Source organism: Notechis scutatus, chromosome 3 (genome assembly GCF_049901735.1).
Source record: "Notechis scutatus isolate UNSWTSFEM ecotype Mainland chromosome 3, rNotScu1.2, whole genome shotgun sequence".
Lineage (NCBI taxonomy): Eukaryota > Metazoa > Chordata > Lepidosauria > Squamata > Elapidae > Notechis > Notechis scutatus.
In genome coordinates this window covers 83619395-83761887 of record NC_142011.1, presented here as the reverse complement: position 1 = coordinate 83761887, position 142493 = coordinate 83619395, and the positions used below count along the sequence as shown (strand labels likewise).

The 142493-nt window shown below is 37.1% G+C and overlaps 3 protein-coding genes across 4 annotated transcripts; 1 reads left to right on the top strand and 2 right to left on the bottom strand.

The window, feature by feature from the left end:
* Positions 1-46305: 46305 nt before the first annotated feature.
* Positions 46306-92533, bottom strand: RPAP2 (RNA polymerase II associated protein 2). Of its 2 annotated transcripts, XM_026674102.2 has the most exons (13): positions 92421-92533; positions 91638-91677; positions 90100-90214; positions 89094-89192; positions 87199-87264; positions 85657-85745; positions 81421-81456; positions 77834-78737; positions 76916-77010; positions 76188-76268; positions 68993-69061; positions 48195-48344; positions 46306-46699 (listed from the first exon to the last, which is right to left on the bottom strand). In XM_026674102.2, the coding sequence occupies exons 1-12, from the start codon at positions 92470-92472 to the stop codon at positions 48206-48208; spliced, it is 1785 nt and encodes a 594-aa protein (XP_026529887.2). In that variant the 5' UTR covers positions 92473-92533; the 3' UTR covers positions 46306-46699; positions 48195-48205. The 2 variants fall into 2 exon arrangements, with proteins under 2 accessions (XP_026529887.2, XP_087816736.1); XM_087960610.1 differs by lacking the exons at positions 46306-46699; positions 48195-48344 and adding an exon at positions 68857-68882 and having other exon boundaries at positions 92421-92512.
* A 13-nt stretch (positions 92534-92546) lies between these two features.
* Positions 92547-131516, top strand: GLMN (glomulin, FKBP associated protein). Its single transcript, XM_087960611.1, has 19 exons — positions 92547-92658; positions 97734-97793; positions 98203-98328; positions 100842-100961; positions 104834-104942; positions 105757-106003; positions 106612-106714; positions 109408-109598; positions 114344-114397; positions 114938-114968; positions 115863-115952; positions 116821-116862; positions 116951-117024; positions 117280-117364; positions 122665-122774; positions 123726-123789; positions 128739-128862; positions 130354-130436; positions 130551-131516. Exons 2-19 carry the CDS (start codon positions 97758-97760, stop codon positions 130638-130640), a joined length of 1779 nt encoding a protein of 592 aa, XP_087816737.1. The 5' UTR covers positions 92547-92658; positions 97734-97757; the 3' UTR covers positions 130641-131516.
* Positions 131517-131827: 311 nt separating this feature from the next.
* Positions 131828-140490, bottom strand: C3H1orf146 (chromosome 3 C1orf146 homolog). Its single transcript, XM_026674104.2, has 5 exons — positions 140422-140490; positions 138613-138706; positions 136550-136718; positions 132661-132739; positions 131828-131941 (listed from the first exon to the last, which is right to left on the bottom strand). The coding sequence occupies exons 1-5, from the start codon at positions 140488-140490 to the stop codon at positions 131828-131830; spliced, it is 525 nt and encodes a 174-aa protein (XP_026529889.2).
* Between the last annotated feature and the right edge of the window lie 2003 nt (positions 140491-142493).

Sequence of the window (142493 nt, the reverse complement as noted above, 5' to 3'; positions counted from 1 at the left end):
TTTACTAAATTTGTTTTATGACAATTCAGATTATCATCCCAGATCTATCCTAGAATCATTTTGTAGATATAATAAGAAAAGAATACATCTTCATATATTTATTATTTTCTAAAAGTCTACATATTTCATTACTATATTTTATTGTCTAACCATTGATAGAATAGATCCAAAATTTTATAAAATTGTTTATCATCTTGTTCTCTAATTTCAAATGTCAATCTACTCATTTCAGCACATTCCAATATTTTCTTAATAATTTCCTCCTGTGATGGTATTTTCTCATTTTTCCAGTTTTTAGCAAATACAATCCTAGCCACTGTTAATACATTTACAATCAGGTATTTCAAGTCTTTACTATATAGGTAAAATTCCCAATAAAAATATTTCTTGTTTCAAATCTATATGCTTTTTTGTCATTTTTTCCAACCACGTGTGGATTTTAGTCCAGTATTTTTTAGCATCCGCACTAGTCCACCACATATGGTAATATGAGCCAGGTATCTGATGACATTTCCAACGTTTTTCAGATGTATTCTTGAACATTCTTGCTATTCTTGTCGGGGGAAAGTGCCACCTGTAAAACATCTTATACAAATTTTCTTTATATGCTCTTGATATTGTCATTTTATAATTTTGAGACCACAATTTTTGCCATTTCTCTAGATCAATCCCATATCCAAGATTCTTCCCCCCAAGCAATCATGGTTTCTTTAACTTGTTCTTCTTCTAGTTTAATTTCCAATAAATATCCATACATTTTTTTAATCACCTTTTCACCAGTACCTGTCAAAATCTTATCTAAGTCAGCCAATTTATCATAGAAACCTTCTGTTTTAGAATCTTTATCATACCTTGAATGTATTTGCGCATATGAAAACCAATTCATCTTTATACCTTGTTCCTCTAGTTTTTGTATAGATTTAAGTTCACCTTTTTCATTCAATATTTCACCATATCTGTTTGTCCCTTTTTGTACATTATAGGGTAACAAAACGCTTCAATAGTCGATAGCCAGACTGGAATTTTCAGATAACATTGTCTTTTAATCTTCTCCCAATTTAACCACAGAGATTCCTGTATATAATGTCTTCTAAAGTACCCCTGTGTTTTAGTTCCTTTGTACCATAAAAAAGCATGCAACAGGACATGTCCTTCTAATGTCAACAATCTAGTATTTCTTAATGTTATCCATTCCTTAACCCACATCAAATTTGTAGCTTGGTAATACAACTCCCAATTAGGCAAACCAAATCCTCCTCTTATTCTAGCATCTTGCAAAAGTTTTAACTTTATTCTCGCTTTCTTACCTTGCCATATATATTTCAACACAATTTTATTTAAATCTTCAAAGTAGTCTTTTCCAAGCCTAATTGGAATTGTTTGAAACAAATATAAAATTCTGGGTAATATATTCATCTTGATTGTTGATATTCTCCCTATTAATGACAGTTGTAAATTTTCCCATTTCGCCAAATCTACCGCTATCTGCTGTTTAAGTTTGATATAATTATTCTCTTTTAGTGTACTGCATCTTGCTGTCAAGTATATCCCCAAGTACTTGATCTTATTCGTGACCTGAATTTTCAATAGGTCTGCCAATTCTTCCTTTTGTCTTAATAGCATATTCTTTGTCAAAATCTTTGTCTTATCTTTATTTATTTTCAAACCAGCCACCTTTCCATATGTCTCTATCTTTTTTATCAATTTTGATGCTGTTTCTAGTGGGTCTTCTAAGATAAAAACCAGATCATCTGTAAATGCTTGCAACTTAAATTCTTCCTTTTTAATTTTCATCCCTTTTATATTCTTTTCATCTCTAATATTTCTGTTTAGCACTTCCAAAGTTAACACAAACAACAAAGGTGATAGTGGGCACCATTGTCTTGTTCCTTTTCTTATATCGATAGATTCTGTCAGTTCTCTCTCTATCATTACCTTTGCCGTCTGCTTATGATATATAGCTTCTATTGCTTGAATAAATTTTCTAGCAAAGCCCATCTGTTCCAGCAGTAATAACATGAATTCACATTATCAAATGCCTTCTGTGCATCTAGAAATATCAAAGCCATTTGTTTTTCAGGGTGTGCCTCGTAGTATTCCAAAGTGTCCAAGATTACTCTCATATTGTCTTTGATTTGTCTCTATGGCAGAAATCCATTTTGGTCAGGATGGATAAAATTATTTAAATATTTTTTAAGTCTTTCTGCCAATATTGAAGAAAAGATTTTATTATCTGCGTTTAGTAGGGAGATTAGTCTATAATTCTTGATTTGTAATGGATCGGTCTCTTTTGGAACAAGTGTGATATAAGCTTCTGACCATGATTTAGGTATCCTCTTCTTTAACATAACTTCATTCATAACTTCTAGCAATAGAAAATTCAATGATTCTTGTAATGTTTTGTAAAATTCTGCCGGAAGTCCATCTGGGCCTGGTGCCTTTCCATTATTTTGTTTCTTAAGTGCTTCAGTTAACTCCATCATCGTTATATTGCTTTCTAACATTGTTTCAATCTCTTTTTAGTATCTGGGGTAAATTAGCATTCTGTAAATACTGTTTAACTCTTTCCTCATCAATATTCTCTTGTGTGTATAGTTCCCCATAATAATCTCGAATAATTTCCTTCTCTTTACTACCATAGCAAACTTGGCCTTGGTCATCTATTAATTGCAATATTTTCCTTGATTCTTTCTCCTTTCTCAATTTATATGCTAACCATCTACCTGGTTTATTTACATCTTCAAAATAGTTCTGTTTGGCACCTCTAATTTTTGTGCTAATTCTTCTTTTTCTATTAGACCCATTTTATGTTTGGTTATATTTTTATAATTTTTTTTAACTTAATGTCCTTTCTCTGTGGCATTTTCTGTAGCTCTTTTTCGAGTCCTTTATACTCATCTTCTAATGCCTTAGAGGCTAATCTTTTCATGGTATTTCTTTTCCTTGTATAGTCTATTATCAAGCCTCTGGCATATGCCTTCATTGTATCCCATACATTCTGGATTGATGTATCTTCTTTTTTGTTTTCTCCAAAGAAAAAGGCCAATTCTTTCTCCATCCACTGTGTGAAGTCTTTTCCCTTTAAAATAGTATTATTTAACGTCCATCTAGATCTTCTTCTTTGTCCTTTCCATTAATGAAAAAGTGGAGAACATCCAACAAATGATGATGAAGTATGACTCCAAAAAATTGAAGAAGATAAACAAAGAGACAAGAAGATTGGAGACATTGATAACAGATTAACTGTGGTTGAACAAGATAAAAGTGGTATGCTGAGATGGGAGATGGACAGATCAGAATTTTATCTTAGATTTCAAAACATAGAGGAAGAAAAAGGACAAAATCTAGCTGAGATAATGATAGAAATATTGGCTGAAGCTTTGGAAATAACTGAAGAGAAGATGATGGATGGAATAGATGAGGTTTATCGAGTCTTCACAAGATATGCTATGAGAAATAGCTTACCAAGAGAAGTTCATATTAGATTTACAAAGAAAGCCATTAAAGCGCAAATATTGCAAGTGGCAAGAGAGAAAACATTGAAATACAAAGATAAGGAGATTGTGGTCTTGAAACAAGTACCCAGAAGAGTGAGAGCGATGAGAAGGGAATACCGATTCTTGACCAAATTATTACTTAAAAAAGAGGTGAATTATAGATGGCTGATTCCAGAAGGTTTAATGTTTACATGACAAGAACAGAGATATAGAATTGATTCAATTGAGAAAGCTGAATCATTTTACACAGAATTTTTCAGAGGGGAGGAAGAGGCAGAAAAAGAAATTTCATTAATTGAATTCCAAGAGGACTCCCAAATGACGACTGAAAAAGAAGAAGGTGCAGTAGGTGGAAAAGAGGAAGCCAAAGAACAACATGAACCAAGATCCACGAGAGCTGTTAAACCTAATTACAAAATATAACCATGGAAGAGAAAAAATTGATTACAATTAATATAAATGGACTTAACTCAGCCGTTAAAAGAAAGAAAATCTTTCATAAATTAGAGAAATTAAAATTTGATATAATCTGCCTACAAGAAGTACATATAAAAAACAATATGAACAATTGTTGATACAGCCAAAATTAGGGAAAATATTCACTTCCTTGACACAATGTAAGAAAAGAGGAGTGGTTTTACATATTAAAGAGACCATCTCAGCGAAATTGATTTATACCGATGACGACGGAAGAATATTAATGGTGGAAATAATGGACAATAATATGAAAACACTCCTGATTGCAATTTATGCCCCGAACAACAAACAAGAAGAATTCTATAAAAAATTACATATGAAAATAGTTGAACTGGACTATGTTAATATAGTTATGATGGGAGATTTTAATGGAATTGTAGACAATAAACTGGACTACACAGCACAGAAAACAATAAAGCAAAACAGAAAGACTCTCCCTAAATATTTTTTTTAAACGGTAGATGAAATAAACTTAAAAGATACATGGAGAGAAAGAAATGCTAAAACTAAACAATACACCTTCTACTCAAATAGACACTTATCATGGTCCAGAATAGATATGATATGGATGTCAACAGAATTGTTAACTAATATTCAAGAAATAAATATTGAAACAAGTACTTGGGCAGATCACAATCCAATGACAATTAAATGAGAACGTTTTTTCAATTAAGGTTATATGTGGTATTTTACCGCTTTTCTGCAGGTTAAAAGAAAGTTGTTCAAGTTTCTAATCATCTCAAGTCAAATTTTGCATCTAAGTCAGGATTAGAACCTGGGACTTCCTTCTTGTACTCCAGTATCTTAACTGTTATTCCACACTACTGTGTGTATGCATGTAATTTGAAATTGTGATAAAAGGAGGGAATGTCTGAAATAGATGCCTAGAGAGTAAACATGTGAGAAATATTTGTTTTTAATTAAGTGGAAAGGACGTCTAAATCTACATTTTGTTCTAGAGTTTTGGAGTGTGGCCTGGCATTAAAACCCTCACTGCAGTTCTCTCCTCCAACAGTTTGCTCATCTTTGCTTTGCATCCAGGTGATGGTCTGTTCCCACCTTCACCTGATCCCACACCCCTAGGCCACCAGTTCCTTCATAATAAAAGAGGGTGTTATTTTGATAACACGAGGTTGTAATGAGAGAGATGTCGTTAATAACGGATAAATCTCAGGGTGGAACTGGAAGAGACGCCTGGAGACAGGTGCTCAGTCTCCCAACAGTTATACCTGTTGGGCTGGTCAACTGACTGGAGTGAAACATTAGCAGTGAGGGGAATGAGTTGAGTGTTGACTCCTCCCATCCTCTCATAGACTTCTTCAAACCCAATTCCGTAGCCAGGAAAAGGAGACTAAAGAGCCACAAGTGTCACATTTTGTTTAATGTCCTCAGGAATCTCCTTGTACTCCTCGGGATCTCAGGTGGCTTCTCTGAATTCTTCATCCCAGCTGCTTCTTAGGAAAGCATAAAATATATGCAGAGCAGATACCAGGTTTCAGGAAAGCGCCTGTAGCTATAAACATGTCTGACACACCTCCTGTGGGAATATTTACTGCCCTAACAAAGATTAACTTAATATAGGCCATAAAATCTTTCAAAAAAAAAATATCAGAAGGAGAGGTGGTTGCTCTAATATCCTGATTTTTAGTTTCTTCTTCCCAGTGAAAAAAAAGAATATTATTAAAGATATTAAAGCAGGCGTGTTCAACCTTGGCAACTTTAAGACTTGTGGACTTCAACTCCAGAATTCCCCAACATAGCTGGCTGGGGAATTCTAGGTGTTGAAGTCCACAGGTCTTAAAGTTGTCAATCGTGGATACCCCTGTATTAAAGTATTCAATAATTCCTGGCATTTGACCTTTTTTATTTCCATATAAGAGAAACTTTCTTTTACCTAGTCAGAATGCCGAGGTAAAAGTCACCGTTCATGACAGCCTTGTACACAGTGACATGTGGATTGCACGGTTCAGTTTTCTCCTGTCTACTTTTTAGTGTCTACTTGGCAAGTTTATGATGTGTGGACTTCAACTTCTAGAATTCCCATGCTGGCGAATTCTGGGAATTGAAGTCCACATGTCTTAAAGTTGCTAAGGTTGCCAAAGTTGAAGAACACTGATCTATATGGAGTTATTGGGAGAAGGCATTTATTGTTTCAGGTGCTGTATTTTCAATACACTGATGATGCCTAATTCTATGCAATCATCCCAGACCACACTGTCAATGTGGTTGAAGTTTTATTCTGATGTCTGAAATCTGTAAAGACATGGAAGAAAGGAACTGAAGTTGAGCCCAAGCAAAGCAAAGTTGCTATTTCATTCATTTGTTCATTCATTCATTCATTCATTCATTCATTCATTCATTTTTATCCTACCTATGCAGAATACATCCCTAATGCTTTGGCCCCTTATTTTACCTACCACAACATGCCTGCAGCATGAATTGGACTGAGATGGACTACTGTAATAATGGCTTCTTCACCTCCCGCTTTAATTAAGCTTCTCCCAATTCATTGCAGCTTGGTCCAATTATTTGGTGTCACCTCACAATTTTGAGTAGGGGCAGTGGAGGTGAATGAGGGCAAGGACAGCAATGGCAGAGAAGATGAAGGAAAGTGCTTTTGAAATGGAGAAATACATGCCTTGAATGTACAGGCATCAGGGGTCAATTTATCAACAGTGGGAGAAATGTCAATGTTCATCGATACTAATGTAAAACTGAGCCTCATCTCTCTTCTAAACTGATGTGTGCAAGATGAGAGGATTCTGATGGTACTAATAATGTACTTGTAATAAAATCATTTAATAAGAATGCAACTGGTGGTTCTGCTGTCAGCAATCCCAAATATAAAATGGCAGAACTAATGTAAAAGCTGGGGTCACACTGGTGGTTTCCTGAAAGAATGGAGCAATTGTGATTCAGAACTTTGGGGCATATATGACCCATTTTTCCAGCAAGGGACTGATTCAGATTCAGAATTTACACTAACTTGCCTCTTGAGCAATGAATCCCATCCTGACAATGTGAAAAAACTGTGGACTTGATGACTATTCTGCTTTCCCCAAAATTAGCAACTCTTTTGCTCTTCCCAAACCTCATTTGGGATTACAGGCAGTGCTTGACATACAACAGTTCATTTAGTGACCGTTCAAAGTTATAACGGCACTGAAAAAAGTGACCATTTTTTAGAGTTACGGCCTTTGCTGCATGCCCACGATCAAAGTTCAGATGCTTGGCCACTGGTTCATATTTATGACCATCACAGGGTCCCAGGGTCATGTGATCACCTTTTGAGACCTTCGGATAAGCAAAGTCAATGGGGAAGCCAGATTCACTTAACAACCAGGTTAGTAATTTATGAGCTGCAGTGATTCACTTAACAGCTGTGGCAAGAAAGGTCGTACGATGGGGCAAAACCCAACAAATGTTTCACTGAACAACAGAAATCTTGAGCTGAATTATGGTCATAAGTCCAGGACTACCTGTATTATACAATATTGAAATTGCCATATCTGAGCTGCCAAACTCCCCATGTCCACTAGATGGCAGCAGTGATTTAGAGCTTTCTGTAGATCTTTGCTGCCATCCCATGGTTCGGATTTTTGCAGCCCACCTACATTAATCTTATCTATGTCTTCTTTTTAATCTAGTAAAGTCAACACTGAAAAGGGATTGGTCACTTTTCCATTAGCCTATCAATCATCTGCTTTTTTCTGGCATACTCCAGAATTTTATGAGGCTACTTGGTTCCAAATAAACGTAAATAAGATTGCAACTTGAGCAAATTCCTTCCAATGACGGATCCAGAGGAGCTTCTAGGTAAGGTCTTTCCTCCTTCCTATCCTGGTGCCTCCGATGTTTACCTGTTCAGTAGTGCATATGGCACGTTGATAACTCTCTTCTTAAATAACACAACCTCTCATCTGGTCTCTTGTTTGCAGAGAAAAGGGCCATCAGGCTGGCTGGGTCATACTGAATGGTTCTAAAGTTTGGAGGCACCGCTTTCTATTGCACGATACTTGCAATGCACAAAAACAAATTGGACAGCCCTGTCTTTTGTTCTGCTTCTTTTCTCTCTCTCTCTCTCTCTCTCTTTAAATAGAAGTGAGAGCGTGCTGGTTTGACACTTCTTAACCTTGCAACGCATGTCTGTACCATTTATGACTCACTTGGTGCCCAACTTTGACAGTCTTGTTTTTCAGTTCCAGGAAGATACCAAGAGATGGGTATTAGTTGGGTAGAAGCGAAGTGTGACCCACCCCCCACCCCCTCAGTGAACTCTCATTTGCCTGGAAATGGTATGGGCCTGGAGGTAATGTCTCAGCCTGCTTGCCTGTGGCCAACAAGGCTGAGCACACTGAAACATCAATGGGCTGAATCTCAACAGAACGGGGTACGTGTCATTCCTTTCAGCACATAACTGAATAACAGAGTTGGAAGGGAGGTTGGAGGTCTTCTAGTCCAACCCCCTGCTCAGTCAGGAAGTCCTATACCATTTGAGACAAATGGTTGTCCAATCTCTTCTTCAAAACTTCCAGCGTTGGAGCTTTCATAACTTCTGGAGGAAAGTTGTTCTTAATTATTCTATCCCTCTGGAACCAACATTGTATCAAAAGTGGGTTTGTCCAGATAAGACTGGCCAATCTTTAAACTTTTTCCTCAGCTCTTTGAAGATTGATTTCAGCCTTCTGTAACTTGGCATCTGTAAATTGTAGATCACCCCCCACAGAATTCACAACTAGTTCTGGGAATTTGATTTTGGAAGTTGCAGTTCAGGTCTAGGGATCACATTAGAAAATTTTAGCTTGATGCACTGATGACTACAAAGGACTTTGATTTTATTTGCAGCCTATGAGCCACGCTCTTTTTCGTACCTACAGGTAGAGAACTACTTTTCTTCCATCTAGTCCGTTGATATGCTATTACTGATAGCACATCATGTATCTTAAATCATTGGAAATATTAATGTTTGTGAAAATTTTGTGCAACTTTATTATTTGATAGGGCATGTAAACTCCAATTCAACTATCCATAAGCATGATCAAGATTCATTGAAACCAAATGGGTGAATTAGCCAAAATGGAAGATGGATATGAAAGATGGGAAATGGAGAGAAACTTCCCTAATCTAAATGGGTGGGGAACATGAACTAACTTTGATTGGATTAGAATGAATTGCAATGTATAAAAAAAACTTAATTTAGTAGGTGTGATAATTGCTATCAAGAACTAACTCAGATTAGTCATAAAGACTTATTGACTTGGGTTCTTCATTCAAGGAAGTCATATTCCAGGAACTTCAAGATGATAACACTTGACCCATTTTAGTCCTTTCACTTTATATAGAAACAAGCAGGCTTTTTAACATACTAGATTATGTGATTTGTGGATGATACTGAAAGTGTTGAGAAAATGATTTGTGGTAAATTGGCACCTTCCAAGAACAAATCACCAGTAGAGGAATTGGCAGCTCCACATGACAAATCTTTCACTTGAATTGGAAGAGGCAAGGAAAGGCAACCGCCACCATGAACAACAGGTGGAGAAGATCTCTTGGATTCAGTGAGATAGGCCTCCTGTGATCAGCAGGAGATTGTTCAGTTCTTCTAATTCTGTGCAAGATGGGAACTTTGCATTCACTTTTTCCTGTCTCCCTCTTGATATTTTCTAACTTGACTTGGATTCCTAGGACTGTTCTTTTTCACCTGGACAGGACTTGGCATACTGAATATAAGCTTCTTTTTTTATATATATCACATTTTCTTTGCATACATTTGAGTTGCAGATGGAGTAATAAACATAGTTTTTGTGCCTATCTTTTCACTTGCTATTTGAAATATCCCCTCCACAAACCAATCTCTCAAACCTGTTTCTTTCTTTTTCTTTTTCTTTTTAACAGACATTCATAAAGACAAAAGAAGAAGAAAAAAAAACACCTCAAAATGAATGCAAGGTACCATATTCACAACGGAGATATTTGCTGGTGCATTTTTGAATGCACTCAGCCGGGATAATGGACCATAGCTAGAAAAGAAATTAGCGGTGAAGATTATGTGCAAAAATTCACAATTTATGTGAATAAAAGGGAAGCAAACGGAAAGACAAAACGGCCGTGTCTTTCCATCCACTCCGAAGCCCTGTGATGCAACCTAGATTGGGGAAGAAACCGTGAAGGAAATACATGTTAGAACATATCACCGTTTGACTGGAATCAAAGAAGAGGTGGCAAACGGACAACAAAGCAATCACGTTATCTTAACTGGCCACAAAATCAATCTAGAGATTGCTAAACTTCTAGGAAATGGTGTGTTAATACAGGCCCTTTCTAGAGGCACCTGACAATGAAGAAGCCAAACTGTTATGCTACCACAAATTGGCTCACAACAGAGAGAAGTTGCATAGGATGGAAAATCAAACAAGATACTTTAAAAAAAAAGAAGAAAAAATAGCACCTCTTTCTCCATATTAAACAAGGAGGGAAGGCTCATGGTCAAGGAAAAGAAAAAAAAAATCCATGCAACTCCTAATTGGGACAAAATAAAGAGAAGACCAAATGATTAAATAACATTATTCCTGTTAATGGTGAATGTAAGCAAAGCAACCTAAATGCTGTTTTGAATGTTGTCCTTAGGTTTAACAAGGTTTCCCAGAGATTCCGAAGGGCAGTGAAATTTAAACACTTGGGCCTTAATTATGGAATATTTGTTTTTTAAAAAGTAGAGAACATGAGAAAGAAGAGGGTGAAAACAGCAGGAGGAAAATGCAGGAAACATCAATAATAACAGACCACTCTGAGCATTGCAAATGAAAAATAAATAGGTTTTTAGAAATATTCTCCTTTCCCTCTTCTCTGTAATCGTGTTGCTGGATTTCTGCCCCAGATCAACTGGATCTGGGCTGCAGAAATATGGTGACGCTAAATGATGGCATGGAGTTACAGAAGACCCGAATACAGGGGTCTTCAAACTTGACAGCTTTAAGACTTGTGGACTTCAACTCCCAGAATTCCTCCTCCAGTCATGTTAGCTCAGGAATTCTGGGAGTTCAAGCCCACAAGTCTTAAACTTGCCAAGTTTGAAGACCCTTGCCTTCATGCTTTGCTGAGTTTTAGTGTCCTTCCAGATGTTTGCAGCCCAGATGTGATAGCCCTATTCTGCACTGCAACAAAGCGAGGAGAATGGTTTCAGGTTTCCGTGGAGAAAGGAATGAAGAATATATTTCCCTGCCTACCTTTAGACAGGTAGAGCCCGGACTCTGGTCCGGGATGAGAGGATGGCATTTTTGTTATTTATTTTATGAGAACTGTGCCAGACAACCTGAGCGTATTGGGGCTGGCTGTTCTTGAAGGATATCATAGTTAGTGATCTGACCAGTGGGTGGAAGGGAAGCTGCTTCCTGCAGTCCTGAAAAGGCAACTTCTGACTGAAGCAGATTTTGCAGGCAGCCGGGGAAATGCTGGCTTTGTGGTGTTCATATCTGATCAGAGAGTTCTTGCATCTCTGCTTTTATTTGCCAGATAATGGACATTTCCAAATCATCTGTATGAATGCTTCATTAGGTCTAATCATTTAAAAATGCAAAAGAGTGACTTGGATAGAAGACAACACACAACGTACATGTATTCTAAAGTCAGCTTTTCCAAACTAGGTTTCCACTCTCAAAAGGGTGATATCTGAATTTAACAACATAGGGAGTCCTCAACTTACAACAGTTCATTCAGTGACCATTTGAAGTTACAATGGCACTTTTAAAAAAATGGCCTTTTTGTAAAGTCAAGGTTTACCTGTATTGGCAATTGCCTTACATGGTTTTCTGATCAGAGTCATAAGTATAGAAAACGTGATAGCCTCCAAATATTTGGGGCACTCCTTTGCTATTCGCTGTTGGGAGATAAATGCTGAGAGACAACAGATTGTAGAAAGTTTTTTTTACTGTGATTGGCAGTGGATTTCCAGGCTGTTGGAGAAAGAGGTCATTCGCCTCTTCTGACTGAACCAGCAGTGTTCTGCCTGCAAAGCATGTGATCATTTTCAGAACAGTAGTAAACATGGCAATGGGATGAACCAGATTTAGAAGTCTTCAAAGAAAAACCAGCAAGTCCAGTTGCCTCTTGAAAAATCACCTTTGGGACATGCAATCTATTTCCTCTTTTTTTTTTGCTGCAGCTGGGAGAACTTCAGACAAGGTAATTGGGGAATCAGAGAGTTAAATTAGAATTCCATCAAGGGATTAATATGGTGACTTTCCACTTATACATACTGTAAACCAGGGGTGTCCAACCTTGGCAACTTTAAGCCTGGAGGACTTCAACTCCCAGAATGCCCCAGCCAGCAAAGCTGGCTGGGGCATTCTGGGAGTTGAAGTCCTCCAGGCTTAAAGTTGCCAAGGTTGGACACCACTGCTGTAAACACATTATAAATGCCATACATTTGTAATGACCTCTTCTGAAAGAAACATCTATAAGTGACATTTGTAGATTTCTGATTGTTCGTGGAATTGGCTTGTTCTATTGTGCTCTGCAATGCTAATGGTACATATTATAATATTGTTGATTTATTCTGGAAAGCTTGAACAGAGGTAGTGGAAATGGTTTGATTTTAAGAATTTGTGGAATTTTAATTTAATTTTAAATTTAAATGAATGCTCTAAAGCAGGGGGTTGCCAACCTTTTGGACCTCAGGGACCACCAAACTCATAATTTAAAATTCCAGGGACCACTAACTGGTTCTATGGGCGTGGCCTAATTTGTGGGTGTGGCTTGGTGGTCATGTGACTGGCTGGGCATGGCTTGTATATAAATATTTATATAAATATTGAATTTTTTATAAAAAAGAGCAACTTTTACCCAAAATAAAAGCAGGCAGGCAGATTGAGTTACTCACAGAATCACAGATTCATTCAGAAATCTACAGTATCTATCTGCCATTGGCTAGTTCAGTCTGTCACATAAAATTTGCTTGCAAGCAAACTCACAAAATTAACTCACAACACACCATGTATGTAAATATTGAATTTTTTATTTAAAAAAGAGTAACTTTTACCCAAAACCAGGCAAAGCAGGCAGGCAGATTGAGTTGCTCACAGAATCATTCAGTGATCTATCTATCTGCCATCAGCTAGCTCAGTCTCTCAAATTTGCTTGCCGTGAGTCTGCACTGAATAATAAAACCTTCAGTCCTAAGGGAGGTTCAGCTGTGTTTAAAAGCAGAGCTGAAGGTCTAAAGACTAGCTAGAAAACAAGAAATCCAACCATTTCCTGCTTCCTAGCTAATCTAAATCTCCTGGCACAGCAGAACAGATGATGGTCAGAACAAGGAAAAATAGCAATTTAGCAGGCAAGTTTGCCAGGTAAGGAGTGAGTGGGCGCAGAGGGTTCCCGCGGGCCATGTGGGCTGCACAGCCTTGTGTTTCTGCGCAGCCTGGATTAATTGCTTTGGGGGGGGTGCTCGGGGGGTGAGATTTATCTGCGGCCCACCAAAATTTTCTCACGGCCCACCAGTGGGCTGAGGCCCACTAGTTGGCGACCGCTGCTCTAAAGCAAGGGTGTTCAACTGTGGCAACTTTGAGACCCGTGGACTCCAACTCCCAGAATTTCCCACTCAGCCATTGCTGACTGTGGAATTTTGAGCATTGAAGTCCACAAGTCTTACAAGTTGCCAAGCTTGGAGAGTCCTGTTCTAAAGCAATGCACTTTGTTTGTAATGGGTGTTTTATTGTCAGAATTAGTTCCTTGCCTCATGCGTTGAACATAAGCAATAGTTAAGCAAAATAAACAAATCCACCCAGCACTCTATTTCTCAAATCACTCTTTTAGTGAATGTTTGAGAGAAGTACCATGCGACACATCTGGCGCAAGCCAAACATTTTCAGTCAGTTGGATTGACAAGTTAATATTTGTCCATGAAATTATGGAGAGGCTTTATGAAGTATTTAAGCTAGGAGGGGAAAGAACCTTCTCCATCAGCTGGCTGGCAGCTTTCAATCAAAGTTAGATCTGAGCCCAGCTGCCTGAATAATAAATATAATCTTGGACTTCCTGGGTAAAGTTTGGCTCCTTGAACACTTAAAGCTCATTTAAAGCTTCATGTCTCACTTTCTTTGAACTTTGTCCTTCTTCCTGAACTTACTTTACCACCTGTTCCATTCAATAATCTGCTCTGCACTAGGGACAATCTCAAGCTCGGTTGTTCTGAAGCTGCTGCTTTGAGTTAGAATTGATGAATTTGCTGGCATGGCATTTGCTGGCGTGGAATAAGGAACATTTATGGACATTAGCATAAGGGCAAAATATCAAATCTCTTCTCTCCCTCTCCCTCTCCCTCTCCCTCCCTCCCTCCCTCTCTCTCTCTCAAATCTTCTACATGCCAACTTTATCTCATTTTCTGTCATCTGTCTGTCTATATCTATCTATCTATCTATCTATCTATCTATCTATCTATCTATCTATCTATAGTATCTATCTATCTATGTCTATCTATCTATCTCTATCTATCTATCTATCTATCTATCTATCTATCTATCTATCTATCTATCTATCTATCTATCTATCATCTATCATCTATCTATCTCTATCTCTATCTCTATCTATCTATCTATCTATCTATCTATCTATCTATCTATCTATCTATCTATCTATCTATCTATCTATCTATCTATCTATCTATCTATCTAATCTATCATCTATCTAATCTATCTATCTACATATCATTATCTATCATATCTATCATCTATTTATCTATCTATCTATCTATCTATCTATCTATCTATCTATCTATCTATCTATCATCTATCTATCTATCTATCTATCTATCTATCTATCTATCTATCTATCTATCTATCTATCTATCTATCTATCTATCATTTATTTATTATCTATCTATCTATCTATCTATCTATCTATCTATCTATCCATCCATCCATCTATCATCTATCATCTATTTATCCGACTGTCCATCTGTCCATTGATCCATCCACCTATCTAATCCAGGAGTGTCAAACTCGCATTGTCATGGCGTCGTCACGTGATGTATTGCAACTTTGCTAATTATCCTTTGTTAATCCGGGCATGGGCATGGCCAGCATGTGACATATCCAGCCTGCAGCCCTGATCTAATCTATCTACCCATTCACCCATCTGCCTAACTACTTCATGGTGCTAGATTAGCAATTATTTGCATGTTCCTGAAACTTTTCCTCAGCATAGCTTTACTCTGGGAGATTATGCAAAGTTCCTATCAGCTAGTACTCTTCTTGGATGATAGCTGAACCCACCTCAGGTATTAAATAAATCATCTAGCCATGCCAGTAGAAGAGCAGACAGACAAGGTTTTGGGTTGCTTTAAATCTGAACTTGACTTGGTTAAGAAAAAGAAGTCAAGATAGCTGGCTGGCTGCACAATAGAAGCTGCATTTCTTTTCACCTGTAGGCTTTGCTTGTTAAAAGGGGTGATGCTTCAATTGCAATATTATGCCTGCCGTTTTGGCTTTTTTGACTCTCCCCACCCCAGATATTTCTCCTCCATTGAGTTTAGTTAGGTTTATTACTACGGGCAAAACCACTTTGCAAATCCTGTATAAATTGACATTTAATTTCTTTCAGTATTCAGCCTCCACAAATCTTGACTGGCAAGGAAAAGGCCTCTATTTTAGGAGCTTGTCCTTCTGGGAATTTTTTATGCCATTTCCAGGTATCTCATGCCTTCCAAGAAAAGACACTCCATCGCTTGAAAACTATAATTCACAGGGATGGGTGAATGCTATTGATGTTTTTTTTCCTTTCTTTCTTTCATAGGTAGTGTGTAACTCAGTAAATGTTGTAAATCAAAATTAGTAACTTTGTTCTGTAACCAGTGAGTAATGTGTAACAGGTTTTTTCCCGGAGCACAGGCTAAAATCCATCAATTTTATTACAGATTGTACCTGTTGAACGAGTTCTTTCTTGGTTAATCGTAGCAGCTGCATCACAATCTTAAAGGTACAAAAATCTGAAGGAAGCCTAGCAAAAAGTTAACAATACTTTTGTCCCCTGGCTTTTGGGTCAGTTTTTGACTCCTGGCAACTCCTAATCCCTGTAGTTTTCTTGGCAAGAAAGTGGTTGGTCATTGCCTGCTTCCCAAGGCTAAGAGAGAGTAACTAGCCCAAAGTCACTCCACTGGCACTGTGCACCTATGGCAGGACCAGATCTCATGGTCTCCTGGTTTATTGCCTGATGCTTTGACCACTACACCAAACTGTCTCACTCCAACAAGTACTTGGTACTTATTGTACACATATAAACTCTTGCTATAGTACCTTCCAGATTCATGCCGTTAAAATGGTTTTCAATATTCCAGGAATGCTTTATGAGCTTCAGCTCTTCTAACGCAAGATTTTTAGATTGGGTGAACCCTTTGTTCCTTGAGAGTAGGAGTGTTTGTCCATGCCATTAATTCTATTCTATTCTGTTCTGTTCTGTTCAATTAAACCTGCGGTATGTCCAACGCTACTATCAGCAGCCTTCCATATGGCCAAAAGGGAGCACCAGACTGAAGAACTTGGTTTTGATTAGGACAGTTTTTATGAGGTCAACTCCAATACAAGCTCCTCTGAACAGCAGATAGATAGAATTCTTTATTGGCCAAGTGTGATTGGACACACAAAGAATTTGTCTTTGGTGCATAAGCTCTCAGTGTACATAAAAAAATACATTCATCATGTAAGATACAACACTTATTGATAGTCATAGGATACTAAATAAGCAATCAAATCATACTAGGAACATTTATCCCGTTAAATCTTCCTAAACTAATATTTCATTTATTTCTATGCCTTCAAGTCAGCCTTGACTTCTGATGTCTACATAGCCCACTCTTTGCAATTTCCTTGGTAATGTATTCAGAAATGGCGTCCCTTGGCTTTCTTAAGGTTGAGTGAAGAGACTGGGTCAAAGATAATGAGTTGGCTTGCACGCTTGCATGCTTAAGGGAGGAATCAAACTTGGGCTTCCTTACTCCAAGTCCAGCATATTAACCATTACACCAAACTTGCTCTCCAATCAATTAAGACTGACACTTCAAATAAAAGTGTACTGCATACAATCTTTTAATGCTGCAAAAACAAATGAATTTATTGTGTTATTATTATTTTTAATTGCATATTTCCTTTGGGCAGAAATGGGGTTTATAAACGTCTTAGTAAAACGAGCTACTGGATTCTCTTTCAGTATTTTGAAAAAGAAAAAAGATGCTATCCCTAATTATTGTACTTTCTATGTACCTTTTTATATAAATTCTTTTCAGACTATAACGTTGAATAAATGATAATATAAATATTGATGTAGATTAATGAGAGAATATTAATATTAAAGCATCTGGTACATATGTTTAATACAAATTAATATTAACGTAAGTTAACAAATATTAACAATGAAATGCATGCTTAAATTAACAAATATATCCTTAATATTAATAAATGTAATATTAATAAATGTAAACAAAGACACATTAATATTAAAGTATCATATACTATCCTAAAGTGCTGGGTTACAACTCCTATCAGCTCTAATCAGCAGGGGTTCTGTCAGGTATGCGGTTGGAGAAAGCAGCTCTTTTGTAACACCAATATTTGCACACTCTTAACCTGAAAGAAAGCTGTGTTTTGCCCACTGCAAGGCAGGTTGATTGCTACATTCTCTTTGAGTAAAAACCACTTCAACTGGTTTATCAGTAACGGACAATCTTGTCAGTCGTTTCTCCTTCCCAGTTTCTGCGCCATTCTGTTGCTTTTGATTTTCTTGTTTTCCTTGCAGATAAGAGCGAATCCAACTGTAAAACATGACACAGAAAATCGTGGTAAAGCAAGGATTTACACTGACTTATTAGCTGGATTGTTTTGAATCGTCCCCCTCGTGCCTCTAAAGCATGCCTTTAAAGACCAACTAATCTTCAGCAGATGTAGGTTGGAGTATTACAGTTCTTTTATTTATGCTCAACCCCACAATCCAACTTTGTTTCCTTAAAAACAGTGGGAATAAAGTTGGCTAAATCCCTGCTTTTGGATCTATTGAGATGCATTAATAGCTCCCTTGAAAGATCGTCTTTCTAATGAGATTCCACATGAGATCTCAACCTTTGTTTTTCTTTCTCTTTTTTGGTAAGGGAACAGATGTCATGCCAAATAAAACTACGTGATAAAAATAGTCTAGCAAAGGTTTAGTTTTGCATCAAGGTGATACCCCTTGATCTTTTATTTATTTATTTATTGCATTTTTTTATGCTGCCCATTTCCCCTGCAAGGTGACTCTTGGTGGCCTACAGCAAATATTGTTTGAAACTTTTGAGTAAACGTTGCTGAAACAAGCAGTGTATTGAAAAAAATGACATAGAGAAATTCAACATAGCAACAGTACATGGGATAACACCTATGTTATTAACATCAGCTGGGGAGAAAATGGACCGTTTCTTCTCTAATTCTGACTCCACTGTGACACAAAGACCACTCCATCTAGTTCCTCCTTTTAAGCCAGTATCAGCCCCTTAATAACAAGCAGGAATTATGACTCTTTCTGTGATGAGGCATAATCAGCCACCATGGTCTACATTTTCATGTTCTGCATTTTTTAAATTTGTTTTTATGCTCAATGAAAGATTTGTGATGATGATGTCAACCAATTATTAGAAGTATCTCATAACTCTCCCCTCCTCATCCTTACAAGGGCTAATTTGGTTTAGTCACATGCACACCTAAATTGAAAGATCACCCCTGAGGAGAAACAAGTGAAATATTAGTACCGCTTTTTAAATACTTAGTAAGACCATACCTGGAATACTGCATCCAGTTTTGATCACCACATTACAAAAAAGATGTTGAGACCTTGGCAAAGAAGAGCAACTAAGATGATTAAAGGCCTGGAGACAAAAAACATATGAAGAACAGTTGCCCAGGAATTTTATGGCCATTCTAAAGAAAAGAAAGTCTAGGGGTGGCATGATAGCAGTATTCAGGTATTTGAGGTGCTGCTACAAAGGTGAGAGGGTCAACTTATTTTCCAGAAGCACCAGAAGGCAACACAAGAAAAAAAAATGGATGGAAACTACTCAAGCAGAGAAGCAACCTGGAATTAAGGAGAAACTCCCTAATAGTGAGGACAATTAACCAGTGGAACACCTTGCCCTCAGAAGTTGTGGATGCTTCATTACTGGAGATTTTAAAGAAGAGACTGAACATCCATCCACCTATCCGAAATGGCATAGGGTCTCCTACTTGAGCAGCGAGTTGGACTAGAAGATGTCCAAGTTCTCTTCCAGCTCTATTCTGATCGAAAACTGGTCTTACCATTAGTCATGGCAGGCAACCACTTCAGGTGGTAAATCCTGGGACACAATGATGGTATCTCCTGATTCTTCTTGAGAATTACTTCTCTTCAGCTATATCTCTCTTTCAGAGGGCACAGATTCACTTGCCATCCAGTCTATCACATTTTCATTAAACTAGCCAGCTGCAGGGAAGGAGAATGCCCTTTTTGAAGTTAAAACTGAACCGCCTGTCCAGTTTATTTCTATATGTGAAAAGTGGGAAAGGCTCTACATCCTTCCTTGAGTCATGAAGCCAATGAACCTGGACCACCTGTGCTATAATGCATACATCCCTGTTAGGAATTTGAGGCCTGCCTGGAAGTTCTGAGATACCACCGACCATGATGCACATCCTTCAATGCTGCATTTTCTCATTCATGAACCCAGAAGATACATCACTAAAGTGAAGTGACTGGGTAAACTCAATAATTTTGCCTATGTGCTAATTCTACTTTTTTATAAGGCTGCGTTAACAGAATGTTCCAAGTGTGAAAATAAATTTCTTCCACTCACCCCAACCTTCTTTAAAAAGGTAAAAAGGTTCCCCTCGCAAGTATGTGCTAATCAAGGGGGCGAGTGCTCGTCTCCGTTTCAAAGCCGAAGAGCCAGTGCTGTCCGAAGATGTCTCCATGGTCATGTGGCCTGCATGACTAAATGCTGAAGGCGTATGGAAAGCTGTTAATTTCCCATCAAAGGTGGTCCCTATTTTTCTACTTGCATTTTTACATGCTTTCGAACTGCTAGGTTGGCAGAAGCTGGGACAAGTAACGGGAGCTCACCCTGTTACGCAGAACTAGGGATTCGAACTGCTGAGCTGCCGACCTTTTGATCGACAAGCTCAGCATCTAGGGAGGATCCCTTCTGAATGTCTTGTCCCAGCCACATTCCTCCTGTTTGACCAATCACATTTTATCTGACTGTTCCCTTGGTTAAGTCTCTGCTCATCTTCCAAGGTCAATCTCCTATACCATTACATACAAGTATTGGGCTGGCTATCTTAAATACTTTGAGTCTGATTCATAGAGATGATGAAGGCATATCATTCCAGCATAAGGTGAACAGTCACAAGATGTAGCTCCTGTCAATAGTGCATTCTCTAAACAATTTCAGATATACCACAGAATGTTGAATTCATTTTTTTAAATTTCTAAATAGAAGTTGGAAATAACCTATTTTAAATCTGAGTGCTGCTGTCACTAAATGTATATTCAGCTGTATAGCAGAACAATGTTCTGGTTCTATTTGGCAGTTTCCAGAATCTATAGACTGTATGTTCATTTCAAAATATCCTTTTTGAATAAGAATGGCCTTGGATGCTGATAATTTGGAATCATAGAATTAAAAATGGATGGGCTGAACTGAATCGGTGACATCCTTGTAGGCCCTCCCAAAGCTATAATACTCTTCTTTTTTTAATCATCTGATCCTCTTTCTGTGTTCTTTGTACCTGGAATATTCCATCCAGATGCTAGTTATGACATATCTAAATATAGCCAAAGTACTCACTCAAAGAAGTTGAGTGAAGATGTCGTTTACATCTTTTTAAATTAAAGGGGCCTCCTTTTTTTTTTTTTTGCTTACTTCATAATATATGGTGTGTGGAAAGATTCCATGGAAAGATTCCTTACAGTTTGAGCCAAGTGCCAGTTGCTGCTGTAACTCTTCTGAAATCAGAAATGTTGCACCATCGATGAATATGGCCCAATGTTTTCCTCTTGTGACTGGAAGTTCCTAACTTCCCCTGACATATGTATGTGCTTTTGGAATGTAAAAAAAGGCAGATATTGTACATTGTCTAGCTGCACCACTGCTGTGATAGTCTAATTAAGATGATTAAAGCAACTAACAAGATTAAAGGCCTGGAGACTAAAACATATGAAGAACGGTTGCAGGATTTGGGTTTGGCTAAAGAGAAAAGAAGGACTAGGGGGGACATGATAGCAGTATTGCAGTATTTGACAGGTTGCCACAAATAGAAAGGGGGTCAACTTTTTTTTAAAGCACCAGAGGGAAGGGCAAGAAACATTGGATGGAAACTGGAAGCAACCTGGAATTAAGGAGAAACTTTCTAACAGTGAGGACAATTAAGCAGTGGAACAGCTTGCCTTCAGAAGTTGTGGATGCTTCATCACTGGAGATTTTTAAGAAGAGACCGGACAGCCACTTGTCTGAGATGGTATAGGATCTCCGGCTTGAGCAGAGGTTTGGACTAGAAGACCTTCAAGCTCTATTCTGAATAGTCCAGTTCCCTAGTAGCAGCATTCTTGACCTTTTTAGGGCAGCAATTGATAATATTGGATCTTTCAAATGTTCCTGGACTCAAATTCATGGCTTTCATGTCCACTGATCACATGGCTGGAGTTTCCTGGAATTGTAATTTAGTAATATCTGAAGAATACAGATTCCCCATCCCCATTTTATTTTAAGGATTCTTAGCTATGGATTGTTTTAGGGTCACTTTTTGAATTAAAGACATTTTCCCAAATGAAGTTGATAGAATTCCTGGAATAGCCAACAGATGGACACAGAATCTAGGGCTGCAACACATCAGTGATTCTAAAAGCTAAGGAGAGTTGGACTGGCTGGGCACTTGACTGAGTGATTGCTAGGAAATCCAACAGTGGATAGAATCCTAGGGGAAAGTAACAACAAACTACTTCTTCATTTTGGCCAGGAAAACAATGTGGTATTGATATGTCTCTAGCAGTTGGACTTAACTTAAAAGAGTCTACTTTTGGAGCAGCACCTAGCTTTTCAAATTGGTAGAAGGACCAATTTGGTCCCTTGAGGTTGGCAGCTGTGGCAATGGTCTACAATCTGGGTTTATATTCTTGTTCACAGAAGCAAGCTTTATTGAGGGCACTGGGCCTTGAGCTTTGCGATAGAATAGATGATGCCCAGTGAAACGGAGATGGAATGAAGGACTACAGTGAAATGGACATTTCACTTGGAAGGAGGGAGCATATTCCAGAAAGGGGTGGGGAGATAAGAGGCAGCCTAGTCTGTAAGTGGATAGACAACAGAAAAAGAGAACACGGATAACCACTTCCTAGAATTCCCCAGGATATATCTATTAGACTGAGAGTAGTAAGGGTTTAATCTGACAAGATACTGTCTGTGATGTATAAGCAAATAAAGAACTCAATTCTGGACGAATTGTTCTATGTCCCTCTCAGGCTTCGCTTGACAAGCTTACTCTTATCCGTCTGCCATTAGTTGTTCTCTTGTTTAATTTTATATCCCCCTTAGTAATTCTCCAACAATTGCTAGTAGGTTAACCATTGATCTTTGGTTGTTGTTTCCCTTCTGTAAAATGCATCTTGTGCAGCAATCCATAGCAGTGTTTTTAGGCACAGCCTGGGTTTATATTCCATATTCTCATTATGGCACATGTGCTAGAGAGGTTTTTAATATTCACATTAACTTTAACTTTATCATACCATAAATACCCATGCCAGCCAAACCTCAGATTGCGTTCTTCTATTTCTAAGAGTTTTTCTTTCTTTCTTTCTCATTCTTTTATCCATGTGCAAAAGCAAGCTGCAAATATTTTTCAAATCTGGTAAACTCAATCTTTCTCTTTCCTTTGCCTCTGGCAAAATTTTGTATTTAACTTGTGATGTGTTTTTTTTTCTCTTGCCATGCAAATTTAGATATATCTTTTTTCCATTGCTTGATTGGTACATCTGTCAAAGCAAGTATTGTCTGAAACAAATAAACAAACAAACAAATATTCTAGGCAAAAGATTTATGTTTATTACAGGAATTCTACCCAACAGTGACAATTTTAATTTTAACCCAGAGTAAGCCAGCCTGTTAAAAGGAATACTTTTGATTTCAAAGAAGTGTTCTGTGGACAGTCTTTGCTTAGGAATCAGCAGGTTAATTTACTAAGAAATGAAAAAGGGAGAACTACGAAAAAGTTGCTGTTGCCCATGTGTTCATTTTCCCAGCCTTGCCTGCAGAAGGAGCTGGTAGGGAGGCTTCATCTTCATTGGTTTGTTAGCCACTCAAATTTTAAACCAGAAGCTATTTATTAGATAAACTCTGTACCAACTGGAACGGTGGTTTCTAGTTCCTAGGTAGCAGACAAGCTACTTAGCATGCAGAAGATCATTCTGGTTCTTCATCACAGGCCTGGGAAAAACTCTGATTGAACTCATGGAGAATGCAGTAAGTCAAGGACTGGGTCCAGAGGTGGTATTCAGCAGGTTCTGACCAGTTCTAAAGAACTGGAAGCGGAAATTTTGAGTAGTTTGGAGAACCAGTGGTAACTTTCCCCCTGGAGTGGGGAGGGAATAGATTTTCTCCTGCCACACCCACCAAGCCATGCCCACCAAGCCACACCACGCCCACCAAGCCACGCCCACAGAACTGGTAGTAAAATTTTTTGAATCCCACCACTGACTGAGTCACACATTGTATTAAGCCATGATTTAGGCCCAGCATGATGTTTGAAGGGAGCTGTAGTTTGTAAGTCATGTTTAGTAAACCAAGACCTAGTACAATTATGATTGTGTAGACATTTATGAATGAAATGATCCAATTGTGTAATTTGACATGAGGCAGCTTCTTGGGTTTAAAAAAGATCAACAGAGCATTTGATTTGCAAAGAGAAAATCTCATTACCGTATTTGCCGGCGTATAAGACGACTTTTTGCCCTGAAAAGATGCCTCCAATTGGGGGGTCGTCTTATACGCCGGCAAATAGTAATTGGGAAGCACTGCGGCTGCCCGCGGCTGAGGCACTTTTGCGCACCGTGGAAACGAATCCCGTGAAGCCGAAAGGAGCAGCCAGCCTTCCAGCTCCCAGGAAGCAGGCTCGCACCGCCCGGGCTCCGCTGAGGTATCCGGCTGGGGCTGTCAGGAGTTGTTACCGCTGGCGCGGCTCCATGTGGCTCCAGTCCCGTTGCCTCGGGAAGGGAAAGGCAAAGCCGCGGCTCTTCCTTTTTGCCTTTCCTTCCCGAGGCAACGCGGACTGAGTCACGCAGAGCTGCGCCAGCGGCTAACAACTCCTGACAACCCCAGCCGGATACCTCAGCGGAGCACCAGCGTGAGCGCAACTCTTTCCTTGGGAGCTGGGAGAAAAGCTGGCTGCTCCTTCGACTTCACGGATTCCGATGAGACAAAAGTGCCTCAAAAAAAAAAAAAAAAAGTGCAAAAGTGGAAGGCGTGCGGAAGAGGGGCAGTATATAACAAACTATATTTTGAGTGGAAATGTTGGGGGTCGTCTTATACGCGGGTCGTCTTATACGCCGGCATATATGGTATTTATTTTCTTCTCCTGGAAAATGTCTTGTCTTTTCTTGTCCCATCACATAAGTCAAATCCTGTCTTACTAAAATCAGGCCCGTTGGTTTAGACGAGGGCAGTGAAAGGGTGGAAATGGCTCTCTAACGTGAGAATCTATTTAGCAGGATCATGATATGAAAAATAATGTTTCAAGAAGAGCTAGCTTCAGCATCTTTACAGATCATCTAAATGGATCTTTCCTTCTTGGGATTCTCAACTGGATTCCCAGAAAATGTGACATGTTGTTATGTAAAATGTGAAATGGTGGATGGATGGTCGCACAGATTGATGGATGGACTGATGGATGGAAAGATAATTGGACAGACTAATGGCAAGATACACAGATGAGTGGATGGACAGATAGATGGATGGAAGGACAGATGGATAGACAGACAGACAAATGATGGACAGACAGATGGGTGGATGGATGGAAGCACAGACTGACTGACCGATGGACAGAAGGATGAATGGACAGAAGGCCAGACAAAGGGACAGATCACCAGGCAAATAGACAAATGGACAGACAGACAAATGGACAGACAGACAGATGGAAGAATGGTCAGATAGATGAATGGGTGGAGAAATAATAGTAATGGCAGGAATAAAATAGATGTTTCCATAGTTTTCTGTAGGCCAATAAAATTCTCATAAGAAGGGCTACTTTAGTAGCCCTTTCAAAGGCAGTGTGTCTCACTCCCCTATATAGTATTTCACAGACTTTCAAACTATGAATGTCACACATAGTTTTTGCAATCTTCTGAGCTATAATATTCCATCTGGATTCTAATGTCAAGTCACGTTTAATCTACTGATTAAAGTTAGAAACAAGGAGCCCCTGAGTTCTAGTCCTGCCTTAGCCTTATAAGCCATCTGAGCAATCTTGGGCTAGTCAATCTCTCTCATCTCACAGGGGTTTTGTTGTGAGGAAAATAGGAAGAGGAAGATGTGTGGGGTATGTTATTGCCTTTGAGTTAGTATTAAAAAAATAACAAAGATGACATATAAATAAATAAAATCAAAATTTGGTCTGCCTTCAGCTGTGTTACCTACAGACAGTGTGTTTTCTGTAATAAAAATTAAAGGTACATTAACATTTGAAAGATACTAATATTTCTTCATCAGCTTCCTGAATATTATGCAAGTATCCTCTTTAACTGAAAAAAATCTCATTTATTGCCTCCTGAAGTCCTGCTTTCTCTTCTGATCAATCAACCACGCTTAAGGATGGAAACATGCTTCTTAAGAGACCCCAGGGGAATGACTCTAAATTCTACTGGCCTCTCAGTTCAGGGCTGAAACAGTGCCATTTGCCACATGAGGTGGAACAAACTACGTGGCCCCCTTCCCCTTTCTCTTTACATAAGCCAACTGGAGTTGTGGGAGTTGACAATGCAGTGGTGCTATTCTACCGGTTTGGCCTGGTTCTGGCCTACTGGTAGGGCCAATGATCAGCCTAGACCAAACCAGTTATCTCTGATAAGCTGCTGTCAGGCCCACCTGCCCACCTGAGATTCCATACTGACCTTTATTCCCTGCTTTTGAAACGCAGCTCGGCACCACAGATTGCTGCGCGTCAGCTGCTGAAGCTACAGGGATTGCAGGAGGTGAGTAGGAAAGCCTCTGCATGTGTGCAAAATGTGTGCTTGGCGTGCGTGCATGCAAAGTGTGTGTGCATGTGTGCAAAGCACGCCCAGCAAACCACACCCACCGAACCGATGGTAAACCTCTTTGAAAACCCACCACTGTGACAACGTATTGCAGTGACAATAAAACAGCATCTACCACTGGATCCAATGGCCAAAGACAAGCCACAAGATGCACATAGACCCATTTTCCAACATGTGGTGTCAGGCCCATCATCTGCTTCCTGAAGCACCTGCCTCATTTTTGCTACCACATAGGAACAGCACTAGAAAAATTGCCAAAGACTCTTAAAACACAAAAGGATCTTGTCATGCCCCTGTTAGAATCTGACTCCAAGGGAGTGGAGGAACAGCTGACAAGGAGTGGGAGTATGGCTCAGGAGGTTGTGGAGGAAACTGGGGAAAGTGTTCCATGTGTGAAGCTTGTGGTTTTCTGATGAACTATAGTGCTGACTTTGATGAAAAGTTGTCTTGTCCAAAGCGCAAACTGATTTGGATTAACTTTACTGCATTGTTTTCTTCTGTGCTCACATTTTCATTATCATGCAACCCTCTTTTGGGCTGAGATTGTGTTTTGTGTTTTGTTTTGCTTTTTTGCTCAAGAGGATGTATTTGTGGTTATAAAAAAAGAGCGAGAGAACTATGCTTAGAACCTTCATTGGTGAACCGTATAAAATCAAGATTGAAGAAATTTTTTAAAAAGAAGTAAAAGGGGAAATGTGGTAAATTTGATTTATTTCCACCTTCGTTTGGTATATGTTGTGCTTTATTTATTTGATGCTTAAAGATTTGTTGAACAAAGAAAACCTTGTTTGATCATCTGAGAATCTCTGGTATGGCATGTTTGCGGCTTTCGTATTTTGCTCTTTTGCACCAACATGGTAGATTAAGATTATGCCTGCAGAGGAATCTCATGGAGGTATGGTGTCATCATGGAAACTGAATGAAACTATCAGCCCAATATTAAAGAATTTACTCAGCATTCTAATGGTATTGAAATTTGGTTATAGCTGATGCCTCTTTTTTGAACCTTGGTATGTGATTTTTCCTGGAACTATTCCAGTTCAGCAGCCACTCTCTATTCAGTGTAAAATCATTTTTCAGCCAGTCTCACCTCACTTCCTATTTTCCCCTTAGATTTTTTAGGCCTTCTAGTTTTTGTCTATTTCTGCTCTGTCAGGTCAACTCCTCATATTTTCCTGCCTCAGACTCACACCTTGTAATCAGGGGTGGGATTCAAATTTTTTAACAACCGGTTCTGTGGGTGTGGCTTAGTTGGTGGGCATGGCTTGGTAAGTCTTGTGACTGGCTGGGCGTGGCCAACTCGACATCACTCACATCGAGGGACGCATTTCCTCCCCTGGCCTCTCATGACTGTGGGGATGCTTCAACAGTCGTAAGTGTGAAAAACAGTCATAAGTCACTTTTTTCAGTGTCATTGTAACTTTGAATGGTCACTCCACACAAGCAAAGTACCAGCAAAGGAGGGGAAAAAAAACTCCAGAGAAGTTCCAGAGACAGGAAGTCTAATCCTGCCAAGAATGTAATAAGGGAGAGGCAGTTTCTGTAAGCAACTCCAGAATGTTTCCTTCCTGCTTTCCTTACAGGATTAGGCCAGTAATTTCTTCAAACAACCGGTTCTCCGAACTGCGTAGAATGTTAACAACCGGTTCTAGCAAATAGGTGCGAACTGGTAGAATCCTGCCCCTGCTTGTGATTAAGTTTTTTTTGTTGTTCTAGATTTCTTATAATTTTTTTCTAAGCTAACCCTGCTCTCATATGGTGTTGTTTCCTCTCGATAACCTCTTCACAATTTTCTTATACAGGTAGTCCTTGTTTAGCGATGGCTTTATTTAATGACATTTGCAGTTACGACAATGTATGCCCACCCTTTGCATTTATGATCTTCGTAGGTTTCTTAATCAAAGGAAAACTGAAGTAAGATTGTAAGCACAGTTGTGGTTTCTCTTAGAGACCGCTTTATTAATGACTGAGGTGCTAGTCCCAATTCTGGTTGCTAAAAGAGGATTATCAATATATTCTTGAAAAATACGATTCTCTGCAAGCTTGGCCCAGTGCTTTTTATTGCCCAAAGAGCAGGAGACACTTTTCATGCAGAGACAAGCTGATCTTCCAGCTACCTGTTATTTAATACTGGTAAAGAGATACTACATCAGATGGGAACTGACTAAGCTAGCACATCTAGTGCACAACTCTGTGTCCCACACTTACAATTGTTTCTTGCAGAGTATCTGGCAATTAAGATTCATCTCTTACTCTGCCCAATGGTAATGCTGGACCAGCTGAATACTCTACATTGTGGAATCCATATTGAAACTTAATTGGTGATTATATCCTGAAGCTTGCCAACCAATCGTGGATAATACAATGTCCAACCTCTGACCTGCCAGAGATGCAAATGTTCAGTTTTATTTATAATCTGCTCCTGAAAGACTAGGAACTATTGCTTGATTTCTAACCTGAAAGAGAAAAACACCTTAGAGGTGAAAGCAGGGTAAATAGTCTTTTGGAGCCAGTAGGCATCTTTGGAGTTTGGAGGGTCACAAAATGGCTGCCATGGTGGATTTGCTTTGTCCCAAATGGCCTGGCCAGCCTCAAACATCCATTTAACTAAGGGAAAATGGAGTACGGTTGTTCTGCACCTCTGTTTTTCCAGGAATGCTTGATTTCCTGAGCTTATTAGGACTGGGAGACTAATCTTTAAGTTTCTTCTCAGTTGGGAAGCTGAGTGAGTGACTTTAGACCAAACAGTATCTTTCAGTGAACCTACTTCACAGGTCTGTGGTAGGGGTAAATTTGGAGGAGTTGCCCAAAGAAAGATGGTGTTAAATAATCCTGGGCAACTCTGCTATTTCGAAGGTTGGCCAGTTAGAGATGAAGCGGTGGAAATGCTCTTTGATATCCACGGTGGACTGGTCCATGAAGGCTGAAGCTAAAATCCTTTGGTCCTTCAGGCAGCTAAGGTCTAGATGGGCATATGCAATAGCTGCTTCTGACAGGCGGACCCAAAAGTCATCAGGGTTTTCCTTTTCTCTTTGTGTTGTTTTTTGGAATTCGGACCAGTTTAAAGGCTTTTTACCTATTTCCTCTAAAGCTTCTAGTAAGTTATTTTTTGCTCTTGTGTATTCATCCCAGTGATTGGTATCATTATAGTCCCAGTCAGGTTAATGTACTGGCCATGCGATGCGGGCTGGGGCTGCCTGTCCAGGGATAGTTGGTAGTTTAGCTATTTGGTCTGTTTTTTCAAATGGTTTTAATCGTTCATCTTTAGTTAGAAAGACTTGTAGCAGCTGGGTCATATCACCCCAGGATGGATTATGGCTGTCTATGATAGATTTCAGGGTTTGAATTACTGTTTGAGGATCAGCCCTGAAAGCTGGGGTATCCTTTTTCCAGATGACCAAGTGAGAGGCAGAGAAGGGAGTGTGGGTTAAAACGTATTCTAATTGTCCCCTATTTCTGCCTGGCACTGGTTTGCTTAAAAGGAGAGCCATAATCCGTGCCTCAGTCTTTCCTTCCAGGGAATGGGTTTCAGGTTTTTCCTGATCTTTTCCCTTGGTCAGGTCTTTGGTCCTAGCCATTTCAGCCCAGCAGTACCAATAGGGTATTTGGCTGGGTTTAATGCGTGTTCTAAGTGCTTTCAGGATTTTATAATCTAAAGTACCGCTATCAGGCCAAATTTGTCTACCTGTGTCATCTCGCAATAAAGCCCACTTTTGCAAATTCTTTTTGCTTCTTTTTTATGTATTCCAGTCAGGACAGGCACTTGCCTTTCGTCCCAAGCCTCAAGTAATTTATCCAAGGGGGTCTCTTCCATTGCCCTCGAGCTACAACTTCCCATATTCCCTGCCTGATGTGGGGATTACTTTGGTTTAGCCGGGCTACAGCCATCAGTTTTCAGACAAAAAAGGTCTGGAAAGGACTCCGGTTTTCCTACACACGGAGTATGGGCCCCTTTCTTTTAGGGAAACTCAGTCGTCAGTTTTCAGATCTCCCTTAAAGGTGGGGATCTGGAAGGACCTACTCTGCTTTTTAGACAAACTATTTCCAATTTTGTTTGTCAGCAGCCGGTACGGGCCCCTTCTAAATGCACAGGGCTTTGCTTGCGGGATGCACCAGGACTATTTTTTTCCTGCTTTTTATTTATTTTCCTAACACCAGTTCCTTTTGCAGCCCGCTCGGTTTTTCTTATGTCCTTCAGAAGGACTCACACTTCGTGATCACCCCTTGCGTTCCCAAATCCAGCCGGTCATGGCTCGTGTTTGAACTAGCAACTGGCTGGGGTGTGGCTGGCAATCACGGAGGAGGTGAGGTCCCGCTGTTTCCGCAGAGAAAACCCACAATCACACACCTGGTACACTCGCGCTTCCACTCCCCTCCCTAGTAAGATTATAAATTTGAAGCGGTACTCACCTGCTTTCAAGCAGCTGTTGAGCGGAAAAGCCCAAGGACTCCCTTTACTACCCTATACCTTCCGGGCTGGGTCCGTGGATGTTGTCCCTGGACAAAGGTCCATGCCGGCTGGGTTTGGATCCGCGGACCCGGTCCGGTGGCAGGGTTGGCTGGGAAACCTTCATGGTCGCCAATTGTTGAAAAGTGTCAAAATGCCTTTCTTTTGAGGATTTGATTTTCCCGCTGGGAGAGCTCTGGCGCAAGGATACGGACAACTGCTTGAAAGCTGGATCTTTTTATTTTTCAGGAAGGTGGGGGACAGCGAGAAGTCTGCGTTCCTGGGCTAGCTAGCTTCTTATGGTAAGTCCCTGGTTTTTTATACCCTTTTCCCCCTTTGTAAGTTGATTTTGTGTGAATGTTTGTATTTGTGCTTAATGTTTCAAATCCTGTTTGAGTTTGTCTTTATTCCCGCCGGAGGGCAAACTCCGTGGGGCGCGGAAGGCAAACTCCGCGGGGTGGCTAGATTGTATTATTGGTTTTCTCTAATCTCTTTTAGCTTTAAGATAGTTTTTCATATTTGTTCTATGGCAATCTCCTATCTGTCCCTTTTGTAATTTATATTTTGTGTCTTTTGTCTGTTTGTTTTGCTTATTTGGTATGTCCTGTGTTTGTAAGGGTTTTCTAAATTATCTTTTTGTTTCCTTTTCTTATTTGTCTAGTTTTCTTAATTACTTAGGCTTTTGTCTATAGGGATTCTTTAATACCTTTTTTATTTGATTCCTTTTCCTATGTAAGTTTGTTTTATGGCTGACCTGATGTTCCCCTTGGGCTTTTCCTGTTTTTGTGACACTACTGTCTTCGTGAAGTTCCCTTTCCACAATAGTAAGCAAACTTTTCAAAATTCCCATGTCTTAAAAACACACTTGAAAAACCAAGGAGAACCTTGAAACGTAAATATGTATGTTCCAAGAATGCAAGCATCAAATAAGAAATGGCTTTTACCAATTCCTCAATAAGTGCTTCTATTGGGTATGTTAATACTGGTTAAATAAGTATATTTTTACTGCTCTAGTTATTGCAGGTAGTTCTTGTTTAATGACTACAATTGGAACCAGCAACTTAGTCGTCAAACATCATTATATGAAACATTGCAATTTTGCAATCTTTACTTCAACTTTATTTTTCTTTTGAAGGTTGCAGAGGTAAGGACCGGTCGTAATATTATTTTTTCATCACCAGTGTACCTACAATGGCTGCTAAATGAGGCAGTTGCTAAATGAGGCCTACTTATAATTTTAATGTTTAAGGGATTGTACCCCACACTGAGAAGTTGCTGGCATGAATCCTGTAGCCTTTGAATGTGGCCCAGGCAGGCCATTGAGCAGCCCATAAATGTTTCTTTTGCACAGGAAGGAAATACTCTACAAAAGAATTCCATGTTATTTATTTACTTATTTTTTTAAAAAAAACAGTGCCTGATAGCTGAGGTCCTCTGGGTAGCTTATAATAAAAACTACAATTCAGCTAAAAACATATATAAAAAATAAAATACAAAACAAAAGCACCATTCAAACTCAGCAGAGAAGCAACCATTCAAAATCGAAAACAGCACTAATCAAAATGCAATTAAAAGCCAAAGGAAAAAAATTAGCAGATAACTGACATATCACCACTCTGCCTAGTTTATATTTCTCTTCCTTTGGTTTATTTATTTATTAATCCTTTCCTTTATTTATTTATTTTTTCATGACTGTAGGCAAGGTTTATTGGCCCGAAGTGTTCCTAGGAAATACTGCTCAGTGGCAAATCTTGATTAGAAAGCTTCTTATCATTTTCTTTGCATGGCGGGTGAACTCTCAACAGGCTCAACATCTGCTTGTTATTAAAAAAAAAAAATCAACTTTTGATGAGTCAGAGCAAAACAGGAGCAGCCAGTTCCTTGGGTCCTGCTGATAACCGAGACCAATAAATGCTTTATCATTCTGATATAAAGAGTCCCATGCCACCTTAAGGCCGACAGATTCATTCTGGCCTAACCTTTCATAAAGTAGACCTCAGTTTGTTGCAGACTTGTATTTTAGTTCCCTCTCTCTCTGACACAGTGAAACACACACACACACACACACACACACACAGAGTAAACTAAGAGTGGGCATTCTATAGATGGTCAGGAGCTATGTCCCCCTTTCTGGGGATGGAAGGTGAAGGCAACATAATTTTTTCATATCATTTCCCATTATTTTTTTCAAACTGACTGATTTGGGATGATATTAGAGTTTGGGGGCATTTTTTGACTTCAAACCTTTGTAGTTAGGGTGGAATTTGAGACCTCAAAAAACTGTAGGGTCCTTGGTGCTCTCTGGACTTGATGTTTTTTTATACAAACATTTCATTACCCAAACTAGGAAACATCATCAGTTTTAGTAAGTCGTGGGGTTTGCTCTCAGCTTATATTCTAGTGGCTTGCCCTATCAAGCTCAGAGAGTACCATCTTTTAAACCCTGAGCTACAAATATTCTCCCTTATCGGTCTCAGTAAATGTGTTTAAAGGCCACTGGTGTTTACCTGTCGTTGACTGTAAATGAGGGAAGGGCAGGATGTGACATGTTCAAGTCGTGATGATTTTAATATGCAATATAATGTTGCAGTGGCTTGATGGGAGGAGGATTCATTTGCAGAAGCAGATCACATTTAATAAAAAATTAAAATCACCAAAGGGGAAAGGCAAAAATAACTGTAACTTGGTGTATATATATTAACTGTAACTTGGTGTATATATATATATATCAATATCAGAGAAGTGAATTTGGGGGCAGAGTAGTGAATTTGGGATCAGAAAATGGCTGCCATTCTGAAAGCAAGTATTATAACTGGTGCCCACCATCCTCTCTACCCCTACAGAATATCCTATGCCATCCCTGATTATTTTTGCCCTCTTTGCTAGACAATTGGGCACACTTCCAAACAATGCAGTGGTCCGTAGCCAATCTCTGTTTGGAATGTTAAGATGCTATCAAATCAAGTCTACAAGGGGCCCAGAGGCACTCTTGAGAATAAAGATGATATGCTTGTTTTGTAACAAGCCAGCTTCCTGTTGGTTTATTTTAACCAGTTGTGGCCCAAATTCATACAAAGGAGAGTTACTGTTCTTTTCATTTTAGTCAAAGGCAACACAAAACTGTGCACTTGTACTGCGCATTTAAAGCCTTGTAGGATCCATCTCAACGGGCCATGCTTTACAAGCTGATACATGTTGTTCCAGTAAGGCTTGTGAATGAATAGATGGGTGGCTTCCCTCCCTGAGAGCTGCTTATTATGTTTTGGGAAGAGCTACAAAGTGGGATTTTCCATCCAGCACAAACGTATTGCCACACTTCTCAATATCTTTTTCACCTTCTTTTTCAAGACTTGATAATGTGGAGTCCTTGGGGCTTAGCTTGGTTGTTTTCTTGCTAGCACTGGTGATGTTCATTACTTTGGGTAAGGAAATGTCTGCAAGCAAATAACCAAGCTCAGAGTATCTACGGAGTTTCTCAGTCATCCAAGTCATGGTTGTCGCAAAGGTGCTTTTTTCAAGAGGCACCTGGACTTTCTTTGTTTTTATTTGAAGCTGTTTTGTTTCTCATCCAGAAGCTTCTTAAATTCTGTCTTCAGTTCTGAAGAAGCTTCTTAGATGAGAAGTGACTGGTCTTCAAGGAAAAACAAAGAAAGTCCAGTTGCCTTTTGAAAAAAGTACCTTTGGGACAACGAAACTCAGAGAGTGCCAAGGCCCCACAATTCAACTCTGAGCTACATATATTGTCTTCTACTGAAACTTGGTAATATTGATGGCTTCGTACTCACACATCACTCATTTTTTAGGGAGCATAATTGACTATGCACCTTTCTTTCAGACACGAAACTAAACTCAATAGTGCCTTTTCTCATCCCAGTTAAAAATGAAAACTAGACATTTGCAACTTGTGGAAGTTTTGGCTCCTACAGTAGTGAAAACTGTGCCATGTCTGAACATACAGAAAGCTGCTGATCTGATTCAACTCCCATTGTTGTGTCTCATTCATGGCTTGCAATCCTCCAAATGATTTATGTGATTTCAAAATTCCTAAATGTTATGAGGATATCTTCGGTAGTTGAATACAATCTGATTGCATTAAAGTTGCAATCCTATCTATTATTCCCAAGAACATTTTTCCCCCAACAGGGCTTCTTCTGAGAAAACATGCTGCATTATCAATAGAGGAGAATATTTGTAGCTCGGGTTTGAAATGTGTGGCTCCATGATACTCTCTGAGCTTGGTTGCTTTCTTGACAGAAAAGAGACAATCAACCAGCCAAAATAGAATAGAATTCTTTATTCTTTATTGGCCAAGAGTGATTGGACACACAAGGAATTTGTCTTTGGTACATAAGCTCTCAGTGTACATAAGAAAAAAATACATTCATCAAGAATCATAAGATACAACACTTAGTGATAGTTATAGGTTACTAATAAGCAATCAAATCATACTAGAAACTGAAACAATATAAATTGTAAAGATACAAGCAACACGGTTATAGTCATAAGTGGGAAGAGATAGGTAATAGGAAGGATGAGAAGAATAATAGTAATACAGTCTTACTAAGTAGTTTGTCAGTGTTGTAGGAATCAGTTGTTTAGCAGAGTGATGGCATTCGGGGAAAATACTGTCCTTGTGTCTAGTTGTTCTGGTGTGCAGTGCCCTATAGCGTCGTTTTGAGGGTAGAAGTTGAAAAAGTTTATGTCCAAGATGTGAGGGGTCTGCAAATATTTTCACAGCCCTCTTTTTGACTCGTGCAGTATACAGGTCCTCAATGGAAGACAGGTGGGTAGCAATTGTTTTTTTTCTGCAGTTCTAATTATCCGTTGAAGTCTGTGTCTGTCTTGTTTGGTTGCAGAGCCAAACCGAGCAGTTATAGAGGTGCAGATGACAGACTCAATAATTCCTGTGTAAAACTGAATCAGCAGCTCTTTGGGCAGCTTGAGCTTTCTGAGTTGGTGCGGAAAGACCAAAACACCTCCTTAACAGTAGTAACACCCAGATGAGCAGAGATTAACATCAAGATTAACATTAGACTAACAATCACATTTTATTTACTTTTGTTCGTGTCAAATACCAAAGCTGTTGTAGACAATAGGCTGAAGTATGACGTGTTATTTTGTGACTTGATACATTATGTGATTTCAGGTACAACGTTGTGGTTAACTTACGATTCACTGTGTGGCGTGATCCAAGCAGCTGCATTAATTCAAAACTATAAAATATATGTGTAAGTAATTCATGAGTTAGTACTAACATAGCCACATAGGCACTTGTAAAATTTCTCTATTTTGTTGGTGCAACAAGCAATACTTTTTCTTCTAGTTGTTGTTAATTTTCTTATATCTCCCATTAGTATTACTATGTATACTCTTGTACTTATTTCTTGTAAACAATTCCAATAATAATAGTAATTCATGAGTTATTTTCCTTATTGTTGGTGCAGCTTTTCCTTAGTTGTTAATTTTACAGGTTTTCCCAAGTTTTATTTTTTTTTTTTTTTTTATTTTTTATTTAATTCTATCAATATGATTTTTTTTATTTTTACTTCTATTTTTTGGGGTGACTTATACTATTAAAATTTTGCTGGTCTATGACCATATTAAACTATTTATTTTATAACTATTGTCTTTTGCTCCAACAAAATATTTTCCATTTTTTAAATTAATGTATGAAAATGAAAGTTCCCAATTCACTTCCATTGTAATTCAGATAAAAGTGGCGATGTAATTTTGAAAATAAATTTAATTAGGGGATATTAAGAATTCATCGATACAGACATGCTACAAAATGTAACTCTGACCTTTGAAAATCAGCTCCGAAGATAAGATCCATTTGAAGCTGGAATTAGCCAACAAAGTATGTCTAGAGTCTAGACAATGCAGATGAAATGGCATTGTGTAACAGTTGGGTTCCCCAAAATTGGATGCAAATTGCACCACATCTAGAGAACAGGTCTGTAAATTTTCCATCTGGGCAATATTGGCAAATGTTTGGTGGCCTTGTATTGGATAATGTAGAAACTTTCTTTTCAATGGTGTTAAACTCATCCTATTTTAAATTTCTTTATTACACCCACAAGACCGTGGAGGAGCCAGGTTGCTGAAAAGAAAGCAAATGACCAAAAGAGAAATGGAACACTCAGTTATGTGGGAAGGAAACAAAACATCTGTATGTGAAGGAGAATATAGAGGAAGAAGTTGCGGTAGATAAAAAAAGAATAATTCAACAGAAAATGTAAGTGTGGATGGTGTAAAGCGAAGGGTTTAAATGAGAGACTCTGCTGGGAATGGTGAATGCAGTCACACATACCTGTCTAGCATGCAAAAATCCCAACTTTGAGCCTTGACAATTTGAAAATAACTTAAGTTGCCGAAGCTGTTACTTTCTGGCTCAACAGACAATAGTCAAGGTTGACGGGCAAACCCTTTATAAAATGTGGTCACATGACCACAGGATGCTGTAAATGACCATAAATGCAGCCCAGTTGCTAAGTGCCCACAGTGTGCCACATGACAATGGGGCAGGGCAACCATCTTTGAAGTTCTGAATTATGCTATAAAATCTGCGTCATAAGTACTACCAGGGAGGTTTGTTATAACTTAAAACTATTGCTGAGCGGCCTTAAGTTGAGGACTACTTGTATTATATAGGAGGCAACTGCTACTAGTAACCTGAATCCTTGCTTCCTGAATTCTAGAAAGAAAGACAAGCCTTGACAGCTCCGCATGATATCATTTTGTGTATTTGACGATAATACCCTCTTGCCAATCTCTCAAGGTTTGTAGGAATTCGTTTTTAGTCTTCTGATCATAATTACTGCTCGTCCCCAAATTTATTCATTTCTCTGAACCTTTCTTAAGAATGGCCCCAGAACTGAACATAACACTTAAGGGTGGAGTCCAATGTATATAAAAATGAAGTGAAAATATTAATATAATTGGAAACTTTACCTCTCGATGTGGGCTAAAACCAAAACTTTTCCCTTTTCAGTGATATCACTCTGCAGATTTACATTCCATTTACAATCCCAAGATCTATCCCACAGGTTCTGATACCATCACTCATTCTACATCTATTCACCAATTATAATAATTTCTGTGATTACATAAAAATTTAAATCTTTGAGTTAGCTTTTCTCATCTATTTATTGTGAACATAACTAAAGAAGCCTTCAGGGTTTCTTTTTTTAAACCATCCTAAGGTTTACATAATGTTTCTTTGGCTTATTTTTATGAAATAAAACACAAGAGCAACTTCTTTACTAAATAATCTCTACATTTGTTTATTTTTTCATCTATCTTTCTTTGCCTTTCTACTCTGAATCATTACCGTCCATACTCGTAAGACTACATAATTCAGAGCTTCAAAGATGTCATTTCAAATGACATAAAATATTGAAAACAAACAACATGTATTAGCAAGTCTTAGGTTTCTTCACTGAGCAGATGGTATATAAGACAGACTCAGACTGTCTATAAAATTCTTTTATTTCCCTGCTCCTTTACCACCTGACGGCTTATTCTTTTCTGACTTCACTGATTAGATCTGAAGATAGATACTGGAAATCACATGTTATTTTTTTTCTCTCCACGTAATGTTTCCAATCTGGACGTCAACTAAATAGCAGTAAAAGAAAATGCAAGTGCAAGGCAGGGGCTTTTATATGAGGGACATTGGCAAAAATTGGCATAGCAAGGTATGGTGGATTCTTGATTTGAGACTCTATTCCTAGCTTAAATAACCCTACTGTCATTCCTTGAAGAAATCAAGTTAAAAAGAAACACACACACAGTACAATGAAATAAAATGTAAAAGGCAAGCGGACACCAAGTGTTTGCAAATAATACCATGGAAGACAGCAGAAGAACCATTAACTAGGTAAGATTGACTATAGGGTCTACTTTAGGTCAGACAGCAGGCAAGAGCTGGGTGTGAGTTGGTTTTCATAATTGCAAAAGAAGGATGTAGACAAATCTGAGAAAATTCAAAGAGGAAGAAACACCGAACGTTGTTGCTGATTTGGAGATAGGGTTGAAATAAGATGACCTTTGTCATCAGACCTCTAGATGGGAGACAACTAGCAGCCAACTCATGTGAAAGAAACCAAAGGAAGTGAAATGGAGGAGCAAAGCTCTTAAATGAAAAGTCCATGAAATGAGGGTGAAGAAACTACTCAGTATAACCTCTAGAAAACTAGCGCATTTCACTGTAGACAGGTGAAATTTCCTGTTTTTTTGGCAAGACATGACCATATGGGCCACCTTTTTTCATTACATCTAACCATTGTTGATCTCTTTGAAATTGTTAACTTTTGCTTCCAGTGCTTGCTCATTTCTCCCCCCCCCAAGATATTAAGAAGAGACTGATATCATTATAGGCACTAATAAGAAGGTGAACAGGAATTGAGCTGCCTTCCTATTTGCTCCTTAAGTGATGCCACCAAAGAGTAAGTGGAAAATAGCAGCTTCTGTTTTGCCTTTTTATCAATCCTGTTTTCCAACTCCAGGCTGGAGAATAAGCCAGGTGATCCAAATTTAATAACAATGGTTAGCAGGAAGAGTACAGACAAAATTATTTAATGGACCATTGCCAGAATATGGACTCCTCAGTAGTTATCCAATTATGCCAAGTGTAATCATGAGCTCTATACAGACAATATTTTCTGAAAGCCAATTTTCTATGAGCAGTTTTCTCATGAATTCATACAAGCTCAGAAGGAACAGCATAGCATAATTTTAGATGAGAATAAGCCAAAAAAGATAATAGTTGTGAAACGTGATTAAAAATATCTCTAAGATGCAAGTAGTGTGATTATCTTCTCAGAATGGATTTAAAAATCTGAATAGCAGATATATTGATTTATTTGACATATTTATAATCACAAGTGGGATTCAAATTTTTTAACAACCGGTTCTGTGGGCGTGGCTCAGTTGATGGGGGTGGCTTGGTGGTCATGTGACTGGGTGGACATGGCTTGGTGGTCATGTTATTGGCTGTGTGTGGCCAACTCATTATCACTCACATCGAGGGTCGCATCTCCTTGCCTGGCCTCTCATGACTGTGGGGAATGCTGCAACAGTCGTAAGTGTGAAAAATGGTCATAGGACACTTTTTTCGGTGCCATTGTAACTTTGAATGGTCATTCCACACAAGCAAGGTACCAGCAAAGGAGGGGAAAAAAACTCCAGAGAAGTTCCAGAGACAGGAAGTCTAGCCCTGCCAAGAATGTAATAAGGGTTAATGGAGAGGCAGTTTCTGTAAGCAACACCAGAATGTTTCCTTCCTCCCTTCCTTACAGGATTAGGTCAGTCATTTCTTCTAACAACCAGTTTTCCGAACTGCTTAGAATGTTAACAACCGGTTCTAGTGAATAGGTGCGAACTGGTAGAAACTCACCCCTGTTTATAATATGTCGATGCCACCTTTCCTCTAAGAATTTCAGGAAGTCTTTACAGAGAAAATAAGTTTATAGTGTTTCTATATTTAAGCTATATTTGATTTGTCCCAGGTATACTCAAGTTTAAGTGTATACATATGAAGTACTAATTAAGGGATGGACCAGATTATATTTTAAAACTTTGCTTTGATTCATTCATCTTTATATTTTTAGTAGAAATCTAAACAGACTACCATACTTTTATTTGGGAGTACACAAATAAGTACTAAGTTATTTTCCCCCCTATTTTTATTTATTTAAAACTGAGCTACATTTTTAAAAAACATCTATACCTGGGCAGATAATTACTGAGGTGATACAATTAATTCTTAATTAAGATCTTTAATTTCACCTTTTTCTAATTCTTCCATGTGTGCTATTTGGAACAAATGCATAAAATATTAAAGATGACTGACCAGGACTATGTACTGTATCTTTTGTAGAGATAAGGGGTTTTCATATTTCAGAGTGATGACAAATTACTGAAGATAGGGAACATTTTTGCGTTTAGAAAATTCCCTTTTCTATAAAATTATTATAAGTATACAAGACCTATCCTCTTTTATATTTGGGTACCATTCTTCAGTGGGATAGTAAATATTTGTGTACAGGTTTTTTTGCCCATGTAAATCAAGTATTTTTATTCAACAAAATAAGACAGCATATACTACTGAAGTATACATTTGCAGCTCCTCGTTTTAAAGTAATGGTTTAAACACACAATCATACATTTTGGGGAATGATGATTGCCTAAATCCAACGTAGATACATCCAAAGAGATCATTGTATTCTGTTACTAGTACTCTGTAACTGTTTAGGTTCCAATTTGAGTTAGTCAATTGTTTAGTACCCATACTCAATTCCCCCTCCATGTAGTTATCTGAAGATGAGAACAGACACATACAATAAATTCAAGTTCATGAGACCCATTCAAAGTAGGCCATTGAGGTATAAGGGTGTTGTAGAAATTAGCTGCAGAAAAAGCAACACAAAACATATGCTTTCTGAAACGTAAACTGCTTCTCAAAACAAAAAGTGATTTCTTAGATGAAGAGATGCCACCTAAATGGAAAAGTATCTGAAGATGTGAGAAGAGTACCAAACTGGGACTTGGCCCAAACTTATCAGAAGTTAGAAAAATGATGGGAATGTAGACTTCAGAATCATCACATAACACACATTCTTTGTGCAGCAAGTGTCCCATCTGAATTCTTCCACCATTTAGAAGGTGATAAAATATCATAAATCTGCATTTGTTTCTACATGCGTAGTGTCTCTAGATAAACAGGAGCAAGCAGCAGAGGTCTATAACTCTTTCTGTTACAACTACTGTATGGTATCTGTGACTAAGCATCAAAACCTCCAAGGCAGTGGTCATATGAGGGGAGACAAAGGCCAACCAGGCAACTGCATGTAGAGCGGTGATGGTAACGTGAATATTACCCGCATATCATCTACTTCAAGAGATTGGAATATCCACTCATAGGGAGACAATATCACATTTTTCCAGGAGCCCTTCTTGAACGGATTTTTGAGCAATGTATGGAAAAAGGACCATGGCTTGCAAAAGTGGACATTGAATTGATGAACTCCTGACTTGTGGTAAATACCTTTCTTTCAAAATTACTTTGTCATTCAACAAGGCTTTATACAAAACGAAACAGCTCCCAGCCCACATCCTATTCCTGCACTCAGCTTACTTTGATGCTTAAAAAGGTACTGTAGAAGGTGTGTGGTTTTATTTTTATTTTTTAAAAAGCAATCAGCTCTATCCGCTATTTCTGGCATGGCCAGGGACTTTTGCAGATCTTAGCATATTCAATTAAAAAAAAAAACAGATTTGAAGCAATGAAGACAACTGTTTTAGTTTTCCTTAAATTAATTTTAAGGAAAGCTTAGGTTGCTTTGGTTTTGAAATAAATTTTCCAGTCTATGGTTCAAATAATAGTTCTCATTTCAAAACTGACGTTGAAAATACATAGGCAAAGTGCATTTTCTTTACCATGCTTGTTTGAAGGCTGCAAACTTAAAAGAAAGCCTTTGGTTTGTTTGTTGTGAGCTTTTCTCAGCTACAAAAAAGGGCAATATTAATTTATGCACATAACAACAATTAACGTAGGAAAAAATCCCAGAGCCAGCACTTCATGGAACTAAACAATAAAAATTTGCAAGTACATACAAAATCTTCATTGATCAGTTGCTAGAAGGAAAAATGTTATAGATGCCTCCCAAACTTTCACATTTCAATGGAAAAATATCCCTAGCATTTCTGTTGAATTCAATGTGATTTAATTATATAATAGAACTTTCACAAACTTGTTGAGATTTGTAAAAGTGGTGGCAGGATGCATCTAGATTAGACTCACTGGTTACAATGAGTCACAAAGATTAATCATGATCCAGGTCTACTAAAAACAACACAATGGAACATTTAGTTCAATCTGACTGATTATTTAGAAATTTCATTGGTTTCAACCTTCCTGCTGTAAGCATGGAATCTTTTATCATCAACCAGCTAAACTGAGTGGTAGAGTCTTGTCATATATTTATAAAAAGAATTGGCTCCTAAAGGTGATGATTAATGTCTACACAACACTTAATTCACAACTGTTCATATGATCTGTTTAAAAACATAATAAATTGGTGTAAGTAATGCAAAAGCTGTACACTTGACTTCTAGTGGATTTTGCTTACATTGATTGTCACATGAGAGGGAGAATACATCGGACTTAGAAATAATTATATTAACTCTATTATTTAATTTAGAAAAAATCCCTACAGAAACCATGGAACACTTGGATAGACTTTCTGTGTCTGCAACAAAGACAGAAAGACACTTCCTGGCCCTCTAAAAACACATTGTTGGGCATTTATTTATTTATACTGTATTATTACAGCACAAAACATTGTGGGCTGTCCCCTGATATCACTAGATGATATCGCTAGGGAGCGCTGCCTTAGAAGAGCGAGGAAAATCCTCAGGGACGACTCACACCCTGGTCAGCACTTCTTCACTCTCCCACCATAAAGTAGGAGATATAGAAGCATAGCCAGCCGCACCAACAGGCTGAAGAACAGTTTCTACCCGTGGGCTGTCAGACTTCTCAATGGAAAATAACTTCATGTCAACATAGTATGATAGACTTGCAGGGATGATGTGTTGTGCAACAAGGTCACGTAGCGTAATAAGATTGGGACTGGGTTAGGGACTTTGGTCCTCACTGCGAGTTGTGTTAGGGTGGTGATGCACGAAGGGAGGCTCAGCCAATCTCATTGTACACATGTTGTTCTCTGACAATAAAGGTAATAATAATTATTGTCCACCTCACATATGTGCCTGGGTGGCTAATAAGTTGTTAAACCACCTCTGCCAGAATTATAAAGCAATCATGAACACAGCCAGAAGATGGACTGTACCACATACTCAGGGCTCCAGGCTTGGGTAGAAGTTTTCAAGGCCATGGGAAGGGCCAGTAGAGTCAAGGCCAATCTGATCTTTGAAGGGATAATGTGGCAGAGAGTGGACACCATGGCAGAAAAGCCACCCTTTCTTGGGCCACCTGCTGACAGTCTTTAACCAATGGGACACGGAACATACCTCTCCTATATAGTGACCATGCATCCTTTATTACAAAGAACAGTCCTTTATTTCAGAAAGCTGTCCTTTAGATTTATTTTTCAAAAACTCATATTTGTCCTTAACTTGGCCAAACAATTGAGGAGAGATGCCCTTGTAAATAACCCAATCCCTATCCGTGAAGGGTTTTCAAGGTGACTTGCCTTGAATTAGACATGGAACAAAATGGTAGCCTATGGTAGAAGTTTGTGAGTAATATTATACCCAAAAATCTATTTCAGCATTACTTTATCTGGAAAGTTCTAAGTTGCCCACCCACGCTTGCAATGAGATATATTTTTTTGTATTGCCCCACATGGTAATCTTTTATCTAGTCACTTAACCATACCCTGTTTGGAGCCAATCAGGAGCCCTGATGGCGTAGCGCAGTGATTGCAGAATTACAGGCAAACTCTGCCCACAGCCAGAAGTTTGATTCTGATAGGGCTCAAGATTGACTCATCCTTCCATCCTTCTGAGGTTGGTAAAATGAGGACCCAGATTGTTGAGAGCAATTTGCAAATAATGCTTCTACTTTGTAAACGCCCAAAGAGTGCTGTATAAAGCACCATGCGACAGTATATAAGCCTAAATGCCATTGATATTGCTAATCGTACAACAACAAAGTATAAACCAATACATAGATAATTTTATGCTATTAATAGCTATTTATTATGTATAATCAAAAATGAATTTATTATGTATAGTCCATTTTCTGCTTTTACCAGTAAGTAAGAATAAATGGAGTATTGAAAAAACAAGCACCTAACACACACATACAAACACCTCCCCTTCTGTAGGAGTTAGGAAGGATCAAATTAATCTTCCCATGATAAACAAGGGGAAAGGGTGGGATGAAAATGTGTTATTTTGTCACAGTAAACTTGCGAATCTAGCTCTTTAAACATAAGCAATCCATATTTTGTAAAAGTTCAAATGTTTTGAAAGATTAAGCACTAAAGCATACACCTAAAATAAACCTGAAAAAAAAATCATGTTGCTAAACTAACAGGAAACTTAACGAAGTAAACTTGTGAAAATCAAGAGTTTGGAGTTGACAAAACCACCTTATTTTGCACCTTAATGGAATTTAACCACTATACTCAAACAGTCACCCTCAGTAAATTCCATCCCTTTTATGTGGCTTAATCTCTGAATAGGAAGATTATCCAGAATAAAAGTGCCAGAATCAGAAGTCCTGCAATGCAGATTGGAGATGCTCATTTTGCACCTGTAGAAGGATTTGGCATGGTGACTTCATTGTGAAACTAAACTATCATGCAGCTGATCTAAGTGCAAATATTCTGAATCAAATCACACAAGATTTCGGAAAGCAAGATAAGAATCAGTTGTTTGGGAACTTGTCAAGCCTTTCAGAAATTGGCAGGCATGCTCAGGAAACAAGACCTACATGGATTTCTGGGAAGATCTTGATTGCTACTAAAGAATGGTAACAGAATCTTGAAAGCCACCCAAATAATTCTCCACTCTACATATACCTAATATAGTTGTGCACTATTTCCTCCTTTAACTATTTTCTGCCTCTTCTGTGTTCCTGTGAGCTGTTAGATATTCACAATGTTATTCATAATAAATTTGAATAATCCATACTATTCACAATAAAACTCCAGAGAAGTAAGTGTTGACTAAACGTTGGGAGAAACCTTTACACAAAACAAATTATTCAAAAATAGAAAAATCTTGGAAACCCGTACCTCTTTTTGCTGGAAATATTTGAGCAGTTTGTACATTCAGTTGCACACTGTGTTACAGGAATCCCTTGACTTACAACCAATTGCTTAGTGACTGTTCAAAGTTATGAGGGACTCCCCCCACAAAGCTACTTACAACCTGGTTTTGAAATTCTGACATTGTCCCCCATCGTGTGACCCCATTTTGGATGCTTGGCAACTGCCCTATATTTACGACTATTTGCAGCGCTCCGGAGTTTACTTCTGGTTTCTGGCCAAAAGTGGCCCACGTCAAACAATATGTTTGCTTAACAACCATGGTGTTCGCTTAATGATCACAGCATTCATTTACAACCTCCGCATTTGCTTAACAACTACCGCAAAAAAAGTTGTAAAGTTAGGTCCAGTCATGCCATGACCTGCTTTACATTTTACGATCGCAATTTACATTTGCTTTACATTTTACATTTGCTTTACATTTTACGTCCCATTTTATGATCGCAATTGCGGGGTCTAATTACAGTTGCAACTTGAGGACTACCTGTACACTGGACCACATGACCTCCAAACGCTTTTCTAGCTTTGTGATTGATACGTGAAAAATAAACCTGGAATGAATTGTGCCCTAGTCCTGAATATGAAAATCATGAATCCTAAAACCAAGGAAGATAAATTCATGGGGTCACAAAGGAGAAACATCTGGATGCAGGCTACCTCAGGAGGCCCATAAAGTAGACCCGCTAAGCTTTGGGAGACTGGAGATTCTTCAGAACTTAGAAGACCAAGTCACTCTTTCCTGTAAACAAAGAGCTCTCCAATCTGTTAGCTAAGAATAATTTAAAACTGAGACTAGTTTTATTATTTTGCAAATTATGTATTTTTATTAAGAAAACTGAAAAGGCATTCAAATTGCAACGCATCTGATTTCTGAGGACTCAGAGAACGAACATAAATAAAAATGTGTTTCCCATCACACGATACAGTATTTTCTGAAGAAATTAAATTCTTTGACATTCTATGGGTGCAACAATAAAATAGCATAGATCTTCTTCAACTTGCAAAAGAAGTTTAATCTAATGTTGTAAAATTAAATTTATAAAAATAAAACAAGCAACCAAATAATAGAAGTTCTTATTGTTTTTTTTTTAAAGTTGGTATTTTAAAAATACTAAAATACAAAAAGATTTCTAGTTGTTTGATAAAGTCAATCTCTGGTCAAAAGAGAAATGAAGGATGATGTTCTTATTCTGTAAGTAAAAAAACGAACATAAAAAGTATAAGCAGTATCATAATAAAACATTAGACGTCAAATAAGTAATTTCAAGAGCTTACCAATAAAAAGCACAAAAATAGCACTGATTGAAAATATAGACATAAAATAAAGAATATAAATTCCACCCACCCACCCCAAATCACCAATGCAATGCAAACATGAAAAAAGTGACTAGAATTTCTCAAAATAGCATCTCTTCAACCAATCTCTCATGCTTTCCCCATCATTAGAGTTAAAACACAGAACCAAGAATAGTGCTCCACTGCCAGTTTTAAGTCCATATATCAGTTCTTGGGTTACGACCGGCTCTGAGATTGCCTTTGCTAAGTGATGCAGTTATAAAGTGTAATGTCACATGACTGTGCCATTTAGTAGCAATAATTTACAGCAGTCCCAGTTTCTGTTGTAACCCCAAGATGTGTGAATTGTTAAGCAGGAAGTGGTAGAAGTTCCAGAACAGTGCAGGGGTGCCAAGGAGTGCTGGGAGGAAGCTGGGGGAGATCATGGGACGCCTGACACAGTCTATGGGTAAGTGCGGAAAGACTAGAGGATGGAGAGTACAGCATGGTGCAAGCTCCAGAAGGCTGGGGGATGGAAGGTGTGGTACAAGTACAGGGAGATTGGGAGACAGAGGGTGCCACATGGTGCAAGCACAGGGAGAAGACTTATCAGAGTAACCAGTGATCTCCCCTGCCAACTTCCCCATTGATTTTGCTTGTCAGAACCTGGCAGGGACGATTGCAAATGGCGGTCATACATCCATGAGATGCTGCAACCATTTTAAGTGCGAGCAGGTTGCCAAACCCCTGAATTGTGATAATCTGACTATGAGGGTTATACAGGAAGTCCTCGATTTACAACAGTTCATTTAGTTATAATGGCCCTGAAAAAAGAGACTTAAGACAATTTTTCACACTTAGGACCTTTGTAGAATCCCCCTGATGATGTGATGAAAACTGCTTCATACTTATGACTGTTGCTGTGTCCCAGAGTCACGTGATCACTTTTGCAGCCTTTTAACCAGCAAAATCAATGGGGAAGGCAGATTCACTTAACAACCGCGTTACTAACTTATGACCTGCAATGATTCACTCAACAACTGGGGCAAGAAAGGTTGTAAAATGGAGCAAAACTCATTTAACAAATGTTTCACTTAACAACAGAAATTTGGGGCTCATTTGGTATTGTAAGTCGAGGTTATCTAAGTACCACTCATCTGGTGCCATCACAATTTCAAACTATTGCTAAACAAGTGGTCAGAAAGCGAGGACTACCTTTCGACTTAAGGATATTCATGCAACCTGCTCCTGATTTGTTGAAAGTTTGGGTGCAACCATTAATACCATATGATAAATTGAGAATCTGTGCTTAGCATTAATAGTAGCCCTTATTTAAGCAGTTTTCTAGGGGATCTTCTATAAAGCAAAGTAAGAAGAAAAACACAAGAGGAAGAAAAAAAAAATACTGACCAGGGAGGAAGTCAATCATTTCTAAATATTTTTGTTAGGCTTTCCAGATCTTCAGTTTTGATACATAATTCTTCAAGCAAGGTAGCAAAGAACTGCGTATATCCTTTATTTTGCTGAGAATGTGCAAAAGCAGGAATATTTTCTGACAAGCTAAAAGGCAAAAATTGAGTGCTTTCAGAAAGATATCACCTTACAATGTCAAATAGGTAGATTTCAATGTCAAATATGAACCAAGAAGTAATCACAACATCAATGATGCTGATAATTAGTCACTTACGGAAATATTTTTCCTAATGGTTTTTTTTTAAAAGTCCCCAAACAACTGACTTAGTAACAAATTAAAAACAAAAATAAGACACTTTGAAATAGTAGCAAATTCCTACTATGTTTTCCAATAGTAATTATATAGGCCTGCTTAAAGAACAAAGCCAGCTGGGTGACTTTGGGACAGTCATTTTCTCTCTGCTCTAGGAAAGAGGCAATGGCAAACTACTTTCCAAATCCCTGCCAAGAAAGCTGCAGGGCCTTGTCCAGACAGTCTCTGGGACATGATTGAATGGAAGAAAAAAAAATGAATGGACAGAGCGAGTCTCTTAATTGAACCCCCCTCTACGCCCCCCCCCCAAATGGGATCATGTATGAGATTGTGTATATATTTCAGAAGATTTCCAATCTCTCTCACTCACAAAGGTATAATTACACTCATACTTTTTAAAGGTGCAACATTCAGTTCCTTCTACCTGCTCCAAAATGCTCACAAAGAGCAAAATTATTGCTTGCAGTCTTCAAATAGAATAGAATAGAATAGAATAGAATAGAATAGAATAGAATAGAATAGAATAGAATAGAATACTTTATTGGCCAAGTGTGATTAGAATACTTTATTGGCCAATGTGATTGGACACACAAGGAATTTGTCTTGGTGTAAATACTCTCATTATACATAAAGAAAAGGTACATTCGTTAAGAATCAAGGAAACAGTCAATATAAATCGTACGGATACAAGCAACAAAGTTACAGTCCTACAATCACAAGTGGGAGGGGATGGGTGATAAGGAGTGATGAGAAGATTAACAGTAACAGTAGTGTACACTTTGTAAATAGTTGAACAGCGTTGAGGAAATTATTTGTTTAGCAGAGTGACGGCTTTCGGGAAAAAACTGTTCTTGTGTCTAGTTGTTTTGGTGTGCGGTGCTCTATAGCGGCATTTTGAGGGAAGGAGTTGAAACAGTTTATGTCTGGGATGTGAGGGGTCTGTAAATATTTTCACAGCCCTTTTTTTGACTTGTGCAGTATACAGGTCCTCAATTGAAGGCAGGTGGGTAGTAATTGTTTTTTCTGCAGTCCTAATTATCCTCTGAAGTCTGTGTCTGTCCTGTTGGGTTGCAGAACCAAACCAGACAGTTATAGAGGTGCAGATGATAGACTCAATAATTCCTCTGTAGAACTGTATCAGCAGCTCCTTGGGCAGTTTGAGCTTTCTGAGTTGGTGCAGAAAGAACATTCTTTGTTGTGCTTTTTTGATGATGTTTTTGATGTTAGATGTCCATTTTAGGTCATGTGATATAGTAGAACCTAGAAATTTGAAGGTCTCTACTGTTGATACTGTGTTGTCTAGTATTGTAAGAGGTGGTAGTATGGGAGGGTTTCTTCTAAAGTCTACCACCATTTCTACGGTTTTGAATGTGTTCAGTTCCAGATTGTTCCGGTTACACCACGAGGCAAGTTGTATAACCTCCTATCTGTATGCAGATTCATCGTTGTCTCGAATGAGACCAATCACTGTTGTGTCATCAGCAAACTTCAGTATTTTAACAGATGGATCATTTGAGATGCAGTCATTGGTATATAGGGAGAAGTGGAGATAGCACACAGCCTTGGGGGGGCCCTGTGCTGATTGTACAGGTATCGGATGTGATTCCGCCCAGCTTCACCTGCTGCTTCCTGTCTGTTAGGAAGCTTATGATCCACTTACAAGTGTGTTCAGGTACCGCTAGTTGGTTTAATTTACTTAGAAGAATGTCTGGAATGATGGTACTGAATGCTGAACTGAAGTCTACAAAGAGGACCCTTGTGTAGGTATTTGGAGATTCAAGGTGTTGTAGGATGTAATGCAGAGCCATGTTAACAGCATCATCTCTCGATCTATTTGCTCGGTATGCAAACTGCATGGGATCTAACAGCAGATCCGTGATGGTTTTCAAGTGGGACAGCACAAATAAAAGATTTTCATAACTACAGATGTTAGAGCAACTGGTCTGTAGTCATTCAGTTCCTTGATGGAGGGCTTCTTTGGCACTGGGATGATGGTAGAACGTTTGAAGCAGGAAGGAACACAGCACATCTCTGGTGATCTATTGAAGATTCGGGTGAAGATGGGGGCCAATTGGTCAGCACAGACTTTTAAGCAAGAAGGAGTTATCTTGTCTGCCCCTGGTGCTTTTCTTGGCTTTTGTCTGTGTAATAGATCTTGCACTTCTTTTTCTGTGATCACCAGAGGTTGTGAGCCCAATGGATTGGGGCCAGTTGTAGGAGGCTTGGCTGTTGTGGGTGTGTTTGAGATGTGGGTTGTGGAGATACGTGGCTGTAGTTTCTTTTCAAACCTGCAGTAAAACACATTCAGGTCATCTGCTAGTTGTGATTTCTTTCTGCCTGGGAAGGAGGTTTGCTGAAGCCAGTGATGTTTTTAAGAGTTTTCCACATGTTTGCTGGTTCATTTGTTGAGAATTGATTCTTTAACTTTTCAGAGTAGCTTCTTTTTGCTGCTCTGATCTCTCTTGTTAATATGTTTCTGGCCTGGTTGTATAGCGTTCTGTCACCTTTTCTGTAAGCTTCCTCTTTGGAATGACGTAGCTGCTTAAGTTTAGCTGTGAACCAAGGTTTATTGTTACTATATATTTGCAGGTTCCTTGTTGGTACACATAAGTCTTCGCAGAAGCTACTGATCTGGAGGGATCAATTATATCAATAATTATCATGTTGAATTGTAGCCAATTCCTTATATACAAATTCCTCTTCTCACTCCTAAATTACTTTTTGGATTGTAGTGTAAACCATATAAGCAACAACTTACATGATATATCCTCATCATATAAACCTTTGACTACTTACTCCGCTTGTGTGTGGGTGGGGGTGCCTTTGAGTCAGTGTTGACTTCTGGACACTGCCTGGACAAGATTGTGCAAGTTTTCTCATTAAGGTTTTTTTTTTCCACAAGTGGCTAGCCATTTGCCTTCTTCCTAGGATTAAAACGAGTGACTGGCTCAAGGTCACCATACTGGCTTTGTGCCTGAGGCAGGACTAGATCTCACAGTCTACCAGTTTCTAGCCTGGTGCCTTCACCATCTATGCCAAATTTGGTTCCCACACCAACAAAACTGCCTCTGTTCTGAACAACAACCACGATAATATTAGCTTCTGTTTTTTCCTTACTCAACAGAACAGGCTTTTCTGATCAATCCCTTAAGCTTTCAGGACGAGGTAAGTAAAAGTCATTTTTCTTCCAAGAGTGATGATTCAATTAAACTTCTTTACTGATAAAAGTAATGCTGCCCCAATACCTGTCTGATTACCTGCATTTTATACCCAAGGCATTCGAAACACGTAAAACATGAATGCGCTGCTACAGAAAAGCACCTCGTGTCTGATTCTGGATGATTCAGTGACACCCAGCCCTGAGCAGCCAGAATCTAGCCAACACTTACAATGGGGTTCTGCAGAGAAAGATCACTACTTTCCCTAGTACAGATGGCAATGAGAAGCCAGTATTTTGCAGAGCGATCACTGGAAGGAAGATGGCTGCCCCATGGTTTCCTTGCTCCTCCCAAAACCCTTTCAAGATCATCATTGGCTGCCTGCAACAGGGAATGAGCATCCTGCACATCCACCTTTGGTTGTGTAGGGAGTAATTATTGCTACGTTTCCCCCCCACTAGCTGTTTTCTCCATGATTTTCAACAGAGTAGGGGTATGCCTATGTATGCATATTAAAAAGAACGGAAGAAGTGGGCATATGTACTCCTACATATCGGAATCTTATAGATTTCAGAGTCAAAACAGTTATCCTTCCCCAAACTACATGAACCAAAAAAAAAACCCAGAAGATATAAAGCAAGGTAATTTCATTATGAGTGAAAAGTACAGATATGAATCTGTATCTTGACATACAGATATGAAAGGTCTAACCTGGAATCAATTTTACACTGAAGAACAGAGTTCACGTTCCTTTCTTATATCTAGTCTGCTAATCTCAGTTCCTGTCTGTATCCATTAGATCTGAGAAACAAAGATTTCTGATTTTTGAACTTGCTTCTTCTGTGTCATGGATTTCTACAAAAGGCCTGGACTCTTTGCCACAGAAGCTTTTCCAATGATTATTTAATTTAGCTTTACCCACCACCATGGGGCACATAAAATATGAATATAACTCTCAGAAGCTGTAGGTCAATGGGAGCAAACGAGTAATCAGAGCAATGCAATTTCTGAGCTGAGCTTCCATTACGTGAAGCAATCAGTATGTGAACTTAAAAATAAATAAATAAGCAGGCAGCAGGTGAGGGCTCTGAACTTGTGGTAGCAAGACAGACACCGGTAAATAACAAGGTCTGCAAATCTAGATATCATTTGTTCATCCAGGATACAGATCTATAGACCTAGGAACAAACATGTCTAGGGCGATTATTTTAAGCAAATCACCTTTTTCTTCAATCAATAGCATGCCACTTGGTGGAAAGTTTTTCCAAAGTTGCCTCACAGTTCAATAATAATTGGTGTGGAAAATTAGCTCCTTTGCTAATGGGGCCTGTTGTTCCTGAGAATGTACAATTCCCTATAAGTACAGTATTCCACAGGTGTCCATACAGGTAGTCGTTGATTTATAACCGTCCATTTAATGGCCATTCGAAGTTACAATAACACTGAAAAAAGCAACTTATGACAGTTTTTTTACACTTAAGACCATTGCAGCACCCCAGTGGTCACATGATCAAAATTCGAATGCTTGGCAACTGGCGTGTATTTATGACAGTTGCAGTGTCCCCGGAGTTATGTGATTACATTTGGCCAACTTCTGACAAGTAAAGTCAACCGGGAAGCCAGCACTTAACAACTGTGTTACTAACTTAACAAGTGCAGTGATTCACTTAACAACTGTATCAGAAAGGGTTGTAAAATGGGGTAAAATTCACCTAACAACTGTCTTGCTTAGAAGTGGAAATTTCAGGCTCAACTGTGGTCATAAGTCAAGGACAACCTGTATTAAGCTTTGGAGCTGTTGTAATCACTGCAGAATTCTATCATTTTAGACAACCTGGGTGAGAAATTATCTACACTGCTACAATAAGCAGAACTATGAAAGCCACTAACTAGTTTATGAGGAAAATAAAACAAGCTCACATTCTGACATGATTGGTGCAAGCTGGCAAGGAATACTTTGGAGTAATACACAGTGCCACTCATCTCATTTAGGGTTGCTCTGGAATTCAGAAGATAAATTGTCAATTTAAAAACAAAAAGTTGGGAAAGACTAGGTCAGATGGACAGAAACCAGTCTTATTATAAAGTTGTCCCTATGATCATATGATCCAAACTTGGGTGTTTGGCAACTGGTATGTATTTATAATGGATGCAATGTCCTGGTGTCATGTGATCACTATCTGAGACCTTTCGTGGGTGGGAGCAAAGTCAATGAGGAAAGCTGGATTTGCTTAATGACCAGGGCAAAAAAAAAAAAAGCATAAAATCAGGTACAACTAATTTAATGACTGCTTCATTTACCAACAGAAGTTGTGTTCCCAATTATGTAGTAAGTCAAAGACTACCTTCTTCTTCCCCCCATGCTTATTATCCCCATGCTATGGCAGGGTCTGCTTAAATCAAAGATTATCTATAATACAACTAGGTTACCCAGTTCTCACTTTCCCCTCCAAAATTCAGTCACAAAAGAATGCTGGGAATATTCCGGCACATTTTCAATTCACGGGAAGTTATATAACAACCTAACAACCTAAGAACTGAGTAGATACCTCAAAACAGTACTGTATCTCAGATCTTTTGTAACATATAGTTCAGCTGTACATAGTCAATCCAGAAACATTACCTGAAGGTTGAAAATGTGTCAGCCAGCATGGGCATAATTCAATCAGTATGCTGTGACCTTTAGTTTATTTACAAGTTAGCAAGGTAATTTTTCCCCCCAAACTGTCTGAACTTTACTGACAAATGACATTCCAAGTTTGCATTACAGTCCAGTACATCAACATATATTGTATCAATATGGTTTTACTATCTACATTTGATATAAACAATGTTAGTTTCATTTTTCAACCTAGTGCCCTCTGATACAGAATGCATAATCCTCCAGTCAATATAGGCTTGTCTGGGCTAACTGGGTATTCTGGGAAATCAAACATATTTGGTAGCATGAGCCTGAGGAATGTTGCTTTATATCTTTCCATGTGCCAACCAGATGGAAAATAGGCCTTCACAAAACCGAAAAAAGTTAATCTCAAAAGTTTGTCAGAATGTTATACTGCAATCGAGCTGTCTACTTCACATATGTTACACAAGAAAAGGCTGAGTAAAAATTCATGTAAGACAAGCAATAACAATGAGCTATTGTTCAATAAGCCACTAAGTGCTATCTGCTTTATATGAAAGATATTTAGAATTCCTCTTCCTCTCTTCTCTCCCAAAATGAAGAAATGGAAATGAAAAATGGTTAATACATTTGTTCCTTTTTAAGCAAAAGCTGATAAAAGCCACAATAATATGCAATCAAATATTCAAGCATTAGAATATTTGAATGGTTCCTCTGAGAAAATAAAACCAAAAAGCTTCTGAACCATTTTCCACAACTGAGGTTTTCATTGGACTAGACAGAACTTATCATCCTTGGAATGGCTGGTGAGAGAATAGTTAGGTTATATTTCCAAACAGTAGCATGCTATGTATTTTCAGAAGTTTACCTTCCCACTTACAATGAATCATAATGGAAGAGTTAGATTTACATCACTTTGTATCCTGGTCTTTTGTTCCAGTAGTTGATGCATTTGCATCCCACCTTTATTACACACCTTCCTTCTCCTATTTTCTCTACAACAATCCTGTAAGATAAATTGGGTAGTGTGTGTGTAAGTGGCCTAAAGTCACCCAGCTGGCTTTCATGGCTAAGGTGGGACTGAACTCACAGTCTCCTGCTTTCTACCCAGGTGCCTTAACCCCCAGACCAAACTGGTTCTCTATGTTTCTGTATGATGGGGCTATGTCCTCTACGGAAAGAAGTATTTTCTTCCTGGGTATTTAAAATTTAAAGTCATATTTGCCTATTGGGGACAATTAATCCACAGTGGTAAATGGAGTAAGAGAGAGAGGTTAAATAGTTGGTAGGAGAGGTTAAAGAATTAATCTGGTCTAATCAGTCTGATGAGAATTATAATCATACATAAGAGAACACAAAAAAATGTCTTTAGGCTGATTACTAGTTGGAAATATGTGACTAGCAATTCAAAGCTATAAGAAGGTAAGTCATAACCACCTAGGGCATTTTCTTCTTGAATAAGATCAATAGGTTCCTTAACTGTAGTATTCTGGCTTTGGGTATGCATAAAACCTGAGTTTTATCTCCTGACTCAAGAAAAATATCCTAACAATATCTTCTGTCTTCTATTGCTTAGTCTTGGCTCATTGGTTTAATGCCAAAAACTACCACAATATAGCAATTAAAGATAAGCTTGTTTTATGAGGCTGGATAAGGCTTTTCCTAGGAAGATAAACTTTATTGTAGAAATACATCTGACATTCTTATTTAATTAAATGATCATAATTATCATGCCTAGCTGAAATAAAGCCATAATGCTAAATTTCTTACTGTTTTGCATGCTCCCCTACATAACTTTTAAAAATGCAGCCGTATTCGGGAAAAGGGCCAACTTCAAATAGAAAATAATAAAATTCAAGAATTCAATGGCAGAACGTAGATCAGTATGTACTAACAGATTTTAGGAAAATGTTTAGTGTTGTGACTAAGAAACCAATATTTATAAATTAAATAACAAAACAGCTCTCATTTTCTATATTAGATGGAGGAAATATTTAAAAATCCAAGAATAAATTTATGATAGAAAATACCACGATTTGGTCTTCTAATATTAAAATAATCCTTAATATTATTGTCGATAATAAAATCACTTAATAATTAATTAAATAATATGTAATAAGATTCTGAGTCTCAAAATTCTTGTCCTTATATTATATCACCCCATGGTCCTTAGAATTAACAAAATACTGTGCTGCCAATATCTGCATACCCATCATTTTGATGGCTCTCAAACTTCTAGTAAAAAGATAAAAATTAATCATATGTGGGATATAATTCCAATGTAATCTACTAGCTGCATGGATTGTCCCTGTGACTACGTAGGACAGACGAAGAGGAAGCTAACCATCAGATTGCAAGAACGCAAGCGAGCGGTCAGCTGAGGAGACATGTAGCCTCATACTGCAATGAACAATTTTGCAGCTGCTAAAATTGTTGGACAAGCAGGCACAAAAACAGCCAAGGAAGTGGAAGAAACAGCCAAGGAAGCCTAGGAAACAGGCCTCTCACCAGTCAACAGGAGTGCCGATTTACCAACAGCCTATCAAGTACTTAGAAGGCAAGGACTGGGCAGCACAAGCAAATGACAGCTAATGATTTAAAAGCCAGCCATCAATACACACCCCAATCAACATCTAAAAAAATCCACTTATTAACAGGCACTATAAATGCCACACACAGAACAGCACACACTGTGCTAGAGAGAAGTTCCCTGAAGATGGGCTTTAGCATGAATCTGAAAGCTTGGAAGGAAAACCTCTGGTCCCAGTCACATACCCAGATTGGATCCTGTCAATCAAATGTTTTTAAAAACCTGCTCTCTTTTATTATCTAGCCACCACTATTTCAACATTTTAAAATTGTTTAAATGGTCTGAAATTTCCCAAGCTTAATATCCCTCAATAAGAGGAACAGGAGTGAAAATGAGCTTTTGTGACATACATAATACAAACGTAATCTAAGTTTGCAAAAGGCACAGTTCTTCCAGGAGATGAATGAAGACTGAGCATGCAATGCTTGAGGACTGTTATGACAGGGGATGTGGAAGAGAAAACTGAAAAGGAGTTAAATAGAGTATCCTGTACAAGATAATTGGGAGATGCCCCATTTCCCAGGAAAAGAAGCTATTCCAACCCTGCAATTTTTTAGTGTAACCTACATATCATAAAATACAAAAATTAGGGGCAAAAATTTAGGGGAGATTGCCTGAAAGCACCTGGATGTAGGACAGTATGTCCAGCCATTATGGGATACTAATGGAGGGGAAGGAGAAATCAAAACTGGGAAGAATGAGGAATTTTGGAAGAGAGAAGGACTCTGGGAATTCTTTCAAGAGAAGGATTTGCAAGACTGCAATTCTAGTCCTTCAGTGTGAGATTTAGAAACAAACACCATGCACCTTTGGAGAAAGCAAGTCTAAACAGTTAATAAAATGCTTATGTGGAAAATGTTTTCCTCAACTTTGGCCATTTTAGTTCATATCCTAAAAATTCTTCATGCATGAACAAACAAAAATTCTTCATGCATGAACAAACAAAACAATTTACACACAACGTATTTGTTGCCTAGTGTTAAAAAATCATTGCCATAACATAATAACTGAGCAATATAATGGGGAAGATTTTTACGCTTGTTTGTTTAAAATGCACATTTCCCTCCAAAATCAGATACTGTGCATTTGTTAGAAGCATCCCAAGGGGTTGAGTGAAACATAAACCCCAAATGACCCATCATGCCTCGGCTTAATCACGTTAAAAGGTTGTAATGAAAAAGATCCTCTGCCTTGTTTAATGTTTTAGAGTTCTGTTTTTTCCACAACACTACTCAGCCAAATCTGAAAGAGAGACAAACATCATGGTCTTAACCACCCTTAAAAAAGGCTAATTTATATTGTAAAGTCTATAGCTCTCAAAAGTTACCTTCCACTAAAATCAGCGAGGTCCACTCTGAAATAAGAAGGATGGGAATTTGAAAAATTCAAATGGTTCAACGTCTTTTGTTTTTAGTAAGAAGTGCTCTCTGCTTTTTCATTTAAGGAAAAAAGCTGACATGCCTAAAACTCTAAATGTGTCAAACTATGTAGTATTGAGTAAAACCACACAGGATTCCATTCAGAAGGAGAAGGAAGATTTATAACATATTTTTATGTACTGACTGGGTAGCTCTGTACCAGCAGACTGGTATCCTATCTTTTCGACTTCCTTCTATACTAATATTACAAAAAAAGTAAAGGACTCATGAATCCTCATTAGAGCAGTTTGATCATAAGAAACTCGGTAGGAAAATCTGCCTGATAAATATCTCAGAGATGGTGGCTGATTTTAACATTTTACAGTAAATTTATGAATACTCTCAATGCCAATTTCCTTTGCCTTTCTCGAAATGTAAGTGTGGAAGCGTAAAAAGAATTCTGCCTTCATTTGTACTGGAAACAATACAAAAATAGCCACAGATAAACACATACACACAGAGTCATGTTTGAAATAACATTATTTCAGGTTCCTATGAAAAACTAAAGGTAGTTTATTTCTCTAAATCATTTTATTATGCTAAGCATACATTTGACTGGAAAAAAATGCAAGGCATTCAAAAAAAATTATCATTTTTTTCAAAAAAGCAATCGTTCTACAGCAATGAAACCAACTCTATAAAAATACGTTTTCTGATTAGTGACTATAATTCTGCCATTTGTAGATTTTTGTTGTTATGAGTTAAAAGACTTCCCACTTATGACTTATGTTCAAGTTTGAAATAAAAGCTTGACAAAACATTCTGACAAAAATCTTGTTAAAAGCAAAAAAGAATTGCCTCTAGAGAAGATTTTCCATTAGAATACATTAATATTTGATGGATGGTCTTAAATTGGAAGCATCTAACTTATAACATGCTGCATGTTTTAAAGAAAAACTTGGAACTAGATTGTAGTGCAATTTAATCAACCCCGTTTTATCTGAACAAAGGTAATTAAACTTTTTGAAAAATGTTTACCTTAAATATTTTGCTTGCCCAGGACCAAGAAAACAAAAGGGAAACACGTGAGATGGTTTAGTTATATTTCACCCAGCCAGCCAAATTTAGACTTTTATCAACTAGGAATATTTGCTGCTGAATTATAAAAAGAAATAGGCCTACATTTAGAATTTCATAATACCCAACGTACTAATAAATATTGAATTTCTTTAAAAAGCAAGTGGAATCTGTGTTTTATTTAGATTTTAAATGTATTCTTAAATGCTAATGAATTAATATGGTCTGCCCTGAACTGACATAGGGTGTCTTTTAATCCTACAATTGAAATAAAAGCTACAATTGATATTGTTTTTGTCCAGTTAAATCAATGAAGAAGTGAAGAGGACGAGGAAAAGGAAGAGCAGATTTCAGGCTAAGGGGTTTAAATTCTACCACTCTTTGAATCTGCAAGAAGTGAAGTTGGTTACTTGATCTGATTGCTCCCACTGCTGGCAGCGTCACTAGATGCAGCCGAGCTCAAAACCCATTGAATCACACAAGTGTTGGTTATTTTCAGAACATTCTACAAAGATTAGTTTGTAACACATGCCCAGCTCACAGCAGAAAAGAATAAATGAATTTAAGAGATCTATTTGGTCTCTAAGATCCAAATCAAAACATTCATATAACCCGAAAGGACAAAGTATTTAAACTTCACTCTTTATTATAGGTTTGTTGCAAACAGTAATTGCGAAGTAGGAAGGGGAAGGAAACAACTAAATAGTATCTTTTATATTTGAAATTAACAATCTTCCACAAGCCTGCAGCTTCTAATGTTTTTTTTAGCCAAAAGTCACTCAAAACAAAATCCAGCAAATAGGTTTTATGATTTTCAGTTTTAAAATTAGAACCAACTTGCATTACTTTGAGGCATATTTTTTTTTAAAAAAACTCTTTTTAAAATAATAATTTAAAAAAAAACCAAGGAAAATTCTGACCCGATATCTCCAATTGCTTACATTGCTTGTAATTCTCAGAGACTGATAAAGAAGTTTACAAAGATGGCCTTTATTCATAGAAAACTTTCCCATCCTTGATTATGTCCTAAAGCCTATATTTGAATCTTTATGTCACAACCTCAAAGAGTGATAAAAATTAACATTTAATCAGGCATATGATTGGAGAGAACTAGAGGGTACATGGCATTTTTTCACATTCAGTCATTTCCAATGGTTTATGATTCATTGGGCAACAATTTGCCAGGGTTACCTGGAAGCAGGTATTTTTTTGACTACTTGTAAATTCATTGTAAATTCATGCTCTTGAGCTGAGAGTTGGACCAGAAGGCCTCCGAGGTCCCTTCCACCTTTGTTATTTTGTACATCAGTGATAGCATCTTGCTACTGTAAGGCATCCAGAAACAGTCAGTCTGCCAGTCTCTTTTTCCTATTGCTTTCCACATTGTTCCAAATATCAGGACATTGTCTCCTGCATCCTATATCCTTCTGTGGGCAGTTTGGTTTTATTTATGGCACCGAATGGTCCTTTCTCTTTTCTATCCATGGGACTCTCAACAATCTTCTCCACGAATACAGTTTATTATTTTTTGAGCCTTTCTGATGGTCCAGATTCCCACATTACAACTGAGAAGACGATATCCTTGACAATACTGTATTATCTTTGGCAGTTTACATTTCAATGTTACTTATTTTTATTATATTTAAAAATCGCCCATCTCCCTCACAGATATTTGACATTTTCTTTCTCCCAAGAAACAGAGATCTATTTATTTCATGATTACAGCCTTCTCCCTTTGGTGTTTTAAGCTCAGGAGGATAGATTTTTCTTAATATTTCCAGTATTCATTTATTTATTTGCATTGGCTCACAATTTACATTTTCCTTAATGTTGAAAGCAGCTTCTACACTCATTTTTCCTCTTCAGCAACTGGTTGTCCTCATTCTTCCTCATTTATAGCCACCAAAAGGCATTAATCAGCAACTTATTTCCTACTTTTGACCTAGTGTCTTGCTGTCTATTCCATTCTAATTACTGCTTCCTGATCTGCAATATAAAATCTGCAATATGCAGATGAGGTGGTCTGTATACCCATTTTTAAGAGGTGTCCACAACTTGTAATCTATGCAGTCAGAAGCCTTAGTATTCTCCACGGGAGTAAAAAGTAAATATACTTTGGGAACCCTCTTATCTTTTCAATTATCCACTGATGTTAATGGGATCCCAGGTGCTTTTGTATCTTCTGAAATCAGCTTATCTCTCTGATAATTCTCATTCTATGTATTGCTGAAATCTGGATTGTAAAATGTTGAGCTGATTAGCATGTAAGATCCGTGTAAATCAGTTCAAAGTTGCCTTTTTTGATACTGGAATAAATCTCAACATTCATCCTGACATTTCTGCTCTGACCCATCAAATTTGCCTTTGATCATGATTCTGACTTTCCATTATCAAATGGTATATATGTCTTTGCAGCATTATTTACCTTTGGGTGTATCAGCAATTGGACATCCTTTCTACTCTAATCCAGCCACATCATAAAATCAGTGTTACTCTCATATTTGTGCTTTGCTTTTTCCCAGTAGTTATTTAGATACCTTCTGATCCAATGGGTTTATCTTTCAATACAATTTAAGACTATAAGGGGATACAAACATCCATCTGAGTTTCTTAGCAAGTTGGGAGCCCTTTATATACCTTTCATTCTGTGATGTTTATGGCCTGAAGTCTTTTCCACATTTGAGGATGGAGCATTACTTTCACCCATTTGTGTAGAAAGCAGTAGTTCTATGACCATAATCTCTTATGATTGAATTACTACAACACACTATGTTTAAAAAAATGTACTTCACATCTTTGAGAATATTTTGAAAAGCATTTTCAAGCATATAAAAATGCACTACTACAGATTTCTTTCATAAAGTCATTATATATAAATTCTATATAAAGGACGAAATTAAAGGGCAACATCTTTTGATCTGAATATATGTGAAACAGATTTATTCTATTCTATCTCAGTTTTCTAAAAATACAATCTTAGCCAATTCAGAATTTTAATCATCAGTCTGGAACCCACATTACGTATCTGATATTAGCACAATTGAGAAAGTCCAGAAATATTTCACAAGAAGAGTTCTCCACTCTTCTACTTGTTGTAGAATATCTTATGCCACCAGACTTGAAATTCTAGAACTAGAAAACATTGAATTACGCCGTCTTCGGTCTGATTTAAGTATGGTATATAAAATCATACATTGCAATGTCCTACCTGTCAATGAATACTTCAGCTTCAACCATAACAACACAAGAGCACACAATAGATACAAACTCAAGGTTAACCGCACCAAACTTGATTGCAGGAAATACGACTTCAGCAACAGAGTGGTCAATGTCTGGAATACTCTACCCGACTCTGTAGTTTCTTCCCCAAACCCCAAAAACTTTAACCATAGACTGTCTACTATTGACCTCACCCCTTTCCTAAGAGGTCTCTAGGGGGCGTGCATAAGCGCACCAACGTGCCTACCGTCCCTGTCCTATTGTTTCTTTTATTTTTCTTTTATTTTTCTTATATGTACCCATTTCATGTATTCATAACTATGTATACACTTATACTTATTATCTTGTAAACAATTGACAAATCAAATCAAATAAATAAATAAATAAATTTCTGGAAGGTACAAAGTTAAACAAAGGATATTCTACCAAGTTTTACCAGCTACTAATCCACACCCAGTCCTACTTTGAAGTTGTAGAAAGTTAGCACCCACCCCGCTCCTAGAAGAATGAAATAGTCTAGGAAATATTAAAAAGGCCAGAATATTATATTTCCCTGGATGAGAAAAGGAGAAACATATTTTTAAAGACAAAGCAGCTCCCTGCCCTCCACCCTTCAGCTCCAGGGTGACGGGATTAAGACATGGCCCTCTATCTATCTAACAACAAAGCTCACTGCATTGCGAAATCACCTGGGGAAATTACACCAACCCACAATTCAACCAGACTTATCTCAGACCAACTTCCAGGATTTGCACGTGATGCCTACAGCAGCCAATAGGCTACTTGCCCCTGCCACAGGAACAGGAAGTTCCAATTCAAAACCCAAGACAGGGTATAAATCTCTTTCTTCCATGTGGCCAGCTACCCAGAATCACATGTGCTTGGTGGTTCTGCTTCACCATTAAACCATCCTTCCAAGCAGCCTCCATGTTTCCAGTGTCTTTCTTCCCACTTGGAACTGAACCTAGACGGACATTCAAGTCAAGACTGCAGTATTTTAAACTCTTACCAAACTGGGTTAGTAAACTTAAAATCAGTGTCTGGAGCTACACTACCTGGAGTGTATAGTCTTTCTAAGACTCTGTCCTTTGTCCCACTACAAAATCCCTAAATTAAAAACAGCGTATAACATACACAGTACTTTCTGATATATGGTTGACAAGAACAGGCAAGGCAGTCTTGCATGATTAATTTTCAGTGTATTTTAGTTACCATATTTTTGAATACTGCATTTAATTCTTTGGATTTTTTAAAACATATTCAGAGAGCATATGTTAACTGAAGTAAATTTAGTAATAAATAAAAATACTATGAATTCAGTGGGAAGAATGACAATTGCAACTGAAAGAATGCTAGATTTAACCCATTTAGATAAATATATCATTTTGAGTTTATGAGTTTGCTTATCTGTACCTCAATTACTGTGGAAACTATGATCATAACATCGCTCATACCTCAGTTTACAATTATTTAAAGCAATAATCAGATAATATTCATTTCACTAATAAACAAATCCAACACCTAAAAACAGCTGAATAAAGAGTTGATATTGGAGAAACCGAATTAAAATCCCGAACTAACTAAAAAAATGTATCCTTTAAAATGAAGCCTGAAGAGCATTCAATATTAAAATATTTCATAAACCACAATATATATTTGATATATTTAAAAATTACTATGTTTAAAAATATCATTTTAATAAGATAGAAAATTCAATTCCACTGAATTTCACTAGGGCTTGCACTACATAAGTGAACTATTTTTTACTGAATTATATATTTTTTAATTTTATTGCTTTATACATTGCAGGTCCTTTTCTACACTGATATGCATCCCAAGATATAAAACAATTTGTTTCAATATTTACAAGATTCTGCTGAAAGAATGAAAGTCCAGAGTGGAAATATGCTATAGTTTCAGAAAGCCTTGAAACTATAAAAGAAATATATATATTAATGAAGGAGAATGTATATTTGTATTCTTTAGGCTTTTATTTAAGCACTTATGGCTTCAATCTTGTTTGTTCCCCAGAGCATTTCCAACTATTTAAGAGATACATCTCCATCTATGTGGCACTTTTCTGAATCCCAGTGTACTGGTGTTTAATTGGAAGACCTTCTACATTCAGGGAAGCATCTCTAGAACATGTTCTTAAAGATTATATCCTTAACCACTGAACTTTCACTCAGGAAAAACACAACTCACTAGTCTTTAATACAATCCAAAACAAAATATTATAAGTTAGATCCACACTTAAGTTATGCTTAGAATGAAATCAAAAGCCTTAATTTAATCATAACAAAAGCGCACCATTATTAGAACCAGTCTCATCTAAATATATGTAAATCTGAACCTAAACTATAACATTTTGTTTGTTTAAATAAGTGAATTATATTTGGTAAAGTTATAAACCCCTATTCCCACTTACACTTTTTCTGGTACAAGCAGGCCCTGATATTACTGATTTTCTTCTTCGGTCTAACAGCAAGTAATGTCTTCATGGGTGCAGCATAGCCATTCCTGCCTAAAGTGCTTTAGCTAATATTTGGGTGATAGTGTTTATGGATTTACCTACCATAAATTGATAATCTGTGATTTTAACTTTCCCTGAAGGAAAGGCCACCGTGTCAACTGACTTGGCTTGATTACTGGAGGATCAAGAAGGGATTCTTATAGAGCTTTCAAGAGGTTTACTAGGGCCTTCTTCATTCCAGGAACCAAATCTGCTCTTTATGGCTCACTACTATGTATAAAGAGCTATGCAAATTTTCCTGTATCTGTTGCTATGCCTGTAAAGCAAACCTCTAGAGTCCATCCATGTGCAACACATCTTCCTAAAGTGCATGTCTTACTATAGTTTTTCTGCAGTGATCATGGGCATTTTGAGTTTAACTACCAAAGCCCAGTGCTTTACTGTACTACTCCCAGAACATTTAAAAAGTCACTAAAGCTTTTAAGGGGGAAGGGGGAGGAAACTATGCAAGTGCTTTGTTAGATGAAGCTGACCACACTTCATTGGAACCAGCCAGATCAGATAAATAAAATGAAACAGACATTTCTGGAGCTATCTTGAAAGCTTTCCATTAGACTGTGCCGAGGGTATTCACTAGCAGTAGCCAAGTGCCCAGGTTGGTGTAAGCAACCCTTTGCCAATTCTAGTGTGTGTTTCCAAAGACTGTACTTTATTTGTATGTATTGAGCAATGTTCATTTGGTACTGGGCGAAGGTCTTTGGGGAATAACTCACATTTGCTTCAATCATTCTGTGAATATGGTATAAACACGTTAACAGTATGATAGAATACTGGAAGAACATTCTAAAAAATGAAGAAAGTGGATAATTTTCAGCAAATAAATTGTTGGAACCTTGGGGCTCTGTGAACTCGGTTGCTTTCTTGCAGACATTCCATTACCCAAACCAGGCAACATCGTCATTACCAACAAGTAAACAGTAGCCCAAATGATAAGCCAACAGTAAACAGCCCAACCAAAGAACCTCTAAGACCACTCCCATTGACAGGGCAAGCCATTAAAATATAAATTGAGATCACACTCCTATTAGCATCCCTGAGTTACAAGTACACTCCTTTATAAGCTGTCTTCTACTATGTTGGTGCTCTCTAGATGTGTTAGAACTGTAATTGCCACAATTCTTAACAAACCTAGTTAAGAGGAGGGAGAAATGGGGTACAGGTAGTCCTCAACTTACAACAGTTCATTTAGTGATCATTCAAAGTTACAAAGGCTCTGAAAAAAGTGACTTATGACCAGTTTTCACACTTATGATCATGGTCATGTGATTCACATTCGAATGTTTGACTGGCTCATATTTATGACAGTTGCAGTGTCCCAGAGTCACATGATCACTTTTTGAGAACTTCTGACAAATAAAGTCAATGGGAAAGCCCGATTCACTTAACAAGTGTGTTACTAACTTAAATGCTGCAGTGATTCACTTAACAATTGTGGCAAGAAAGGCATGCCACCTAACAAAAAGGGGCAAAACTCACCTAACAAATGTCTCACTTAGCAATGTAAATTTGGAGCTCAACTGGTTGTAAGTCAAGGACTACCTGTAGTTGATGCCACCTGATTGAATTGATGGCTGATTTTATTTATTTACTTCTTGAATAAGCCATCAGTATTCTCTGTATTTTTTCCTGGCAAGTGGTTCTTATTCAACATACTATCTATCAGAGCAAATTTGGATTTTTGCTACATACTACATGTATGTAGTACTACACAACACAATCCCAGTGTTCTCTTCACATTGGAATTGATTTGCTAGTTTCCCTTCCTAAGTTATATATTCTCTCTTATCTCTATCAGCTTTGTATCGAAAACCAGTACTAACAGCATTCCTTTTTTTAAAAAAACAAACATTTTATTACACAAAACAATTAAAAACATTGAACATGGTGAAGTCGGTTTGACATGATTTTGGGTCAATATCGCATATATATATATATATATATATATATATATATATATATATATATATTCTTAAGTTTTTGCGGGTATTTATATGTATGGTATTCAGCTTTGTTCGGGTGTTTTCCCACGTCATTATAGTTGTGCTTTTTAAAGTTGTAGCAACATTTAGGCGGAATCTCATCTGCCATCATCAGGCTTCTGTATAGTGTTCATCTGCGAGTCAGACTTTTACAGCCGTTTCTGTTTTAAATTTGGTGCTAGCAACAATGCTATTTAGCATTGTTGCTACACAGAGAAAGCTGCAGCAAGACAATACTGCCTTTAGTTCATTAATTTGGGAACAAAGCTTATCTGTCCTTAGGAAGTGTAGCCCTTTAAAGCATTTACAATTCATCACCAAGATATACATGTTTGTGAAGAAATCCAGCACACTTTTATTAACCGAAGATGTACTTGAAAAATTTATAGGATCTTTTTCCCACATTAGAAACTCAATCAGAAAAGTGTACAGAAGAAGGGACAAAAGATTTGTTCTTACAGCTGATAAAAAATTTATATCAAGGCATTCAAGTAAAGTTATTTTCTGTGTTCTGATTTAATGAATCATTTGAGCAATATCTAGCTAGTGTGACACTGATGTAAGGCTCATTGAAGCCTGCTCTAATGCCTACTAGTATTGCCTTTCCTGGGATAAAAAAGGCAGAAAAATGTGTCAGACTAAAGCAAGATCAAAGTAAGTGCAGTTCTAGGGATGCCAGGAATTTGATTTGCTACATTTCTTGATGTATGAATGGCTGGCCCACCATTCTATAGATTTCATTGGTTCATATAATTCTTAAAGGAGGAAAATCAATATTACAGCAATAAGGAATTTCTAAAATAATTTTTGCTAGTAATTAGAACTGACAACCAGACAATGACTACTTGATGTTTTATATCTATAAAAATCTACCAATAATTCTTAGTGGAAAAAAAGTAATGCAAAGAATTCTAAATTTTTACTAAATGCGTTTTGATTCTCGAAAACCTTTCCTCCCAATATTTAACGTTAGGGATGCAATCTGTAAAAAAGAAGCAGAATGCTTTTGTTATGCTTTCTGTACTTGGCATCTCTTATTGTGTAGTTCTAGGCAGGCAGAAATACAATTGCTATTTAAATTTCCTCTCATTATGCTACTAGAGCAGAATATGCTCTAGACCTGCCATCTTGCCTGTTTTGACACCTCCTGTCCCCACACAAAACAACCACACACACTGCTTTAGCACAGCGGCCCCTAACCTTTGGAATACCAAGGATTGGTTCCGTGGAGAGAGGTCTTTCCATGGATTGAGGGGGACGTGGTTTTGCATGCTGCCTGCATTCTGCAGGATGGGGCTTCGCTTGTTTGCGCGGCCCAGTTTCTAGCATGCTGCGGACTGGTGCCGGTCCACAGACCAGGGGTTGGGGACCCCTGATCTAACCACGCAAACGTCTAGCAGTGTAATCAATAGCAGTGTATGATGTCAATATACATACAAAAAGATTAGGGCTTGGGTTGCACAGCCACAACCACCATCTTGCCTGTTCTGACTCCCCTGCAGACACTACAGCCAATTGGTTTCAATCGAATTTTGTTCTCAACTGGTTAGTTCTAATTTTGCAATCATGTGCTAGCAGTAAGTTGCAAGATACTGTGATATATATTTGAAGATGACAATAGACAGTACAGACTTGTTTGGAGCTTTAGTTCTGGAGGCCTAGGCGGAAGTTAATGCCTATAGTAAGTTACTGTGCTTTTCTTCAGGTGTCAGGTTTCCTAGGAAAGTTGGTATATTCCAAATACTAGTCTTCATCTTTTGTTTTATACATTAATTATATTATATATAGGTTTGTCATTTCTTCAGTTCTGTCACACTCTAACATATTTTTTTCAACTGCCATCAAAAGAAAACTAACATTAGGTAAATTAAGAATGTGGTAATTCATATAAGGGAAAGAATAAGGTAGGGTCACTGTATTTCAAGGAATCCAATTGAATACTTACATAGACAACAGCACAATGGTAATTAAGGTCCATACTGGAGCTTTGTGAATTATATTTGTATTTGTCAACCTGAGGGGAGAAAAGTCAACATTAGCAATTCTTGCATTTCTGAAATTGTTAGAGCAGAATGGCTCAATAGCTATCAAATAGTAAAACCTGGAATGCAACAATAAAAAAACATGTCTCTTTATGTCTGATATCCTGATGTACTGATGTATACCAAGGGTCTTCAAACTTGGCAAGTTTAAGACTTGTGGACTTCAACTCCCAGAATTCCTGAGCTAACCTGACTGGAGGAGGAATTCTGGGAGCTGAAGTCCACAAGCCTTAAAGCTGTCAAGTTGAAGACTCCTGATGTATACCAAATTACTTTAAACAGGATTAAAGGCAGGATCAAACTAGTTTAACTTGCTATAGATCATACATAGACCTCTCTTTCCACTCCCCATATCAGAAGAAATCTCAAAGGCAAATGTCCCCTTTCTACAGTACCCAATTTCCTTCTTTACTTGTATTTATTCATTTAGTATGCTTGCTGAATACATTTGTCTTCCTTCAAAGCAAAGGCAGATACTGTAACATGTTGATTCCTTGTCTCCTCTCTACCGATCAAAACATTCTTTATTTCAAGATCAGCTAGCTTGAGACAGTAAATGAGCCCATGTCTGTTCAACAAATCATATGGCTCAATAGGTTTTGATTCTGTCTTTCCACATGCATGCTCAGACAACTGAGGAACAGTTGGTGCTGAACATCACAAATCACTGGCTGTATTCCTATTTGGGATGAAAAGTTTCTAGAAGCCTATCTGCCTATCTATCTATCTATCTATCTATCTATCTATCTATCTATCTATCTATCTATCTAATTTACATTGCCGCCTATTTGCCCAAGGCGGCTTACAGAATATAAAAACCACATTTAAAAGAATAAAAATAATCAAATAAATTAATATAATAATAAAATCATAATAAAATCACTCCCCCACCCCCCGCCCTGGCGACAGCAGATCACAAGAGCCATTTAATGGGCTCCATTCCGCTCTGGGTTCTCCAGACCCGCTGGCAGAACGAGGTCTTCAGCACCTTCTGGAAGAGTATTAGAGTGGGGGCCGTCATTCTCTGGGAGAATGATGTTCCAGAGAGAGGAAGCCACCACAGAGAAGGCGCTTCTTCTGGGTCCCACCAGGTGTATCTCCCTCGGGGATGGGACCCACAGCATTCCCTGCCTCCCCGCTCTGATGGGTCGGGTAGATGTGACCGGCAAGAGACGGTCCCTCAGATAACCTGGTCCCAAGCCATGAAGGGCTTTAAAGGTAACAACCAGCACCTTGAAGCAAATCGGCAGCCAATGCAGCTCCCGCAGGAGAGGTGATACATGTGCACACCGGAGTCTGCACAAAATCATACGGGCCGCTGCATTTAATAGACTGAATGAAGAACACTCAGTTTTCAGAGCCAAGAAGAACGAACATAGAAGCAGCATGGGTTCTCTTAATTGGTGTTAAAAGTGTCCGTGCTGTTCAGGAATATCTAAAAGTCTACAGATTCCCCATCCTTATACTGAAGAATAACAAAGTAAAAAATCCTTCAGAATTTGGGCTATATTAAGTATGTAACCGGAAGACTTTTGCCTTATTGGTACATTCAGGTCTCATGCGATTAGAAGCAAATAACGTAGACAATGACAAAAAGAAATAATTTCAAAATACATTATGTTTTGTTAACAATACTAGTTATTTATGGAAAATGAGCATGTATTGGTAATCTAGTCATTATTTTGACTGATGTAATATTGTAATATTGACCTGGATGAAAGGATGAAAGGCTGAGTTAACCTTGAGCATGGTGAAAATCGAACTGCCAAATTGCAGTCAGCTGGCAGTCAGAAGAAGTAAGTAGCCTGCAATGCTGGATTCTAACCACTGCACCACCAAGTGCATACCAAGAAACTTCATTAAAAATGCATATAATGTACGCTGAATTGGAAACTATTTCATTCCTAGAAGTATATTCAATACTGAATTCCCATGTATAGTATCTGTGATAGATGACTTTCATATTTTCTAGAAATAATTATACAGCTTCAGAATTCTTCTGATTTCTTACTCAGACAAGTTTTTTTTTGTTAAAAGGGAGATCAAGTCATGTGGTTTACAATAAATTCAATGCCCTAAATTAATATTTTGTATATAGTATTAATATATAAGTATAAGTATTACTTGTATAAGTATTACTATAGTTTATATAGCTTATATACCCCAATATACTTCGTTTAGGTGTTACTTAGCACAATAAGTTACCTTTTCTGTGTCTTTTATGGCATTCAGTTAAGTTGATTTTTAAAAAGCAGCGTAGCACAGGACCTGAACTTAGCCCTAGCTTTTTAAAAACCGGACTAGTGGATCTTACTGACACTTATATCTGTAACAGGAACCTCAAATGCCATCCTACTTTTTACCAGGTTGCAAAAATAATAAAATTAGTAGGACTGCAATCAATAACAATCTTCTGCTAATTGATATCATCCCGACATTACAATTGAGATTTCATCCCCACATCTCCTCTGGGCAGTAGGGAATCCTTAGTTAGAACATTCTTGCTCTTCTATACCTAAGTGATGAAATCAAGTATTCTATCTGCAGTTTCAGGAAGTAACTGACACTGGACTAAAAAGGATTTGCATGAATCTTTAAAAGAGATAAAGAGATCTACTCTATATGCAGCTGACATAGTTGGTACTTGCTAAACGGCTCTATTAGTTTGTTGAGTTACCGACAGAAACAAAGGATGAAGGTCTAGATTAAACACTGATGACAGGAGTAAACACTTAAGACAAGGTGCCTGACAGAATCATCCTGACAAGCAATTCATATGTAACTTTCCAGTTAAGCTGCCCTGATGAGATGAGATGAGATGGAAGAGACAGGCCTCAAATCACTGGGGAGAAAGAACTCTGTCAGACAGGAGAGAGGAAAGCACCTTTGTTTCAATGCCCTACAAGGGAGCCATTACTGATCATGGATCAAGAAGGAATCAATGTTGTGTCCCAACTCCAAGAAGCGGTTGTTTGTGTCAATTAACTCTTATTAAATGTCAGTATTGATTGGCAAGGTCTGAACACCAGTTGTTGCCATCAATATGGTACTTATAGCAGAGGAAGCCCGGAGACATCCATAATGTGCTCAGTGGAACTGAATATAGTAGCAGATAGTGAGCTAAGCTATCACTAGGCTGGAGAAGGAGTTAGGACTCCACCGGTCAAAAGCTTTTTGGCTACAATTTCTGTCCCGGATGAAATTTGCACAAGCATCCTACAAAAGCCCTGATGGTCTGAAGCAAGTAATCCACAAGCATGAAACCTTTTAGACTTAGAGAGAGAGAGAGAGAGAGAGAGCAATCAACCTTTGAAAAATAAGGTGCACTGGAGCTGAGGTTTCAGAAGAGAAAAAGAATTAGTCAGGAGTATATGCTACGCAGAACAGGTTCACTACTGTACTCCTTTGTCTTATCTGCAGATAATGCTCTTTTAAAATACAATACAGTCCTTGACTTACAACAGTTCACTTAGTGACCATTAGAAGCTACAACATTGAAAAAAAGTGACTTATGACCATTTCTCACACTTATGACCACTGGAGCATCTCCACGGTCATGTGATTTGCATCTCCACGGTGATGTGATTTGACAACTGGATATTTATGATGGTTGCATTGTCCCCGGCATCACGTGATCCACTTTTGCGATCTTCTGACAAGCAAAGTTAATGTGGAAACCAGATTCACTTAACAACAGTGTTAAGTGTTAAATTAAGTAAATTTAAATTTACTAAATTAGTAACAAACGTGTTACTAATTTAACAACTGCAGTGATTTGCTTAACAAATGTGACAAGAAAAGTCGTAAAATGGGGCAAAACTCACAAACTTGTTGGTTCTACAACACAACAAGACAGACACAGACTTCAGAGAGTAATTAGGACTGTAGAAAAAACAATTACCACCAACCTGCCTTCCATTGAGGACCTGTATACTGCACGAGTCAAAAAGAGGGCTGTGAAAATATTTACAGACCCCTCACATCCTGGATATAAATTGTTTCAACTCCTTCCCTCAAAACGCTGCTATAGAGCACTGCACACCAGAACAACTAGACACAAGGACAGTTTCCCCCCGAAAGTCATCACTCTGCTAAACAAGTAATTCCCTCAACATTGTCCAACTATTTACAAAGTCTGCATTACTATTAATCTTCTCATCACTTCTTATCACCCATCCCCACCCACTTGTGACAGTATGACTGTAACTTTGTCACTTGCATCCTTACGATTTATATTGTTTCCTAGTATGATTTGATTGTTTATTGTACCCTATGACTATTATTAAGTGTTGTTCCTTGTGATTCTTGACTCTTGACGAATGTATCTTTTCTTTTATGTACACTGAGAGCATTTGCACCAAGACAAAATCCTTGTGCGTCCAATCACACTTGGCCAATAAAGTGTTCTGTTCTGTTCTACTCTACTCTACTCACAAATTTCTCATTTAACAATATAAATTTTGGGCTCAATTGTGGTCATAAGTAAAGGACTATCTTTATTGTAAAAAAAAATCCACCAATTTTAGAAATGCGTATGTTTTTGTTATGTCAGATAAAACCACAGATTATTTTTTTTGTATATGTAAAAATGAAAGACACGAAACGTGAGGGTGTATGGAATGTTCTTGGAAGTTTCTAAACTATGCCAAAAATGGAAACATATCAACAAAAAAAATGTTTGAGGATAATGGACCTCCCTTTCGTTTTGCATATTCTGATTGATTTCATCAACGTGTTATCATGTGCTAAGATACATTGGGTCTAAGAAAAGATACCCCATCTCAACATATTTATTTTTATACTTTTTTTAAAAAAAAGATGTGTTTGCATATAAAGTCCATGTGCAACAGAAACTGAGAGCTTTACTCTTGGTACATTTTGTTCCTTTTGCATTAATGCAATTCATGTATGGTCTAAAAAGTGAAGCACTTCCACAATTGTGTTCCCCTCATCCCTACCAGATCCTTACTCTCAGGAAGGGAGAGAGGGATTTTTTCCAGGGACAAACACAACTGGAGCTACCTAGAGTTGGTTGCTAAGCAGTACATTTTGGCTCCTCCTGTTGTTTACACAGGAGCTTCAAAGAGTTGCAGCAGTTGCAACAGCCTTGTTGTGGATAACATGACAGCATCATTATCTAAAGCAACCTGTCCATATTGATGCCTTAGAGATAGTGTACTCTTTATCAATTAGAAGCCAAACTATCACCAACTGTGCAGACCTGGAAATAATGAAAGTTGTAGGCTAAGATTATAAACGGAAGAATGTTAATCTACAATTGAAGGAGCGTACTTTTTCATCATTCCTTCAGGCCTCATAAAACTACATTGTCTTTCAAAGAATCTTCTTATGCATTTAGTTGTTGTTTTTTTGCCAACAATCTGTGCCCTATCATCATGGAGAAAAGCAGAATAGAAATACTTTAAAAAAAGCATTCTTAAAATCTAGTTATCTGAAAAGGGAGAAGATTTGGACTACTTCCCCAACAAAATGTTCTGCAGCTGTGCTGAATTACAGAACTGCCCTTAGAATTCTCACTCAGTGTGACCCCTGGTCAATATGTTGGGAATTCTGGGAACTGTAATCCATATATTTGAAAGATACCAAGGAGGCCACATTGGAAAAGGCAAGGATTGAGCAGACAAACATGCCCTTTCCCAAGGCAGATGTGCTAATTCAATCAATTTGGCAGTCAGCAACTAAAAGAAGTATGTTAGTAAAGTACTTATAAGGTTTAAATATTGACAATTCTGTCTCAGTGAATACATAACATCAATCCATGATTTATTGCAGCAAAGCAATCGTTCCATTTCCCAATTAAAACTTCATGCAAATTAAACCTTTAACCAGAAAAGCATCGTTTGATCCCAAAAGGCTGTCCCTTCCAATAGCATTTATAAGTATTTAAATGCATTTAAATAGCAACAACCAAAATCATATCTGCCAACTTCTGTATTCAGCCAGGATTTCAATGTTGTCTTTTCCCCTCCTTCCACATCATTTTTCCAGCAGAACACTCAAGACAACCCTGGAGATTATTTGACATCTCGGTTTGTGTAACAAAAGCATACAGGCACTGAGGGACTTGGCTAAAGAACTATAACTATCCCATAATGTCTCCAGAGAACTCTTTAGTGTACTTTCCAGTGACTGAATGAAATGGTGCAGATCAGAAGATGAAATTTTGTGCTCCTTTAAAAACTGATGGAGCTGAAAATTGCTGCTGCTGATTTTACTTTTTTTTAAAAACACTTTATGTTTTTAAAGCTGAAACGGCTTCCCCCGCCGCCTCCATTCCTCCAGAAACGACTCTGTGTTTTATGTCATACAATAGGACATTTCTTGAATTTCATCTGAAAAAGTTTTCCAGGTCAAATTCTTTTTAATTTTACTTTCCTGTTCGATAGGCAGGATAGTTTAATTCTTTTTTTCTCTTTCTTTAGCAAATGGTTGCTACAGTTTTGAATTTAATCACTTCATAAGGACTAAAATATTGGTCTTTCCTTCCCCGAGAAGGCAGGAGAAAAGTATAGTAGCAGGCAAGCAGGTCACTAGTGAAAGAAGAAATGAACAATCTGAAGAACTAGAGGACAAAAAACAACAACACAAAACCCTCAGAAAGCAGAACTGTTAGTCCTCCAGCACCTACTTCCAAGCTAACGTGACCCAACCCTTCTAGTCTTTTCTTAAAGAGAGGCAATTCAAAACCTTGTACGCACTTTCTCCAGTTCTATTATATTCTGTGGAGCCCAGAAATAAATTCTGTGGAGCCCAGAACTATCAAGTAAATATTTTAAAATATAGAATGAAACGTGAGACAAATCTCAAGATACTAAATTTTGCTTTGTAAAGCCAGAAGCTGTACTGCACATCACTAACAACACAAGATTTTAAGTTTTCCATATACTAGATAAAAAGTTTAGGAATATTATGTTTAATTTCAAGCTATGCTGCCTTAAGAAAATTGGTCAGACAATGTGATCTATTATTTGAATTGCAGGATTCTAATTCTTCAGCCACATTTTCTTTAGCAAGCATCAATCTGTCATTGCTTAATAAGTTAAACCTTGAGATTCTTTTATATTATTTTATATTTACCTAAATGTTTTTACAAGATTTCTCAGTTCACTATAAACATCACCAAAAGGAATCTTAAGCGGGCCCAAAACAGCAGGTAAACTGAAACACAGAGGGAGACAGAAAAACAAAGCAAACTTAGTTAAAAGTATTAGAATATGTACTTCACTTAAATTCCAAATGAAGTTTCATATATGTCATTAATCATATTTCCTTTACATTTCATCAGATGTCAGGTAAAATTTTGTCATCTCTCAAACTATCACAAAGACATTAAAAACTATCACAAAGACATGCATTTGACTAATGTATAAGGAATTATTTTGCTGAACAAAGAATAATCCTTTCTTACACATTCTCAAAATTCCACATTTGTTTTCTTTTGTGGGGTATACAGAAGAAATGTATGGAATACGAAACAAACGAGGAATAAATCAGGATTTTGAATTTAGCTATAACAAAATGAAACAATCCAGGATTCAAATCTAATCTGAAGAAGCTAGCAACTTGATTAGCAAAACATCAACACGTGTTCATGGTTGCACATAGTATTAATAAAGATTTATTAAGCAAACCATGGTTTCATTTTACAGTTATTAAAAATGTTTTTAAGATGGGTTGATACATTACAATTAATGGCTATGAAGCATATTATCCCTTCCAAGTTAACTGTTTCTGTATATTTACGGTAGTTTTTTGAACGTATATGTATATATATATATCAACAGCTGATGCAAAAAGATGCTTACGCTTTTTGAAGTTTTTCAAGCACAATCCGGGTCCGTATTTGCTGCTGAGCTTTAGAATCTACAAGGGGCAAAATGGGAGCCCACTGTTCATTGTCCTAAATAGTGTAAAAATGGCACAAATATGATATAGAGAATATAACACTGAAAGGTTATAACAAATAGGTTAAAATGGTATCTGTGTTGGCAAAATATACTAAGATCGTCTTTGGTGAATCATAAAACAAAGTGAATATTGAAGACATTGAATAATTGTGAGGTAGAATAATTTATTTGAACAATGGCAAACAAAAAAGCTTTTATATGGGATCCTTCAAGAATTCATAAATTTGCTCTTCTTGGAGAAATAAAAATAAAATAAAAACAAAAGCCAGTTTGATCTAGCGGGTTAAGGTGTTTGCCTAGAAACCAAGAGACTGAGAGTTCCAGGCCTGTCTTAGATGTGAAAGCCAGCTGTGTAACTTTGGGCCAGTCATTTTTTCTTAGCCCAACCTATCTCATAGCGTTCTTGTTGTAATGAAAATAAGAGAAGGAAGGAATATTAAGTACCTCCTTCATTTTTTTATAATTACCTTGAGTATTAATAATATAGGTAATAATTACCTTGAGTATTAATTACCTTGAGTACCTTGAGTATTATAAAAAATAATAAAGATGGGTTTTTTTTAAGATGGGGTAAAAGATAAAGATGGATAAAAAAAATATTTTAAAAATCTGCATTAAGACCTCAAGCTCAATTTGAGCAGCATCCAATCATAAACCAAACCCCATCCCCCTCCCCCAAAATACAACTGAAAACAATAACAGGCAACCAGAACCGAGATTCATATTGTATTCCTCCAGGGAGGAACTCCATTCAGCTTGGGCCCAACACCTGAAGGTTGACATTATAGCCACTTCCTTTATTTTCAGGATACTTACTTGAGACTTCCCATTCTGCTGTTCCCTTTCTGATTGCATTGCCAAATCCTCTTCTTCGATGACAGTGAACTTTCCTTTGTAAAATTCGCTCACCTTTAATTCTAACTGTAATGTCTCCTTTTTTAAATTTTCAAAGCTCGGTAACGGTTTGGAAGCTGTCCTAGAGTCCTGGAAAGGCAAAGACTGATCTAGGCTGTTTAAAGTGTGTTTTGGGGATACAGCTTCACCGCTACTGGCATTTTCCAAATCATCTTCATCAAGCTCTTCCTTCTCAGAGTCATTTGGCTGGGTGTGCTGCAGTAGATGAATAGAGGTGCTGCAAGAGCCATGGAGAAACTTTAACGTCTCTTCACTCCTCCATTCAGTAAATGTCTTCCAGAGGCTCTCTAACAAGCTATCTTTGGCCGCAAGGGAGTCTGCTGGACTTCTGACAGACAGTTTTGATTGAGCAAGTAACCTTTTAAGTTGGTCTGCCCCTTTTTGGCTCACTCCCAGAAACATTACTTGGGAGCAGCTAGTGTTATTTCCAAGATTTTCAGAGACCTGTACATTTTCAAGAACATTTTGAGAATGGCAAGGTTCTTCCCCCTGAATATTACCATCTGATGTGCCTTTGCTTAGTTGGGCTGAAGTCTCATCAAGCGTATCCTCTGGGGTGAAGAGCTTGGATTCGGCTCTCTTGGTAGAACTTTTTTTCAGGATGCTCTTGAGGGGCTTCCTGGCCAACTTCTCTGCATTTGAAAGATTCTCTTGTAGAACAGAAGAAACAAACTCCTGCTCAGCATCACTGTTGCTTTCACTGCCTGAGTCAGAGTCATGATGGATTTCTGCAGGAGTGGGATTTTCAATGTCTAAGGCTTTAATTCTTTCGCTGACTAATTTTATTTCCTTCCCAGAGTAGCCACTGTCAATAGAAATAAAAATGACAATAAGAAACACACAGACAGTAATACATAAAATGTCTGTTTTAAAAAGCATGTTCCTTGGCTGAACGCCACAAGTAAACCAGATGAAGACCTACTTTCTTCTGTCTAAAGAAGCGGGAAGTACATGTGGAAGTCAGATAGGCCATCATCCGACCTGCCCTTCCTTGGGTTTCCTGTCATAATTATAATCTACAGGCCTATGTTTAGGCTGGCTAGAGGAGAGGAAGCAGAGACCATGCGGTAGAACAGATTACAACGAAGAGCAAGAAGGAAAAAGAAGGAGCAAATTTGGACAGAAAGAAAGAACAAAACCTTTTCTTGTTGCTGTAGCAATTGTTTTTTGTTTAAATCTGCCATTTAGCCAGTTTACACAATTTATTAAATAGTTGGAGTTGATGTTGACTTTAAGTAGTTTGGCTATTTTAATTTAAAATAACTGTAAAAGCTGTAGGGCTGTAAAGCTAAAGAGGGTTTTTTTTTAAAAAATTAGTACCTTTTATTTTTTCTAACAGAAATCTTTAATCTTACAAAAAAACCAGAAAAAAATTAAAATACTAACTAAAGATACAAATTACAAAAAAAGTCATTTTCTCACTAGTGCAGTAAGAAAAATGTCACCAATCTGGTTCTGTCATTTCAAAGTGTAATTTTCTTTTCCTTTTTATTCATTCACACTGCCTTTAGTATTTTATTTCCCTTTTGTAGTATAGCTTCTGTTTTACTATCTGCACAATACATAGACAGTTCCTGGCAGATGCTTAAATAAATAATTTGGCCTCACACACATTAATGATAACTATAAAATATATAATATATAAATATTAAAATTTTATTAAATAAAATAGGTTTGTGAGGGAAAGAGTATTGCCAAATTGCTGAGTATAATAGGATGCCTGGGAATTAAATTGGGTAAATTTAATTTTTAAACTCTGCAGACCTTTGTAGAAATTTCTTTAATGATCTTTATGGGAAATGCTTTAGATGGAAGGATTATTGCAAAATAAGTTTGGTTTAGGGCTTACTTTCAACCATTCTTGAGAAAAAGGAAAAACAATTCCAAAGCTTTTAAATTCAAACTGTCTCCAGCTGAAATGCTCAGTTTTGAGTTCAGATTCCCTTTTTTTTTTTTCAGACTTATTACCAGTATTTCAATGCTATTCTGGCCTTGTAACCTAGCTATTTCAAGCAGGAGCTGTCAACACAGAGTTAAAATGCTCCCAGTAAACTTTGGATAACCTGTTTTGATATGAAACCAGGCTTTTTTAGGATCGAATATATATTGAACCTGAAGCATTTTCCACAGGAACACAAAAGAGCTCTTTTATGATTTCAAAGTCACATATCCACAGCACATAAGACTCAACTAATCAATCCTCCAGAACTTAAGATTTAAGCAAGAGACCACACAAGCTTTTATTTGGGGAAGCAACATCGAAGAATTATTAACCAATTATGGTTAAAAATGCTTTGCTCTATTTGGAGAATAATAATAACAGCAGCAGCAACATTCTATCACTGGTTGACTACTATAACTGAAAATCTCTAAAAACCTAAAGAATGTATTTATCCCTATAGCATGCTGTCAGTTGTCTCTATCTAATTTGCCTCTTCTGAGAATAAATCATTCTACTTAGTATCTGAATGAATCAATTCATCCCCACACAGAAATTCAATGGAACTACCCATGTTCACATTTTTTAAAAACTGTCTAAATCACTCATTCTCCAGTCTTTGGACAGAATATTAAGTACGAAATGGACCATCAATGGAGATTTTCAGTCATCTAGGTCATAGTTGTCCCAAAAGTGCTTTTTCAAGAGGCAACTGGATTTTTCTTGTTTGTTTTCTTTGAAGATGTTTTGCTTCTCATTGAAGAAGCTTCTTCAGCTCTGACTGGATGGTGGGGAATGGAAGGATTTATATTCCTTGCAGACAGCTGGTCATTTGCATTATTTTAGCAAGTCATTAAGGCCACATAAACAGAAAGTTTATTTTCTTGGCATCAAACAAATGGTAAAGTAGGTGCCAGTTACCCTTTTTTGCTTTGAAAACCATGATTTTGATACACTGGTTTTAATCCTACTTTATAGATTCAGCAGCCCTATTATTTGATCAAAAAGCACATTAAAAAGCCATACCACAGATTTCCCACCTCCACATTACAACGCTAGAACAGTATGTACCGTGAATTGGCTTTGTATTTTAAATGCAGACCAGACTTCTAGCAAACACAGCCATTCTTTTAAAACACACAGATTGCAGATACAGCAAAAGCTTGCTTAAAAAAAAAAAGCACCAAATGGGCCTATTTATTTAATGGATTATCTAAGGATGTAAACAAGCTTTCAGCACATATAATTGGCCCCATTTCTTTTGCAAAGAAAACCATAGACAAAAACTGCTGCAGCAGATTCAAGAGCAAACACTGTACTTGGTTCATGTTTCAACAGGTTCAATTACACCACTAGGGCCAGATGAAAATCATACAGATCAAACAGGCTTTTCAGACTGGGAGAAAAATACCCAACTAATCAAGGCAAGCCAGCAGGGCTTTGTGGGGATAAGAATAATGGTGGTTACTTGACAGAGAAGCAGAGAGTGGGAAATCAGAGACTTCATTCAACTGTATTGCAGCTCTGAACATGAAATTTTCTACCCTACCTTGACTCTTTCTTTAGCAGCTCAATAGTTGGTGGCCTTGAAAGAAAGACAGAAAAATATATTCTGTGACAATTCTGATTGTAATCACTAACGAACTCATTTAAATTTTGCACAGGTTTGGTTCTGCAACAAGCTAATAAACTATTGATCAACTGTATTTTTAATTCACAGATCAATTATTCAAATGTTATTTATCAGGTTTTGAAAGCATTTTTAAGGTTGAAACAGAATTAAACATTTACCTGATGTAATGAACCTGAAAATGTGGGGAACTGATAATTAACATTCAGATTAATAAAATGACACACATTGTAGATGCAATTAATACATATTTATACAGCAATAAAGTTGTATAATAATCAAGAGGCTTATTCCCTAATATGCATGCTTAGGATTGTAGCCTGAATTTTAGACTTAAAAAGAGTTCTCTAAAAACTACTAATACTTTTGTTCCAAACTTATTTGTATCTTCTCTCATCTCTTATCTGTGGTTTGACCTGGCCATCTGTTCACTAAAACTGAACCCCAGATCTTCAAAGACTTGGAAGGAACCACCCTTTCAGTCAAGACAAGAATCCCATTAAGTTGTCTCCAACATATTGCTATCTAGACTTCCCATGATCAGAACCAATTACAGGTCTATCATCTCTTTGGATTATTTTATTTATTTCATTAAAGTTACAAAGCTGTCCCAGCAGAGGTGGTATTCAGCCAGTTCTGACAGGTTCTGGAGAACCGGTAGCAGAAATTTTGAGTAGTTTGGAGAACCGGTAAATACCACTTCTGTTTGGCCCCATCCCCATCTACTCTCTGCCTCCCGAATCCCAGCTGATTGGCTGGGTCTTCTTTTGTTGCTTTGCACAGGAGAACGGAGCTGGAAAGCAGGTTAGTGGGGTGAGGATATGGGGATTTTAGACACGTTCACCAAGCCACCCCCACCAAGCCATGCCACCCCCACCAAGCCACGCCCACAGAAATTTGAATACCCCCACTGTGTCCCAGCCAATCAACTTTGGATACTTACAATAAAATTAACGAACAAAATGGCATGAGCCAATAAAGATATAAAAGCCAAAAACAGGTTAAAGCCTGACAGAAAAACTACTGGCTAATCTGGGGAAAGAGAAGACCTGGGGAAGCAGCCAGATCTTTAAGGATGAATGAAAGGATACAGGATGAAGGACAGTTATGAACCTCTGAGGAGAGGCCATTCAAAAGGCAGATGCCATGACAGAGAAGGCATGCCACCTGAGATCCATTAAATGACACTACACGTAGTCCCCACTTTACAACTGTTCTGTATAACAGCCATTAAAAATAATAGATGGACCTGAAATTGTAACCTCATGACCGATCCTCACACTTTCGCCTGTTGCAGGGTTTTTGCTGTCAGGTTATTAAAATGTGGGCATGTATGACTGTTATAGCATCCTGCAGTTACATGACCACCATTTGCAAGCTGGCTTTCCAGAACCAGAGTCAATGGAAAAATCTGGCAATGAAACTGCAGCTTGCAGTCATATGTTCTCACTCAACAGCACTGCTTAGCATGGAGTTGATGGTCCCAATTGTGATCATACAGGTAATCCTCGACTTATGACCACAATTGAGTCCAAAATTTCTGTTGCCAGCTGAGAAATTTGTTAAGTGAGTTTTGCCCCATTTTACAATCTTTCTTGCCATGTTTGTTAAGTAAATCGCAGCAGTTGTTAAATTAATAACATTGTTAAGTGAATCTGGCTTCCCCATTGACTTTACTTGTCGGAAGGTCTCAAAAGGAAATCACATGTCCCCAGGATGCTGCAATGCTCATAAATATAAGCCAAGCATTCTAATCTTGATCATGTAGATGCTGCAATGGTCGTAAATGTGAAAAACGGTCACGTCATTTTTTTCAGTGCTGTTGTAACTTTGAACGATCACTAAATGAACTGTGGTTAGTTGAAGACTACCTGTATTTTAAAGTTGGGATCTGCACCATGCCTACTCTGGAAGAATGAACCCTCGGGTAACCAGACTATATGCTGGTTATATGTCACAACCAGTGTTCTGAATTGCACTCAGAAGCTCACCTTGATAACCAATGCAGCTTGTGCAAGCAGTAGAGGAATCATAGGCTTACCAAGGCATGGACATAAAGGCCCCCTATAGCTAGGTGTAGCTTCCAAGTAATTTTCAAGGGAAGCCCCATACAGAGTGCTTTGAAATGGGAAGTGATTAAGACACGAATGACCGTGGGAAGGGAATTCTGACAAGCCAGGATGAAATCAGCATATCAGGTTAATCTAGGCGAAGGCCCTTCTGGCTTAGACCTATCTTAACATTCTTCTATGTGTGAAGGAGGGAAGTGAACCTTTAAAGAAATGAAGAGCTTCTGAATACCCTGATTATCTTGAGATATTTTTGGAACAGTCTAATTAAAATAGATTTTTCTCCACTTGGAACTTCAAATTAAAAAAAAAAAGATTGTTCCAATTGCATAGGCATCTAATAGAAAAATATTTCTAATGTTATAATATTTATTTTTGCTATTTTTGTTATACAATAGATTTGAGTTCTATTCATTAAATCTGTACGGCTTTATTTCTTGGTAACAGTTATTATACCTTATGAGACATTGACACCCAGTGGATACTGGGTTAGTTGCAAGTCATAATTTTTTAGCCTAGTCATAAACCTGTTCTTATACTTTTGGACAGTTCCCTTTGATGTCTTGTTACATTATCTTGTTTGCTATAAACTGCATCCAGATTAGAGGGGGGAGTGTTTAGTGCTACAGACAAAGGACACTATTCAGCTATATTATTTATCATTATATGAAAGGGAAAAAAAGAGGGACAGGAAACACAAGAAGAGAATTCCTAAATGCAACAAATATCTAGATCCCTACAACCCTTTTAAAAATTTATGAATTATTATATACAATAAATGCTGCATGTGGAAGTATTTAAAGATGGCAGTCCTTGCTTGGTATCATCACTAAAATTAGAACAAGTACTCCAACAAGATTAGGCAAGATAATCCTGATTTTCAGGTGAAAAGGTCTTATCTAGACTTCAAATAAGGCATGGTTTCCAAATCAAGCAGAGCAGTGCTGGCTACCATTTCCCTGTTGTTAACAAATAGTAAAACACAATTTGATCCCAGCTCTCTGCATCCTTGGATAACATTTCTCCCTTGCCTTTTTAATTATGATTAGACTGATCACCAATATTTAAAATGAGTCCTTCTCTTCCGTACCTAATCAAAGCACAAACATGCCCTGACAATATCATTTTTCTGCTTTGTCTTCATAACATTGCCTTCATTTTGTCTCCAGTCCATGAATAAGAAATGCTTAAATGATCCTTAGATGTACCAGTGGTAAAGCAATAGTAATAGCAGTATTTTCCCCTACCCAGGGCAGGCTGAAGATGTATACAATCTGTTACGCTACTACACCTTGGAGAGAAGCCAGTTAATTGTAATGATCTAAAACAAAAGCAATCAATATAGGATATGGATTGACAAACCATTAAACAGCAGCCTGCTTAACCAGTCAGGGGATGCCTTTATTCAGCTTTGGCTGGTATGCCAGTTATAACCCTAACCAAACCAGGATGCTTTGGAAACTGTACTTCATACCTCTGAGCATCGCTCAGTTCAAGTTTCAAGTCTGGGAAAGTAATGGATGGGTTCATGTATCATGTTCCTTAGTAAGGCACAACAGTCTGAATTCACACAATATGCTAAATGAAATCAAATTATAGCTTAAAGTGAGGTAAATCTCTGTTAGGAAGCCTGGAAGATTTCTGTCAGGCAGACTAGTACTAGATTCTAGTGAAATCCATAACCTAATAATCTGATTTGTCATAAAGCAAATTTAGGGGACTTTTTTTACATTAAGTCTCATTTAATATGGATTTGTATGGATCTCCTATTTAAACATAAACATACTGGCTATCAATAGGACAAGCTTTGATTAAATGATATGAATTATATTCTTTGACAAATAAAAAATATTTTTCTTATGTTTCTGTTTTTCTCCTATTAACATCCACCAACATCTGTTTTCCCCCCATTAACAACAGCATCAAATTTTATGTCAGACAATCCATAACATTAGAAATCAGCAGTTGGCCTGGAGAAAAAAAAAATCTAAAATACATATTGGTCAGATAAGACAATCTTTACAAATAGTGCATCATCTTTGAATTTTTAAGAAATCAGAGGAAGAAATATGAGTCATCTAAGTACCTTTCTTCTTCTCGAAGCCACACTGGAGTTTTGGATATTTGGCCCTCAAAGTATTTTGATGCTTTGTAACAAAAATTGCTGCAAAAACGCTGCTCCCCACAAAAAGAATAAGAACAACAGTTATTTCTTTAGTGTAACAAAATAAAGATGGTGCAAAGTTAAATTGAAAGATGGATATAAAGATTCAATGAACACATTTTTGGAGAGAGGGGTATTCTCCCAAGCACAGTTTGAACTGGAATGGTCAATACCCAATAAAGATAGAGAATATATAGGAAAATAATTTTCCTGAAACTTCTAAGAGTTGTAGCCTACAACTTTATTGAGTTCTCAGACATGTTAACTTAGTACCTCTTGAGTCTTTTTCTCATTTCCCCCCCATCGGTTCTACAATAGCAAGTAGGCTGAAGTCAACATATTACAGTATAACATTTATTGTCCTTTATTTGTTTTCTCCCTTTAGTGTCTGGTATGCTTTTTCTAGGAGTAGCTGATGTTACCAAGCATTCCAAATACCAGACAAAGTACCAGCTACATTTTATTCAGTGTGCATGCCAACTATTCAGAAGGCAAATGGTAAATAATATGGAGTGCCTTAATTAAAGTCGGCAAATATAGTTTGTTCTTGGCTGATTCACTGGAACATTAGCCTGCTCTTCAAACCAGTGGACAGTTTATTCTCTGTTCCTGGGCAGAGGATAGTTGGCAGTTGCTGCAAAATGAAGTTTTTGCAGCAGCACCAAGTATGATTTTACACACTGCACAAGAAGTGAACTGGGGAGACAAGTGATTTATATTCTCCTACCGTTGAACATAGTGAATCCAACCCCAATCAGGTTACTGTACTCTTCTTAATGTTAAAAAAACAGAACTTCTTAGCCAAGAGAAAGACAAACAATGATAATTGCCATTTGTCATGTCATTTGGGAAACAGTCAGTGGTTAAGCATTCTGTCTATGGTGAACCATATGAGGACATCAACCTTGGTTAGGTGGCACTTGTACATCTAGACTTCAAATTAGAAGAGCAGCAAAGCAACATAATGAAGGAAAATTATTTTCTGATCTGAGTTCCTGTCAAATCACATTTATTTGCTCTACCCCTGAACACTGTACAGATTTAGCCTTTGTGGGTGCACATTATAGTTTATGGTACAGTTTTTGTTCAGTGTGATTCCAGCCAATAACCCATCACTGAGCAAACTATGACCTAGTGCAATATACAAATTCAGCCAATATTTATTTGCTCAAGTTAAACATTGTCTGACGGAATCAACTTATGTCGGCTTGTTTTAAAAGACATTTAGGTGAAATAGCTTTGAATAACCTGGGAATGAAAAGAACATCCAACCACACTGGTAGAGTAATGTAGAAAAGAAAATCCAACTACAATGGCAGACAAATTGACTGAAAAAACAGTAAGTGAAAATCAGGATAAAAAAAGCTGCCTGGGGTTCATGGACATAGCCTAGATTTCTTTGAAGCTCTTTCTTGTGAAACAATAAATGAAACACAATAACTTTAGGAATGGTTTTAAACTTACCTTTCTTTCAGTAATATCATATACTTTGTTTGTTTTTGTAGAAATTTTATACTTTTGTTTTGGCACCTTAAATGTAAGAAATGCAAAGAAGTTAGTTGATTAACTTAGTTCAGCATGCTTCTCTTTCAAATCATATATTTATCACAGTTTTTAAAAACATCATACTATCTCATTCAATTACTTGTATTAACTTTAGGCACTCTTTCCCTCACTTATCTTGTTTCTCTTTGGTACTGTACTTTTCTGCTGCCTGTATCAGACTGACTGTGTCATTATCTGTATCTGATTCTTTTCTATGCATGTGAAGCATCTTATGAGCTACTAAATCAATGCCAAGCATCTCAAAATGAATCAGTAGGCCACACAGAGAGAGAATCCTTCAGGAATAATATTACTTATTGGATGGAACATTTTCCTCTGTCCAAGACATTCTTTCATTTAATTAAACAGGAAAATCGACAAATTTGATGTGGGTAAAGGAATGGATAACATTAAGGAACAATAGACTATTGACCTTAGAAGGGCATGACTTGCTGTTGGGCATTTATGATAAGTTGACTGATTTAGATAAAATTTTGATGGGTACTGATGAAAAGGTAATTAAAAAATTTTATGGACACTTATTAGAATTTAAATTGGAGGAGGAACAAGTTAAAGAAACGATGATTGCTTGGGGGGAAAATTTTGGATATGGGATTGATTTAGAAAAATGGCAAAAATTGTGGTCTCAAAATTATAAAATGACAATGTCAACTGCATATAAAGAAAATTTGTATAAGATGTTTTACAGATGGCATCTACCCCCAACGAGACTTGCAAGAATGTTTAAGAATACATCAGATAAACATTGGAAATGTCATCAGATACCTGGTTCATATTACCATATGTGGTGGACATGCTCGGATGCAAAGAAATATTGGACTAAAATCCACACATGGTTGGAAAAAATGATAAAACAACATGTAGAGTTTAAACCAGAGATCTTTTTATTGGGAATTATACCGGAAATATACAACAAAGAGTTGAAATATTTGATTGTAAATGTATTAACAGTGGCTAGGATTGTATTTGCTAAGAATTGGAAAAACGATAAAATACCTATGCAGGAGGAAGTTATTAAGAAAATTATGGATTGTGCTGAAATGAGTAAATTGACATTTGAAATTAGAGAACAAAAAGATAAACAATTTTATATGATATGGGATTTGTTTTATCAATGGTTGGATAAAAAGACATGGTAATGTAATAGACTAGATAATTCTGTGATAGAAATTTAATAGATTGATATAAAACATAATATAGACATATATAACCATTGGTTGAAAGTATAACATAAATTTTAAGATAAAATTTGGAATATCTCATATCAAGTGATGGAATAAATAGTCATGGATGATTAATAACTGATAAATATATAAGCATATGTTAGTTTGACAATGTAAAAATTGATATAAACTGAGTAAACGACTATAAAAGGATAGCACAAAAGATTTGTAATCAACTGACACACTATATGTATATAAAATGGAAGATGGTTTTATGTTTTTATGTTTTGTATGTGTATGTTTGTTTTTAAAAAAATAAAAACTCTTTATAAAAAAAATAAAATCATAACACAAAATGACTGTTCTGCATTATATGCATTGAATAATATTAAACAATTTGGAGCCAAGTTTCTGAGCCCCCCCTTTTTCCCAGTCATGCTGAACATCAATTTAACTTAACTGATTTTGGGGTAATCCTAATCTTTACATAGAGAAAAGTGTGAGAGAGTGAACTTCAATTGATCTCATTTAACCAAAATAAGCAAAAGGCTAGTGTGAGTCAATTCCCTGGAAGCAATATATTTTGAATGAAAAATGACAAGAGCACGCACCCCATGTATAAACTCTTACCTTCTGTAGCTTATTTTGACAGAGAGGGTAGCCACATATCTTGATGATAAATCGTTCTTCTACCACATCCTGATAGTGAGAAGATGTTATAAGCCTCCCCTGAAATGACGAAGCCAAGAGGATCCTGTTAAAATTATTTTCATCTGGTAATGTACGCAAAGTTTTAGAATTTAAGAGGCTAAAAACTAACTGGATATTTAATATAGCATGATATTTCTAATCTGTTCAAAAGCCAAAGTTCAGTTGGCAAACCCAAAAACTTCAGTCTTACTCTTTAAAAAATAAATAAATACAAATTTAAGTTAAGGCATTAGGTCTCCCACAGAAATCCTCTCACATAAAAACAGAGGGAGGAATTTCTCCCTTGCCTTCTCCAATGACATTTTTATATTTCCTTCTGTAACTTTCAGATATCGGAAAAGTTTTCTAAAAACACAAGACTTGTTCACAAAAGAGCCATGTGGCATAGCATATTGTCTCATCCATTTTGTCTTACCAGCATGTATGAACTTGAGGTTTGTTTAACCAACTACTGGTAAAAATGTTGCCTTAGTATTAGTGAACATGGTCACTATAGTACATTTTTTAGCATTAGCATTTAGACTTATATACCACTCCATAATGCTTTACAGCACTCTCTGAGTGGTTTACAAATATCAGCAAATTGCTCCCAACAATCTGGGTCCTCATTTTACCGACTTCAGAAGGACAGAAGGCTGAATTAACCTTGAGCTAATCAGGATCGAACACAGGATTTTGGGCGGAGTTAGCCTGCAATACTGCGTTCAAATCACTGTGCTACCACAGGTCCTTTATCAACTCCGCGCATGATAAGCATATTGTAATATGACTAAAGTTGAACCCAGAAAGTTGACAACAATATCACATTCAAGTGTTTAATATTTAAATCAGCATTTTCCTGGTTTGGAATTTAGGGAGTTTCAGTCCTAATACATGTAGGAACAACCAAAAATGTAAAGAAAAGTAAGTATAGGAAAGAACATACACAATCCACAAAGAATTCTTCAGTAACGTCATCTTCCAACAGGTGTTCAACAACTTGCAATGCTTTCCGCTCACACTCAATTTTTTTCCTAATAGCAGCTTCAAGTGCTGCTTTCCTAGAAATGAATAAGGATTTAACAATGTAGTGTATATAATATTTGGACAACTCATATCAGTTTGCTTAAAAACTTTTATTTAAGTAATGTATTTCATTGGAATGTTATATTCATGACATAAAACCATCCTTTTTTAAGGTTTATTTTGAAACTTGGTTTGAATTTTCTGTCTTGCTCTAGAATAATGGCTAGCAGCTGAGCACAAAGGGGCTTGCCAGTTAAGAGTATATTCAATCTCCCCAAAACTCATTTACAAAGATCATAGCAGGATCAAACAATCTTCCTAGAATCAAGGCTGGTAATAAGCAAACTGATTAAATAAATCTAGACTGTAATCCTATAATCACAAACTTTAGAGCAAGTCTCCCACAGAACTTACAGGGAGCTGTCTTTGAATAAATAAGACCCCCAAAGATATTTGTGTCCTCTGGTAATAAACCATTATCTATAAAGTCCTTATTTAATAATCCTCAAGTTACAATTGTAATAGAACCTGCCCTTTATTGTTGTACAACAATTCAGTCATATGGCTGACTCATTTTTACCTTTTGCACGGTGGTGGTTAAGTAAATGCAGCAGTTGTAAGTTTGAATGCTGCAGTCTTTAAGAGAATGACATGGTTGTTAAGCGAATACATTATTCACAATGGAGCAATTTTACTAAAAACCAAAAGTGCCAGTTTTCAGCAAAATTGTAGTAAATCACAGTCATGTGACCATAGGGCGCTACAAATTGCTGTGTTGCTAAACACCTGAAGTGTGGTCGTGTGACCGTGAGGGGGGGGTGACCCTCAGAATTTCAGATCCAAGTCACAAGTCCCCTTTTTCAGGTAGATTGTAAGTTTGAGTGGTCAATGAAGGGATTGGTTGTAAGCTGAGGACTACAGTACTATAAGCGTCATCAGCAATAGGAATAGTTAAGATAAGTCTTGTTATCATCTTGGAATTATGATACTTCGTATATTATCTCTACAATAGTATGATGTAGCAGTCAAAGTGATAAGAGGCAATCTGCAGTCCCTGGACTCTAGCTGTGGAAAATTGAACTTTTAAGATTGGAAACAACCCAAAACAGAAGGGTTAAACGATTGTTATAGAACACACAACCCCTTCAAAACTCAAATTAAAAACCTGCCTTGTTCAAAAATGCATGTGATCCTGATATAAAAGGTTGCTCACTACTATCTAGATTCAATTCTCTGACCAACTAGGGGACTCTGGACCACAGAACCACAGCTCTTTGAATCCCAAGCATCTTCTCTGCTCCAGCTCCAAATATCTGCACACGACAACTTTAGGACCCATAGATATCTCTAGGCTCTTTTATATGGCTGTTGGGAGGATAACATGAAAGGAGATCATGGAAGTTGGGACATATATAAAATTTTTTATATATATAAGCAAATAATATTTAGAAACAATACCTTTCAGCAGCATTTTCATTTTTTAAAGGTGGTTTGTTTCCTAATATAAAGAACAAGAAGAAATTAAGAACAAATTGTAGAAGCCAAAAGATGGTGAGTTCTAGTCCCACTTTTGGCATAAAAAAACGGCTGGGTGACTTTGGGTCAGTCAGTGTTTCTCAGCCCAGTCCACCTCACAGGGTTGCTGTTCTAGGAGATGGGTGGGGAACTATGGCCCCTTTTATGACTTGTGGACCTCAACTCCCAGAGTTGAGCCAGCCATAATTTTGAGAATTGAAGTCCACAAGTTATAAATGGGGCCATAGTTTTTCCCACCTCTGTTCTAGGGGAAGTAAGGACGCTGGAGTATTAGGTATGCTTGCTGTCTCCGAGTCTAAATGAGATCCTACATAATGCTGCTAATAAAGAAAGTGTGAACATAATGTATAATAAATATGTGTAAGTATAATAATAAAGAAATACATTTTGGAAGCTTGGGAATATTATTACAACCAGCCGACCAACCAAAAAGCATCTCTTTCCGGCCACTATCCTGGGAGTAGGTATTATCTGGATGTTGTGACGGTAAGATTTCCTGGAGGTTTATTCCCCATACACTGCATACCACCCGCTTCTCTCATCTTCTCTCCCTTGCCACCCCCCCCAACCCTTTGCCCACCCCTACAGAGCTGCGAAATGGTTTGACCCTCCCGTGATTGATTCGAAGGAAATAGGAAGGAATAGCCCATGTAACGGGGAATGGGGAGGGGAGAGTAGTTTGTTTGTTTTTTAATGAAAACAAACCTAAGCCTCTGCGCCCGTTCGAGGAACTTCGCGGCGCTTCTTCCGCCATCATTTTTTTCCCCGGCGTTGACCTCTCACCCCACCGGGCGGGAGGAGATTGGGAGAGGCGGGGCTTAAAAGGAGGTGGGGGAGGTAGGACGTGCTCACGGGGAAGATGCCGCGGCTCGGGCTGAGCGTCTGACTGCGGAGGCGGGCGGTGGAGGCGCAAGAGGTTCGCTCTTTACTCGCACCCCAAACGGTAGGGGGGAGAAAGCGTGCTATGGGGCTGGAAGCGGGGCGGGGAGGGGGGGATGTCAGCTGAATTCCTCTCGGGTTTAAGAGGCAGGGATGAAGGGGGGGGGGGGGGGGGCGGCGGAAAATAGCTGCTCCCCGTCGATTTCCAGCCTGCTCATGCCAAGTAAAGGGCGCTGCACAGAATCCCCCTCCTAAATAAACTTGCATGGTGGATTTCTGGCGGTATTTATAATAAACGCTGGGTGGTCAATCCGGCTCCGGTCAGTAAGGACTGCACTGTGTCTTAATAAGAAACTAAAAGGAAAGTCTTAACTTTCCCACCCATTATTTTTAAAAAAACAAAACAAGTGGGGTGGGTGGGTTACAACTCATCACCTTTGTGGAAATGAGGTTTTCAGAAGGAGACTGTCTTTATCTATGGAGATTCTCAGTCATTCCAGGTCATGGTTGTCCCAAAGGTGCTTTTTCAAGAGGCAACTGGACTTTCAACTTTGGGGAAAAAAAACACACATTTTTTTTCACCTCAAGATGTGGAAGCTTTTTCTTTGAAGACTTTGAAGCGTCTTCAGAGAAAAACCAAAAAGTCCAGTTGCCTCTTGAAAAAGCACCTTTGGGACAGGGGAAAGAAACTAACTGCCTTTCTTACTGGGAGCGTTTATTAACTGCTTCCTTATCACCCATTTCATTCTTCATGGTGTTGATTTTAAAAACTGCTGAGAAGGCCGTTTGCAGGTAGGACAATTTTCATCAAGAGGTGTGTGCGTGTCACTGTGGAATTACAGTGGGACTCCTTGAGTTAGTAAAATGCTGATGTTTGACACAACTGCTGAATGGTTTTGTCCTGATTTGTCTATGTGTGCATTGATTATGTGCAATGTAATTGGTTTTCTTGTATAGTTTTGCTGCCCAGAGCCTATTGGAGTTGGGATAGGACCGATGAATTTAAATAATTAATTAAATAATTATAATAAATGACCCCTTTCAGCGTTTTACCAACCAACAGAAAAAACTTCTACCAGTCATAGAGTTGCAGCAAGGTTTGTCTCTGTCCAGTCTTCTCTAAGCTTGTTAGTTTGCTCCAACCCACATCCCATGTGGGCATTTTCCATGTTAAAAAACACTGTGAAATAAGGATACATATAGAAAGATGCTCAGGTCAAAATTGCCCCAATGAGGAGGGAATGGGGTTCTGCCAGGGTAATTTGATTTTGTGGAAAAGGAGAACTAAAATTGATTAACTTCTGGGCAGCCTTATTGTTATTCCCAGCTGGGGGTAAGATATTGAAATTGACAGATAAGATTAATTCAACTTCCTTATTTTTCATGTGCTGTACTAAGAAATATCTGTGCTGCTGCATTTTATGTTAGAGACATATGATAATATTTTAATGTGGAATAGGGAAAAGGCTTCCCAGCCTTTTCTCTAAATGAAATTATTAAACGAATTTATATAGCTGTCCAACTCACCTGGGTGATTTCTATGTAAAGGTTGGGTTTCTCTCTGTGCTCTTTGAAGCGTGGAGAAAAAAATGGTGTTAGAAGTAGTGCATATTTACACATTTGTGGTACAGTAATATAAATCAAGGGAACCCAGGAACCAAATACTTTTTGAATGTTGCAAAGACTGGGAGAATATGGCTTTGATAGAGACTGGTTAGAGACAAGAGTGGAAGAGTTGTGTCTGCCACTTCCAACACTGCCAAAGTGTCCCTTGAGTCATGTTTAAAATAGGCCAGCTGACTTTCCCTCTGGAAAAATGAATGAAATTACCCACCTTGATGTTATTGTTAGATGATGCTGGACTAAAAAGCAGCATTAGTAAATTTTGCATTAGTATTGCTACTAAAAACCTATGGCCATGTCATTCATGGGCTAGGTAGTGATGGAAGAAGGAGATTGTTGTGGAACCAAAAGGGAAAATTGGTACTGTCAAGATGAGATTGTGTTGTCTTAATGGCAGATGAGAATAGGCCCAAAGAGTAGATTTCATCATAGTTGTAGCTGATATTCCCTTTGCCTCAATAAGCTTCCACATCTTGAGGTGAAAAAAAAGTTTTGTTTTTTAAAAAAAGTTGAAATTGTGTACATTTCTTTGGTAAAGGCATTGTGACTGTAATTGACTCAGTAGGCTTATATAAGGCTATTAGCCACTGTTTGCTTGGAAGCATATCCTGTTTAATTCAAGGTTAAGGCTGGCCTACATTACTTTGCAAGCGTGAAAGAGGATTCAGATTTCTAAGTACTTTATCAGATGCTGAATCCTGGCTTCTGAAATGAGATAAGATTTCTTCTGTTATCTTTTCCAGCATATCCTTTCAGGGTATGCAAACTTTTGGGTTGTGACATTTGGAAACTTGAGAGGGTGGGGTGAGCACACTCCCAATTCCCCCAATGTAGATTTGCTTATCCACAAATTCCTGAGGGGGGGGCATGGTCAACCATGGAACAAGTATTGATTGGAAGGCAAGTTAGCTCCATTGGATGTTTTGTAACATTGCAGTGTCCTTGCAAATAAATAAATTTGAGATGTTGGATATCAGATGGGTGGCAAATTTTCTAAATAAATAAATAAAAATCTGTTATAAATGAATAGATTATGCTAGATTATTTTGGTTTTCAGCATGGCGGACGGAGACTTGGTGGCACCAAGAGATGTGTCTGAGGAGTTTCCCCAAGTACCATGTTACCACAATTTTTTGCTTAACAGTTAAAAGTATTTAAAAATCATTTATTTAGCAGCATCAGCTTCTTGATATTAAAGTACCAGATGGTTTTACATAAAAGGACATGCTCTAAAACTCAACATGTTGGAAACAACATTAAGGAGAGGCAAATAGATGCATAAATGAGTAGGACATACATATGATTGTATGTTCTGCATATGTTTAGACTATTATAGAATGGCACATGTGGCTTTACAAAAATGCAACTTTGATGAGGTACTTTGCTCTGAGAATCATGAATAATTTTTCTTTAGAATATGATCCTGAGCATTTCCTTTTAAAAATGTTTTTTTCATATTTGAAAAATCACTTGTACTTCTGAAGATTAGGATCAAGAAACATCTGAGATCAGTATAAAATTATTTTTTCTTCCAATCAATTGTGTCCAATTCTTGGAGGCTGCCTGGACAAGTCCCTGCAATTCTCTTGGCAGTGTTTTTTAGGAATGGTTTCCCATTGCTGCCTCATAGAGTGGTCCAAAGTCACCTGGGTGGCTTTGTTCCAAAGGCAGGACTAGAACTCAAATCTCCCAGTTTCTACTCTGATGCTTTAACCACTGTGCTGTAGTGTAGCATGTCCCTAATCTGGTTGCTGCTCTCAAGTGTCCCATTTCTAATGTTGGAATTAAGATCTAGCTGGGAAACCAGAAAATTTTAGGATATGCAATGCAGAACATCGTTGTTTTGTGTCAGGCTTCTCACCAGAAATCTCACTCTGCAGGTACTTAAATCTTATTTGGTAATTTGGCTTCATTTGGCAGAACTCTCCAAAATAACACAATTAGAATCTTTACTGAAAACAAAACAATCAACCCTCAGTAGTGCAAGGTGGGCTAGGTGTAACTAGGATGGGCCCCTGTCTGAATCAAAACCAAGCTCCATGTCGTGGTTGGATGACTATGCCACCCTCGGGTACTATTCTAAGGTAAATCACAACTTGCCTTATAATACACAACCTTGTTCTTCCACACTTATGAGTTTGCACACTGGCTCTGGTTCTTGCCTGCACTGCCATTGGCAAGGTCTAAGGGAATTGGATAGACCATCTATCATCTTTCACTCATGTACTTTCTCATTGTACTGGAATGGACTGGGAAAGGAGTACTTAATTTGATTTAATTTTATGTACCTTTACTTTTATAAATAATTCAAGATAGAGAATGTACCTAATACTTTTCCTTCCTCCCATTTTCCCCACCACAACAACCCTGTCAAGTATGTTGGTCTGAGAATGACTAACCCAAAGTCACCCAGCTGCTTTCATAGCTAGGGCAAGACTAGATCTCATCGTTTCCTGATTTCCAGCCTGGTGTCTTAACCACTAAACCAAACCAGCTTTTATTTATTTGACTCTTAGTCCCATAGACGATTTTTCAAGAGGCAACGGAACTTTCTGGTTTTTCTTTGGTGTTTTGCTTCTCATCCAAAAAGCTTCTTCAACTCTGGAAGAGAAGAAGCTTCTTGGATGAGAAGCAAAACACCTTCAAAGAAAAACCAGAAAGATCGTTGCCTCTTGAAGAATCACCTATGGGATTACCATGACCTGGATGACTGAGAATCTACAAACACATTTGATCCTTAGCCTGCTCTGCATTTGATAGCAGTGTATCTTTAAGTTTGCAAACAAGAGATTGTGAGGTGCAGCATGTTAAGCTGATACAGATAGTCCTTGACCTACGACCACAATTGAGCCCAAAGTTTCTGTTGCTAAACAAGACAGCTGCCAAGTTAGTTGTGCCCCCTTTTACAACCTTTTTTTGCCAGTTCTTAAGTGAATCACTGCAGTTATGTGAGTAACATAGTTACTAAGTGAATCTGGCTTCACCATTGACTGTACTTGTCAGAAGTTTGCAAAAGATGATCACATTATCCTGGGACACTGCAACCATCATAAATGCATGGCCAATTGCCAAGCAACCAAATATTGATCACATGACCATGGGGATGTTGCAATGGCCATAAGTCTGAAAAATGGATATAAGTCACTTTTTGCTGTTGTAACTTCGAATGTCACTAAATGAATAGTTGTAAGTTTAGAACTACTTAAACTGCTGGGATAGAGACCTAAATAATAACTGATACTGGAAGCAAGGTATCAGCTGTAGGAACTAGCAAATTATTCAGTATCCTGGATGTTATGAAAAATTGTACAGTATCTGAAATCCTGAATATTGTTAAACATAGGCAGGATTAAGCTAAGTGGACCAGTATGCCAACTCTGCATAAAGCTATATTCTTTCTCATACCTTTCTTTCTCCTTGTTAGCTTTTTCATAATCTCCCTTAAGAAAATTCACAGCAATGGGGGGAAGAAAAGGAAACTTGCACTTGTTCACATCTGTTTTTATTTCATGATAGGGTTCTTGAGAAGCAAGAAAAAAAATGGCAAAAGAACTTCAAGAATTAATACAAAGATGCGTAAGTACTTTATTGCTTGCTAAGTTATCAAGTTTGAAAATATTGTTTTCATCTTGGAAAATAATTAAATCTGATCATTTTTTCATCTAATTTGGGGCTCTATTATCATTTATTCGTACAAGGATGGAGAATCTGTGTCTAAATGATCTTTGATTTCACCCTGATATTTATTCATGCTGTTAATAATCTTTGGAGTGCAACTCATTGTGTAGTCTATACTGAAAGAAAATGTTAATTTTGTATTAATAGTAATTTGATACAATACCCTATGTAATTGAAATATTAAAGGGCTTACATGTTCTTATGCTGCAACCTTCTTTGAAAATGCTTGTAATAGTACAGTATCAATATTGTATTATGTTTCTTATGTTTATATTGTGAATTATAATTAAAAGATATATACTTTCAGCAATTTCTTGATGAAGAGAATTTTAAAGGGGAAGATTATAATCTTTTTCAAGTTGCTGGACAGAAGTGTTTCGAGGAAGGGAATATAGCTGATGTATTGGAAATTGTACAAAATGAAAAAAATGTGGTGAGTCAAAAATACATATTTTTGTTTTCTATCTGATTACAAAGATGAAAAAATAGAAATTGTGTATGTTCTTGCTGTAAAGCAGAGGCTAAACATCCTAGTATGTTATTTTAATTTATTTTTTCAATTTGGATGCTGCTCAACTCCAACCAAATCTGGTGGCTCACATCAATAAATAACAAAAACAGTGGAATGCCAAACATGAGCTGAAGCAAGTACAAATATCACTAAAAATAATCACAATATGGTGATACAACAACAAAGCAAACATAGAGGTAGTCCTCCACTAATTGAACCTGCAAGTTTGATTATACTTGTGATAGTCATAAAGCAAGTCACCAAGTGACTGCACTTGATTTTACAGCCTTTTTTATGGTGGTCGTTAAGCGAACAGGGTGGTTTTAAAGTGAATGCTGTAGTTATTAAATGAACCATTGTTTGCTATGGGGTGTTATTTTTCCAGAAATCTGAAGTAAAGACATAAATCATGGTCGTGTGATTTGGGACACTGCCAGCAGCAGTAAATGTGGGCCAGATGCTGAGCGCCCAAAAGGCAGTCACGTGACCACAGGGAGAAATGTTGGTACTTCAAATCTGAGTCGTAAAACCCTTCTGGGGGGTCCTTGGTAACTTCATATCAGTTGTAAGTCGGGGACTACCTGTAAAAGATAAACAGGGGAAACATTCTACTCCAAGACCTGGATAAACAGCCAGTTCCTTGGGGCTTTCTGGAATTTCATCAGGCATTTGATTCCCATTCAGAAGGACCAATGGGAAAGGTTGATGCATGAGTTTGACAAAATTGTTTTTAAGTCAAGGTATATTATCTATAAGGGGTCTTTGGTGCTCTCTGAGCTTAGTTGCTTTCTTGCAGATGTTTCCATACCCAATCTAGGTAACATCGTCAGTTACTGATGATGTTACCTGCAGTAGTTTTGGGTAATGAAACCTCTGCAGGAAAGCAACCAAACTCTGCAGGAGAGCACCAAGGACCCCTCATTTCAACCCTGAGCTACAAATATTTTCCTTTACATCAGGGGGGTCAAACTCCATTTCATTGAGGGCCGCATCAGGGTTGTGTTTGACCTCGGGGAGGAGCATGGCCGGGGGTGTGTGGCCAGCATGACATCACACATGTCAGGGTGCCTGTGGTGTCCCGAGCACTCTGCCAGCGAAAAACGGGCTCCCAAGTTCCGTTTTGAGCTCCAACAGCCTCTTGCAGCCCTCTGCCGGCAAAAACAGAGCTTGGGCCAAGCTCCTTTTTTGCTGGGATGGCATCCTGCAACCCTCTACCATTGAAAACGGATTTCAGGAGGGCCGCACATGGCCCTTGCAAGCTCCGTTTTTGCTGGCAGAAGCACCATGGGCCAGTCCTTTGCTATTTCCAGGGTGGCCCTGTGGGCCAAATCTAAGCACCCTGCAGGCTCGATCCAGCCCCCGGGCCTTGAGTTTGATACCCCTGCTTTACATAGTCTTTGTTCCATATTTTTGATAGTAGTATGCATCCAGTATATGTAAGGATTCAAAGTTTTAATAGCATGTGACCCTAGCTAACTAAATATCCATAACCTGTTTCTTAATTTTATTAGGAAAGATATTTCATGTGAAAAGGGATAAATACATAATGAAGATTGGGTTTCGGTACTGTAATAAGCCATGATCAATTGAATAATTGTAGTTGACTGGGTTTGTACAACATGCTAAGCAATAAACCCTTTTTTAAATGCAGCTCAGTGGTCAAATTGACATAACAGGCTATGCCATAAAAGAGATTTCACATTTTAATGCACTGTATAAATTCAGTCTATGTTTGAATTTATCACAGTACTGTTATGATCCGTGCATTTGAACTATACAGGAACATTCTGTGCTAATAAGTTTATCTATTATAATCGGCCTTCTATAAAAGAATCCTGTTTGTACCTGGTGCTAAAATCTTAGTTTAATGTCTGAGCAAATCTGGATTTGTGAAATTCTGCTGCTCAGCTATAACTTTATTTGGGAAGGTGCTCTTTAATTGGATTAACATGAGCAGAATGGCATGCAACAAAGATATTTCTTAGTATGAATTGGAATTCGAGACTTTGAGAAGTAGAAGATACACAGGTATTTCTTGAAATACTTCTAAAATACTATGTTTCCTTTTTTTAGACAAAATGCCAAAATAACTGATTTTTTTTTTAAAAAATGGGCATATTTGAGGGTGGGAGGTAGAACTTTTGATCTTACCATATTCCTTCTAATTTACCACAGGCCCTGAGACCCTGGTGCTTATCACCAGCTATTCTGAACTACCACTTCCAAAATGTTGTTTTCTCAACCTCAGTAATTAGAGCTAATGAGCTCTGCAACATCTGGAGGGCATTCCATCATCTGTCCTTGTACTGGATTTCAAGAAGCTTCCTGATTAATGATATGTGACGACATAGAAGACATTGAATGTAGATCACTGTGTTTGCCTTTGATGTCTGTTTTTAATTTTTTGTCTGCAGCTGAATTTTTTCACCTTACAGGTTATTATAAGAAATATGGGCTGGAGTCTTATAGGACCTATTCTCAGATGTATGCTGAAACAAGAGCAAGATGATGTTGAGAGACAATATTGTATGAAAATACTGGATAAGTTGGTAGAAGTAAGTTGCAACATTTGTGCTGAAACTGTTTTTTAGTAGTGTTTTTAAAGATTGTCCTTTGATTGTGTTCTTTCATGCTGATATAGACATTAGACATTCTCAGATTTGTAGGCAACTGATCAAGAAATGGGTACAGAACTGAAGGAACTGGAAAATTTAATGTCCCCTTTTCCATAAATATAGTGAAAAGTGTTTTGAGAATATAAATGAATGGAGTGATACTCAGAAAAACAAGAGCATCATTTAGGAGTGTCAGCCTTTTGCATAATCAGAATTTCTAATAGAACGTAATGTAAACTGGCCAGTCAAAATCTCTAATTTGAATTGCTATTGATGTTATTTAAATCGCTAAGTAGAATCAATTCTGTTTTCATAGAAGAGAACTGTTTCTGTTTCAGAAAACCTTTAAAGAACCAGTGTGGTATAGTGCTTAAGGTGCTGGTCTACAAATCAGGAGATTGTGAATTCTAGTCCATCTCAGGCATGAAAAACGGGCGACTTTGGACTAATAGGAGAAAGAGTATTATGCATGTTCACCATTTTGAGTAACTTAAAAAGTAATAAAGGTGGGATAAAAATCTAATAAATGTAACTTCATTTTAATATTTAATTGCTTAGATCAGTAAATATCTTGATTAAAATGGTGACATATATTTTATTTCACCAATTAGTAAGTGGAAAAGTAACTTGATGTGCACCTTTTAAATATCATGCAAAATATATCCATGTAAAATATCCTAACATGGTAAAGATGACCATATAAAATAAAGATGAAAAATGAAGTTTCCTTCAAATCTGCTCAATTCCTAGTGGAATCACGACCAGGTAATTATCTTGGCAGCAAAAAAAAAGTGGGTTCCCGTTGCTTTCCTGCAATCTTTGAAGCTTTGTTCTAGCTTTTCTTCTTTCTTTTTTTGTATTAAAAGTTTTTATTGATTTTAACAACAAACAAAAACACAAAAAACATAAAACATAAAACATAACATAAAAAACATCATCATTCTTCATATATTTACAGACAGTGTATCGGTTGGTTTACCACTCCTTTTTGTGCATCCATTCCATAGTCATCATAATAATTATGTTACATAATAACTCATATTATCAATCAACAATTATATATCCTAATATCATTATTAAACAATCATTTGACTATAATTTAACTAATTCATACTTAAGCGAGATAACTGTAATTTAGTTACTTTATTTTATAACAAATCATAAAATCATACCAAGTCTATCTTAATAAAATATGCTAAAAGTGTTATCAAGACCAAGAAAAAATGTATATTCGTTATTTCCTAAATTTCTAACTATTCTATTATTATATTGTATTATCTAACCATTGATAAAAAAGATCCCAAACTTCATAAAATTGTTTATCTTCTTGTTCTCTAATTTCAAATGTCAATCTACTCATTTCAGCACATTCCAATATTTTCTTAATGATTTCTTCCACTAACGGTATTTTCTCACTCTTCCCATTTTTAGCAAATACAATTCTCGCTGCTGTTAATACATTTACAATCAAATACTTTAAGTTTTTATTATATGTATCAGGTAAGATTCCCAATAAAAAATCTCTGGCTTCAAATCTATATGTTTCTTTGTCATTTTTTCCAACCATATGCAAATTCTAGTCCAGTATTTCCTGGCCTCCTCACACGTCCACCACATATGGTAATATGAACCAGGAATCTGATGACATTTCCAGCACTTTTCAGATTTGTTCTTGAACATTCTTGCTATTCTTGTCGGAGGAAAATGCCACCTGTAAAACATCTTATACAAATTTTCTTTATATGCTATTGACATTGTCATTTTATAATTTTGAGACCACAACTTTTGCCATTTCTCTAAGTCAATCCCATATCCAAAATTCTTCCCCAAGCAATCATCGTTTCTTTAACTTGTTCATCCTCCAATTTAATTTCCAACAAATAATTATATAATTTTTTAATCACTTTTTCATCAGTATCTGTCAAAATCCTATCTAAATCAGTCATTTTGTTATAAAATCCTTCCATTTTGGAATCTTTAAGATACCTTGAATGTATTTGCGCATATGAAAACCAATTCATCTTTATACCTTGTTCTTCTAAATTTTGCATCGTTTAAGTTCACCCTTTTCATCTAATAATTCCCCATATCTAACTGTTTGTTCCTTCTTATAAATTATAGGATAAGAAAAGGCTTCAATAGTTGATAACCAAACTGGAATTTTCAAATAACATTGTTTCTTAATTTTCTCCCAATTCAACCATAACGATTCCCGTATATAATGCCTTCTAAAATAACCCTGTGATTTAGTTCCCTTATACCATAGAAAAGCATGCCAACCCAATAGTAAATCATGTCCTTCTAATGCCAACAATCTAGTCTTTCTTAACGTTATCCATTCTTTAGCCCACATTAAATTTGCAGCTTGATAATACAACTCCCAATTAGGGAGGCCAAATCCTCCTCTAGTTCTAGCATCCTGTAAAAGTTTTAATTTTATTCTCGCTTTTTACCTTGCCATATATACTTCAACACAATTTTATTTAATTCTTCAAAATAGTTTTTACCTAACCTAATTGGTATTGTTTGAAACAAATATAACATTCTAGGTAAAATATTCATCTTAATTGTTGAAATTCTACCTATCAGTGACAATTGTAAGTTTTCCCATTTTTCAGATCAGATGCTATCTGCTGCTTAAGTTTAATATACCGTATTTATCGGCGTATAACACGCACAGGCGTATAACACGCATCTTCATTTTAAGAGGAAATTTCAGGAAAGCGCCGTTTCACCCCCACTCCCACCCCCGCGCGCTTCAATCCACAGTGTCCCATTCTGCCTGCCTGCCTGCCTTAGTTTCTGGTTGTTTGGGAGCAGCTTCGCTGAGAATAATAACTATTCGCCTCTTTTACTCAGCCGAAGCTGTTCCGATTCAACCATTAACGAAGGCAGGCAGGCAGGCTGAAGCAGGCACACTGCGGGCGGGCGAGGCGGGCGGGCGGGTGGGGGGGGGGAGAAACGGGCGCTTCAGGAAGCCCCGCTTCTTTGAAGCAGTTTCTTCCTGTGCTGGTGGAGGAGCGAGAGAAGCGACTGACAGAGCTGACCCAGAGAGAAGGACAGGCTTGGTTGCTTCCTCCCTCCCCTTCTTTCATTTGTGTCCTTGATCCCGATCCCAGCAGCATTCACGAAGGCTTCTTAACATTATATCGGCGTATAACACGCATACATCATTGCCCCCTATTTTCAGGGGGAAAAAGTGCGTGTTATACGCCCGATAAATCGGTAGTTATTCTCTTTCAGTGTAGTACATCTTGGCGTCAAATATATCCCCAAATATTTAACTTTATTCGTAACTTGAATTTTCAATAGGTCTGTCAGTTCTTCTCTTTGTCTTAATAACATGTTCTTTGTCAAAGTCTTTGTTTTGTCTTTATTTATTTTCAAGCCAGCCATCTCACCATACATCTCTATCTTTTCGAATAATTTTAAAGCTGTCTCAAGAGGATCTTCCAGAATAAAGACCAAGTCGTCTGCAAAGGCTTGCAATTTAAATTCCTCCTTTTAACTTTCATTCCTTTTATATTTGTATCCTCTCTAATATTTCTATTTAAGACTTCCAAAGTCAATACAAATAACAAAGGAGATAATGGGCATCCTTGTCTTGTACCTTTTTTAATATTAATAGAGTCTGTAAGTTCTCCATCGATCATTACTTTTGCCGTTTGCTCATAATATATGGCTTCTATTGCTTGAATAAATTTTCTAGCAAAGCCCATCTGTTCCAATAATAATAACATAAATCTCCAATTCACGTTATCAAATGCCTTTTGGGCATCTAAGAATATCAAAGCTTTTCTTCTTTCTTGCAGTTGTGCAGTGCAAAAGAGCTTATATTGGGCTTCCTGGAACAGATTGAACAAGCTCCTAGGGAACAGACATCCGCAGCTATTTTACTTCTGCTTAAATCCTTGCAAGAAGGTAACAAGTGTCTTAATTTTCAAACTTTGAAATGATGACGGATGGACTGCCAATTTATTTGCATCAGAAATACCTGGGAACCCTTCGCCTGATAGCTTATCTAGTTGCAGTTAAGTGGTTTCACACACAAAATTTTCAAAAGTCTTCCAAGGCTGTAATTGTTGGAAAATACTTAAAGCACCCTTTAAAAGTAACAGGTAATAGATTTTAGTTTCTATAAATCTGTTCAAGTCCACTTATAGGAAGGACAGGCAATTGATTCCTACTTAGTCAACTGATCTTTTTGAGATGGGTGCAAGAAGAAACTCCTAGGATGCTTAAAATCAGCCCTTATACAAATATAAGTGAAAATCCTGAGGTGTTTATTAGAAAACAAACAACCTAAATCACTTCTAAATCTCTGCCAAGATCCAGGAAGTGATGAACTATGAGGTTAAAGCAATATGTTTTATGGCACTAGTTTAATACTTGCTAAATCATAATCTGGCTAATATGAAGCTATGAATTTTCTAAAACTATGGCTTCTAAAAATATGGCTAAATATTGACTGGTTTCACACCTCCTATTTCATGACTTGCTTTAATTATAGTTTGTTGAGCAAGGCAAACATGGTTTATGTAAAATGAAGCAGAAGACATAGTTCAGACACTGTTCAAATGTCATGGCAAACTAAACCAAGCAAATCACATTATATCTTTGAAGCAAGCTAATGGTTGTTCTTTTCTTAGATCTGCATGCCAAAAGTATCTTGGTCTATATACTCAGATAATAAACTTGAATGCTCTCTAATAAATGTTTTTCTTTTTTTTTTTAGCACTTCTTAAACTTGATACTAAGAAAGCCTATTCAGTGGGGTTGTCACTGTCTACCATTTTGAGCCAACTTTCCCTTCTCCCCATTCCTTACACAAAAGAGCAACTGCAAAAAGACCAGCACGGGCTTTGCCAGTGCCTCAATGCTCTACCACAGTTTGTCAGACCATTTGTCCTTGAAATTGTTCAACACATGGAGACCATATCAGGTGGCAATTGCAACGATCTAAAGGAGGAACTACTAGGATTGTAAGTAAGCCACTTTTGCTATGTAAAGAATCCAACACCATAGGTTTTACAGCTACTTGTAAAATTGCACGTAGCAATTTCAGAGATCGATCAGCAGAAAATGTAGGATAAAACTCAGTGCATACTCTTTCACTAATACGTTGCATGAAATTGTTTTGTAAAACATAATTCATCGTTTAGCACAGGTAACCCAAGGCAATAGGGTATGTTAAGCAAAACATCAATTCTTGTCTACCTGTGAACTTGATTTTTATTACATTTTTTTCTTTTTAGTTCTTTTTATTAAATCTCTATTACTTTAGTTCTATTGTGAAATTACCAGCTTCATTTTTATTATAGTTAAAATATACCAGCTATGTCTGAAGTCATATTTTGGGAAGACAGAGGGATTGAGATACTGGTCTACAATGTTTCACTAGTTTCATGTTGATTTTGGATAATACTAGTGGATTCTGTAAAGAAGAGCTTGAGATTCTGTAACGGTTCCATTTTTGGCCATCCTGCTGGTTCTTAGTTCTAAAATACCTCAAATAATACAGGTCTGTGCCGGCGCTCTTTTTATTTGGTGTCTTGACTGATTCTCTGATGTGCTCTACTTTTGTTTCCAGTTGCCTGAAAAGTTTAAAATATCCATTGCTAATGGCAGAGCTTGATCCATTGCCTGAAGAGATGGCTGAGAATCCCCTAAGGCAGTTTGCAGCGGAGATAGTTGTAAGTCCACCTTGGGCTCGTCTTCTTTTTCTGCCCCAGTTGTAAACGGAGTTAACAGTTATTTGTAAAATGATTGGCAAACTCTGGCTTCCTATCTGTGGTTATCAAGATTCATGAATAGTATTCCTGAAAGCAGGGTGATTCAGATAAGGGAACTACAAACAGCCCCTTGAAGTGAAGAAATGTGAAGATACTACAGATGAATTCCACTTTACTATGCCGAAAGAAGTCCTGATGAGAGTTTGTTCTATGCAGCTTCATTGATAGTATCCGCTGGAGGGGAATTACAAGGGGTGGGGAATCACAAGCACATGGTTATATCATCTCAAAAATTTGAGAGATCTTGTGTCGTATATCAATGGCATTATTACATAAGCATGCCATTTGTGCAATACCATCAGGACTTATTTTTTGCATCATTGCTGGCTTATATATGCTGCTGATCTGATTATTTACTCCAGTATAAATTTGTCTATGTGCTTTTCATGCCAACATGAGCTTACATGTACAATTGACCTACTGGTACTACAGCCTACCTGAATCTATCTCTGTGTGTACATGTGTATATGTATATGTGTATATGCGCGCGCGCGCGCGCACACACACACACACACTCTTCAGTAAATCTGTCCTGAGTAAACTTTTTAGAATTTCATTAAAAATTCTGCAAATGAAACATTTGCATATACCCAATGTGTAGGGAAGGTAGACATTAAACTCTTCAGCTTGGTTCGCATTCATTCTAAATTTCCTTTTAAGCCCATTTTAAGAAGGAAATGATGCTTTGGTTCAACTCATAACCTACATGTAGTTTGCAGATGAGTGACTAAACTAGAATAATAGATAATTATAATAGCGGGCGCATTGGTTCAGTGGTTGAAGACACTGAGCTTGTCAGCTGGAGAGCTGACAGCCCAATTTAAGACCTGAGCTCCGCACAACAGGGTGAACTCCTGTTATTTGCCCCAGCTCCTGTGTACCTAGCTGTTCGAAAGCATCCAAATGCAAGTAGATTAATAGGTACTGCTTTGGCAGGAAGGTAACAGCGTTCTGTGCACCTTTGTTTTATATGCTGGCCATATGACCACAGAAATTGTCTTCGGACAACACTGGCTCCCTCAGCCAAGAAACAGAAATTTGCAATGCACCCAACAGTCAGACACAACTGTCAGGGAAACTTTACCTTTAAAACAAACCATTTATGTCATGATCAAACTATTAAGACACAATGTGCTGTTGGGTTTTGATTATGAACCAACCCATTATGATTTATTAATAATTAACCAGTGCTTTTTAGATAGTTAATGTCATAGCGCAGGCAAATTTCTCACTATAAACTGATCATCACCATTATGAAAATGATGATGGAATAAGTAGAACTATGGAGCAGTATCTTTTTGTCCTAATAGTTCTGAGGCATGTAACTGAGAACAACAAAGCTCTCTCCTTTTCAAGAGCTGGTATAGAAATTTTATGATTTAAATATTAAGTTTATTAAAATTAGGGAAGTAAAAAAATTAAAGTTCATTTTGTCTTTTTGTTATCAAATGCCCTAAATAAACTTCGCATAGATAGAGTAAGATATTTAGCACTGATCCAATCACAAAGAACATCTCCAACATCAATCTCCTGTAGAACAGTATAGAAAGAAAGGCAGAGATCCAATTAAGGCTTAAATATCTTTAAATGGGACAAATGTATATGAATGGAATTTACACAAAAGCAAAAACTTATCTTTTAAAAATCAGAGGCAATTTCTAGAAACTGATAGACTGATAACACCAGAAAACAAAATGCTATAAACCAGGTCTAAAATGTTTGTTAGAGATAGTCCTTAGCTTTCTTTTCTTGGATAATTTTATTTATTACATTTGTTTGCCACTATCTTTCTGCAAGGTGACTCCATAGACTATATCCTTGCAATTCCCGTCTCCATAGATTGCAGCTGAAGTGTCAGACACAAATTACTTAAGGTTTTGTTGATTCCTGAGAGACATTTAGGTTCAGTGCTTCCCTCATCTCCTTTTTCTCTCAGGCATTCTTCTTAAGTATTCTCCACTTTCTTTCAGCCCAAATTTTTTATCCAGCAAGGCAGAGTAAAGGGGAATATATTGGGCATGCTCCAGGCCTCCAGCCTACTTATTTTGTTTCTTTTTTAAAAAATGATTGAGAATTTCTTTCACTTCTTTCTCTTTGCTTGACCTTCTGCATATATGTACAGTATGAGTTACCATCACAGGAGGGGGATATTCCTTCACTGCTCTCATTCAGTGAGGCTATATCTCAGTAGCCCAAAAAGGGAGGACCATAGATCTATTTCCCTTGTGTCTGTGCTTGTATTTGAAGTCATTATGAACTTCTTGCTCTGGCATCTGAGCTATGATGTTTGGAACCTGAGGCTTTTTGATTGTCATGTGGCACAAGGTTCCGTGAATGAGAACTTGCACATTACCACAGTATTATAGACAGTAAAAAGTATGAACGTCCTTGAAATATTATATAAAGAGATGAGATATTAAATTAAGGAAGGCATGTATATTTTCCTTCTTTAGGGGGAGTGAAATTCATGCTTACACATTATGTCTGGGTGCATTTCAACATGTTTCATTAAGATGTTTAGTCATGAAAAGTAGTACTGCATGTTGGTGTCTCTTTATTTGCAGCAGGAGATATTCTGTTGTTTTTTTTAACAGAGAATTTTAGCAGATATTAGAGAATTATTTCCACAAGTGCGATTTCAACCAGTATGTAAAAGTGAAAACTGGGATGATGAAGACATATCAGAAATGGACAAGCAACAATCTTCAGATGCTTTAGCATGTCTATCTTATATAGTATTTGTTCAGGACTGCTTTGGTGTTGACTGCCTCCCAATAGTTTTCAAGTAAGTACAACATTGTACTTTTTTTTGTAGGCTTGGAAATTACTATTTGGCTAAATAGCTGAGGTATAGAAGATACTGTATTCCAGACCAGCTCAGCAGGGATGCTTGGCAAAAGATCATTCTAATTTGGGAGGATGAAATTAAGGATCAGGTGATGGACAAGCAGACAAGACCTATTTAAGGGAATAATATTTACACTAGGCCCCATAGACAAAGTCAGGCCCCATAGGCAATTTAGTATATAAATTATTTTAAATGTTCAAATTGATTACCGTATTCTTTTCAATAGCTCCTTGTTTGATGTATGACATTTGAACATTCCTAAATGCAGTTATACTTTCTCTGAAAAAAAATTAATAAAATATAGTGGTTGGCATACAGTACCTAACATCCTGCATATAGGTTTTGAAAGATATTAATTTTAGTGCATTTTTAAACCATCCCTGCCTTCCAATAGAGCATAAAGACCTGGTTCTGTCAGTTGGCTTGTGGCTCCAATGGAGGGGTACCATATTGGAGGTGGTGAATAATTTAACAACGGATCCCACCCCTCTTTTCATCATACTCCCTCCCTCTCTATCTTTTTAACTAGGTTGATTTTTAATAGTATTTCATACCTACCTACATACATACATAATATAAATGCACAATATATTATTATATTATTAGATGGCAACTTTATATAGTTTTCTCTTTTAATATTGTAGCTGCTCAAAATTATTGTTCAGTAAGATTGGTGGCTAATGAATTTTACAAATCCATAATGGATCATACAAATAGGATAAAAATTGTATAATTAGTAATAGTTGAGAAAAAAGGCCATACCTTTAATTTTATTTAAGCTATTGCTAAGTAAATCAAATGCCTAAAAAGTAGAAGTAATATCTAATCTGAAATATTCAATTCTACTGAACAAGACATCTCCCTAATAAATCACTAGATATTAAAATAGTCTCAACACAAAGTACAAATCCTAAATTTTTAGCTACTTCTTTAGGAAGTTGTTACCAATTGGCATGGTATTAGACTTATTGTAAAAGTATTGTAGTCCCAAAATATTTTCCATACAGCTATATACTTTCCACAATTTTAAATAAATAATTGATAACTACTGGAAATATAATCAGTGTATAGCATTGACTTGCATTCCAAATCTGGTCTGCACAGTTCTTGAATGTGGCAAGATTGTTTTATCAAGTGTCTGAAAGACTATATTAAAATTAGCAAAAAGTGGGGACATTCTTGGCATGTGTCCTGTCTCGTTTTTATTATCCCTTTAGGATTATCTCCTCTATAATAAAAATGAGACAAAGTTACTTCTTTTTATCCAGAAATAAATTCTAAAGAAAATCCAATTTCTTTATCATTTGTACCAGAAACTTGAATTACATATTTGCAAAACCTTTTTCTGCATCTAATGATGCCAAAACTACTGCTTCATTTTCTTTCATTGTGGAATTATTATAAATCTACTAGTAGTCTGATATGCCCTTTCATAAAGCCAGATTGTGCAGAATGAATTAATGAAAGTAATGCTTTCGTTAAGCTTGCCAAAGTAGCTGTTTCTGGAAGATTAGTTCTATTTAAAAAAGGCTTCCCTCTGGGACTTATAATATTTCCAGAATATACATTCTTATAAAATTCCCAGAAATGACAATTAGTTTCTGCTTGATCACTATGAATTATCCCCATGTATCTCTCATTGCTGTTGTCTTATTTGTTCCAGTTGTTTTAAATGAGAAGTTAACAGTGTAGCAGATTTCTCCCTTCACAATAAAACTGCTTAATATGTTCTAATAACTATTCAGTTTTTTAAAGTATATAATGAATCAAACAACAATTAAGTTGATCTAAAAGCATGATTGGCTTCCAGAATGTGAATCTTCACATATATGGTTAAACTGTCATGTAGAAATCCTTTAAAGGCTCTGTATATTTGGGGGGGAAATTCCATTTCTTAGATTATTGTTGATCTGAGGTTTGTCTATTGTAATATTACTTCCATTAGTTGAATTTTTTCTCATGATCAGTGATATTACTTGCTTGTGATAAGAATTTATAATTGTAATTTTGACTAATTGAGCATCCATCAAGGTCCTTAGTAATAATGCCATCTTGAACATGCAACATGCGTCACAGATAAAAAAGTATAGCCTTGCTTGTTTGAATATAACTGCTACTATATATCAGGTAGATTACACTTTTGGATGTAAACTTGAAAACATGCCTCCAAGTGGGGTCGCTCTTATACGCCGGGAGGACTCGACTCCCACTTCGAGCTTGAGTTGCAGCCGGGAGGAGGCTGGGGGAGCGGTGTGTGTGTGTGTGTGTGTGTGTGTGTGGCGGGTGTCACTCGCCACGCCCGCAACCTTTCCCCTCTTCCTTCCTTAGCGGTGGGGAGGAGAGGATTCAAGATCCTCACGTGTGGCGTACTTTTCTTTTTCTTTTTTTCTTTTGCACGCAGGTTTTGCATGCGCGGCTGTAGGTTAAGGATGGGGAGCCCGGGTGGGTTATCAGGTTTTACGGTGCTTCCAACATGTGCGAACGGTGGAGAGCGGAGAAGAGAGCGAGCGAGCGAGCGCCCGCTGGTGAAATCCTGCCGAAAGCAACACTGGGGAGGCAGGGTATAAATTTACCAGGTTAATGTAGCAATGGTGATTAATGCCCAGAACATTGTTTGCGGGTATTGGTGTGTGTGTGTGTGTGTGTGTGTGTGGTGGTGAGGAGAGGTTGTCCTTTGAATGCGGAAAAGTAGGTGTGACCTTGTGTAGGAAAATAAAGAGATCCTTTTTAGTGTGTTTGGCTTCTTTGCCTCCCCTCGTTCGTTTTGACGTGGAGATAATGGCCTTCGGGCGGGAGGGGAAGAAAAGCGGTAGCTGGATCATTTCAAATTTCACTTACTCTCCTGCCTCACTTCAATATGTCTGAGCGACTCCAGATACTGGAAGACTTTTTGAATGAAAGTGTTACCTCCATTTTTTTTTTTAAAGAGGGCCACTTGGGGAAAAAAAAAAGATTCTAAGGAATTCCTTGTTTCTTGATTAAAGAGAAGGCATTTTCAGTGTCCGGGTTTTGGTGTGTGTGTGTGTGTGTGTGTGTGTGTGTGTGTGTGAGAGAGAGAGAGAGAGAGAGAGAGAGAGAGAGAGAGAGAGAGAGAGAGAGATCAGCTGTATTGAGAAGAGAACGTTTCCTGTGTTCTCATTTTATTTACAACATATTTTACGCTTAATGGTAAGCAATGAAAAATATTTTTAAAACTCATTTCTAAACTCCATAGCTATTTGCATATTCTTGGTTCAAAATTGGATTAGCTCATTTCAAAATTGTCCAAAGCAGAAAAGTGCGTCAAAAAAAAAAAAAGTGCAAAAGTGGAAGGTGTGTGGAAGAGGGGGTAGTCTTATACGGCGAGTATATAACAAACTCTATATTTTGAGTGGAAATGTTGGGGGTCGCTTATACGCCCAGTCGTCTTATACGCCGGCAACACGGTAAGCTTGAAAGATATTCTAGCTCTATAAACTTTCCCCCCCTCCTGGAAGTCTTGTCTCACTTCACTAACAGAACCAAAATTAAATTAAATTCCACAGGAATGATAATCTGCCCTACTTAATAATTCAACTCAATTTGCAGAAAAGTTATGTTAAACAACAGATTTCTTGTAGAGTGTGACTGAAATAACCTATTTGCTTAAATAAATAGATGTTTAGTTGGCTGCAAGAATTCATTCAAGCCATTTGGCAGTTGAAAATGGAGATTATATAGTGATTTTCAGACCCAATATTTCATGTTTAATTAGAAAATTAAAATATGTCTTAATTAAAACCAGGATTCCTTTAGCAGATGAAGAATTTCCACTCATATTAAACTGATTGTTCCATTGTGTGACAAAAGATGTTTCTCATCTGTAATTTATAAAAAAAATATTTTCCAGACTTAGTTATGGCTCTGATTTAACCAAAGAAAAGTCAACACTGAAAATATTTACTGTGAGGAATGATAATTAAACTAACTTTTGGTTAAAATACAAATATAGGTAATGCAAATGTCATATAATAAAAACTCCAATTAGCATTTCTAATTATCAGCATATTTATGAATAGTTATGTATTATGGTAGGTACCATAGTGCTAATTAAAGAATAGCCTGCCTGTTCTTATATGAATAAACAAAAGAAAGAAGAAAGGAATATTTTCCCCAGTTTCTAAGGTCTTCCAGCATTCTGAGATTGTAGCCTCCTGTCCCACCCTCTCAAGGTATGAGTGTTAGAAATAAATGGAGGGTGGACTAACTTCCTCCGCAACATGGGAAATATGTGCATAAATTATATCACCTCTTTCAAATGTATTATCTCTCTATAGATTGTACTATTATAGTATATTGAAATAGACTCTTCTGAATAGCCATCTTGTATTTATTAAGGGTCATATTACGATCACAGATTATTTTTTTACTCTAGTTAATATAGTTAATATTTTCGCTTACTAAATATTTACTAATAACACACAAAGTTGCCTTCAAAGCAAAGGAGAGAGAGAGAGAGCTCAAAAGATAGAGGAGGGAGAGAAGGAGGAAGAGGAGAACTGTTTAAGCAATTCACCATCACACCAGGAGTACATCTCCCCCCCTCCCCTTTTTGTCTAGTTTGCTGAATTTTCCAGATTATTATGCTCATTGTTTAGACATTGAAAGTGACTGCCTTTATTTGATAAATTATTCTTACATGTATATATCACTCTCTTTTGTAGCCCATCATATATTTTGCAGTGCAATATGGTACATATTAGAGCTCTGTTGAAAAGGTAAGTATGCGCTGTTTCTTTTTTATTTTACATTTCGAAAGATTTAAAATATAGTGTTGGGGGGAAAATAGAGCAATTAATAGTAATTTGTTTGGAAACAAGGGAAGTGTATACTTCAGTCTTATTCGGCTAAATTGTGGTTAGTTCATATATTTAAGGAACCTAGTATGAAGGCTTGATTTTACAGAGTTGGCATTAGTTTTAATATTTAAAGTTGAGTTTGCACTGAACTATAAAAGCTCTCTCCTTAACACTTGGATTTGAGAACATGTTGTATAGTGTTCGATTTCAATAGCCGTGAGAGGACTTGACAAAACATACTGTTATGTGCTAGCCTTGAGAAATGTAGTGCAATAATCCTGTTCTTACCTCTATAATATATTCTCAGAATAGGTTTAATTTGAAAGTCTGTGCTGGGTCTTGGTATAGAACAGACCCTGTATCTTGAAAATATTACATTGGGGACAAGAATCTGAAATTGTTTCTAAAAAAGACAACAAAATAAAAACTTCAACAAACTAGTTGTTATTTATTTTGCAGGACAGAAGAACCTGTTTTATTAAAAGGGCTTGTAAGTATATAATATGCATAGATTATTTTTCCATGTGTTCTTAGAAAACATGTTCATTCTAACTTTTTAAAATTGAACACGCTTTTATGAACAAGCTTGAATTTATGTCAGCTTGCTTGAAAATGAATCAGATTGAATGCTTAGTTTCAATTACGCTGAATTATTCTAATCTGACATCTAATTTCATGGGTGGTTAATAAAGCCAAGCTTGGTTTCTGGTGCCTATGTAGTTTTTGTAGTAATAGAATGAAAATGATTTGCCACTGCCACTGTTTTCATCTAGTATGCATTTTCAATTTCTGGGATTTTTTTTGAAGGTCTCTAGTGCAAATATTATTTACATTCAACCTCACATAACTTTTTAAAAAGATAGCCCAAGTTAAACCAGGTGCTTAGATATATACTACATGGATTTTATTTATTATTACAGTATAATATGAAATGTATTCCTGGAAATACAATTTATTGTTAATGAATGCAGTTGTGTAAGGTGTCATATAACATATCTAACAAAGAAATTGCCATAGACAAAGCAGACTCTTTAGCTGGGTTTGCACACAGCCTGAAAGTTATAGTGTAGTTTTAAAATGTTGAGTGAGTTGAGTTATTGTGACTTATGAAACAGATCAAGATTAGAACAATCTATTTACCTGATATAAAATTAAGCTGTATAGATGGTTGGATTTACACTCTGAACTAAATTCTTATAAGTTGCTTGATTGCAGCAGTTTAAAATTTGGATAATGTAAACAAAGGAGAAGAATTGATTATTCTCCATAAGGAATCTGAATACATTTAAAAATAATATACTTTCAGTGTTCTGTATTTGGGGATTAATATACTGGGAGCAGTGCCCATAGTTTTTAAAATTAATATATCCAACTTAATTTATAGGCTCTTATGGAAAACTGTCTCCTCAGATTGGAAAATAATAGCCTTTTCCTTCAACATTTGGAATTTGAAGGCTGTATTACAACACCTCAGGTAATGTGAGAAAACTATAAACTTTTAATTACACAAATGCATTGTGTTGATGTTTCTCAAGCACCTTAAGAAGATTGTCAGTAGTATTTATTTAGTGCTGTAATGGGACTAATTAAACAGACTGATACAAGGAGAGTCAAAATCCCCATTTTCTTAAAGAATTTTAGTACGTTTTTAATCTAGTGTAATTTCTGTCATTTTAATGGAAAAATCATCTTTACATCCCAAAATTTATATGGAGCAAAAATAAAGCTCTCTCTTCGGACGCTAATACTGTACTGCACTATATGTTTTCTAGTTAGATACAATTAACTAACACTGCTTCTCCTAAAGGAGAGGTGAAAATAGTCAAATATTGTAAGTAGGCACCAATTTTTATTTCAATATCATACAGAGAACATGAAGTATTGAATCAAATATTTTGCATCTACTTTTGGGACATCAGTCCACATTTTTAAGTATGAATACCAGCTGGCATCTGTATTGGATGTTTAAAAATGGAAGCGGTGTGAAAGGCCAAATTGATAGTGTTGTGATATCTGAAGCAAGAATTTTTGCACCTGTGCAAAAAATTCTGCTTTCTTCTGAACATCTGCTATAATTTTCTGGCTGTGGTATACAATATTGGGCTTTATATAGTATTTCTAGCCCTTATTCCATAATCCATTTCTTTCTGCCTTTGTTGTAAATCATTTTCCACCTTTTCTTCTCCAATATATTTAGTGTGGCTTAAGGAAGAAGTCTTTTGTTTTTAATGAGTTAAAGATGATTCCCATTGTACATAATAATTAAATTGCCCAACTAGTTTATAAGTAAGGTCTAACATATACTATATTGGTGGAATAATTTTTATTGTTTTTAATGGCAGGATTTGGTCAAGATTATGACTCAATGCCCTTTTGAATCTCTGGTATGTAATAAAGTTTTCAATGACTTAAAATTGTTGGGTTTAAAATGCATATAAATCTCACATGTTCTATATTTGTGTTTCTATGTAGAGAAAGAAAAGTTTGAAGATTTTGCAGCTGTATTTAGATAAGTTTGATGAAGAGGGAAAATACATATTATTTAGGTTTGTCTCAGATTACTTTTATTAAGTATTTTAAGTGAAAATGTAGTTAATGTGACTGTAGTACTAGTCTTTTATATTTTCAAAACATGATCTTTAAGAAAAATTATACCCAATTTAGATTTCCCACAATTTTAGTCTGCAAATTCCATCAATCTCAGTTGGCATGCCAATTGTCAGAAATGACGAGACCACAAGGATGGAGAAAATGAGTTGGAGCATAATTTTTCTTTTCTTTTTTGGGTCTTCTGGTTACAGATGTTTATTGAAGACGAGCAATCATTCTGGCGTGGAAGGACACATTATTCAGAATATTAAAAATCAAATTGATTTGTCCTTAAAGGTGAGAAAAACTAATGAAGGCAACATAAGTGAAGGAGAGACTCTTGTAGAGTTAAATCAAGTTTGGAATGCACAATTTTGTAGAATGTAGATGAAGCAGACATGATATTCTTCTGATTAAAATGAAATCGACTTTTTGGGGAACCCCCCCCCCCCTCCCCCCCCCCCCCCCCCCCCCCAGCGGCGGGGGTGGGAGTTGCGCCCTGGCGCGGCCGCCCCCCCCCCCCCCCCCCCCCCCAGAAGAAAAAAAGGAAAAAAAAAAAAAAGAGAAACCCGAGACCACGGCGGCGCCCCCCCCCCCCCCCGCCCCCCCCCCCCCCGGCCTCCCGAGCACCAACCAACCTAAGAAACGCCGGGCACCCCCCCCCCGACACCCCCCCCACCCGGGCCCGGAAAGGAAGGGGGGGGGGGAAAGGGGGGGGGAGGAGGTGGGCGCCGTCTAAAGGAGGGGGCCCTCTTGGCGGCCTCCCTTCCCTTTTCCGGACACCTCTTCTTCCACACCAAAATATTAATTAAAAAAGAAAAAAATAACCAGGGACAAATTATCATACTTTATGATACATTATTTCATAATGGATTGATTTGTTCTATCATCTATTTGTTTTCTTCTTATTTAACATTTTCAGTACACTTGTGATGCAATTCAGTAAGCTGGATTCCCGTGAGGGAGGGTGTGCATTCTAGAGCAGGGGTGTCAAACTCAATTTCATTGAGGGCCACATCAGGGTCGTGTTTGACCTTGGAAGGCTGGGAGGTGTGGCTATGGTGGGCATGGCCATGGCCAGCTTCATGTCACTCATGTCGGGGTTATCTGTGGTAGCCATGTGCTAAGCCAGGACTTCCCTGAGACCCTCACTCTCATAATAATCTTCTTTCCTTCTCTCCCTCCCTCCCTTCCCTTCCCTTCTTTTTCCTTCCCTCTTTATTCTCCTTTATTCATCCTTTCTTCGTGATAGCCCTCTGCTAACAAAAACAGACCTCAGGGCAAGCTCAGTTTTTGCTGGCAGAGGGCTGCAGGAGCTGTTGCAGCTGAAAACGGGGCATGGAGGGGGTACACATGCCCCCCCCAGCTCCATTTTCACTGGCAGAAGCACTGCAGGCTGGTTCTTCATTGTTTCCAGGCCAGCCCCATGAACCAGATTTAAGCACCACTGAATCCAGCCCATGGGCCTTGAGTTTGATACCCCCTTTCTAGAGGAATAAAAGGCAGCTTGGTCCAGATATTTTGTGTGAGAGAAAGCAAATGAAGACAGCTCCTTCCTAATAGTTTTCAGAGTATTTGGTAAATACAGATAGTAGAGAGCTTAGGCTGGCAAGATTTTGTATGTGGATGTAGAAAAAATAAATGAGTTTGAAAGAACCATCACATCATTCTTGGGGCTTGGACTTGTTACTGATAATGAATAATGCTACAAAAACTAAGAGCAAAAAACCTATTCTATGCTGTCTGCTAAAATACATATATTTTCAGAAGGTTTCCGGTTTGTCGGCTTCGCGAGCGGTAGGGATTCGCGAAGCTGCGCGATCCCTGCCGCACTAGCCGTTTGGGGCTCCTGACCCGGATGGGTGCGGAGCAAGGCTGCCCTGGGGCTAGCTGAAGGTAAGGGGATCCGGAGGAAGGGTCTGGGGTGTTGCAGACCCCCTCCTGCCGGCAGAACCCCTTTTACCAGGACGGTGCAGCGGCGGTCCGCAATGGCCGCCACAAAGAAGTCGACAGCCGGGCAAGTATGCGCAGGAGGAAGAAGAGAAAGTTATTGAAAGTGAAAGTTCTTCTTGGTGGACCCAGGGCTTTGAGATTTATCTAATTTAATTCCTGGAAAAGATGGTTTTTGATGATTTTTTTCCACAAGAGAAAAAAAAGCGGCTATTTTGAGGTGCTGAAAGGAAAGTTTACTCTCCCTCCCGACGGAATTAAGCCGGAAGGGAGAGGATAAAGAAAATATATAAATTTGGATCTTGTTGGAGGAGATGCCTTGAAGATTTGAGGACAGAAATATAATTTTAATAAGGCTTTAAAATATAGATTTGGACTCTTTTTTTTTTTTTTATTTGTTTGATACCACCCCTGGAAGAGGAAGGGGGAATTTTGGCTTGCTTGGATTTATTGAGGATTGTGGATTTTGGGATTGTTTTACCTTTCTCTCGGAATATTTGGTTGGTGTAAGAAGAAAGAGGAATAAAGAAAAGAAAAGATTTATTTATAATGGCTTTCCTTTTTGAAGACCTGAGGGATGAATATGAGCAAACAAAAGCAGCCTGCAAAGATGGCATGGAAAAAGCTTTTCTATTTCTAGAAATGGCGCTGGTCAATTACCAACAGACAATGGAACAGATGGAAACAGAAGAAGAACAACAAGGAAGAGACGAAGACGCCATCTTCATTGAATCCCAAAACTTATCTAAGGAAGAAGGAAGGAAGAGAGCAAGGAAAATGAAGGACTTAAGATCTAAAAAAACATTCGAGAAAGAGAAAAATATGATGCAAAGTAAATATAATGATAGCAAACAAGAGAAAAAGGGAACACAACAGAGAAGGGATCCCAGCAAGGCAGAGGTTAGAAGAAGAAGGGGGTAGGAAGATTTGGTGGGGGAAGAAAGAAAGGAAAGGCGGAGAAAAGCCTCAAAGCTTTAAAATTGGATGGGAGATGTAATAAATATTGAAGGAAAGGAGGATACAATGTATTTAAACATTTTTGGTGGATAGAATGTACCAAGCAGAACCAAATTGGGTATTTGTTATGTTGAATGTTAATTTTACTAACTTAGGGGGAGGATAGAAAGGCATCATACTCTGATTAGTGATTTCAGGAGAAATTCTTTTTATTATAAGAAGAGATAGAGGGATAATGAATGGGCAAAAGATACAAATTTAATGATTTAATTAAGATGGATTAAATAAGATAGAATTGTGAAGAGTGATATGCGCTGCCCATGCAAAGAGAGGTAACTGGGGCAAGGTACTTTACTAAAAGATTTTTTTATGTTTGTTTGTGTTTGTTTGTGTTTTATGAGAATATTGGGGAAATTTTTGTAGAAAGACAGGAAAGATTTAATATGTAATGATTTGTTTGTTGTTGAAACTTTTAATAAAACTTGTTTTTTTTTTAAAAAAAAAATACATATATTTTCAGTGAATCCAAGTAAATAAAAGGATGGAAGAGCAGAACAAAGAAATGTTTACAAGTAAACATTTGTAAAAGGGACTACGATTTATTATCCTTCTGGTTAATGAAGGTTAACAATGCAGAACAAATTAATGTTTAATTAAAAGGTAATGATAAACAACTTAACAAACCCACCTTGAAACTAGGTGCTATAGTTAAAAAAAAAAAAAAAAGTTTAATTCTCAAAATGGTCTTTGGGCTTCACTCAAAGATTTGAGAACCAAAATAGCTGGATACCTCATATTTAAAAAATTATCTGAAAAGTATGATGTATCATTATAACAAATGTCTATGTTAGTGAATTACCTTAACATAATCTGCAGAGCATAATACCGGATTTATTCTGTCCTCATTCAAATAAATGGCTGAGGCTTATCAACTGAACAAAAAAGAAAAAGCTGGAATGCAATGGGTTCTCTAGCAGATAACATTCTGGCAGAGTTAATACTTCAATGTATTGGTGCTTCTATAAAAAGCACTAAAAGATTTTTTCATCTCTTGCTCTGAGATTCCTATCATGTTTAAATTAAACTGAAAATATTGATATTCTAGCATTACGTTAGTGTAGAATTAGCTGTGAAACTTCTCTAGCCTTCCAGCCAAGATAACCCCGTTGGGTTGTTTAACTTTGTAGTTACAGAGTGAACATTAGTTTTGATATATTATATCTCCCCCCCCTCCAGCCTCCAGGTCAGGCATCATGTCTCTGCAACTATCTTTATTAGTAGCAGTAATAGTACCATTGAAGCTATGAACATATGTGAAAGCAGAATAAAAATAATTACCGTATATACTGAGTATAAGTCGACCCGAATATAAGCGCAGGCACCTAATTTTACACAAAAACTGGGAAAACTTATTGACTCGGTATAAGCCGAGGTGGGAAATGCAGCAGCTACTGGTAAATTTCAAAAAAAAATAATTAATTTGGGAAACGATCTCACTATCATGAAAGGTTTAATTGATTCACTAACCCAAAGAAGAAGATGATGATGACAGCAGGAGGCAGGAGTCACTCTCTTCCCCTCCCTCGGAGGCCCCCTGAGTCAGGAGTCACTACCGCCGGCGCGGCCCCAGTCCCGCCGCCTCGGGAAGGAAAGGCAAAGCGCTTTTTGCCTTTCCCTTCCCGGCTTGGCTGTTGGGAGTCGCTGCCGCCGGAGGCCGCGACTCCACACCATTTTTTTTCAGAGGGGAATCTGACTTAAGTATAAGCGAGGGGGATTTTTCAGCACAAAAATGGGCTGAAAAACTAGGCTTATACTCGAGTATATACAGTACTTGTTTCGGGTTTAGTGATTATCTAGAAATTAAAACTGCATGGTATGTCAGAATACGCCAGTGCCCCTCTGTCTCGCTTCACACTCATTTCTTTTTTCAATACTGTTCATTACCATATTTAAAAGAAAGATTTTTTAATAAATAGCTTTTACACATCTTGAAAAATATGGGTTGATCCATGTAGATTAAAATACATTTAGGATATTTAATGCAATGAATTCCAAATAGGACTTTTGGATTTTTTTGTCGATGAAGATAAGGCCTGTTTAATTATATCTATCTAAATACTACGAAAACTCTCCTGTCTGCCTGTCTGTAACCTTCAGTTACCCGAAATGGTGTATCATAGGGCAACAGTTTTTGAATCATAGTATCTCAAAAGAATGTGTACAGAATTTTGGACCCATTACTCCTGTGGAATTGAAATTTCAAAGATCTTCAGACCAGTTAATTTGCAGACTTGTGGTAATTGCAATAATGCCAGAGTCCGCTGATCAATCAGGGTCACATGTTTGTGATTTCTGACATTCCCTGCCAGCGACAATGCTTCAAAAATTGCTTCTTTTTTTTTGCTCCCTGTCATTCTTTTTTTTACTCCCTGTCATTTCTTTGTTTAGATAAGGAAATATCTCTGGAAGGAAATCAAGTTTAGGTTATGCACCATGCTTTTGGAATTCAAATTAAATTAAGAGAAAGAAGCAATTAAGGAAAGAGATTAAACATATTTATAGGTAGTTGGAATAAAAAGTAAATTTGTTTATTGTTTATACCAGTGGTTTATACTATTAGCTATAATAGTAATGCAGACGATATATGAAGCACTTACTACTGTTTCCTGTGTTACTTTTTTTTTCCCCAGAGGGAAGAAGGCAGCAAGTTTTTTACTGGACTCCAGCTGATCTCTCTGTTGGACATGGTGCTCTCACTTCCTGAAGGTGCTGAAACTGATCTTCTGCAGCACTCAGACAGGTAAGATGTGACAAAGGTGACGCAAAAGTATCTCTCTGTAGAGCTAGTCCTCGATTCACAACCATAATTGAGCTTGGAATTATAGTCAGTGTGATCGTTAACCGGGTCATCATGTAACCACACTCAATTAACAGGATTAAGAACAGCAGCAAAGCAACTGTCAGATTAAAAAAAAAAGTGAGTGCAAAGCAAGAGAAAATTTCTCCAACTCGACTCTCAGTAATTCTCTTTAGGATAAAGACAGTCAGTGGGAAGCACATCCAGAGTTGCAGAATTCTGTTACTGCAATACTGTAATGAAAATTAGTTTTAGTATTCATAACTTCGGTGTTTAAGTCTGGTCTATCTAGAAGGGCTGACATTCTCTGAGGTGTTTCATTAAGGTTATTATAATTTGTTAACAAAATAACTTTCTAAGAGTTCTTTTGCTTATTTGAAGTTTCCAGTGGAGTTTATAAGCATATTATGAGTTTCTGATGACAAAAGGCACTATTAAATAAAAAAATAATTGTTAAAAAACTGTGGAATAATTGCTTCACTAATCCAAATATGTCATTTTGCTTTTACCATTCACAACAAGCATGAAGCATGTTATTTGTAGGAACTCAACATATGCTTAACATTTGCCAGTACTTTTATTAAGGGTGAAAAATTGAGGCAGGGTACAAGGCTGCTAGATAAGCTGAAAAAACATTCCCAGTAGTGTAGTAAAGATCAAAATGTTGTTACTGTTATTAGTAACAGTAATAGTAAATAGTAATAAATAAAACATCTGGAGGAATACACATTGCCATCCATTCAATGGAAATATTAAGAATCCTTTGTAATACAGTAATTTTTCTGTATCTGATGAAGAATTTATGGAATTGAGAATAGTTGTCACAAATGAATATATCAATGCGTGATGAATAACATTTTATGTAGCTGATTATTTGACATTTCTGATTTTCAGGATAATGGCCTCACTGAATTTGCTGAGATATTTACTTATTAAGGATAATGAAGATGACAATAAGGTATTTTTTAAAGAAAAAAATTATTCTGTAATGATTGTATTACTTGAAAAAGATAGATTGTGTCATTGTAGACCTTTAAAAAATGGTACAACTGAAATATATTGAAATATTGAATTATTCTTGAATGTATTAATCAACTTTAAAAACTGCTCTTTTCCCTCACAGTGGGTCTTGGTGATGATGTACAAGTAAAATATAAAAACATGAAAACTGTATATAAAATTATATTAAATGGCAAAAATAGTTAATATTCAGAATTAAGATATTGTGGGGGGTGTTCAGAATGCTTACCAACCCACATGGCTCTGTGTTCCCATGGGAGCCCCAAGCAAGGTGGCAGAGATTCTTCCTTTGATTGGCTTGTTTAGAAATTCAGATTAGATTTTTTGTGTGTGTGTGTTTTGAATAGCCATATATAACAATTCCTTTGAATGATCCAACTAGTAGTTACATGCAAAAGAAACATCTTAAAATCTGCCCTCAGTTTGTATCTCATGTAACAATTTCTGCACGTCTCTGCATTTATTTTAAAAAAGGTATTTCATTATATAGCTAGAAGGGAATGTTTTATATTTTGCCTATCTTTATATGGGGAAAACAGCAATGGGAGCAGTTTATTCATGCACACTTTGTTTTGAATCAATAATTTTAGTTCCATGAAAAATGATGAAGAACTTTGATTTTCTTTCCAAGAAAACTGCAGTGACTTATCCAAGCATTTGCCAGAAGTCAACATTGACTCAATGGCACACAGAGAGAGATTTACTAAAGGAAATCTGCATATATAAAATAGTCATATTTAATCGGTCTATGGTGAATATTACCTGATACATAAATTGAAATGCATCACTGCAGGAGTTTCTTTTTTTCTCCTACCCATTCGCTCTAATCTTCCAGATTAAGCCTGTTTGAGAATCTGCCCTGCTTTTTTCTGAGAATCTTTATAGCAGTTCTTAATATACCCTCTCTTAGGTAAGATGTAGAATCGAGGATGCCTCAAGACAATAAGAAGGGTAAATTTAGCATTTCAAGCAAATCTTTTGAAATCACCCAAGGGAAAGAGGAGAGGAGAGCAAAGGAGCCAGGTCACAGCAATATAATTGCTGATGGTAAATTATGCTTTACCAAACAGTCCTCCAGAGCTAAATCTGTTCTGCTGGAAGGTTGATAGCTGTCAGGAGCACTTTTCAGAGTTGAAGTCTGCTCCAGCAAATATTTTATGCCTCTCAAGCAGCAAGGAAGATATTGCCTCCATTTCTGAATTATTTGCTGCTCTTTTGTACATTCATCTTTTTTTTTTTTTTGCAAGCTTTGCTCCCTGACCTGATTTTCAAATGTGCTTCTTTCTGTAACTAATCAGTCAACATAAACCAATCATGCAAGCTATCTGACATCCGTGTTCTTATTAAAAAAAATTACTGTAATTGCCCTGAAGTAATGTTGATTACTGAAATCTACAACCTTGCATTCTGATTCTAGCTGTATGTACTGAAAAATAAAAGCTGATTTTAACTGGATGCTTCCAAGTTTACTTCATCGATTAGGCATGGTTCAGATTCACTTGAAACTCTGGGATTCTAATGCAAGATTGTACATTTAATGTTTCATTTCAGTAGCACATGCTGGCTAGCATGTGTCTACCAGAAAGTTGATCCCATTTTTATTTGGAAAACTGGGGAAAAAAAGAATGCCAGGCCTCATCTCCATCCCAATGGGACTGGATTTGGGCAGGTTTGTTGGCTCCAGCTGCCTAGCCTGTGTTTAGTTTAGTTTACTTTATTGTCATTGTACCTCGTACAACAAAATCAAACACCATCTTCAGTGCACATCATGACCATGACCATGACAATAAACACAAACACACATCCTTCACACATTGAACCGGAAACGCCCGACACCACACCAACACAGCACTATACAGCAGAATTCACTGGCCACTTGCTCCACTTGGTCACCATTGATAGCAAGGGCAGGATGTCTCATCTGCTCCTTCTATAATCCACTAAAAGCTCCTTGGTCTTATTGGTGTTGAGGACCAAGTTATTGTCTCCACACCACGAAAGCAACTGGTCCATCTCAGTGGAGCTTTATCTCTTTATCATCTCAGTGGAGTATTAGGAGCAATACTTCCATCTTTTTCCCTCCAGCTGCCATAATTTTAGCCTTGACTCAAGGTCTTACACATTGCTGCACATAAGAATCTTCCATTATCTTCTATGCTGTCCTCAGACAAAATACATCAAACACATAGAACTTTTCTGCCTATAGCCAAAGATAAATATAAGCCCCCTATGGGATCCAGGCTGACTCCATAAGCAGTGAGGAACAAAAAATGGGTGGCGGTGTTGATCCCATCTGATATGCATCCCCTAAATAGATGTAAGACTTGCTTAGTGATAATTTTACCATTGATACTCTATTTTACTCTAGGAATAAAGGGATTTTCTATAGTAGGAGTTTCTGGAGATTCCTAAATCCTCAAAGCAGAGTGACCCAGAAGGAAAAGGGTGACAGGAACATTAAAAAAAAATTTTTTTTGATTTTTTTTTCTTAGACATCAAGGAAAATAATTTAATAATAAAATTTCACTTCTGATTAGTTTTCACATATTTACAATAAAGCATAGTAGGTAAATGGGGTTTTTTGGTTTTGTATTTCTATTGAAGTTACCTCAGTATTTTTATGACACGATAAATCTTTCAATGGCTTAACAGACACAGCTGCTTTAGTAAGTCCATCTTGCATCAATTTTTTTAAATAATGATGTTTATCCAGCTTAATATTCAGTGGTGGTAGCAGCTTTTCATAATGATTGATATGATTTTTTTTGCAAGCTTCTGTCCTTATGCAGCTGGTATATTATGATGGGCAAATGGTTTGTCATAATCAAGGGAACAATTCATATTAAAATTTTGAAACCAACTTTGATCAGATTTCGCTCCCTCCCATGTGCTCTAAGTTTATGCTGTTTAGCTATTATTAATTAATCATGGGAAAACAATTGCAAATTTAGTTCTTTGTCAGGTTCAATCTGAGGAACAGGAGTTATTCCAAAACCGCCACTGAGTTCTATATCAACTTGAGGCTGAACATCTAATTAATTAGGAAATGGCAGGTTAATATTGCACAAAACAAAAAAGAGAACTTATCACTAAAGTAATATGTATTTTGCACTGTGCCCTGTTGCACTGTGGATTTTTCCTCCTAAAGCTGCAAATCGAACATGCTTGGAGTTTGTTTTGAAATGTAACATATATAAAGTTTCTTCCTTAAGCTTAACTTGATTTCAGGAATGGAAAATCGCAATTAATGTGATTTTAGAAAGCAGCTTTAGTTTATTTATGCCACAAAACTTCCTACATTACAGGATTTCCAGATTTTATGGCGGGGTTTTATGCACTCAGATATGGTTTAATGACCTTCAGACCATTTTCTAAATTGGGGATCAATCATCTACAGCCCTAAAGCAGTTTTTTTCAGTCAACCTATTTGTCACTAAGGCATCAATAAAGTAATAATCGAGTGCAGTAAATTAAATGTAACTCCTGTTCTTCTACTTGGCCCAAAGAAAGCTTGTCCAAATGCTTAGGGCAACTGCCATTATGGACTGCATAGTTCTGTTAATCATCCAGGTCAGTGATCTGACGAGCTCAATATGTCCCTTCATTAAACATAATCAGGAATAGCAACTCATTATTTTAATCTTGATCAACTAGATCAAGTCTAGTTTTGCAATCTTTCTTTCTCTCAAAAGTTTTTAAATTCCTTATAGAAAATTCTAACATCTCTTTTTTCCTACTCTCTTCATCTCTTCTCATCTTTGTCAGGTCTCTTTTGTAATGCCAGTAGGGCAACTGCAGCAAATCTCCATTGTAAATGAAATAAAACAAAATTATCCCATTGCTGTTCTAATTTTTGGATAACTTTTAAATATTTAAATCTTTATCCAAGTTCATTTGTAAATCCATTCTTTCCTTCTCTTTTTTTGTAGAGCTACAATTTTAAGCCCATTTGTAAGTCAGTTTCAGTTTTATTCAGTGGAGTTTGTTCCTTTTCAAGTACAGTCTTCTGATTCCATTATAGAGTTAAATAACTCAAAGACCTATTTTACCCATCAGTAAACATTTATTTTAAAGAAGCCATGTGTTGGCTCCCTGATCCAACTTTCAAGGCATCATATCAGCTTCCCAAGAAAACATTTCCCCAGGAGAAAGGATCCTTTCAATTAACTTCCAAGTCTTAAATCAAGTCCATCTGAGCCCTTAATCCATTTACAACTTTCTAAGGCCAATAGTACTCTTCCGTGATATCCCTTTTGCTATACATTTGGAAAATATTTTTGTTGATTTATATGAAAAGATGAGGTTTTAGAGATGAGCTTATAGAGAATGGAGTGAGGTATTCAATAAAGGTGTTTATTTTTTAAGAGATACTGATAAGTTGTTAATGTTGATTGTACTCTCTGGGAATTGAGGAGGCTTTTTCTTTTCTCCTTTTTGCTCTTTTTCTGAATTTTTTAATTTTTAATGTTTCTGTATTATATACTTGAATCTATAGTTAATATAATCTTTAATAAAAGAATATTGGGAAAAAAATCCTGTTCTTGCTACCTGACATGATATATCAGTTTTATTAAAATAATCTAGTAATGGATATAGTGCATTCTGTGATTAGGGGAGCTACACTCAGCTTAATGAGGTATAATTCTGATGTGGAAGACATGTCAAAAACTGAAAAGATAATCTGAAGTTCAGTTAGGAGTAAAAATAAACATTATATTATGACACTGGATTAACTGATTAAAATGCAGCTTAGCAATGAGGGTTAGGTCCTAAATCCTTTTCTTTTTAAAACCAGCAAATCATGTCATTGAACAAAATGTTTATTAAGACTTACACTGTGAACTATAATGCCGCTAATCATATTTAATATTTCTTTTTTCCCCTGAGACTTGTATATGGACAGAACTTTACAAGATAGAGAGAAATTTCTTGAAGCCTTTACACATTGGACTTGATATGTCAAGAGCACACTATGAAGCAGAAATAAAAAGGAAGAAAGAAAATAAAATAGGTTAGTTAACTTCATTATTTTATGCATGTCTTAGTTTTCACAGGCACAAAGGAATACTGCAATTTAGACTAAAGTATTTGGACTATGTGAAATTTAAGTAACAAATAGAGTAATAGATCTATTTAAGGAGGGTATATGAAACAACTTCTTAGCATATTTCCATATATAAATAGAGATGGTCAAAATCTCAAAAGGATCTTGACCTAAGAATGGATTTTAGGTTTGAACCAGAGACCTTTGGACTTTAAGCAAAGGTACTGATATGTCAATACATATGACCTTTCACTATAAGAGAAAGCTAGATTACAAAGAGCAGGAATCTGTGACTTTTTAAAAAATAGTTCAGAATAATTTTATGTATTTTTGTGAGTTGGCTATTCTTGCTAATAATACAGGATTTGCATTCTGATTTTTATTAGATATGTAAATTGGAATTCTGGTGTTAAATTCTATTAATGATCCATTGTGCAGTATAAAGAGTGAAAACTATATAAAGATATTCATTATCTTGCATAATTATAAGTTGACTTCAGCATGACAAAATTGGTAATCCCCAGTAACACTGTAGAATAGAAAGAATTTATAATTTTGCATATCACCTCAATACCTTTAACGCGTTCACTCTGTGGAGGTTCACTTGGATACCAGTTTTTGTTTTGTTTTGGGGCTATATATATTCCAAATATGAATTAAAAGTATTAGAGTTTATACTCTAATGTAGTGTTGGGTGGTGCCTTTGAGTCAGTGTTGATTCTGCAAGTCTCTGAAATTTTCTTTGCAAGGGTAACTATTCATATTTTAGACAGCAAAAACAATTAATTCAATGTTAGTTGTAAAAATGCCAACTGCTCACAGGAAAAACAACAATGCAATTAAAATATTTGGAGTACATAATGCTAAGATAACAGCTATCAGTGAAGACTCTGATGCTTGGAAAGTACTAAAAAGAGTAACAGTGGGCAGCTAATGAATACAAATTTAACAAATTAAGTTAAATAAAGGCTGGCAGAAAACAAGGGGAGCTAGTTATTCTTATTGAAGACACAAGTGTAAATTTACAAGGACTCTAAGAAATTGTTACATGTACTCCCAGAAAAATGCTGTGCAAAGAGTTATAGATAAATGACCAAATTTAAAAAATAGCACGTACAATTACTGGTTTACACTTGCCTTCATTGTGTACAATTCAAGATGATGTACATAATAAATGGCCCAGAGTTACCTGATCAACTTCCATGCTAAAAGGAGCACTTACAATCATCCATCATCACACCAAACAACTTGCCATCCAGAGTCAATTAGGTTGAGATAGGTGACTGTAGAAACCGAATGAATGAATGAAATAATGAAAATGAGCTCTATGTTAAGAGTTGTCCTCTAAGAAATGCCAGTAAGATTGACCGCAGGGGATTCTTAAATATAGTGAGTTTCAAGCCAAAGTGAAGTTACAGGGAGTTATATATTAATAGCCTTCATTCTTTTCCATAGCAGAGCCTCGCAGTTCTAAAAAGACCCGTTCTCAATCGATAGCTAAAGCAAAGATGTCAGGAATTACAAAGGATATGGAGCTTCAAGTAAGTAATTTGGTTTTAGGGAAACTGTTAAAATGTGTATGTCTTTTTACTTAAAGATTTGATACATCAGCATTCCCAAGATACTTGTAAATTTATAACGTCAATCTGTTTCAGGCTCTTCACTCTGCACTTTTCACGTTTGATTTAATGGAGAGTGTTCTGGCAAGGGTAGAAGAACTCATTGAAAACAAAGGCTGCAACTGAAGAAACCACTGGAATCAAATAAAATCTTTATTTCAGTATTCCACTTATCAAGACAGACTGACCGAAATATAACATGCCAATTTTTTTTTAAAAAAAGCAAAAGAATAATAATTACAGACTTATAGATAAGTTTTAGAATATATATTTTCTCTTAAACCTTCAGAGGTTAGTCCCAGGATTACATTGTGTCCTTGCTATATTTTGAATATCAGAACCACAGGTATCTATCACCATGTAGTTTCACACTAACATGTACCACTACCTTTTTATAAAGGCATACTATGAAATAAAATACCAATATAAAAGTAAGCAAGAACTATAAAAGATATTACTTGGTACAATAAATTTTATTCACAAGATTAATGATTAGATGGATTATTAAAAATTGAGGAAAACTATTCTGCTTCAATCTCATGGAAATCAGATGCAGAGTATTAGACATATTCTTCAGGACAGTTTGAGAAACACAATGGAAGGAGTAGAAAATAATTGGCAAAAGTTGTTTGCTTTCTCTCGACCCTTCCCCTTCTAGCCACAAGTTCCAATTGGATTGTAATTTGTTCTATGAATAGTAGGGCTTCTTCCATTAACAGAATCCAGCTGGTTCTAGATTTAATCCCATAGAATTAAGTCTCATACTAGTGAATCAGTTGACAAAAGCTGCTTATACTTTAATTCCTATCTTTGTCACAGGCTTATATACTGATGTGTTGGAAATATGATTCGTATTACTTAAATTTCAATCTGTATAATATAAGTCCCCATGGTACAGTAATACAAAGGGAATAAAAATAACGTTGCTAAAATACAGAATAAGAATTATCAAAAAGCAAAAATAGAAGTGAATAAATTACTATTGTGATGTAAAACTGTAAAGTTGGAATCATGTCTATTAGCTGCTCTTCTGTACTTTTGAATAATGACCATTCTCCCCCGAAATTAATTAGAAGGTACTGAGATCCTTATATACAAGCTGTGGTTTATATCTGTCCTTCTTTTGACTATTGAAAGGAAAACATATAAGGGTAATATTCCTTTCTTTATACCGAAGATTAAATACCTAACTACAGAGAATTTTTTTATTTTGAACATATCTATTAAAGAGTGTTGATTTTTTTGTGGATGTTTTTTTTAAAGCACAAAATAAACATGGTCAAATTTTTAAATAATTTGGATGGTGTTTAACTTCAGTGCAATTGACTGTGATGAAGCATTTTCCAAACAGGGCTTTTTTCTATAATCTGTGTCTTTGCCATTAGCATTCTGTAGTGAATGTTGTCCAGATAGGGTTTTGAAGCACTCTTCCAATAAGAGAAAAGTATAATAGGTTATACCGGTAGTTGTCATTTATGTATTATGTTATAACAGTTGAGAAAGATTGGAGGATTTTACCATACAGTATCAAAGCAAAAGTTCTACAAAAAGTTCTGACATTTTTCAGGTGATTGAACTCTCAGGCTTAATTCTGATTTTATATTGATGTGATCTAAACAGAAATAGTTACTATCTGCTCTTGAAAGCATATATTAAAATATCATTGCAACACAATGTTTACAGGCATATTGAGAAGTAAGGTCTGTTGAAGTAATTTCAGGCTTGTTCTCAAAATGAATTTTGAATTGGGCTGCTGGATTGTAATTCAAAATGACAAGGTGGCATTCTGGTCGGGTGGGTGGGATGGCAGACTGAACTGAAAAGTTCTCTGCAAACGCAGAGTCAACAATTGCAGTATAGAACACAAAGGGCAATGTGATGTTGTGTATGCTCGGTTCAACCAAATAATTGGGTAAAACCTGGTATTATTTGTCTTTCTTCATTTTTAGGAAATTTTTGGATTGGATGCATTTATAATTAATATTATAAGAAAAAGCTGTCTTGAAATTGAAAATCTCTACTGTGGAAGCAACCATGCAGTTACATTCATAGTACTGCATAACAAATGAATCTATTTGAGTGCAAATATTTATATTTACATAATAATATAGACATAGAATTTTAAAAATACAAATGCTGCACTTACCTTTGCTATGGTCAACATTAATTTAATAGCTTCAGCAGTATTATGGACTGGAACTATTCGTAAATTACTGCCTAAAAACCTTAAGCAGAGAATTTTTTATAAATATCCATTTGTACATTAAATTTTTAGTACAGATAAAGTTGCTGTGGTGAATAGGTGGCAATACAAATCTAATAAATAAATAAATTACATAAATGTATATATGATAGTTACATTTGGGGATTTCATATTTCTTGGCTAAAATAGTGGGAGATAGATATATAAATGTTTAAAATGGGAAGTAGGCTATTTTACTGTTGATTATTTAATAAATGAAACACTAGTCCACATGTCTCCATTTTAGTATAGAAAATAGAGTCTGTTGGAAAGCTGAAAGGCATACCTGCACCTTAACCAATGACTATTCTACAAAAAAAAAAATTGTGCCCATCTTCTCCTAGATCTGATCTGAGATCCTTTTGAGTTGTGATGTCAAAAATTGAACAAACATTCATGCAAAAAAATGTTATATTGGATTCTAGGCCTCTGGCAATACTGAATGTTAGCCTATGCTCTAGCCCAGTGGTAGTCAACCTGGTCCCTACCGCCCACTAGTGGGCGTTCCAGCTTTCATGGTGAGCGGTAGGGGTTTTGTCCCCCTACTTTATAAATCACCATTACTGTGGAACCGGTGGGCGGTTAGAGAAAATTTTACCACTAACAGAGATACAAAAGTGGGCGGTAGGTATAAAAAGGATGACTACCCCTGCTCTAGCCCCATCAGTGTCAGATGATAATTCATAGTTTAGTATCCTGGACCAGTGCACCACAGAAGCCATAGTCTTGTATTTTTCCAGGATAAATGTTATTTGGACATTATTATTTTCTTTGAATATGTATCACTTATCGTTATTGGCCTTGTACTAGCTGTTAGTAACAAATATGGACACCAATCTTTCACAATTATTTATGAGTTATCCTGTAAAGCAAGCGTCTCCAATCTTGGCAATTTTAATACCTGTGGACTTCAATTCTCTGAATTTCCTAGCCAGCCATGCTGGGTGGGGAATTCTGGGAGTTGAAGTCCACAAGTGTTAAAGTTGCCAAGGTTGAAGACACTTGCTGTATAGCATAGTCACTCACTCTCTTTCTTCCCTCCTGAAGTAAATGGAGGATAAACATACCTAGCTGCATGTTCACCTATGTTGCAGTCTCCTTTGCTGCTTCGTTATCTTCCATCTATTGTAAAGGCTGGGAATTTGATAGCCCTGCTCTACTGAAACAATGTTAAAGCTTCCCAAATCTGGCAAACTATTGTTTTGGTTATATTATTCTGTAACAAGGCATGTACTTTGATGACACTATAGAATGACATTTTGTTTCTTCAGATAAAAATGCATTCTATAGGAGGAACCATTATTAAGAACCAAGTACAAGGATGTCATCGTTTTATAATGGTTGAAGTTCCAACATTTCTAAATAAAGGAATCAGGAAATTGAAGTAAAATGGAATTTTAAGTAGACTGTCCCTTAACTTCTGCCAATCACAATACTAGTGAGGTAACAAAATGAAAGTTACACCTAATGTGATAAAATAAAAATGCCAAGTTGACAAGTTTCCAAAAATAAATTCCTTATACATATTTGTATTATCTCTGCTAGGGCCAGTCTTCTATGCAATAGTATTTATTCAAGAATATACATCCTACTTTTCATCTGCTATAATATCAGACTAGTTAGTCTGATCTGATTTGATCTGATGTAGATCAATTTAAATATTTCCGTGTTGCTTTTCAGCTGTGAAACTCACAGCTGTTTTATAAAGGTAGATTAAGCCCTGGAAAACATTGTGTGTTTGAACTGTTTTATGAACTACATTTGCATGTCTAATTGCTTCCATTCCAACAAAAATACAGAAATGCCAGCTGCTGCAATGAAAATAATGATTGGGGATTGGACTCGCTAGCTTAGAAACATGATTGGAGGCTGAAATTAGGGGAAGATTGGTCTGGTCCTGTTGGCTATGTACATATATCTCTTTCTTATCCTTTTCTCTAAGTTTCCATATTCTAAACTAGAACTAAATAAGTTATATTATCTCCCTTTTGGAAGGAACTGCATGCCTTATTTTCACATATGTCTATACATTAGTATTCCCGAATTCCCTAGGAAATATAGCTGTTGCTGTAATACAATTTGCTAGCTGCTAACTTAATTTTAAAAACTGCTAATGAAAAATAATCTTGAATTTCTTTGTGCTCTTCAACCCACAAATTTAAACACAAATTTGCAACATCATCAGGATATATTCAGCTCCTGTAATATTCATAAAATGCTCCTCTTGTCATCTGGGATTTTATACTATGCATTTTGATTGCTTCTTAATTGGAAGCAAGACCTTCCACTATCAAACATAGGTAACTGTATGCTGAAAGTTTTGTAAATATTCACTTGGTAGCATATCTCACTGAAACCAGACTCACTGCTTTACATGGATGTATATTTGGAAACTCTTAATTTGTTGCATTTTCTGTGCGGGTCTTCACAATTTCCAGAAAGCTCAAGAGGGACAAAAAGTGATGGCAGGTCTTACTGATTTGTGTTCTTTATTACCCCTACCTGAATGCTCAAGGCCAGGGGTCTCCAACCTTGGCAACTTTAAGCCTGGAGGACTTCAACTCCCAGAATGCCCCAGCCAGCAAAGCTGGCTGGGGAATTCTGGGAGTTGAAGTCCTCCAGGCTTAAAGTTGCCAAGGTTGGAGACCCCTGCTCTAGGCAACTAACTATGTAAGCTCTTAAAATAATGACATCCCAAATACGTGTTAAAAAATCAAGAAAGATAAAAAACAGAAAATATAAATGCCCTATTCCCACCTTTAATTACAACACACCATCTCCCAGTGCAAGATGGAATGGATATTTACAGTCTTCACAGCTTTGTTAAAGCGTAAAAGATACAAAAGATGCCTAAATTTGGGAGGGAAATTCAAAGAAGCAAAGCAGGTACTGAAAACATCTGCTTTGGACACTTGTCAAGTACTGAACCTGGAGGGAATTAACTCTATCTGATCTGGTTCAACAGATGCATACAGAAGAAGGCAGACCTTAAGACAAAAACCACATCGGGCTTTAAAAGTGCAAGTGGCACCTTAAGATGCCACTGGAAATGTAGCATTCAAGACAGGAAGACGTAGCCTACACACATGATTCTAAATATTCTTCAAGTGCAGGTCGATGCAGAATGTGTTACAGTAGTCCAAATAGGAAGTTTTAGGTAAGAACTATGAGCCTATAGGAACTTGATTATGGGCCATCCCTGAGCAACCTGCTCAAAGTCAAAGATGGAATTTCCCTGAAATAATTAGGTCACAGATCCAAATTCATCTTGAAGGCATTTAACAGCTTACAGCCACTGGGCCAGTCCTTTCTTGGCAATGCTTTGGCCTGAGGATTAGGCTGATCTCTCCCATCACCACCAACTGGCAACACAACTTTAGAAAGGAGGGAAATCACTACAGAACAGTACCATCCCACTCAAATCCTTTAGAGACCATTCAGAAGGTTACAATGGTCAGTGGTATCAAAAATTGCTGGGAGACCGAGGAGGACCAGAAAATTTGCATTTCCCCAATCGTGGTCTCTCCAAAGGATATCCACAAATAAAAAATGCATTTTCTATGTAGTAACTGAATCTCAGCTGTGGCTGTAAACGGTCCAAATGATTGAGAATCTTTACTTATGTTATAATTTGAAATATAATAATGTAAAATGCTTTTATTATTTGGTTTGGTTTCACTGAATGAACAGAAATAAATTATCTTAAATAGTATGAGTCAGCAAATGCTGTAGATACATCCATTTTCCATTAGTAATAGAGCAAGTTTCAAATTATGATTTAATTATTTCATACCTCTGCTGAATTCTGAACATCACTTCCCATTCTTTTGGTCCATGAAGGGCAGCTGATAAAAGTAAAAATCCATTTCTGTGAATGCTCATGAATTTTTTTATTCTTTCAAAAAAGACTTTGCTGTTTGTGAATAGCAAATCTTGAGCGTCGGCAAGCAAAAATGCAACACCTAAGCGAAAAGAACTTTTTATTAAACTATACTTAACTGTTGATTTAACAGTATATGATTTGTATATGGTTTGGTATATACAGCTGTTGAAACTGAAAAATCTATATAAAGCTGCATCCTAAATCCACAATACTGAGGATTAATGGAAAGTCCAAGAAAATAGATCTAGAACAAAGATGAAAAAATGGCAGTAGGCATTTTGGATAATATTTGTTACAATGGCATTTTATCTTGTAAGTTTTGTACAGCAGTCCTAATATTGCAACATAAGGGAATTGGCAAGGCCCAAAGATCCTGATTCAGAACCCCACATCATTCTTGAATTAATCACTAATTATTTCATTTTATTTTTCACCATAATCGGATCATTTATACTTTTCAAAACATTCTCTTTTCCCATGTATGCATTAATATATTTATATGTACTCAATGTATTCAAAATAACATCTTTTTAAGTAGAAATTCTTACTCATTCTGGAGTCTCTAAATGTCCATATAACTTTTTCTGTGAACTGAACTCATTCCCGCTGTTTCATTCATGTCACCTACCAGAATAGTCTTTTTCCACAGGATCATTTTCATTCATAATGTTTTGTAATTTTTCTCAAAATTCATGTTTAATCTATTTTCATCATTCCCTGGAGCGTAGCATGTTGGTCCATGAATCTATGAACTGACATTTTCATATGCATTCACAATAATCTATGTGACAACTACTTTCTGACCTACTGTATTTTGTCCCTTTTACTCACACGGGTAGTTCTCATTTAACAATGGCAATTGGGGCCTGGAATTTCTACCATTAAGCAATACAATTGTAAAGTGTGAGGTCACGTGACTGACTCACTTAGCAATGTAATCCCAGCAGTCCCTGTTGCTGTCCCCAAGTGAGGATCGCAGCTGGTTAAGTGAGGAACCACTTGCGACTTCCTGCCAGCTTCCAACAATCATAGTGAATGGGGAAGCTGGCAAGAAGTCACAAGTCCTGGGCAGCTTGCAAGCAGGCTGGTGGATGGCTAAGTAGCTGTTGTGGCAAGATGCAAGCCTGGTCAAGGGTAGTGGTGGTTGTGATAGTGCTGACAGACAGGAGGGTGTGCAGATGGCTGCCATAATGCTGCTTCAGCATGGCTAAGTTGGCACATGTTATGGAGTGCGGATGAGTGGGGTGCGGCAAGTGGATGCTATGCTATGGACTATGCTATGGACTATGACATCGTGTACTCCATAGCTAGGCTCCTCAGGAGTGGCTGGAAAGGGAATGACTTGCAACCTTCCCTGCCAGCTTCCCTACTAATTTTCCTTGTGGATAGCTAACAGGAAAGGCTGCAAATGGAAATTACATGACACTGGAATGCTGCAAACGTTAAGTGCTAGCTACTTTCCAAGCCCTCAAATTGCAATCACATGATCACAGATGTGTGGAACAGCTGGAACTTTGAGGATGGATCATAAGTATCACTTGTTCAGCACCAAAGTATCTCTAAATAGTCACTGAATGAATGGTCATTAACAGAAGACTACCTGTAATTACACCTACACTTTCATTTAATGTGTGTATTAATCAACTTCACTCTTGTGAGATCAGTTTGCTTTTATTTTGATTCATTATAATCCTTTCTATTTCATGGAGAGTAGTTTCAAAATGAATAAAATACCTATTTTTTCTTTCTTTTTTAAAAATTAGGTTTATGCTTGTTAGCACATTTATTTTATTTAAAGAAGCCATTTTGGTGTAGTGATTAAGATGCTGGCTTAGAAATCAGGGGATCATGTGTTCTAGGTCTCCTTTAGGCATGAAAGCTAGCTGCTGACTTTTGGCCAGTTACTCTGTCTCAAAACCTAAACCACCTCATAGGGTTGCTGTTATGGGGAAAATGAAAAACTATAGTAATACCAGAAAGGGAGAAAATAATAGATCCATCTTCCACTGAATCTGAATAACGAACTCGGTGTTGCTGATTTTGTAAGGTTGTTGAAATTTCATGATCCTAAATAAGTAACAAAATCATATATTAAAATATATTCTGTCCCTTAAGTAGAATGGTCATTATTCACAATAGTTTTAATATACATAAATTTTAAAAACCCTGCAATCTTTGTTATGCTGGATCAATCCAAGGCCCATCTAGCTAAGCCCTGTCTTTGCAAAAGCTGAAAAAAATGCTTATGGGTGTTCCAATCATGGAATAAAACTAATTATATTGTCTTTTCTTTTCCCTCCAACCTTGTAGGGAATCATGCTCCCCTTGCATATTGAAGTTTATTTTGGATTTGTTAGCTAACTGCTGTTATCAGATCTGGTATTTTTTTCTAACGTTAAACAAGATTATTTTCTAAAATCCCAGTCTGTGGAAGTAAAGTGTATAATTGAATAATATGCCTCATACAGTGTTTCAATTACTTGGCTTATGAGAAAATCATTTTTCTGCACTTTTTAGTTTAAAAATTAAAAATATATTTCCACCTTCAGCCCACTAAAATAAAATGCTGTGAGGTTGCAATGTTTTATTTAAAAAGTTGTACCGTTATTTTTTCAACAACACAGTTTCAGAGCTGTTTTGAGCTTTCTAAAGAATTAAATATCATTAAAAACATGCAAGCAAACATAGTTTGATATGTAATTATTCTCAGTTACCTAAGCATTATCATCCTGAGATAGGCTAATTAAATTTTCTCAATTTTTCTACTCATCTATTCAGAAATGCTATTTTTTAAAAAAATAGGTATTAGGTATGTTTGCCATCTTGAGTTATTTATAAAAATAACAAATTGAGTAATAATAGAGATCACTTGATAGATGTATCAATCTCCTTGAATGCAAAGAGAATCTAGATAAAATTTTCTATGCAATTTTCTCCATTGCATCTTTCTCATGAGACTATTCAATGTGCGGTCTGATTGCTACTAGCTAACTAAAGGAAGAGTCTATAAGAGAAAAGAAGAGAAAGACAACACAATTAATCAAAACAAATTATAAACTTTGTCAGGTAGCAAGGATAGTCTAGCGTGCTGTGCAAACACATCCCACTATTTTAAAAGATTAAATAGTTGTGGTTGCTTCCTTTCTCTCCACATAGAAGCAATGTTGTGATTCTTCAATAGTTATTTGTTCGTTCCAGTAACATAATTGCATCTAACATTGGGATAGGCCAGGGGTCAGCAACCCGCAGCTCTTTCATCCCTCTGCTGGGCTCCCTGTTGCCAGTCAGCTCTACAATTGATAGGGTTTTTGGTTAGGACAGGTAGAGGAAAAAGAACACAGCACTAGGAGGAGACTCTATGGTGGGGGAACTGCCAGAGTCTGGTCGGCTCCAGAATTGAACAGGGGGCTTCCGGTTAGGACCTTTGTGGCTCTTTGAGAGTTTAAGGTTGCCAACTCCTGGGATAGGCAATTTGAGAATACTTGGGTTGGAGATTCCATATAGGCTTAGAAGCCTTCCAGCTGAAACAAGGATGGGTGTCTGCAGCTGATGGTTTAGCTTAGACAAAAACCACCTTCCCCAAAACAAGCAAACAAATAAAAATAAATTATATTGATGAGACTACATGAGGGCTAGAGGAGGATAAAGAGAAATAACATCACCAGCATGATTATAAATTAATGTTTGGTGCCTGGCCTTGCTGTTTCTGTGTAACAAGCTTATGAATAGGCAGCCCTTCCAATTGACAGCCTTTTGGTGAGAGCATTCATGACATACGTTACCTGGAGAGATGAACTCAGAATGATTGTAGTAATCCATCGTATTTTTTCTTGACCACAACTTGCAGACATTTTGGCAATCGCTAATATTCCTAGAATGCAATCCCATTTAAAAGTTACCTACTGTTGGACAAAATAGTAAAAGTATTATTTATATGTTGTAAGGAGCACTTGCATATGTTGTGATCCTTATGTTTAGTTGCCAAAAATAATTATAGAAGCTGAGCAACACAAACAAAAAAAATCATTGCTGCCACAATTTTAAATGTGTTTAGGAGCAAGTTTCTCTGGATTTTGACAAGCATGGTGGTGTTACTTAAAGAGAGAAATGCAATACCTCTTGATTAAGTGAGAAACATCTGCATATCCAGAATTAAAGTAACTTCTTGTGGAGTAACTAATAATATCTCATGACCATGTTGCTCTTGCAGTTAGGATGTTAAGGGGCACAATAAAATGAATCAAAGACTGGGGCTACACTATAGTATAGTTTAGTCCCTAAAGCAGGGGTGTCAAACTCACAGCCTGTGGGCTGGATGCGTCACCTGCTGGCCTTGCCCCCTCCTGGTTTAGCAAAGGGAGAAAAAGTCCTGATACGTAATGTGACGCCGCCATGATGATGCGAGTTTGACACCCCTGCCCTAAAAGCTCACTGGATAATGTGGAAATAATCACTACTTCCGAGCCTGGTTAAATGGATTCATACATAGAAGCTTAATGAAAAAAACCCTCCTCTTACTATCAGCAGCAGTAATGACAGGCAGAAATTCCCCAGGTTCATTCTGTCTGACATGCAGCAAAGAAAGTGCCACTGAGTGGAGAAATAAAAAGCATGCACCATCCATTCCCATTCTCTGTTCAACCTACTTATAAATACAGGACTGTTAGGCACCATGAGTTAACACAAATAAAAAGTGAGGTAGGGTTTACATTAAAAATAAATGAAAACAATCCAAAGATGATGCAGTATAAGGAATGGCAGTGTAAGTGTAATCCATTAATCCCTATTTCTGCTTGAGGCAATTCATTTTTAAAAATGGAGGTCAGGCCACGATTGGGATCCCTCCCATTCAGCTAAGAAGGAACTGGAGATTGGATTGTTTTGGGGGCCTCTATTTACTTATAGGGTGCCTTTATTATTTTTAAAAATAATGCAAGGCAGCAAACTTATCCAACACACTTTCCTCCTCCTTATTTTCCCCCACAACATCCATCCTCTGAGATGAGTTGGGCTGAGAGAGAGTGATGGGCCCAAGGATTGGATTTTATGGGGAAGAAACCCAGCATGGCTGCCTAATGCCGTGGGCTGAGTTTTCCATACTGCTGTTTTTGAACTCAATCAACAGAAACTTCCTGATGGATTTCATCTAATATGATATGCCAGTGAAATGAGACAAATAATAAGTAGGTAGACCATGTGGAAGAATGTTTCAATAGGATTTGCAACCTGCTGACTAAGCCTGGAGTTTTTGTTTTTTTTTTAAATTGTTTGCTAGTGGAAGAAAATTGAGCGGATCACTGAAGGTACTAAGTTAAGGGTTTTCACAGTGCGGTCTGCATTAGATTTTGATAGGGTTTTATTGCAAACTAAGCCTCCCCCCATTCATAATAACGATTATGATTTAAACAAACTGAAATTAAGCAAACTATGCCTTTGTTAATTGTATGAAGCAAGCTAGTCAGCACTTCTGTCTACAACTCACGCAGAGGCACACAGTGAATCTCCAGGGATCCTGAGACAGCGAAAAAGTACAAAACTCTCATTTTTGTACACAATGGAAGGGGCAGATTATTCATAATGGCTGGAGAATAGTTGTAGTAGTGATGGTTAATTACGACAAAATATAATTAAGTTAAATAAAATTTGTCCTGGGCAAAATCATTGGTTTTGAAATGGGGCTCCTAGCATGCCTCTCAGTGACTAAGCGCGTAACCTTAAGTTTGGAAACAGTTTTACTGACAGAAAGCACTCCCGTTTGTGCAAAATTGGGCACAAGTGATGGCACCACAGTAAAGAGAACTCTGCCGGAGCAAGGAAACTATCCAAGGTCAAATGAAGGTTAGCATAAATCACT

Coding starts and splice junctions, on each gene's coding strand:
- RPAP2 (XM_026674102.2), bottom strand. CDS start 92,472: ATGATGGCGGAAGAAGCGCCGCGAAGTTCCTCGAACGGGCGCAGAGGC. Junction 90,215..91,637: donor AATGAAAATGCTGCTGAAAG/GTATTGTTTCTA, acceptor ATTCATTTCTAG/GAAAGCAGCACTTGAAGCTG. Junction 78,738..81,420: donor CTGCTAAAGAAAGAGTCAAG/GTAGGGTAGAAA, acceptor TTCTATTGACAG/TGGCTACTCTGGGAAGGAAA.
- GLMN (XM_087960611.1), top strand. CDS start 97,758: ATGGCAAAAGAACTTCAAGAATTAATACAAAGATGC. Junction 104,943..105,756: donor GCTTAAATCCTTGCAAGAAG/GTAACAAGTGTC, acceptor TTTTTTTTTTAG/CACTTCTTAAACTTGATACT. Junction 114,969..115,862: donor CTGTTTTATTAAAAGGGCTT/GTAAGTATATAA, acceptor CTTAATTTATAG/GCTCTTATGGAAAACTGTCT.
- C3H1orf146 (XM_026674104.2), bottom strand. CDS start 140,490: ATGTCTGCAAGTTGTGGTCAAGAAAAAATACGATGGATTACTACAATC. Junction 138,707..140,421: donor TTCTGAGTTCATCTCTCCAG/GTAACGTATGTC, acceptor TTACTTATTTAG/GATCATGAAATTTCAACAAC. Junction 131,942..132,660: donor TAATGTTGACCATAGCAAAG/GTAAGTGCAGCA, acceptor TCTTATTGGAAG/AGTGCTTCAAAACCCTATCT.